The sequence below is a fragment of the Camponotus vicinus genome, unplaced genomic scaffold, assembly GCF_025532165.1.
Source record: "Camponotus vicinus isolate PSW18456_S1 unplaced genomic scaffold, iyCamVici1.0 SCAF_2, whole genome shotgun sequence".
NCBI lineage: Eukaryota > Metazoa > Arthropoda > Insecta > Hymenoptera > Formicidae > Camponotus > Camponotus vicinus.
In genome coordinates this window covers 18,559,218-18,703,396 of record NW_028141956.1, presented here as the reverse complement: position 1 = coordinate 18,703,396, position 144,179 = coordinate 18,559,218, and the positions used below count along the sequence as shown (strand labels likewise).

At 35.8% G+C, this 144,179-nt stretch overlaps 1 protein-coding gene across 1 annotated transcript; it reads left to right on the top strand.

Annotated features, from left to right (window-relative positions):
- The first annotated feature begins 140,625 nt into the window (after positions 1 to 140,625).
- On the top strand, positions 140,626 to 141,618 carry LOC145967109 (uncharacterized). The gene has a single exon (XM_083091770.1). The coding sequence runs from the start codon at positions 140,626 to 140,628 to the stop codon at positions 141,616 to 141,618; it is 993 nt and encodes a 330-aa protein (XP_082947896.1).
- The last annotated feature ends 2,561 nt before the right edge of the window (positions 141,619 to 144,179 follow it).

Sequence of the window (144,179 nt, the reverse complement as noted above, 5' to 3'; positions counted from 1 at the left end):
ATGGCCAATAATAACTAAATAATAATCTTTTATAAAGTAACGAGCTTCTTTTAGAAATTAATGATCTAAACATTTCTTAATAAAATATAATTAATAAAATATATATATAAAATATAATTAATGAATAAAATATAATTAATCAAGCAAGAATTTCCTTTAAAAATCCTAGATTATTTTAATTTTTGGTCCTCGTTGAGTTCCCGTAAATATATATATATGTTCACTATCAGGAAGTAATTTTTCTCAGAGTCTTGATACCTGAAAAATATAATAAATGTATAAGAAAATCTACTATAGAAATTATTAAATAAACCATTCAAAATATAATACATACTTACACACTTTTTATGATCCTATATATATATATTATTTAGCCTCTTCCTAATAACGTAAGACAGCTTGTTATAAATAAGTAGCAAGAATTCCAAGTCCCAGCAACTGAAAATAATAATCAAATAATATTTGGCCGTATGAAAAATTAACTTAACAAAAATGTACTAAAAAATCAATCTATACAAAAATCTATTATCATTATAAAAGTTTGATTGATCAAAATTACTATATTAAAAAGGTTTAATATTTTATAAATGTATATAATTATATAGGAGTAAAAGAAATCAAATAGTAAAAGAAGTATAATAAATCAAATATTAATATATTAAATTTCAACAATAAATATATTAAATTAAATAATAATTACTAAACAATAACTAAATAATAAAGAAATGTCAAGAAATTATTATGAATAAAATTTTATACGTAACTCTTTGCTGCATGCAGAATAATAAGTCACCCTATAAACATAGCCTCCACTTGGTTGTCCACCGGGTGTCCCAATATTTTCATCACCTAACGAAAACGCTATACGGGAAAATAAAAATATATTTATTAATAAAATTCCTTAGAAATATATTTCAATAACAAACTACAAATATGCCTCCTCAAATATATAATCAACAGACTACATCTATCGAAATTTATACACGAGACCTCAATAGGTAGTAGTACGTGAAAGTGAGAGAGACCGCACTATCGGGTGACTCGCGCGAGTGAGAGAGACAGCGCTATACGTAATACCATATAAAAAAATTAATAAGAATTAAACCGCGAAACAAGCTCGGACAGACTTGTCACCCTCATTATTAGTATAAATACATATGTAGTTATTAATAAAAATTTAAAAGATAATGCATTAAAATACTAAAGGTACATAATATTATACATGAATACATATATTATATATATATAATATATATATAATATATATTTTATAAATATATGATATAATTAAATAAAATTTTTAATTCATTAATTAACTTATCAAAATAATAAACTTACCAAATAAACTCCCGAAATAATTCGCACAGATTCCTCAAAATCCTTTCAATGCTGCATATTCTTATATGGTTTAAGCCTGTCTTTTGTCCGTGAATAATCCATTGGTCCATATCCCTTCCAACATATACATATATATTATATATGCAACCTAGACAAATAAGAAAAATTCAAATAATAACACGTTTAAACTTTAAGCATAAGAACATAATAATTAATACATTATAAAAATCTCTTTTCATATATGTATATTCTATATAGTTATTCAAATAAAACTTCACTACATAATAATAAATTATATAAAATCTAATTTCTTATCCACCCATTATTGCCAAATAATACATATATTTTTCATTTTGATTATTAATTGCAAAATTTTATATACAATTAAAATATAATGAGTAAGCAATGATAACTAAATAATAAACCATTTTCATTATGTGAAAAGCTCAACATTAATTAATGTATATATATATTTAATAAATGACCGAAAGTTGTCAAGTCAAGCACATTCAAAATAATATTAAAATATTTCAAAATATTCAAAACTTATCCGCAATTAGAGGTGCATAGAGTTAATAAGTCATGGCCAGATGATCATATGTGAGTATTTTAATCCGCTCCGACAATAGTCTAATAAACGTTCTATATTGTCGATTAAAATACAGCCAAGCTATAAATGATATGCACCCTCGAATATCTTCTGTATAGAATGTCGTTTTACAAAATATCTGAAAAATATAATAACTATATAAGACAAATATATTTAAAGATTCTGATTTAATAAAACCAATAATGCAAAATAAAGCTCATAACTCTTTACTGTGTGCAGAATTATAAATCTATATAACTACTAAATAAATTTTGTTATAACAAAAATTTACACATATATAACACACATGAAATATAAAGTTTAAATAATAATAATACAAGGTAATAAATATACATATTAATAATAATAATGAATGTATGGTCTTGTAAAATTCATTATGCATGATTTTATTATTGAGACGAATAATAAGTCTCCTCATAAGAGCACAAGGCTAAGTCCAGCGTACCGCGTTATCTCCCCTATTACTTTGTTATCTCCCCTAATGTTTTCGACGTCCGTGCCGAGTCTTAATGCGAAAGGGACTCGCGAATATATAATGTATGAATATTATAAGGAGCGCTTTCTTATTGCAAGAGTAATAAGTTATTACGAAATTATAAATTATAAAAGAATATATATATATATTATATGTTAAATTAATCCATATCATTAACTAACAAAGATCCAACAGTAATGCAATTTTTTAGCAAACTTTCAAGCCTTCAAAAGAGAAATAACAATATGTATAATACATATTTAATTAATAAAATAATGAAGATAAAATTTTTAATAATTACATTTATTAACTTTTACAAACAATATATATAAGTATATATATATATATTCTATACAATTAACAAGTAAGGAATATATAATTTATTCATATAAATTATAACGAATGAAATTATTAAATCGATTTATAAAGCGTTATAAATTCACTCACCAAAAGATAAGCGACCCTCCGAGCTTCATCCGGTGCAGCTGCACATGAGCTCACTCAGCGATAAGATAAGGCCTGGCGCGACTGCCTGGCGCGACTGCCTGGCACGGCGAACACCTGCATCCGGTGATAAAACAGCTCGCCACATCCTTTGTTCTAAGAGCTGAATAATGAAAGAATAATTAATACACTTTTATATTATAATGTAACACAATTATTATTAACAACTATCTAGACCATGCACCTATATGCACATACATATATACATATATCGTATAATTATTATATAGCAAATTGTAATTATAATGGTTTATAACACCAGAATTTGTTTATAACATTGTTAACTAGAACTATATAATTAATATAAAGAAAGTTAAAAATCAATTCTAAACGGAACATGCTAGAACGATCATTCACACTTCTATTGAAAGAGGTTGAGATTCTATATTAAAAAATATATGCATGCAAATTATTAAAATTCTGGTGACTAAAAACCTATTGTAAAAGCCTTACCTTTTGTAAAATGAATTAACGAGCTCGATGCATGGACAATACTGACAGCTCCGTCGTCCCCACTATCCCCACGCAAGAGCGCGGCCACTACGTCATAGCGCGCTCGAAGAAGAAGGACAGCTATAGCGGCGAGCGGCGGTCGAGCCGCCTACGCCCGGGAGCGCCGCATTCTCCTACCATTGCGGATAGCCGGCACGGAGTAGGGACCAGAGGGTACCTCAGGGAGCGCAGCTCAGTCTTCCGCGCATTTGACCCGACGCTCTTGAGACAACATCACCTAGCATTTGACCAGGAGCTCTCGAGAAGAAACCAACTAAAGCGATCACGAGCGTATTATAGAACATTTTTCGAGCCAAAAAAGAACTTAGTCGCAGGATATTTTTCCGGACTAAGAACTTAGTCTAGAGAGCAGTCGAATATTATAGTATACTTAAAGAAAATAAAGTGTCTTTGAACCATCACTTGGGTCTTCTGCCAATCATTTGTCACCGGTTCCTCCGACTCTCCTACAGGGACATCGCCGAGGCAGACCGTCCTCCACGGAGATTCATCGCATATCCTGACAGCAGTACTTTTGGGTAAGTACTCGTTTTAATTATTCAATAATTTCCTTTTCATCTCTCGTGATCTGCAACCATCAACCGAATATTATTAATTATTATTTTTGCATGACATATTGAAGAATTTTATTATACATAATAGTCAACAACTTACCTTCATACAATTCCAACGTCTTCACCTTCCGATAACACGAGTACGTTGATTGCCTTTGAACGTTAAACGCTCAGTCTGTCTTTGGTTTTATCCACAAGAGTGAATCGTCGCCTTCGACTTGTCAATCGATGTGCATTGGGTAGTCTACTCTACCCCTCTGCCGTTTCCGCGAAGAATTTTCTTTAGAGGAAATTTCTTTACGGACTCTGTGCCGCTGTGACGTGACGTCTTGCACATCGAAACTCGTCGTAGAGCATGGGACGCGCTCTTTAAGGACCGACTGACACATAGTATGATAACTCTGGTTTAGTATCATATATTAGAAGAATTATTTAATAATAACAAAACTAAACCAGTAGATACGGTATCCATCTGATATTCAAACATTCCTACACCCCCTTCCTTACCACGTCACTGCATGTGAGGTAATTAACTAATAATTTTCTCTCATAATAAATGAGGAGTCGCGATTTCAGAATCTGTCCTGTCTCTTTCTCTAAACCGGTTACGAAACTTTAGATTTACGCGGTACATCCTTTGTTGACAGGTGACCCCTCGAAATTTCCATCGTAAGTATTAGATGTCGCGAAATAATTTCAAATTATCCTTTCAATAAAACAAATTTTAAAACTTAAATTATTTCGATAATAGATGGTTAGCGCCCGACGACCAGACCCAATAACCCGCCGCGAATTCCCTCTGCAAAACGCAGGCGTAACTCGCAGAGAACTATTCAGACAGCGGTTATTACGAGATCGCCCCTCTATCGCACGGCAATTATTTGTAGATAGGGATAATATCCCTTCTAGTATTTTACGCGCCGCCAACGATCGCGAAGATACTTTCTTTGATTTGTCCTTCGCTCCTTTGCCTCCTGAATTAAACCCCGAAACCAACAACGGTAATCCCTCAGCGATACCAGCAGGCGAAGAATCGAGTGAAGAAGAGGACCTTCCGCTGACAGACGAGGACTCTGATCACCTTAGCGATTGCCCAACAGTCGTGTACGATTTGGATAACCCAACGGTCAGAATTCCCCCAGCACTTCTCCTAGCTTTCGAGAGAAACGGAGAAATAAGAAGAACTCGAGACCAACAAGTCCAGACTGTGCCATCGCCAAGCCCTCCACAAACCCCTGATTCATTTTCAGGTTATTCTACCCCGAATTACTCTCCGGTCGCTCTTGGGGAGATAGACCCAGAACCGATAGACATCTCTCCAGCCGAAGAGAGCTTCGCGGATTTTGAAACTAACCAAATTTTAGATTACTTAGATAGTGAGGAGTTCTTGGGAACGGTAGACGACATATATCATTCATAGTTTAATTTCGCCAAAATTACCTTATAAACTAATGTAAAAGAACGAGGAAGGATAAAATAAAGAAAAGAAAAAAATAGAAATTTATAATATAATAAATCTGCATATTTATTTGTCAATCCTAAAATACCTCCGAAAAGAAGCGTCATATAGATCCTAATCTCTCGGCGTCCCAGGGTATAGCCGGCGTGGCAGGTTGCCCTGAAAAACAAAATAGAGAGATATAATATTGTTCGTCCCTGCACGGTGCGCCCTGCAGAATCGTTGAATAAACGATCGAATAGGACGTAACACCTGGTTAAAGTAAATGGGATTATCTATGGCTTTGACGAATTCCACTCGGGGTTCGTCTAGTCCAGCGAGATTGTTGGAGTTAAAAGTTCTGATTAATCCTCTGGGAAGCCCTTGGGTTCCAGTGGGATTCTCTGTTATTTCATGAGTATCATAATCTTGCAATTCTATGAATGGAATATTAAGGGTCAATTCTTCCTCGGAAGTATTGAATATAGGCATATGGACTTTTCCATTATTATTGGTGACGATAGCTTCCCCGAAATATATGCCCTCGGCAAGGGTATGACGAGGTACATATCCGATTTGTTTTTCTGGATTGGTGATATGAAAAGAACAGGGAGTGACAGTTCTTTCTTTAAGACATATTGTACTTGAGTTTGAGAATGGAATTCTCATATCTTCATACTGTATAAAGTTGTCTCTATAGTTGACTATAACAGCTCGTTCTTTCAGGAACTTGTTGCCTAATATTCCATCTTGTAAGAATCCTATCGAATCGGATATGACATAAAATTCAGATAGTTTTCCAAGTACGGATAGGGAAACAGCTCCTAGTGTAACGATAGTTTCAGAAGCTATTCCTTGCAGACATAAAGGATTAGTTTTGTCGAGAGTAACGTTTGGATTTAAACATTTTTGTTTAATAAGGTTTAGTCCAGATCCAGAATCAATCATAAATTTGCAATCTGCTATTAGATCTGGAGAGGATAACGTTACTGTGGGCAATTCTGTAGATTGTTGTCTGTCGTTTATTTGGCAGATTCGGAAATTTGTGCGGGAGTTTCCTGTGGTGTTATTATGTTGACTTTCTTTTGAATGTGGTAAGTCGGACGTCCTGGTTGCGGGTCGTTCCGGCGGACGTCGGTTCTCATCGGAACGCCTTGCGCGTTTCCCGAAGTACCGGGTTGTTGGTTCCCTTCTTGAGCTCTTCTGTAAGCTAACTTCCGACATTCTTCTATAAGATGTCCAGGAGTTTTACAATAGCGACAGATTTTGGTCTGATAACTTTGTTGAGGCTGTCCAGCAATTAATTTAACTGGTGATGCGGGGAAAGGTGGTTGCGAGGTTGTATGTCCATTGTTGGGATGGTAACGGTTGTTAGTGTTGTTGCTCATAGGATTTTGGCGAGCTGCATTGCTGACGTTATTGGGGAGGTCAGCACGGGGTTGAAAATTTGGGCGGAAGAGAGTTCGCTTCCGAATGTTTTCAGCTTCAATAGTTTTGGATAGTTGTATGGCTGTGCTAATGCTTTCCTCGAAGGTCCTCGGATGTTCGAGTTTTACGCGTACTAATAGGTCAGATGGAAGTCCGTTGATAAAGCTGTTCATAGTGGTTGCTTCGATGGCGTCCTTTCTTCGTTCTCCTATGTTTCCGGATAAATCAGATTCTCCATCTATTATTGCAGTACGTAGTTCTTGCACTCTGCTTATATAATCAAAAATATTTTCATTTTGTTTCATGTATATATTAGCTAGTTCTCCTCGGTATTGGTCGACGGATTTATTTGGTCCAAAAATTAATTTTAGTCGTTTCGTTAGCTCGAAAACGGTGTGACATTCTACCCCTTCTATGGCAGAATATGCATGTCCCTGCAGCTTATTAATAATAAGCTGCACTAAATGATATTCATGATATGCGGGTATTAAATCGAGAGCGCGTTCGCAAATTTTACTGAAGTGGAAAACGGACATTTTATGGCCATCAAATTTAGGTATTGTGTCGATAGCATCCTTAAGGCGTATCGGAGATGGTTGGTCCGCGATATCAAAATGTTGGGATGTCGGTTGAGAAAATGTTCGTTCTTCATGTGGAACATATCTTTCTTCTCTTTGCGAGGTCTCTAGATTCATGAGCCTTGAATTAATCCTCTCAATATAATTGGTAATCGTTTGCATAGAAGCCATTAATTGCTCTACAGCTGGTTGTTCTTGGCTTGCGGCCATTTCCTTTCGATTCATTTCTTCTTGCATTTTTATCAGATGTTCGTTTTTGACTTGCAAGGCCTCAGCCTGTTCTTTTAACTGTTTCTCCTTTTCGTTTACCTTTTGCATGAGGATTTCGGTTTCCTCTGCTGTATATTGTTTTGTTACGTCCTATTCGATCGTTTATTCAACGATTCTGCAGGGCGCACCGTGCAGGGACGAACAATATTATATCTCTCTATTTTGTTTTTCAGGGCAACCTGCCACGCCGGCTATACCCTGGGACGCCGAGAGATTAGGATCTATATGACGATTCTTTTCGGAGGTATTTTAGGATTGACAAATAAATATGCAGATTTATTATATTATAAATTTCTATTTTTTTCTTTTCTTTATTTTATCCTTCCTCGTTCTTTTACATTAGTTTATAAGGTAATTTTGGCGAAATTAAACTATGAATGATATATGTCGTCTACCGTTCCCAAGAACTCCTCACTATCTAAGTAATCTAAAATTTGGTTAGTTTCAAAATCCGCGAAGCTCTCTTCGGCTGGAGAGATGTCTATCGGTTCTGGGTCTATCTCCCCAAGAGCGACCGGAGAGTAATTCGGGGTAGAATAACCTGAAAATGAATCAGGGGTTTGTGGAGGGCTTGGCGATGGCACAGTCTGGACTTGTTGGTCTCGAGTTCTTCTTATTTCTCCGTTTCTCTCGAAAGCTAGGAGAAGTGCTGGGGGAATTCTGACCGTTGGGTTATCCAAATCGTACACGACTGTTGGGCAATCGCTAAGGTGATCAGAGTCCTCGTCTGTCAGCGGAAGGTCCTCTTCTTCACTCGATTCTTCGCCTGCTGGTATCGCTGAGGGATTACCGTTGTTGGTTTCGGGGTTTAATTCAGGAGGCAAAGGAGCGAAGGACAAATCAAAGAAAGTATCTTCGCGATCGTTGGCGGCGCGTAAAATACTAGAAGGGATATTATCCCTATCTACAAATAATTGCCGTGCGATAGAGGGGCGATCTCGTAATAACCGCTGTCTGAATAGTTCTCTGCGAGTTACGCCTGCGTTTTGCAGAGGGAATTCGCGGCGGGTTATTGGGTCTGGTCGTCGGGCGCTAACCATCTATTATCGAAATAATTTAAGTTTTAAAATTTGTTTTATTGAAAGGATAATTTGAAATTATTTCGCGACATCTAATACTTACGATGGAAATTTCGAGGGGTCACCTGTCAACAAAGGATGTACCGCGTAAATCTAAAGTTTCGTAACCGGTTTAGAGAAAGAGACAGGACAGATTCTGAAATCGCGACTCCTCATTTATTATGAGAGAAAATTATTAGTTAATTACCTCACATGCAGTGACGTGGTAAGGAAGGGGGTGTAGGAATGTTTGAATATCAGATGGATACCGTACCTACTGGTTTAGTTTTGTTATTATTAAATAATTCTTCTAATATATGATACTAAACCAGAGTTATCATACTATGTGTCAGTCGGTCCTTAAAGAGCGCGTCCCATGCTCTACGACGAGTTTCGATGTGCAAGACGTCACGTCACAGCGGCACAGAGTCCGTAAAGAAATTTCCTCTAAAGAAAATTCTTCGCGGAAACGGCAGAGGGGTAGAGTAGACTACCCAATGCACATCGATTGACAAGTCGAAGGCGACGATTCACTCTTGTGGATAAAACCAAAGACAGACTGAGCGTTTAACGTTCAAAGGCAATCAACGTACTCGTGTTATCGGAAGGTGAAGACGTTGGAATTGTATGAAGGTAAGTTGTTGACTATTATGTATAATAAAATTCTTCAATATGTCATGCAAAAATAATAATTAATAATATTCGGTTGATGGTTGCAGATCACGAGAGATGAAAAGGAAATTATTGAATAATTAAAACGAGTACTTACCCAAAAGTACTGCTGTCAGGATATGCGATGAATCTCCGTGGAGGACGGTCTGCCTCGGCGATGTCCCTGTAGGAGAGTCGGAGGAACTGGTGACAAATGATTGGCAGAAGACCCAAGTGATGGTTCAAAGACACTTTATTTTCTTAAAGTATACTATAATATTCGACTGCTCTCTAGACTAAGTTCCTTTTCGACTCGAAAATGTTCTATAATACGCTCGTGATCGCTTTAGTTGTTTTCTTCTCGAGAGCTCCAGGTCAAATGCTAGGTGATGTTGTCTCAAGAGCGTCGGGTCAAATGCGCGGAAGACTGAGCTGCGCTCCCTGAGGTACCCTCTGGTCCCTACTCCGTGCCGGCTATCCGCAGTGGTAGGAGAATGCGGCGCTCCCGGGCGTAGGCGGCTTGACCGCCGCTTGCCGCTATAGCTGTCCTTCTTCTTCGAGCGCGCTATGACGTGGTGGCCGCGCTCTTGCGTGGGGATAGTGGGGACGACGGAGCTGTCAGTATTGTCCATGCATCGAGCTCGTTAATTCATTTTACAAAGGTAAGGCTTTTACAATAGGTTTTTAGTCACCAGAATTTTAATAATTTGCATGCATATATTTTTTAATATAGAATCTCAACCTCTTTCAATAGAAGTGTGAATGATCGTTCTAGCATGTTCCGTTTAGAATTGATTTTTAACTTTCTTTATATTAATTATATAGTTTTAGTTAACAATGTTATAAACAAATTCTGGTGTTATAAACCATTATAATTACAATTTGCTATATAATAATTATACGATATATGTATATATGTATGTGCATATAGGTGCATGGTCTAGATAGTTGTTAACAATAATTATGTTACATTATAATATAAAAGTGTATTAATTATTCCTTTTATTATTCAGCTCTTGGAACAAAGGATGTGGCGAGCTTTTTTATCACCGGATGCAGGTGTTCGCCGTGCCAGGCAGTCGCGCCAGGCAGTCGCGCCAGGCCTTATCTTATCGCTGAGTGAGCTCATGTGCAGCTGCACCGGATGAAGCTCGGAGGGTCGCTTATCTTTTGGTGAGTGAATTTATAACGCTTTATAAATCGATTTAATAATTTCATTCGTTATAATTTATATGAATAAATTATATATTCCTTACTTGTTAATTGTATAGAATATATATATATATACTTATATATATTGTTTGTAAAAGTTAATAAATGTAATTATTAAAAATTTTATCTTCATTATTTTATTAATTAAATATGTATTATACATATTGTTATTTCCCTTTTGAAGGCTTGAAAGTTTGCTAAAAAATGTATTACTGTTGGATCTTGTTAGTTAATGATATGGATTAATTTATTATATAATATATATATATTCTTTTATAGTTTATAATTTCGTAATGATTTATTACTCTTGCAATAAGAAGGCGCTCCTTATAACATTCATACATTATATATTCGCGAGTCCCTTTCGCATTAAGACTCGGCACGGACGTCGAAAACATTAGGGGAGATAACAAAGTAATAGGGGAGATAACACGGTACGCTGGACTTAGCCTTGTGCTCTTATAAGGAGACTTATTATTCGTCTCAATAATAAAATCATGCATAATGAATTTTACAAGACCATACATTCATTATTATTATTAATATGTATATTTATTACCTTGTATTATTATTATTTAAACTTTATATTTCATGTATGTTATATATGTGTAAATTTTTGTTATAACAAATTTTATTTAGTAGTTATATAGATTTATAATTCTGCACACAGTGAAGAGTTATGAACTTTATTTTGCATTATTGGTTTTATTAAATCAGAATCTTTATTATTTATAATTATTAATAATTTAAATAATTTAATATATTTGTCTTATATAGTTATTATATTTTTCAGATATTTTGTAAAACGACATTCTGTACAGAAGATATTCGAGGGTGCATATCATTTATAGCTTGGCTGTATTTTAATCGACAATATAGAATGTTTATTAGACTATTGTCGGAGCGGATTAAAATACTCACATATGATCGTCTGGCCATGACTTATTAACTCTATGCACCTCTAATTGCGGATAAGTTTTGGATATTTTGAAATATTTTAATATTATTTTGAATGTGCTTGACTTGACAACTTTCGGTCATTTATTAAATATATACATACATTAATTAATGTTGAGCTTTTCACATAATGAAAATGGTTTATTATTTGGTTATCATTGCTTACTCATTATATTTTAATTGTATATAAAATTTTGCAATTAATAGTCAAAATGAAAAATATATGTATTATTTAGCAATAATGGGTGGATAAGAAATTAGATTTTATATAATTTATTATTATGTAGTGAAGTTTTATTTGAATAACTATATAGAATATACGTATATGAAAAGAGATTTTTATAATGTATTAATTATTATGTTCTTATGCTTAGAGTTTAAACGTGTTATTATTTGAATTTTTCTTATTTGTCTAGGTTGCAGATATAGTATATATATATGTTGGAAGGGTTATGGACCAATGGATTATTCACGGTCAGGCTTAAACCATATAAGAATATGCAGCATTGAAAGGATTTTGAGGAACCTGTGCGAATTATTTCGGGAGTTTATTTGGTAAGTTTATTATTTTGATAAGTTAATTAATGAATCAAAGGTTTTATTTAATTATATCATATATTTATAAAATATATATTATATATACATATATATAATATATGTATTCATGTATAATGTTATGTATTTTATATGTATTTAATATTTAGTATTTTAATGCATTATCTTTTAAATTTTTATTAATAACTACATATGTATTTATACTAATAATGAGGGTGACAAGTCTGTCCGAGCTTGTTTCGCGGTTTAATTCTTATTAATTTTTACATATGGTATTACGTATAGCGCTGTCTCTCTCACTCGCGCGAGTCACCCGATAGTGCGGTCTCTCTCACTTTCACGTACTACTACCTATTGAGGTCTCGTGTATAAATTTCGATAGATGCAGTCGGTTAATTATATATTTGAGGAGGCATATTTGTGGTTTGTTATTGAAATATATTTCTAAGGAATTTTATTAATAAATATATTTTTATTTTTCCGTATAGCGTTTTCGTTAGGTGATGAAAATATTGGGACACCCGGTGGACAACCAAGTGGAGGCTATGTTTATAGGGTGACTTATTATTCTGCATGCAGCAAAGAGTTACGTATAAAATTTTATTCATAATAATTTCTTGACATTTCTTTATTATTTAGTTATTGTTTAGTAATTATTATTTAATTTAATATATTTATTGTTGAAATTTAATATATTAATATTTGATTTATTATACTTCTTTTACTATTTGATTTCTTTTACTCCTATATAATTATATACATTTATAAAATATTAAACCTTTTTAATATAGTAATTTTGATCAATCAAACTTTTATAATGATAATAGATTTTTGTATAGATTGATTTTTTAGTACATTTTTGTTAAGTTAATTTTTCATACGGCCAAATATTATTTGATTATTATTTTCAGTTGCTGGGACTTGGAATTCTTGCTACTTATTTATAACAAGCTGTCTTACGTTATTAGGAAGAGGCTAAATAATATATATATATAGGATCATAAAAAGTGTGTAAGTATGTATTATATTTTGAATGGTTTATTTAATAATTTCTATAGTAGATTTTCTTATACATTTATTATATTTTTCAGGTATCAAGACTCTGAGGAAAATCACTTCCTGATAGTGAACATATACATATATTTACGGGAACTCAACGAGGACCAAAAATTAAAATAATCTAGGATTTTTAAAGGAAATTCTTGCTTGATTAATTATATTTTATTTATTAATTATATTATATTTTATTAATTATATTTTATTAATTATATTTTATTAAGAAATGTTTAAATCATTAATTTCTGAAAGAAGCTCGTTACTTTATAAAAGATTATTATTTGGTTATTATTGGCCATTTACATTTTGTAATTAAATAGTCAAAGTTAAATGTTATTCAATAATAATTAGAGTTTTATACAGACATATTTGGCCAATGGTATTAATGTACAGTAAAGATTTATTATAACGTTTAGAAAAATATTTATTCAAGGAAAATTTATTAATTTTGTTTCTCATGAATATAAAAAATATATATATATTGTTAATTATTTTATTACTAATTATTATTACTGATTTTTAGAGCGTATTGTTTTAGTAACAATTATTATTCATGGGTATTAATTTTTGTTTGACTTGGTACATTTATTTATTGTTTTATATTCTTATATGTACGTAGAATATTAACTTTATAACTTTCCTTTTGTTATTGATGATTCTTTGTAAATTTTCGTATTAATATTTTATGTGGCTCACTTTCGGAGCATTTGTTAGCATTTTTACTGTAGATATTTATTACAAAATATTAATTAATTATTTGATTTTCAGGTTTCAAAATTTATAATCGCTGCATCTCTTTTATGACAACCGAACATACTGTTTATTAAAAAGATACGCATGGGCTCAAAATCATTTATTAATAGAATTTAGGTGAGTATCGTTTGATAAAATATTTTGATTTATGCCTTTTCCTTTGTAGTAAGCGCATATACACGCATAGGGATATCTTTTTTTGGTTATATGTGATAACTGAATAATATGAATATTGAGTGAATATCTATATATATTGGTTACATATAATATAAAGTGGATTTATAGTGATTATATATAATTACAAGTAAAGATTATATAAGATACGAAATTCTTTATACTATTCTTTGAAACAAATTATATTTTATTCGTTAAGAATTATTTAAATCATTTTCCCTTTTAAAAGAAGCTTGTTATTTTACAAAGGATTATTATTTAGTCGTTACTGGTCATCTGTTTTTACGTTTTAATTTTATAATTAAATAATCAAAGTAAATATATTTATTATTTGATAATAATTAAACTTTTATATATATATATATGTGTTTTTCATTGTTTATTAATTTATGTCTTTATTTGTCTAAATACTAATTAGTTATAATATTTTCAGGTTTCGGGATTCATGGCTATGGAAATTTTCCCATGCCAAATTTACCAGAAGAATGTGAAGGAACGCACAAGAGGCTATAAGACCAGTTACCGACGGATTTGTTCGTATACCAATTTATACGAAGTCTTGTTGCAAATGATTTACTAAGAGTTTTTCTTGATAATAAAATTTCGAATAAATTTCTTTTCTTAGTAAGGTTAGTTATTAAGATTAATATCATTATATACGACCAGTACCAGTACTGCTAATTCATTGTAATATCTTTCTGGCTATATACCACATCAATCAATGTATTGTATTAATATGAGATTATGGCGAATATATATATAAATATATATATATATATATATAGTATTTTGCTATTGATTTATGAAATTTCATAAGCGATTTTAAGGTGATTGTGTGGGGCTTTTGCAGCTTTATTAAAATTGCATAAATAATAATTATATATATATCGAAATTCTTTTACGATTATTATAAATGACTGTTTCAAAGAGCCTATTACTTTTTCTTGATTGATAGATGTGTATAAGTCCAGCTTTCGGTTAGTACTGGTGGTTACTAGTATTTTGACTACATGAGAACTGATTATTATTAAATTGATGTATATATATATTGATTATATATAATATTATGACGCAAATATATAGTAATTATATATAGTATCGCGCAAAGATTATATAGGATGAGAGAATAAGTAGGGATTATACTTTTATAAGTAAGATTTTAAATTTTTTGTTGCGGGACGTAACACCTCCCCCCTAATAAGAACAAAATCTGATTGTTTTCGGAGGATTTTGGTCTAGGGAGATTAAATATTTTCATCTAGGGTGTTTAAGCGGTCTCTTAGGTTTGTATATGATATAGGTATATTTACGTTTTTGGTGATTTCTTCGTGGCAAGGTTTCATTGTCCTTGGAGGTTTGGCTGGTGGAGGTTGTTGAGTAATTACTTCCGCAGGTGCAGTGGGATCGATGTTGGAGGTTTGCGTGGTTGTTTCTCCGCCAGGTGATTGATTGTCTCGGTTATCATCTCCAGATTTTCTAGAAGATTCCCGTGCCAGATGGAGCAGTAAATTCGCGAGGGAGCTCCATAAAGCTCCGAGTAGATGAAGGCTGCAACCATACACAGTGTGAAGAGCGTATCCATGAATGACTGTGTCAATGACTAATTTTACTAGGCGAATAATCATGAAGATTCCGACGAGTCCTGCGGTTGCTGATCCAAAATTTATGAATCCCTTCCAGATTCGCGAGGCTGTGCTTTCGACAATTTTATTTAAAGAATTTTCATCCAGCAAGTTGTACACTGAGATTCCTTCAGTGTTCATGGAATGGCCAGTTAGTCCTCTAGCAACGGCATTGAGTAAAGCTGGCTTTTCGGCTGGGAACATAATGTGATTTCGTAGTTTCTCCAGATCTGTATCAGAATATATTCCGCTTACGGCCAAAGGTCCCGGTGTGAGATATCTCCAGGTTAAGGCAGTCATGGGTTTTAGCTGTTGAGGTGGCAGTTGTCTAACTTGAATGTTAGGTGTAAGTTGCACCCATGTATCTTCGATTCGATACAAAGTAGGAAGTTCTAAACTGCATTCTCGTTCGTTGCCAATTTTGGTGATAATTCTTGATTTCGGTGTAAGGAAGAAGGAATGATTTCGTACAGAAATGGGAAGTTCGGTATAACACTCTCCAGTTTTTCTTACCATCACTTCAACAGGGATACATTTAATTATTTGTACTGCTTCTCCTGTTGTAACGGCCATGTATCCTGGCCCTTTCATGAGCTGATAGGCAAATTCGTCTGGTTGGAGTGTAGCAAAAGATAAGGCATTAGTAATTACTTGTCTTTCTAACTCGCATTTTTGCGAAATGACGTTGTTATAGAGAGACGTCATCTGTTGTTTGACATGTTTTTCTATATACACGAACTTGGAGTTCATGTATGTAAAGATGTCAAGATTATTGACAGGAATAGTTTTCCGACTAGCAAATGTATTGCCAGGTTTAGCTTCAAGAATGAATAATTTCGGGTGTTCCGTGCACAGGAGAGTATAACCACATAGAGGTATTTCCTTGGTTTTCATAAGGGCGAAAGTGATTTCCTGAGTCACAAGACTATAGATGATTGGGGTATCTGTCTTGGAGATGTCTTCAGAAATTTTGTTTGCAGGTCCTTCGTAGAGGACATCATATTGTTGAAAATTACAAGTATCCGTAGGCATAGGTTTCCAGTAGGTGTATCCGTCGTCAGCGTCTAAACAGTAGCTGTCAACGAGTTTACATACTGTTCCTGATTTTAATTTAATTCTTCCAGTATTCAATTGTACGGGAACGTAGGAAGATTTTAGTGATATTTTCACAGCAGCTTGGACGACTACGTCGTCCCATGTTCCGTATGGATCGTTGTACTGGGATCCCTTGCAGTATCCGTCAACTTGTACGCGGCCCACCAAGGTGATACTTCGATAGGTCGTCTGATTTGCTTTTATGCCAGCGACAAGGGTGTTGTCTCCCAAAGAAATAGTTCCGTCTTGAAACATCCTTAGGCACTGAGTGTATCCAGTCTCATGCACATAATCGGCTCTTCCATTGTGAACAGCAGATATATGTGAATGCATGCCACAATGATATATATTTCGGGATATTTCAACCTTGCACTGTATGACTTCTGTATAACTGTAGTCGGATAGTTGTAGTAGCTGAATATGAACATCTGTGGTGTTGGGTTGTCGTATGTTCAGATCGCATTCGCCAACATCAAGGAGAGAGACGGCTGTTACGTTGAGGTGTTGTCCTCCGCAATCAAATCCGATTAAGGCGGCAGTTTTACTTAAGAAGATTACTAGGATTAGGGGCGTCATGATGGTCTGAAATGATTACAATTTTGATGTACGTGTAGATGTCTATATTACATTTTGTGGTTACATGATTGATGGTACAATGTTCGTGAAAGTTTGATTACGAATAATTGTCGCAGAATTGATTCATAATTATACATGGAATCTTAGGTGTATTTAAATTATAATTACTTATGAAAGTATTTGAATACACAAGAGGTATCTTTGTAGCGTCGCTCAATGTGATTATAATATAACATGGGTATATGTGTATATATGTATATACATATAGAGAGGTATTCTAACTAAATTTGTATGTATATTATTATCATTATACTGTGTTTTTTTTTTCTTTTTATTGTTATTATTATATGTATGTATATATATATATTTATATGGTAAATATGAGTGATTATTATTACTAGTTATTAATAGTAAATCGATTAAAGGATAATTATATATGAATATATAATTATATATATATATATATATATATATTTTAGAATATATATATATATAAGAAATTTTATGTTATACGTATACATAAAAATATATATATTTTTTTTTTTATATATATATATTTTTTTTTTATATATATATATATTTTATTTAAAGTTTTTATTTTTGTTTTTGTTTTTGTTTTGTTTTTTTTTTCTTATAAATGCAGTTTGTTAACATATTTATTATGGATATATATATATATATATACGTATAGTTCGTAATAGATAAAATATTTAAGTTTATTGGTGAAACAAGGATTGAGATGATCCATTTTCTTTTATTGTTTAATTTAATAATCTTTCCTCTAGAATTTCTGGATCATTAGGATCAACCGTTATTTCAGCCACTCCATAATCTATCTTCAGTGTGATTGAATTTACAGACAGGCCTATAGTTTGCCTGTAGGTTCTTTCTTCTCCCTTTTTAACGATCATGTCTACAAATTGACTATAGGCTTTAAAACATTTAGTGCATTCAAGAAGGGGTCGTATTTCATGACAATTACTACCGCAATTAGCACACTGATTCGTTGGCACATTGCCATATTGGAATGTGTGTGAATATTGCGTCAAGACCCTGTTATAAGTTGCAGGATTGTAGCAATCCGTACATATAAGATGAGGACTGTTAGCGGTTAGGACATCATGTGTCATTATAACCACGCATTTTACGTTAAGGCTGTTGAAGAGGGAGTAGTCTAGTAGTGGGTGAGCAGGTCGCTTAAATTTGGAAAGCGGGCACATTTTATGCGTATATGCCTTGTCTGTGAGTCCTGCAAAAAGCAAAAGCAGTTAGGTTACTTATGTCCCTTCCCTGATTTTTTTCAAATATTGCTCTTTCAAAATAGGAATATACGCATTCCTGGCATTGAAGGATGGGACGAACAGTTTCCAGGGTGGATTGACAGTAATTACACTTAGCAAGATTTATATCTCCCGAAGTTACCCAGTGGCAAACAATTAAATCAGGCTTCACTCTTAATTGTCGAAGTTTATAACATGCGCAACACATGCGGCTAGGAGTGCGAGTTTTCCCGGTATATCTTTTGTAAAAAATTACTTTTCTGCATTTTGCCTCATGCATGTTGGGGAAGTGGGACAATAATTCATGGATTGGGTGATTGCAACAGGGATTGCTTGCGTTATTCATGTTGCCTTGCTCTAGCAAATTCTCTTTTTCGTTCTTCTTCCAGATAATTTAGGAAGCACGGCCTGCAATCAATTATGGGAGTTATGAGAGATACTTTACGATTACATAGACAGCATTTAGAAGGACTAATATGAGGAAAATTTTCTGATATGCTGTGATAATTTATGTGGACTAATTCATGATCCACGTGTATTTTACATATAGGGCAGTAATACAGGCCATTTTCCAGAGAGTAATATCCATCGAATTCTTCGTGCACAGTACAGTTCAGGGTGTCGGAAGATGTATCCGATAGCATATTAACTCTTCAATTCTTCAAGGTTGGGAGGTTGGGGGATTCTCTTCATTTATTGAGAGAAAGGTGGGGTGAGTCTCTCGGAATATTTGAGCGATATTCCTAGTACAGGTGGAGCAGGTGTGTAGGGGTCGTATTATGGTGATGGGTCGTTGACAGTACGAACAGATCGTTCTATAAGGGTGTGGAGCAATAGAAATAATATGGGAGTCTATTGGAAAGAAAAACCTTTGGTTACAGGGAGTATGTAGCATACAATAACATGCACAGCAATAATGGTTGTGATTATTTAGATTGAGATAACCATGCAGTTTGATGCATACAGCATTAAGAGAAAGCTGGGACATTATGAAGCATCGTTCAGTGTAAGCAAATAGGATATGGACATAAGTTCAACAATACCTCGAGTGCAGATGAGACACTGATCTAAAGGTCTTTGTGTGACAAGTGTTCGGAAGCAATGTGCACAATGAGGATCGATATGGCGTGGTCCCGGAGAGAGAAAGTGTAGAGATACTAGAGGCAATCGTACTCTAATAGACAATACGTAGTGATAGCAAAGTTCACATAGATAGACGTTCAAGGGATCATACCGATATCCTCTGAATTCTACACAGCAGGCTGTGCCGGTAAATGGCATCCCCTTATAACGTAGGAGTCCTGTCGTATACGTTTAAGACTAAGGGGTAACTATAACTATTGATAGAAGTTGAGGTGTTGTGTAGAAGTTCTAAGAATTCGTGCGCTGTTAGTGTACAGGAGATGCACTTGTCAAGAGAATTGGTCTCGATGACTGTTGTGCCACAAGCTGAACAGTGGTCATTACGCACGATGTGACTATTCACAAAGAAGTGTCTCCGCAAGGGCCGGTATTGTTGCTTAATAATATTGGTACGGAGTCTATCGTAACACTCCTTACACAAGTTCGTTTCGTCTAAGAGACAAAGAGCTCCTGTTATATGGACACAATGGCCGAAGAAGAAGGATTCCTCTATTCGATTTGAAATGGTTGCGTCCAATCTCGGCTGTGTAGGCCTTCTGTGCCAAAGCATCTGTAACAAAGGACTCTGATTATTACCTCATCCCGGCTGGGGATGTGCTAGTTTGATCTTGTTGGTGTGTACTATTCGGGTTTGGTTTCCTGTTCTAATTTTAACATTACTTGGGGGTAAAAGTTCGATTATTTCGTGAGGACCGGTATACTGGTCAGCAAGTTTTCCTTTTCGTGGTTCTTTTAATAAAAAGACAAAGTTTCCTTTCTCAAATTGTTGTAAATTCAAATTGCGATCATAGTATCGCTTACTCCGTTCTTTAGCTAGTGTGAGGTTTTGCTTAGCTTGCGTTTGTAAATCGTTTATCTTGTTAAAGAGATTAACAATATAGTCACGGTATGTGGGTTCGATATTTTCTTCGATGATGGGGTGTGCAGAGGGTAGTCGTGCTATTCGGCCAAATACTAGCTCATAGGGTGAGTATCTCGTGCCTTCATGTACACTGGTGTTGTACGAGAACATCGCAAGTTTAATGTATTCATCCCAATTTGTCTCCTTATCAACCTGAGTTTTTAGATATTCTGTTAAGACATGATGTGATCGTTCAAGCGATCCATTAGACTGTGGATGATAGGCAGTGGTCCTAAAATGTTGAATGCGAAATTTCCTTGTTAACTGTCGTATTAAGGCGGATAAAAAATTTGTTCCTTGATCGGTTAATATTGCGCGAGGGGTACCATATATACAGATAAATTCTTTAGTGAAGGCGTCTGCGATTGTTAACGACGTGGCCTCCTTTAATGGCACGGCGGTAGAATATTTTGTTAGTAAATCCTGCATGGTCAGTATGTACTGATTGTTGCTCACTGTTAGGGGAAGAGGTCCCATAATATCCAGGGATACTTTATCAAAAGCAGCGCCGGGGGTATCCGTTATAACCATGGGTTGCTTGGTTTTTATTCTAGTTAGTTTCTTTATTTGACACTCCCGACAGGTTCTAATGAATTCCTGAATATCCTTTTTCATTGTTTTCCAGCAGTAACGAGATCTAAGGCGGTTATAGGTCTTCGTTACACCTTTATGTCCTCCATGAGCTGAGGCATGATTTTCCAAAATTAGAGATTGACGTTTTTCGATTTCAGGCGTTTGAATTAAATTTAAGCATATCGTTATATTAATGGGTAATTCCTGTAGATATCTTTTGAGTTGGTTAAGGATGTATGACCATGGAAGATCGTCGAAGCGTTCGGTCTTACTAAGACTTATGGAAGAGAGTCCAAGTTCAGTAATGACATCCACTAAAGAGTGTAGACAGTTTTTAAGATTCTGGGCTTCTATAAGGGTATGATAGTCGTATTTGATGGGGAGGGCAATTAACGTGTTTCCTTTTACAGTACATACCCTGGCCCTTTCGAATGCCAATCCTTCATATTTGGGGAGTAAATTGGCTTCTTGATATGATTTTGCGCCATTGTCATAAGCTGTCCCGTTCTGGTAAATAAATATTGTGTGATTATCTTTCTGTTGGAGTAAATCCTCTCTAACTTCTCGCACTAAGGCTCGACTCCATGGTGGAAGAGCTGGTGGATTCAGTTGTTGTGGGTTTGACTGATACGGTACAATGTCGGATTCTATTATTTCAGTATAATCCGTATCATCGCTGTCTTCAGAGTCAGTAACTTCTTCGATTGTGACTCCATAATTGTTATTTTCTTGTTCGACAGAATAATTTTGATAATCTTCTGCTGGTTGACGCTCTACGGGGGCCGAAGTCTCGGCGGTTTTTTGATAGTTTCCCTTGTCTTCCTGATTAGGTCCTGCATTCTGACCTTCAGGTGTACTAGATTTTCCCTTTGGCCTTTGAGGTCTATACGAAAATATGGATTCGTCGGATGAATATTCTCCTTCATCAATGAGGAATAACGGAATAGCCACGTCGACGGGTGGATTTCTGGATAAGGCATCAGCGTTATAATTTAGAGTTCCTTTTTTATATTGTATTTCATACTGATATTCAGAGAGTTTCATTCTCCACTTCCATAATCTTGAGGAAGGATCCTTGATGGAGTGTAGCCACACTAATGGTTTATGGTCAGTTACTATAGTGAATATTCTTCCGTATAAATAAGGTCTAAAATGATTTACACAATAAATGATAGCTAAACATTCTTTCTCTATTGTAGAATAATTTTGTTCAGCGGAATTTAGAATTCGAGATGTGTAGGCAACGGGTAGATCTTTCCCTATTATTCCTTGACTGAGCACTCCTCCGACCGCATATCCAGATGCATCGGTGGTTAGAATGAATGGATTAGTAAAGTCGGGATATTGTAAAATAGGCTCAGAGCATAGTGAATTCCTTAGAATATCGAATGCTTCTGCTTGTTTGTCCTGCCAATCGAATTTCTTATCCTTTTTTAAGAGATCAGTTAATGGTTTTGCGACTTTGGAAAAATTTGGAATAAATCTTCTATAATATCCGGCTAGTCCTAGGAATTGTTTGATGTTTTTCGGATTCTTCGGAGTAGGAAAATTCATTATAGCCTTTATCTTAGCGGGGTCAGGTTTGACTCCGTCAGATCCAATTATATGTCCTAGATACATAACTTCACGTCGTAAGAATTCGCATTTATCTGGTTGTAATTTTAAATTTGCAGCTCTCAATCTCTGCATTAATTTTTCGAACTTGCTTTCGTGTTCTTGCAATGATCGTGCATATACGACAATATCATCCATGTAGACGAATAATTCATTTCCCTGGAGTCCGGATAGAACGTTATCCATCAATCTTTGAAACGTTGCAGGAGCATTTTTTAATCCAAATGGCATTCGTTTGAATTGGTAATGTCCGTAAGGTGTAGAGAAAGCAGTTTTATGAGCATCTTTTGATGCCATGGGTATTTGGTGGAAACCGGAGGCTAAGTCCAGTACTGAAAAATATTTTGCAGATCCAAGTTGATCTAATATATCCGTTATATTTGGAAGAGGATAGGCATCGCCTATTGTTTTTTCATTGAGGTTTCGATAATCGATAACCATTCGCCATCTTTTATTCCCTAGGGAGTCTGGCTTTTTCGGAACTATCCATAAAGGAGAGTTATAAGGGGAAGTAGAAGGTCTTATTAAATCAGAAGATAATAATTCATTTACTTGTTTATTAATTTCTTCCTTATGTACAGGAGGAAATCTATATTGTTTCGTGTGGACAGGCATTTCATTAATAGTAGGAATAGAATGCTGAGCGGCGTTTGTCGCTTGGAGATGTTCACCGGGAAGGTGAAATCTGTCGGAGTGTTTGAAAACTAGTAGTCGAACATTTTCTGATTCCTCGGAATTCAGATGTTCGAGACGTAGAAGGTTTATGACATCAACAGTTCTATCTGTTGGTGTTGATAATGCCTGGTTAAAGTAAATGGGATTATCTATGGCTTTGACGAATTCCACTCGGGGTTCGTCTAGTCCAGCGAGATTGTTGGAGTTAAAAGTTCTGATTAATCCTCTGGGAAGCCCTTGGGTTCCAGTGGAATTCTCTGTTATTTCATGAGTATCATAATCTTGCAATTCTATGAATGGAATATTAAGGGTCAATTCTTCCTCGGAAGTATTGAATATAGGCATATGGACTTTTCCATTATTATTGGTGACGATAGCTTCCCCGAAGTATATGCCCTCGGCAAGGGTATGACGAGGTACATATCCGATTTGTTTTTCTGGATTGGTAATATGAAAAGAACAGGGAGTGACAGTTCTTTCCTTAAGACATATTGTACTTGAGTTTGAGAATGGAATTCTCATATCTTCATACTGTATAAAGTTGTCTCTATAGTTGACTATAACAGCTCGTTCCTTCAGGAACTTGTTGCCTAATATTCCATCTTGTAAGAATCCTATTGAATCAGATATGACATAGAATTCAGATAGTTTTCCAAGTACAGATAGGGAAACGGCTCCTAGTGTAACGATAGTTTCAGAAGCTATTCCTTGCAGACATAAAGGATTAGTTTTGTCGAGAGTAACGTTTGGATTTAAACATTTTTGTTTAATAAGGTTTAGTCCAGATCCAGAATCAATCATAAATTTGCAATCTGCTATTAGATCTGGAGAGGATAACGTTACTGTGGGCAATTCTGTAGATTGTTGTCTGTCGTTTATTTGGCAGATTCGGAAGTTTGTGTGGGAGTTTCCTGTGGTGTTATTATGTTGACTTTCTTTTGAATGTGGTAAGTCGGACGTCCTGGTTGCGGGTCGTTCCGGCGGACGTCGGTTCTCATCGGAACGCCTTGCGCGTTTCCCGAAGTACCGGGTTGTTGGTTCCCTTCTTGAGCTCTTCTGTAAGCTAACTTCCGACATTCTTCTATAAGATGTCCAGGAGTTTTACAATAGCGACAGATTTTGTTCTGATAACCTTGTTGAGGCTGTCCAGCAATTAATTTAACTGGAGTTGCGGGGAAAGGTGGTTGCGAGGTTGTATGTCCATTGTTGGGATGGTAACGGTTGTTAGTGTTGTTGCTCATAGGATTTTGGCGAGCTGCATTGCTGACGTTATTGGGGAGGTCAGCACGGGGTTGAAAATTTGGGCGGAAGAGAGTTCGCTTCCGAATGTTTTCAGCTTCAATAGTTTTGGATAGTTGTATGGCTGTGCTAATGCTTTCCTCGAAGGTCCTCGGATGTTCGAGTTTTACGCGTACTAATAGGTCAGATGGAAGTCCGTTGATAAAGCTGTTCATAGTGGTTGCTTCGATGGCGTCCTTTCTTCGTTCTCCTATGTTTCCGGATAAATCAGATTCTCCATCTATTATTGCAGTACGTAGTTCTTGCACTCTGCTTATATAATCAAAAATATTTTCATTTTGTTTCATGTATATATTAGCTAGTTCTCCTCGGTATTGGTCGACGGATTTATTTGGTCCAAAAATTAATTTTAGTCGTTTCGTTAGCTCGAAAACGGTGTGACATTCTACCCCTTCTATGGCAGAATATGCATGTCCCTGCAGCTTATTAATAATAAGCTGCACTAAATGATATTCATGATATGCGGGTATTAAATCGAGAGCGCGTTCGCAAATTTTACTGAAGTGGAAAACGGACATTTTATGGCCATCAAATTTAGGTATTGTGTCGATAGCATCTTTAAGGCGTATCGGGGAAGGTTGGTCCGCGATATCAAAATGTTGGGATGTCGGTTGAGAAAATGTTCGTTCTTCATGTGGAACATATCTTTCTTCTCTTTGCGAGGTCTCTAGATTCATGAGCCTTGAATTAATCCTCTCAATATAATTGGTAATCGTTTGCATAGAAGCCATTAATTGCTCTACAGCTGGTTGTTCTTGGCTTGCGGCCATTTCCTTTCGATTCATTTCTTCTTGCATTTTTATCAGATGTTCGTTTTTGACTTGCAAGGCCTCAGCCTGTTCTTTTAACTGTTTCTCCTTTTCGTTTACCTTTTGCATGAGGATTTCGGTTTCCTCTGCTGTATATTGTTTCCTTGTAGCCCCTGTGGCTACAGAGCTCGTCGAGCTTGATCGAGTCTGCATAATGGATTTAGATACTTTATAAAAATTTATTCGTCAAACACTTAATTTCCTCTCAGAAGCTTAGATCCTTTTTGGCAAATCCCACCGCTGCCACCAAAAATTTTAATGTTTGTGTTACGTCCTATTCGATCGTTTATTCAACGATTCTGCAGGGCGCACCGTGCAGGGACGAACAATATTATATCTCTCTATTTTGTTTTTCAGGGCAACCTGCCACGCCGGCTATACCCTGGGACGCCGAGAGATTAGGATCTATATGACGATTCTTTTCGGAGGTATTTTAGGATTGACAAATAAATATGCAGATTTATTATATTATAAATTTCTATTTTTTTCTTTTCTTTATTTTATCCTTCCTCGTTCTTTTACATTAGTTTATAAGGTAATTTTGGCGAAATTAAACTATGAATGATATATGTCGTCTACCGTTCCCAAGAACTCCTCACTATCTAAGTAATCTAAAATTTGGTTAGTTTCAAAATCCGCGAAGCTCTCTTCGGCTGGAGAGATGTCTATCGGTTCTGGGTCTATCTCCCCAAGAGCGACCGGAGAGTAATTCGGGGTAGAATAACCTGAAAATGAATCAGGGGTTTGTGGAGGGCTTGGCGATGGCACAGTCTGGACTTGTTGGTCTCGAGTTCTTCTTATTTCTCCGTTTCTCTCGAAAGCTAGGAGAAGTGCTGGGGGAATTCTGACCGTTGGGTTATCCAAATCGTACACGACTGTTGGGCAATCGCTAAGGTGATCAGAGTCCTCGTCTGTCAGCGGAAGGTCCTCTTCTTCACTCGATTCTTCGCCTGCTGGTATCGCTGAGGGATTACCGTTGTTGGTTTCGGGGTTTAATTCAGGAGGCAAAGGAGCGAAGGACAAATCAAAGAAAGTATCTTCGCGATCGTTGGCGGCGCGTAAAATACTAGAAGGGATATTATCCCTATCTACAAATAATTGCCGTGCGATAGAGGGGCGATCTCGTAATAACCGCTGTCTGAATAGTTCTCTGCGAGTTACGCCTGCGTTTTGCAGAGGGAATTCGCGGCGGGTTATTGGGTCTGGTCGTCGGGCGCTAACCATCTATTATCGAAATAATTTAAGTTTTAAAATTTGTTTTATTGAAAGGATAATTTGAAATTATTTCGCGACATCTAATACTTACGATGGAAATTTCGAGGGGTCACCTGTCAACAAAGGATGTACCGCGTAAATCTAAAGTTTCGTAACCGGTTTAGAGAAAGAGACAGGACAGATTCTGAAATCGCGACTCCTCATTTATTATGAGAGAAAATTATTAGTTAATTACCTCACATGCAGTGACGTGGTAAGGAAGGGGGTGTAGGAATGTTTGAATATCAGATGGATACCGTACCTACTGGTTTAGTTTTGTTATTATTAAATAATTCTTCTAATATATGATACTAAACCAGAGTTATCATACTATGTGTCAGTCGGTCCTTAAAGAGCGCGTCCCATGCTCTACGACGAGTTTCGATGTGCAAGACGTCACGTCACAGCGGCACAGAGTCCGTAAAGAAATTTCCTCTAAAGAAAATTCTTCGCGGAAACGGCAGAGGGGTAGAGTAGACTACCCAATGCACATCGATTGACAAGTCGAAGGCGACGATTCACTCTTGTGGATAAAACCAAAGACAGACTGAGCGTTTAACGTTCAAAGGCAATCAACGTACTCGTGTTATCGGAAGGTGAAGACGTTGGAATTGTATGAAGGTAAGTTGTTGACTATTATGTATAATAAAATTCTTCAATATGTCATGCAAAAATAATAATTAATAATATTCGGTTGATGGTTGCAGATCACGAGAGATGAAAAGGAAATTATTGAATAATTAAAACGAGTACTTACCCAAAAGTACTGCTGTCAGGATATGCGATGAATCTCCGTGGAGGACGGTCTGCCTCGGCGATGTCCCTGTAGGAGAGTCGGAGGAACTGGTGACAAATGATTGGCAGAAGACCCAAGTGATGGTTCAAAGACACTTTATTTTCTTAAAGTATACTATAATATTCGACTGCTCTCTAGACTAAGTTCCTTTTCGACTCGAAAATGTTCTATAATACGCTCGTGATCGCTTTAGTTGTTTTCTTCTCGAGAGCTCCAGGTCAAATGCTAGGTGATGTTGTCTCAAGAGCGTCGGGTCAAATGCGCGGAAGACTGAGCTGCGCTCCCTGAGGTACCCTCTGGTCCCTACTCCGTGCCGGCTATCCGCAGTGGTAGGAGAATGCGGCGCTCCCGGGCGTAGGCGGCTTGACCGCCGCTTGCCGCTATAGCTGTCCTTCTTCTTCGAGCGCGCTATGACGTGGTGGCCGCGCTCTTGCGTGGGGATAGTGGGGACGACGGAGCTGTCAGTATTGTCCATGCATCGAGCTCGTTAATTCATTTTACAAAGGTAAGGCTTTTACAATAGGTTTTTAGTCACCAGAATTTTAATAATTTGCATGCATATATTTTTTAATATAGAATCTCAACCTCTTTCAATAGAAGTGTGAATGATCGTTCTAGCATGTTCCGTTTAGAATTGATTTTTAACTTTCTTTATATTAATTATATAGTTTTAGTTAACAATGTTATAAACAAATTCTGGTGTTATAAACCATTATAATTACAATTTGCTATATAATAATTATACGATATATGTATACAGGGCGATCCTGAAAAACGTTATGTCTTTAAAATGACGTATTCCTGACACCATTCTAAGACAATTTTTCCTTTACCAAAATTTGATTTGAAGCGTAGTTTTTGAATTATGAGCAAAAATAGTTAGTAAATCACGCGTCGGGTACAGAAGGCAGGCAGGAGCGGCGCGGCGTGCCGCGAGCGCGGGCGCAGCTGACCGCCCGACGGGTGATTATCACCGCATGAGTCGCTAACTATTTTATCTTATAACATAAAATTATGCTTTAAATAAAATTTTGGTAAAGAAGAAAATGTCTTAGAATTACGTCAGAAATACGTGTTCCTTAAAATAACGTTATTATAATAATGAAAAGTTGTTCCGGATCGCCGGCCGTCCGACGTTGCAATCAGCTGATTGCTACACGCGATGTGTGTATGGCGGAGTGTGTGCGTAAGAGAGAGAGAGAGAGAGAGAGAGAGAGAGAGAGAGAAAGAGAGAGAGAGGGAGGGTAGGAGGGACAGACATTCATACACACGCACGCACTTTTTTTCTCGCTCTCTTTCTCTCTTTTACGCAACACTCATACACTCTCTCATTCAGTCTCTCACTCACACTCTCTCGGTCACTCACTCACTCACTCACCTGCTTACTCACTTGCTCACTCACCTTGTAGCAGCGTAGCGAATCTTCATGCTATGTATTGTTGTTATCTGCTGCACGATTATGATTGCTAGAGATGCGCGACACATCGAAATTTTTTCGATTATTAGTCTCACACTCGATTGACACAATACAGATTACACGATAACGAGTTTACTGTTTATTCACTCACTATTGATTTATCGATACCAAAAATTACTTTCAAAGAAACGCGAATGCAAACAGCACATGACTCGACGCGAAGCGACGGACCGCGGAGACTGCGCGACCACAAGAGTTATGTTGCCAGAAACGCGACATCTAACAAACGACTTGCGCGTGGCGCGTGATTGACGCGAGATAAGACGAATGTAATTAAAATCGTCTTATCTCGCGTCAATCACGCGCCACGCGCAAGTCGTTTGTTAGATGTCGCGTGTCGCGTTTCTCATCAACGCAACATAACTCTTGTGGTCGCGCAGTCTCCGCGGTCCGTCGCTTCGCGTCGAGTCATGTGCTGTTTGCATTCGCGTTTCTTTGAAAGTAATTTTTGGTATCGATAAATCAATAGTGAGTGAATAAACAGTAAACTCGTTATCGTGTAATCTGTATTGTGTCAATCGAGTGTGAGACTAATAATCGAAAAAATTTCGATGTGTCGCGCATCTCTAGCAATCATAATCGTGCAGCAGATAACAACAATACATAGCATGAAGATTCGCTACGCTGCTACAAGGTGAGTGAGCAAGTGAGTAAGCAGGTGAGTGAGTGAGTGAGTGACCGAGAGAGTGTGAGTGAGAGACTGAATGAGAGAGTGTATGAGTGTTGCGTAAAAGAGAGAAAGAGAGCGAGAAAAAAAGTGCGTGCGTGTGTATGAATGTCTGTCCCTCCTACCCTCCCTCTCTCTCTCTCTCTTACGCACACACTCCGCCATACACACATCGCGTGTAGCAATCAGCTGATTGCAACGTCGGACGGCCGGCGATCCGGAACAACTTTTCATTATTAAAATAACGTTATTTTAAGGAACACGTATTTCTGACGTAATTCTAAGACATTTTCTTCTTTACCAAAATTTTATTTAAAGCATAATTTTATGTTATAAGATAAAATAGTTAGCGACTCATGCGGTGATAATCACCCGTCGGGCGGTCAGCTGCGCCCGCGCTCGCGGCACGCCGCGCCGCTCCTGCCTGCCTTCTGTACCCGACGCGTGATTTACTAACTATTTTTGCTCATAATTCAAAAACTACGCTTCAAATCAAATTTTGGTAAAGGAAAAATTGTCTTAGAATGGTGTCAGGAATACGTCATTTTAAAGACATAACGTTTTTCAGGATCGCCCTGTATATGTATGTGCATATAGGTGCATGGTCTAGATAGTTGTTAACAATAATTATGTTACATTATAATATAAAAGTGTATTAATTATTCCTTTTATTATTCAGCTCTTGGAACAAAGGATGTGGCGAGCTTTTTTATCACCGGATGCAGGTGTTCGCCGTGCCAGGCAGTCGCGCCAGGCAGTCGCGCCAGGCCTTATCTTATCGCTGAGTGAGCTCATGTGCAGCTGCACCGGATGAAGCTCGGAGGGTCGCTTATCTTTTGGTGAGTGAATTTATAACGCTTTATAAATCGATTTAATAATTTCATTCGTTATAATTTATATGAATAAATTATATATTCCTTACTTGTTAATTGTATAGAATATATATATATATACTTATATATATTGTTTGTAAAAGTTAATAAATGTAATTATTAAAAATTTTATCTTCATTATTTTATTAATTAAATATGTATTATACATATTGTTATTTCCCTTTTGAAGGCTTGAAAGTTTGCTAAAAAATGTATTACTGTTGGATCTTGTTAGTTAATGATATGGATTAATTTATTATATAATATATATATATTCTTTTATAGTTTATAATTTCGTAATGATTTATTACTCTTGCAATAAGAAGGCGCTCCTTATAACATTCATACATTATATATTCGCGAGTCCCTTTCGCATTAAGACTCGGCACGGACGTCGAAAACATTAGGGGAGATAACAAAGTAATAGGGGAGATAACACGGTACGCTGGACTTAGCCTTGTGCTCTTATAAGGAGACTTATTATTCGTCTCAATAATAAAATCATGCATAATGAATTTTACAAGACCATACATTCATTATTATTATTAATATGTATATTTATTACCTTGTATTATTATTATTTAAACTTTATATTTCATGTATGTTATATATGTGTAAATTTTTGTTATAACAAATTTTATTTAGTAGTTATATAGATTTATAATTCTGCACACAGTGAAGAGTTATGAACTTTATTTTGCATTATTGGTTTTATTAAATCAGAATCTTTATTATTTATAATTATTAATAATTTAAATAATTTAATATATTTGTCTTATATAGTTATTATATTTTTCAGATATTTTGTAAAACGACATTCTGTACAGAAGATATTCGAGGGTGCATATCATTTATAGCTTGGCTGTATTTTAATCGACAATATAGAATGTTTATTAGACTATTGTCGGAGCGGATTAAAATACTCACATATGATCGTCTGGCCATGACTTATTAACTCTATGCACCTCTAATTGCGGATAAGTTTTGGATATTTTGAAATATTTTAATATTATTTTGAATGTGCTTGACTTGACAACTTTCGGTCATTTATTAAATATATACATACATTAATTAATGTTGAGCTTTTCACATAATGAAAATGGTTTATTATTTGGTTATCATTGCTTACTCATTATATTTTAATTGTATATAAAATTTTGCAATTAATAGTCAAAATGAAAAATATATGTATTATTTAGCAATAATGGGTGGATAAGAAATTAGATTTTATATAATTTATTATTATGTAGTGAAGTTTTATTTGAATAACTATATAGAATATACGTATATGAAAAGAGATTTTTATAATGTATTAATTATTATGTTCTTATGCTTAGAGTTTAAACGTGTTATTATTTGAATTTTTCTTATTTGTCTAGGTTGCATATATAGTATATATACAGGGTGTTTCATTTTAATCCGACCAGTCGAATATCTCGAAAACCAAGCCCGGGAGAGAAAAATATTTCAGACAAAAGTTGTTTGGTTTCGAGGGGGCCATAAGATGGTGACAATGATTTGACCTTGAACAGTCATTTGAAGGTCACATAAAGGTCACCTTAAATTTCTTAAATGGAATACCCTATATATTTTTGCACATTCTTGTAGCTGACATCGAGAGCTTTCCAAAACGCTATAATTAAGTACCTTTTCGTTAAGTACTTTTTGAGTTATGAGGCTTGAAATAATTTCTTAATTCTACATAAACCGTAAAATATCTAGTAAAATATTCATTTTTCGATTATCTTACCTTAATACTTTTACGTACAAAATAATGAGAGGAATCAATTGGTGTAAAGAAAACACATAGTTGTTTTGAAGAAAAAATATGTAATTTGCAATTAACAATTCCATATTTTTTCTTAAAAACAACTATGTGTTTTTTTTACACCAATTGATTCCTCTCATTATTTTGTACATAAAAGTATTAAGGTAAGATAATCGAAAAGTGAATATTTTACAAGATATTTTACGGTTTATGTAAAATTAAGAAATTATTTCAACCCTCATAACTCAAAAAGTACTTAACGAAAAGGTACTTAATGATAGTGTTTTGGAAAGCTCTCGAGATAAGCTACAAGAGTGTGCAAAAATATATAGGGTGTTCCGTTTAAAAAAATTGAAGTGACCTTCACGTGACCTTCAAATGACTCTTCAAGGTCAAACCAATGATACCATCTTATGGCCCCCTCGAAACCAAACAACTTTTGTCTGAAATATTTTTCTCTCCCGGGCTTGGTTTTCGAGATATTCGACTGGTCGGATTAAAATGAAACACCCTGTATATGTTGGAAGGGTTATGGACCAATGGATTATTCACGGTCAGGCTTAAACCATATAAGAATATGCAGCATTGAAAGGATTTTGAGGAACCTGTGCGAATTATTTCGGGAGTTTATTTGGTAAGTTTATTATTTTGATAAGTTAATTAATGAATCAAAGGTTTTATTTAATTATATCATATATTTATAAAATATATATTATATATACATATATATAATATATGTATTCATGTATAATGTTATGTATTTTATATGTATTTAATATTTAGTATTTTAATGCATTATCTTTTAAATTTTTATTAATAACTACATATGTATTTATACTAATAATGAGGGTGACAAGTCTGTCCGAGCTTGTTTCGCGGTTTAATTCTTATTAATTTTTACATATGGTATTACGTATAGCGCTGTCTCTCTCACTCGCGCGAGTCACCCGATAGTGCGGTCTCTCTCACTTTCACGTACTACTACCTATTGAGGTCTCGTGTATAAATTTCGATAGATGCAGTCGGTTAATTATATATTTGAGGAGGCATATTTGTGGTTTGTTATTGAAATATATTTCTAAGGAATTTTATTAATAAATATATTTTTATTTTTCCGTATAGCGTTTTCGTTAGGTGATGAAAATATTGGGACACCCGGTGGACAACCAAGTGGAGGCTATGTTTATAGGGTGACTTATTATTCTGCATGCAGCAAAGAGTTACGTATAAAATTTTATTCATAATAATTTCTTGACATTTCTTTATTATTTAGTTATTGTTTAGTAATTATTATTTAATTTAATATATTTATTGTTGAAATTTAATATATTAATATTTGATTTATTATACTTCTTTTACTATTTGATTTCTTTTACTCCTATATAATTATATACATTTATAAAATATTAAACCTTTTTAATATAGTAATTTTGATCAATCAAACTTTTATAATGATAATAGATTTTTGTATAGATTGATTTTTTAGTACATTTTTGTTAAGTTAATTTTTCATACGGCCAAATATTATTTGATTATTATTTTCAGTTGCTGGGACTTGGAATTCTTGCTACTTATTTATAACAAGCTGTCTTACGTTATTAGGAAGAGGCTAAATAATATATATATATAGGATCATAAAAAGTGTGTAAGTATGTATTATATTTTGAATGGTTTATTTAATAATTTCTATAGTAGATTTTCTTATACATTTATTATATTTTTCAGGTATCAAGACTCTGAGGAAAATCACTTCCTGATAGTGAACATATACATATATTTACGGGAACTCAACGAGGACCAAAAATTAAAATAATCTAGGATTTTTAAAGGAAATTCTTGCTTGATTAATTATATTTTATTTATTAATTATATTATATTTTATTAATTATATTTTATTAATTATATTTTATTAAGAAATGTTTAAATCATTAATTTCTGAAAGAAGCTCGTTACTTTATAAAAGATTATTATTTGGTTATTATTGGCCATTTACATTTTGTAATTAAATAGTCAAAGTTAAATGTTATTCAATAATAATTAGAGTTTTATACAGACATATTTGGCCAATGGTATTAATGTACAGTAAAGATTTATTATAACGTTTAGAAAAATATTTATTCAAGGAAAATTTATTAATTTTGTTTCTCATGAATATAAAAAATATATATATATTGTTAATTATTTTATTACTAATTATTATTACTGATTTTTAGAGCGTATTGTTTTAGTAACAATTATTATTCATGGGTATTAATTTTTGTTTGACTTGGTACATTTATTTATTGTTTTATATTCTTATATGTACGTAGAATATTAACTTTATAACTTTCCTTTTGTTATTGATGATTCTTTGTAAATTTTCGTATTAATATTTTATGTGGCTCACTTTCGGAGCATTTGTTAGCATTTTTACTGTAGATATTTATTACAAAATATTAATTAATTATTTGATTTTCAGGTTTCAAAATTTATAATCGCTGCATCTCTTTTATGACAACCGAACATACTGTTTATTAAAAAGATACGCATGGGCTCAAAATCATTTATTAATAGAATTTAGGTGAGTATCGTTTGATAAAATATTTTGATTTATGCCTTTTCCTTTGTAGTAAGCGCATATACACGCATAGGGATATCTTTTTTTGGTTATATGTGATAACTGAATAATATGAATATTGAGTGAATATCTATATATATTGGTTACATATAATATAAAGTGGATTTATAGTGATTATATATAATTACAAGTAAAGATTATATAAGATACGAAATTCTTTATACTATTCTTTGAAACAAATTATATTTTATTCGTTAAGAATTATTTAAATCATTTTCCCTTTTAAAAGAAGCTTGTTATTTTACAAAGGATTATTATTTAGTCGTTACTGGTCATCTGTTTTTACGTTTTAATTTTATAATTAAATAATCAAAGTAAATATATTTATTATTTGATAATAATTAAACTTTTATATATATATATATGTGTTTTTCATTGTTTATTAATTTATGTCTTTATTTGTCTAAATACTAATTAGTTATAATATTTTCAGGTTTCGGGATTCATGGCTATGGAAATTTTCCCATGCCAAATTTACCAGAAGAATGTGAAGGAACGCACAAGAGGCTATAAGACCAGTTACCGACGGATTTGTTCGTATACCAATTTATACGAAGTCTTGTTGCAAATGATTTACTAAGAGTTTTTCTTGATAATAAAATTTCAAATAAATTTCTTTTCTTAGTAAGGTTAGTTATTAAGATTAATATCATTATATACGACCAGTACCAGTACTGCTAATTCATTGTAATATCTTTCTGGCTATATACCACATCAATCAATGTATTGTATTAATATGAGATTATGGCGAATATATATATAAATATATATATATATATATATAGTATTTTGCTATTGATTTATGAAATTTCATAAGCGATTTTAAGGTGATTGTGTGGGGCTTTTGCAGCTTTATTAAAATTGCATAAATAATAATTATATATATATCGAAATTCTTTTACGATTATTATAAATGACTGTTTCAAAGAGCCTATTACTTTTTCTTGATTGATAGATGTGTATAAGTCCAGCTTTCGGTTAGTACTGGTGGTTACTAGTATTTTGACTACATGAGAACTGATTATTATTAAATTGATGTATATATATATTGATTATATATAATATTATGACGCAAATATATAGTAATTATATATAGTATCGCGCAAAGATTATATAGGATGAGAGAATAAGTAGGGATTATACTTTTATAAGTAAGATTTTAAATTTTTTGTTGCGGGACGTAACAGTTTCCTTGTAGCCCCTGTGGCTACAGAGCTCGTCGAGCTTGATCGAGTCTGCATAATGGATTTAGATACTTTATAAAAATTTATTCGACAAACACTTAATTTCCTCTCAGAAGCTTAGATCCTTTTTGGCAAATCCCACCGCTGCCACCAAAAATTTTAATGTTTGTGTTACGTCCTATTCGATCGTTTATTCAACGATTCTGCAGGGCGCACCGTGCAGGGACGAACAATATTATATCTCTCTATTTTGTTTTTCAGGGCAACCTGCCACGCCGGCTATACCCTGGGACGCCGAGAGATTAGGATCTATAGGACGCTTCTTTTCGGAGGTATTTTAGGGTTGACAAATAAATATGTAGATTTATTATGTTATAAATTTCTATTTTTTCCTTTTATTTATTTTATCCTTCCACGTTCTTTTACATTAGTTTATAAGGTAATTTTGGCGAAATTAAACTATGAATGATATATGTCGTCTACCGTTCCCAAGAACTCTTCACTATCTAAGTAATCTAAAATTTGGTTAGTTTCAAAATCCGCGAAGCTCTCTTCGGCTGGAGAGATGTCTATCGGTTCTGGGTCTATCTCCCCAAGAGCGACCGGAGAGTAATTCGGGGTAGAATAACCTGAAAATGAATCAGGGGTTTGTGGAGGGCTTGGCGATGGCACAGTCTGGACTTGTTGGTCTCGAGTTCTTCTTATTTCTCCGTTTCTCTCGAAAGCTAGGAGAAGTGCTGGGGGAATTCTGACCGTTGGGTTATCCAAATCGTACACGACTGTTGGGCAATCGCTAAGGTGATCAGAGTCCTCGTCTGTCAGCGGAAGGTCCTCTTCTTCACTCGATTCTTCGCCTGCTGGTATCGCTGAGGGGTTACCGTTGTTGGTTTCGGGGTTTAATTCAGGAGGCAAAGGAGCGAAGGACAAATCAAAGAAAGTATCTTCGCGATCGTTGGCGGCGCGTAAAATACTAGAAGGGATATTATCCCTATCTACAAATAATTGCCGTGCGATAGAGGGGCGATCTCGTAATAACCTTTGTCTGAATAGTTCTCTGCGAGTTACGCCTGCGTTTTGCAGAGGGAATTCGCGGCGAGTTATTGGATCTGGTCGTCGGGCGCTAACCGTCTATTATTGAAATAATTTAAATTTTAAATTTGTTCTATTGAAAGGATAATTTAAAATTATTTCGCGGCATCTAATACTTACGATGGAAATTTCGAGGGGTCACCTGTCAAAAAAGAATGTACCGCGTAAATCTAAAGTTTCGTAACCGGTTTAGAGAAAGAGACAGGACAGATTCTGAAATCGCGACTCCTCATTTATTATGAGAGAAAATTATTAGTTAATTACCTCACATGCAGTGACATGGTAAGGAAGGGTGTGTAGGGATATTTGAATATAAGATGGATACCGTGCCTGCTGGTTTAGTTTTATTATTATAAAATAATTCCTCTAATATATTATACTAAACCAGAGTTATCATACTATGTGTCAGTCGGTCCTTAAAGAGCGCGTCCCATGCTCTACGACGAGTTTCGATGTGCAAGACGTCACGTCACAGCGGCACAGAGTCCGTAAAGAAATTTCCCTGGAGAAAATTCTTCGCGGAAACGGCAGAGGGGTAGAGTAGACTACCCAATGCACATCGATTGACAAGTCGAAAGCGACAATTCACTCTTGTGGATAAAACCAAAGACAGACTGAGCGTTTAACGTTCAAAGGCAATCAACGTACTCGTGTTATCAGGAGGAAGAGACGTTGGATATGTATGAAGATAAGTTGTTGACTATTATGTGTAATAAAATTCTTCAAATTGTCATGCAAAAATAATAATAATAATATTCGGTTGATGGTTGCAGATCACGAGAGATGAAAAAGAAAATATTGAATAATTAAAACGAGTACTTACCCAAAAGTACTGCTGTCAGGATATGCGATGAATCTCCGTGGAGGACGGTCTGCCTCGGCGATGTCCCTGTAGGAGAGTCGGAGGAACTGGTGACAAATGATTGGCAGAAGACCCAAGTGATGGTTCAAAGACACTTTATTTTCTTAAAGTATACTATAATATTCGACTGCTCTCTAGACTAAGTTCCTTTTCGACTCGAAAATGTTCTATAATACGCTCGTGATCGCTTTAGTTGTTTTCTTCTCGAGAGCTCCAGGTCAAATGCTAGGTGATGTTGTCTCAAGAGCGTCGGGTCAAATGCGCGGAAGACTGAGCTGCGCTCCCTGAGGTACCCTCTGGTCCCTACTCCGTGCCGGCTATCCGCAGTGGTAGGAGAATGCGGCGCTCCCGGGCGTAGGCGGCTTGACCGCCGCTTGCCGCTATAGCTGTCCTTCTTCTTCGAGCGCGCTATGACGTGGTGGCCGCGCTCTTGCGTGGGGATAGTGGGGACGACGGAGCTGTCAGTATTGTCCATGCATCGAGCTCGTTAATTCATTTTACAAAGGTAAGGCTTTTACAATAGGTTTTTAGTCACCAGAATTTTAATAATTTGCATGCATATATTTTTTAATATAGAATCTCAACCTCTTTCAATAGAAGTGTGAATGATCGTTCTAGCATGTTCCGTTTAGAATTGATTTTTAACTTTCTTTATATTAATTATATAGTTTTAGTTAACAATGTTATAAACAAATTCTGGTGTTATAAACCATTATAATTACAATTTGCTATATAATAATTATACGATATATGTATATATGTATGTGCATATAGGTGCATGGTCTAGATAGTTGTTAACAATAATTATGTTACATTATAATATAAAAGTGTATTAATTATTCCTTTTATTATTCAGCTCTTGGAACAAAGGATGTGGCGAGCTTTTTTATCACCGGATGCAGGTGTTCGCCGTGCCAGGCAGTCGCGCCAGGCAGTCGCGCCAGGCCTTATCTTATCGCTGAGTGAGCTCATGTGCAGCTGCACCGGATGAAGCTCGGAGGGTCGCTTATCTTTTGGTGAGTGAATTTATAACGCTTTATAAATCGATTTAATAATTTCGTTCGTTATAATTTATATGAATAAATTATATATTCCTTACTTGTTAATTGTATAGAATATATATATATATACTTATATATATTGTTTGTAAAAGTTAATAAATGTAATTATTAAAAATTTTATCTTCATTATTTTATTAATTAAATATGTATTATACATATTGTTATTTCTCTTTTGAAGGCTTGAAAGTTTGCTAAAAAATTGCATTACTGTTGGATCTTTGTTAGTTAATGATATGGATTAATTTAACATATAATATATATATATATTCTTTTATAATTTATAATTTCGTAATAACTTATTACTCTTGCAATAAGAAAGCGCTCCTTATAATATTCATACATTATATATTCGCGAGTCCCTTTCGCATTAAGACTCGGCGCGGACGTCGAAAACATTAGGGGAGATAACAAAGTAATAGGGGAGATAACGCGGTACGCTGGACTTAGCCTTGTGCTCTTATAAGGAGACTTATTATTCGTCTCAATAATAAAATCATGCATAATGAATTTTATAAGACCATACATTCATTATTATTATTAATATGTATATTTATTACCTTGTATTATTATTATTTGAACTTTATATTTCATGTGTGTTATATATGTGTAAAGTTTTGTTATAACAAAATTTATTTAGTAGTTATATAGATTTATAATTCTGCACATAGTGAAGAGTTATGAGCTTTATTTTGCATTATTGGTTTTATTAAATCAGAATCTTTATTATTTATAGTTATTAATAATTTAAATAATTTAATATATTTGTCTTATATAGTTATTATATTTTTCAGATATTTTGTAAAGCGACATTCTATACAGAAGATATTCGAGGGTGCATATCATTTATAGCTTGGCTGTATTTTAATCGACAATATAGAATGTTTATTAGACTATTGTCGGAGCGGATTAAAATACTCACATATGATCGTCTGGCCATGACTTATTATTCTGCATGCAGCAAAGAGTTACGTATAAAATTTTATTCATAATAATTTCTTGACATTTCTTTATTATTTAGTTATTGTTTAGTAATTATTATTTAATTTAATATATTTATTGTTGAAATTTAATATATTAATATTTGATTTATTATACTTCTTTTACTATTTGATTTCTTTTACTCCTATATAATTATATACATTTATAAAATATTAAACCTTTTTAATATAGTAATTTTGATCAATCAAACTTTTATAATGATAATAGATTTTTGTATAGATTGATTTTTTAGTACATTTTTGTTAAGTTAATTTTTCATACGGCCAAATATTATTTGATTATTATTTTCAGTTGCTGGGACTTGGAATTCTTGCTACTTATTTATAACAAGCTGTCTTACGTTATTAGGAAGAGGCTAAATAATATATATATATAGGATCATAAAAAGTGTGTAAGTATGTATTATATTTTGAATGGTTTATTTAATAATTTCTATAGTAGATTTTCTTATACATTTATTATATTTTTCAGGTATCAAGACTCTGAGGAAAATCACTTCCTGATAGTGAACATATACATATATTTACGGGAACTCAACGAGGACCAAAAATTAAAATAATCTAGGATTTTTAAAGGAAATTCTTGCTTGATTAATTATATTTTATTTATTAATTATATTATATTTTATTAATTATATTTTATTAATTATATTTTATTAAGAAATGTTTAAATCATTAATTTCTGAAAGAAGCTCGTTACTTTATAAAAGATTATTATTTGGTTATTATTGGCCATTTACATTTTGTAATTAAATAGTCAAAGTTAAATGTTATTCAATAATAATTAGAGTTTTATACAGACATATTTGGCCAATGGTATTAATGTACAGTAAAGATTTATTATAACGTTTAGAAAAATATTTATTCAAGGAAAATTTATTAATTTTGTTTCTCATGAATATAAAAAATATATATATATTGTTAATTATTTTATTACTAATTATTATTACTGATTTTTAGAGCGTATTGTTTTAGTAACAATTATTATTCATGGGTATTAATTTTTGTTTGACTTGGTACATTTATTTATTGTTTTATATTCTTATATGTACGTAGAATATTAACTTTATAACTTTCCTTTTGTTATTGATGATTCTTTGTAAATTTTCGTATTAATATTTTATGTGGCTCGCTTTCGGAGCATTTGTTAGCATTTTTACTGTAGGTTATTTATCCCAAAATATTAATTAATTATATGATTTTCAGGTTTCAAAATTTATAATCGCTGCATTTCTTTTATGACAACCGAACATACTGTTTATTAAAAAGATACGCATGGGCTCAAAATCATTTATTAATAGAATTTAGGTGAGTATCGTTTGATAAAATATTTTGATTTATGCCTTTTCCTTTGTAGTAAGCGCATATACACGCATAGGGATATCTTTTTTTGGTTATATGTGATAACTGAATAATATGAATATTGAGTGAATATCTATATATATTGGTTACATATAATATAAAGTGGATTTATAGTGATTATATATAATTACAAGTAAAGATTATATAAGATACGAAATTCTTTATACTATTCTTTGAAACAAATTATATTTTATTCGTTAAGAATTATTTAAATCATTTTCCCTTTTAAAAGAAGCTTGTTATTTTACAAAGGATTATTATTTAGTCGTTACTGGTCATCTGTTTTTACGTTTTAATTTTATAATTAAATAATCAAAGTAAATATATTTATTATTTGATAATAATTAAACTTTTATATATATATATATGTGTTTTTCATTGTTTATTAATTTATGTCTTTATTTGTCTAAATACTAATTAGTTATAATATTTTCAGGTTTCGGGATTCATGGCTATGGAAATTTTCCCATGCCAAATTTACCAGAAGAATGTGAAGGAACGCACAAGAGGCTATAAGACCAGTTACCGACGGATTTGTTCGTATACCAATTTATACGAAGTCTTGTTGCAAATGATTTACTAAGAGTTTTTCTTGATAATAAAATTTCGAATAAATTTCTTTTCTTAGTAAGGTTAGTTATTAAGATTAATATCATTATATACGACCAGTACCAGTACTGCTAATTCATTGTAATATCTTTCTGGCTATATACCACATCAATCAATGTATTGTATTAATATGAGATTATGGCGAATATATATATAAATATATATATATATATATATATAGTATTTTGCTATTGATTTATGAAATTTCATAAGCGATTTTAAGGTGATTGTATGAGGCTTTTGCAGCTTTATTAAAATTGCATAAATAATAATTATATATATATATATATTGTTTTACGATTATTATAAAGGACTGTTTCAAAGAGCCTATTACTTTTTCTTGATTGATAGATGTGTATAAGTCCAGCTTTCGGTTAGTACTGGTGGTTACTAGTATTTTGACTACATGAGAACTGATTATTATTAAATTGATATATATATATATTGATTATATATAATATTATGACGCAAATATATAGTAATTATATATAGTATCGCGCAAAGATTATATAGGATGAGAGAATAAGTAGGGATTATACTTTTATAAGTAAGATTTTAAATTTTTTTTGTTGCGGGACGTAACAACATCTTCATGTCCTTGTCATTCTGTTAGCTGCACACGTTACATGCGCTAAGATGCCTGAATGTTGCGAAGAATTTCTGAAAAAAATTGCAAGTTACATTAACAGTAGTCCAAAACGTTTAGCTATTTTTAATGAATTTTGTGAATGTTTTCAAGATACGAATCGCAAAATTTTAAAATTATGTTATACTCGATGGCTTTCGCATTATTTATATATTGAGAGACTTCTTGAGTCATGGGATGTCAATAAAATATTTTCTTAATGAAATAGTCGTAAGAGAGAAAACGAAATCTAGGGAATACTTATTGTCTCTAATGGAAAATGTAGATATAAAAGCATATTATTTATTTTTAAAATATTTTTTAATTTAAATTCTTTTAATACTTTTTTCCAAGCTTCTGAAACTAGAATTCATTTATTACAATCTAAATCCGTTAATTTTCTTGTGCAAATCTCCAAACATTTTTTAGAACTGGAATTATTACATTTACTTACAAATATTTCATTTCATGAAAAAGAAAATCACAAATCTATTGATAGTGTAACTTTGAGACCAGAATGTGGAGAATATCTTTGTAAATTAGTAAAAGAAGGACATGCAAATGTTATAACAATTATTCGACAAAATTGTTTACAGTTTTATGTTACTGCTGCTGAGGAAATTAGAAGGAGATTACCTATTAATAATATGTATATTTTTACATAAATTACATTTGAACCATAAATAGCTTTACTTGATAATAACAGAGAAACATCTTTCAACGATGTTTCTTTTATCGCGGAAACCCTTAACGGCTTTGATTTAAACGGTTTAAGAAAGAATGATTTCAATTATATTCCGATTTAACTATGGAAGAAAAATTTTACTATGGAACAAAATCTTTCAAAACTTAAATTTGATAACATGTGGAAGGAAATTTTGAAACGTCAATCCATTAGTAATGCTAAATATTCGAATTTGAAATCACTTGTAAATGCAGATCACTTCCACATTCTAACGCAGATTCTCAGAAGAAATCTAATGTGTTACGTCCTATTCGATCGTTTATTCAACGATTCTGCAGGGCGCACCGTGCAGGGACGAACAATATTATATCTCTCTATTTTGTTTTTCAGGGCAACCTGCCACGCCGGCTATACCCTGGGACGCCGAGAGATTAGGATCTATAGGACGCTTCTTTTCGGAGGTATTTTAGGGTTGACAAATAAATATGTAGATTTATTATGTTATAAATTTCTATTTTTTCCTTTTATTTATTTTATCCTTCCTCGTTCTTCTACATTAGTTTGTAAGGTAGTTTTAGCGAAATCAAATTATGTATGATATATGTCATCGACTGTATCTAAGAATTCTTCGCTGTTCAGATAATCCAGTGTTACGTCCCGCAACAAAAAAAATTTAAAATCTTACTTATAAAAGTATAATCCCTACTTATTCTCTCATCCTATATAATCTTTGCGCGATACTATATATAATTACTATATATTTGCGTCATAATATTATATATAATCAATATATATATATATCAATTTAATAATAATCAGTTCTCATGTAGTCAAAATACTAGTAACCACCAGTACTAACCGAAAGCTGGACTTATACACATCTATCAATCAAGAAAAAGTAATAGGCTCTTTGAAACAGTCCTTTATAATAATCGTAAAACAATATATATATATATATAATTATTATTTATGCAATTTTAATAAAGCTGCAAAAGCCTCATACAATCACCTTAAAATCGCTTATGAAATTTCATAAATCAATAACAAAAGGAAAATGATTTAAATAATTCTTAACGAATAAAATATAATTTGTTTCAAAGAATAGTATAAAGAATTTCGTATCTTATATAATCTTTACTTGTAATCATATATAATCACTATAAATCCACTTTATATTATATGTAACCAATATATATAGATATTCACTCAATATTCATATTATTCCGTTATCACATATAACCAAAAAAGGATATCCCTATGCGTGTATATGCGCTTACTACAAAGGAAAAGGCATAAATCAAAATATTTTATCAAACGATACTCACCTAAATTCTATTAATAAATGATTTTGAGCCCATGCGTATCTTTTTAATAAACAGTATGTTCGGTTGTCATAAAAGAGATGCAGCGATTATAAATTTTGAAACCTGAAAATCAAATAATTAATTAATATTTTGTAATAAATATCTACAGTAAAAATGCTAACAAATGCTCCGAAAGTGAGCCACATAAAATATTAATACGAAAATTTATAAAGAATCATCAATAACAAAAGGAAAGTTATAAAGTTAACATTCTACGTACATATAAGAATATGAAACAATAAATAAATGTACCATGTCAAACAAAAAATTAATGCCCATGAATAATAATGGTTACTAAAACAATACGCCCTAAAAATCAGTAATAATAATTAGTAATAAAATAATTAACAATATATATATATATTTTTTATATTCATGAGAAACAAAATTAATAAATTTTCCTTGAATAAATATTTTTCTAAATGTTATAATAAATCTTTACTGTACATTAATACCATTGGCCAAATATGTCTGTATACAATTCTAATTATTACTGAATAACATTTAACTTTGACTATTTAATTACAAAATGTAAATGGCCAATAACTAAATAATAATCTTTTATAAAGTAACGAGCTTCTTTTAGAAATTAATGATCTAAACATTTCTTAATAAAATATAATTAATAAAATATATATATAAAATATAATTAATGAATAAAATATAATTAATCAAGCAAGAATTTCCTTTAAAAATCCTAGATTATTTTAATTTTTGGTCCTCGTTGAGTTCCCGTAAATATATATATATGTTCACTATCAGGAAGTAATTTTCCTCAGAGTCTTGATACCTGAAAAATATAATAAATATATAAGAAAATCTACTATAGAAATTATTAAATAAACCATCCAAAATATAATACATACTTACACACTTTTTATGATCCTATATATATAATATTTATCCTCTTCCTAATAACGTAAGACAGCTTGTTATAAATAAGTAGCAAGAATTCCAAGTCCCAGCAACTGAAAATAATAATCAAATAATATTTGGCCGTATGAAAAATTAACTTAACAAAAATATACTAAAAAATCAATCTATACAAAATCTATAAAAGTTGATTGATCAAAATTACTATATTAAAAAGGTTTAATATTTTATAAATGTATATAATTATATAGGAGTAAAAGAAATCAAATAGTAAAAGAAGTATAATAAATCAAATATTAATATATTAAATTTCAACAATAAATATATTAAATTAAATAATAATTACTAAACAATAACTAAATAATAAAGAAATGTCAAGAAATTATTATGAATAAAATTTTATACGTAACTCTTTGCTGCATGCAGAATAATAAGTCACCCTATAAACATAGCCTCCACTTGGTTGTCCACCGGGTGTCCCAATATTTTCATCACCTAACGAAAACGCTATACGGGAAAATAAAAATATATTTATTAATAAAATTCCTTAGAAATATATTTCAATAACAAACTACAAATATGCCTCCTCAAATATATAATCAACAGACTACATCTATCGAAATTTATACACGAGACCTCAATAGGTAGTAGTACGTGAAAGTGAGAGAGACCGCACTATCGGGTGACTCGCGCGAGTGAGAGAGACAGCGCTATACGTAATACCATATAAAAAAATTAATAAGAATTAAACCGCGAAACAAGCTCGGACAGACTTGTCACCCTCATTATTAGTATAAATACATATGTAGTTATTAATAAAAATTTAAAAGATAATGCATTAAAATACTAAATATTAAATACATATAAAATACATAACATTATACATGAATACATATATTATATATATGTATATATAATATATATTTTATAAATATATGATATAATTAAATAAAACCTTTGATTCATTAATTAACTTATCAAAATAATAAACTTACCAAATAAACTCCCGAAATAATTCGCACAGGTTCCTCAAAATCCTTTCAATGCTGCATATTCTTATATGGTTTAAGCCTGACCGTGAATAATCCATTGGTCCATAACCCTTCCAACATATATATATACTATATATGCAACCTAGACAAATAAGAAAAATTCAAATAATAACACGTTTAAACTCTAAGCATAAGAACATAATAATTAATACATTATAAAAATCTCTTTTCATATACGTATATTCTATATAGTTATTCAAATAAAACTTCACTACATAATAATAAATTATATAAAATCTAATTTCTTATCCACCCATTATTGCTAAATAATACATATATTTTTCATTTTGACTATTAATTGCAAAATTTTATATACAATTAAAATATAATGAGTAAGCAATGATAACCAAATAATAAACCATTTTCATTATGTGAAAAGCTCAACATTAATTAATGTATGTATATATTTAATAAATGACCGAAAGTTGTCAAGTCAAGCACATTCAAAATAATATTAAAATATTTCAAAATATCCAAAACTTATCCGCAATTAGAGGTGCATAGAGTTAATAAGTCATGGCCAGACGATCATATGTGAGTATTTTAATCCGCTCCGACAATAGTCTAATAAACATTCTATATTGTCGATTAAAATACAGCCAAGCTATAAATGATATGCACCCTCGAATATCTTCTGTACAGAATGTCGTTTTACAAAATATCTGAAAAATATAATAACTATATAAGACAAATATATTAAATTATTTAAATTATTAATAATTATAAATAATAAAGATTCTGATTTAATAAAACCAATAATGCAAAATAAAGTTCATAACTCTTCACTGTGTGCAGAATTATAAATCTATATAACTACTAAATAAAATTTGTTATAACAAAAATTTACACATATATAACATACATGAAATATAAAGTTTAAATAATAATAATACAAGGTAATAAATATACATATTAATAATAATAATGAATGTATGGTCTTGTAAAATTCATTATGCATGATTTTATTATTGAGACGAATAATAAGTCTCCTTATAAGAGCACAAGGCTAAGTCCAGCGTACCGTGTTATCTCCCCTATTACTTTGTTATCTCCCCTAATGTTTTCGACGTCCGTGCCGAGTCTTAATGCGAAAGGGACTCGCGAATATATAATGTATGAATGTTATAAGGAGCGCCTTCTTATTGCAAGAGTAATAAATCATTACGAAATTATAAACTATAAAAGAATATATATATATTATATAATAAATTAATCCATATCATTAACTAACAAGATCCAACAGTAATACATTTTTTAGCAAACTTTCAAGCCTTCAAAAGGGAAATAACAATATGTATAATACATATTTAATTAATAAAATAATGAAGATAAAATTTTTAATAATTACATTTATTAACTTTTACAAACAATATATATAAGTATATATATATATATTCTATACAATTAACAAGTAAGGAATATATAATTTATTCATATAAATTATAACGAATGAAATTATTAAATCGATTTATAAAGCGTTATAAATTCACTCACCAAAAGATAAGCGACCCTCCGAGCTTCATCCGGTGCAGCTGCACATGAGCTCACTCAGCGATAAGATAAGGCCTGGCGCGACTGCCTGGCGCGACTGCCTGGCACGGCGAACACCTGCATCCGGTGATAAAAAAGCTCGCCACATCCTTTGTTCCAAGAGCTGAATAATAAAAGGAATAATTAATACACTTTTATATTATAATGTAACATAATTATTGTTAACAACTATCTAGACCATGCACCTATATGCACATACATATATACATATATCGTATAATTATTATATAGCAAATTGTAATTATAATGGTTTATAACACCAGAATTTGTTTATAACATTGTTAACTAAAACTATATAATTAATATAAAGAAAGTTAAAAATCAATTCTAAACGGAACATGCTAGAACGATCATTCACACTTCTATTGAAAGAGGTTGATATTCTATATTAAAAAATATATGCATGCAAATTATTAAAATTCTGGTGACTAAAAACCTATTGTAAAAGCCTTACCTTTGTAAAATGAATTAACGAGCTCGATGCATGGACAATACTGACAGCTCCGTCGTCCCCACTATCCCCACGCAAGAGCGCGGCCACCACGTCATAGCGCGCTCGAAGAAGAAGGACAGCTATAGCGGCAAGCGGCGGTCAAGCCGCCTACGCCCGGGAGCGCCGCATTCTCCTACCACTGCGGATAGCCGGCACGGAGTAGGGACCAGAGGGTACCTCAGGGAGCGCAGCTCAGTCTTCCGCGCATTTGACCTGGAGCTCTCGAGAAGAAAACAACTAAAGCGATCACGAGCGTATTATAGAACATTTTCGAGTCGAAAAGGAACTTAGTCTAGAGAGCAGTCGAATATTATAGTATACTTTAAGAAAATAAAGTGTCTTTGAACCATCACTTGGGTCTTCTGCCAATCATTTGTCACCAGTTCCTCCGACTCTCCTACAGGGACATCGCCGAGGCAGACCGTCCTCCACGGAGATTCATCGCATATCCTGACAGCAGTACTTTTGGGTAAGTACTCGTTTTAATTATTCAATATTTTCTTTTTCATCTCTCGTGATCTGCAACCATCAACCGAATATTATTATTATTATTTTTGCATGACAATTTGAAGAATTTTATTACACATAATAGTCAACAACTTATCTTCATACATATCCAACGTCTCTTCCTCCTGATAACACGAGTACGTTGATTGCCTTTGAACGTTAAACGCTCAGTCTGTCTTTGGTTTTATCCACAAGAGTGAATCGTCGCCTTCGACTTGTCAATCGATGTGCATTGGGTAGTCTACTCTACCCCTCTGCCGTTTCCGCGAAGAATTTTCTTTAGAGGAAATTTCTTTACGGACTCTGTGCCGCTGTGACGTGACGTCTTGCACATCGAAACTCGTCGTAGAGCATGGGACGCGCTCTTTAAGGACCGACTGACACATAGTATGATAACTCTGGTTTAGTATCATATATTAGAAGAATTATTTAATAATAACAAAACTAAACCAGTAGGTACGGTATCCATCTGATATTCAAACATTCCTACACCCCCTTCCTTACCACGTCACTGCATGTGAGGTAATTAACTAATAATTTTCTCTCATAATAAATGAGGAGTCGCGATTTCAGAATCTGTCCTGTCTCTTTCTCTAAACCGGTTACGAAACTTTAGATTTACGCGGTACATCCTTTGTTGACAGGTGACCCCTCGAAATTTCCATCGTAAGTATTAGATGTCGCGAAATAATTTCAAATTATCCTTTCAATAAAACAAATTTTAAAACTTAAATTATTTCGATAATAGATGGTTAGCGCCCGACGACCAGACCCAATAACCCGCCGCGAATTCCCTCTGCAAAACGCAGGCGTAACTCGCAGAGAACTATTCAGACAGCGGTTATTACGAGATCGCCCCTCTATCGCACGGCAATTATTTGTAGATAGGGATAATATCCCTTCTAGTATTTTACGCGCCGCCAACGATCGCGAAGATACTTTCTTTGATTTGTCCTTCGCTCCTTTGCCTCCTGAATTAAACCCCGAAACCAACAACGGTAATCCCTCAGCGATACCAGCAGGCGAAGAATCGAGTGAAGAAGAGGACCTTCCGCTGACAGACGAGGACTCTGATCACCTTAGCGATTGCCCAACAGTCGTGTACGATTTGGATAACCCAACGGTCAGAATTCCCCCAGCACTTCTCCTAGCTTTCGAGAGAAACGGAGAAATAAGAAGAACTCGAGACCAACAAGTCCAGACTGTGCCATCGCCAAGCCCTCCACAAACCCCTGATTCATTTTCAGGTTATTCTACCCCGAATTACTCTCCGGTCGCTCTTGGGGAGATAGACCCAGAACCGATAGACATCTCTCCAGCCGAAGAGAGCTTCGCGGATTTTGAAACTAACCAAATTTTAGATTACTTAGATAGTGAAGAGTTCTTGGGAACGGTAGACGACATATATCATTCATAGTTTAATTTCGCCAAAATTACCTTATAAACTAATGTAAAAGAACGTGGAAGGATAAAATAAATAAAAGGAAAAAATAGAAATTTATAACATAATAAATCTACATATTTATTTGTCAACCCTAAAATACCTCCGAAAAGAAGCGTCCTATAGATCCTAATCTCTCGGCGTCCCAGGGTATAGCCGGCGTGGCAGGTTGCCCTGAAAAACAAAATAGAGAGATATAATATTGTTCGTCCCTGCACGGTGCGCCCTGCAGAATCGTTGAATAAACGATCGAATAGGACGTAACACAAACATTAAAATTTTTGGTGGCAGCGGTGGGATTTGCCAAAAAGGATCTAAGCTTCTGAGAGGAAATTAAGTGTTTGACGAATAAATTTTTATAAAGTATCTAAATCCATTATGCAGACTCGATCAAGCTCGACGAGCTCTGTAGCCACAGGGGCTACAAGGAAACAATATACAGCAGAGGAAACCGAAATCCTCATGCAAAAGGTAAACGAAAAGGAGAAACAGTTAAAAGAACAGGCTGAGGCCTTGCAAGTCAAAAACGAACATCTGATAAAAATGCAAGAAGAAATGAATCGAAAGGAAATGGCCGCAAGCCAAGAACAACCAGCTGTAGAGCAATTAATGGCTTCTATGCAAACGATTACCAATTATATTGAGAGGATTAATTCAAGGCTCATGAATCTAGAGACCTCGCAAAGAGAAGAAAGATATGTTCCACATGAAGAACGAACATTTTCTCAACCGACATCCCAACATTTTGATATCGCGGACCAACCTTCCCCGTGTTACGTCCTATTCGATCGTTTATTCAACGATTCTGCAGGGCGCACCGTGCAGGGACGAACAATGTTATATCTCTCTATTTCTTTTTCAGGGCAACCTGCTAAGCCGGCTATACCCTGGGACGCCGAGAGATTAGGATCTATAGGACGCTTCTTTTCGGAGGTATTTTAAGGTTGACAAATAAATATGCAGATTTATTATATTATAAATTTCTATTTTTTCCTTTTATTTATTTTATCCTTCCACGTTCTTTTACATTAGTTTATAAGGTAATTTTGGCGAAATTAAACTATGAATGATATATGTCGTCTACCGTTCCCAAGAACTCTTCACTATCTAAGTAATCTAAAATTTGGTTAGTTTCAAAATCCGCGAAGCTCTCTTCGGCTGGAGAGATGTCTATCGGTTCTGGGTCTATCTCCCCAAGAGCGACCGGAGAGTAATTCGGGGTAGAATAACCTGAAAATGAATCAGGGGTTTGTGGAGGGCTTGGCGATGGCACAGCCTGGACTTGTTGGTCTCGAGTTCTTCTTATTTCTCCGTTTCTCTCGAAAGCTAGGAGAAGTGCTGGGGGAATTCTGACCGTTGGGTTATCCAAATCGTACACGACTGTTGGGCAATCGCTAAGGTGATCAGAGTCCTCGTCTGTCAGCGGAAGGTCCTCTTCTTCACTCGATTCTTCGCCTGCTGGTATCGCTGAGGGGTTACCGTTGTTGGTTTCGGGGTTTAATTCAGGAGGCAAAGGAGCGAAGGACAAATCAAAGAAAGTATCTTCGCGATCGTTGGCGGTGCGTAAAATACTAGAAGGGATATTATCCCTATCTACAAATAATTGCCGTGCGATAGAGGGGCGATCTCGTAATAACCTTTGTCTGAATAGTTCTCTGCGAGTTACGCCTGCGTTTTGCAGAGGGAATTCGCGGCGAGTTATTGGATCTGGTCGTCGGGCGCTAACCATCTATTATTGAAATAATTTAAATTTTAAATTTGTTCTATTGAAAGGATAATTTAAAATTATTTCGCGGCATCTAATACTTACGATGGAAATTTCGAGGGGTCACCTGTCAAAAAAGAATGTACCGCGTAAATCTAAAGTTTCGTAACCGGTTTAGAGAAAGAGACAGGACAGATTCTGAAATCGCGACTCCTCATTTATTATGAGAGAAAATTATTAGTTAATTACCTCACATGCAGTGACGTGGTAAGGAAGGGTGTGTAGGGATATTTGAATATAAGATGGATACCGTGCCTGCTGGTTTAGTTTTATTATTATAAAGTAATTCCTCTAATATATTATACTAAACCAGAGTTATCATACTATGTGTCAGTCGGTCCTTAAAGAGCGCGTCCCGTGCTCTACGACAAGTTTCGATGTGCAAGACGTCACGTCACAGCGGCACAGAGTCCGTAAAGAAATTTCCTCTAAAGAAAATTCTTCGCGGAAACGGCAGAGGGGTAGGGTAGGCTACCCAATGCACATCGATTGACAAATCGAAAGCGACAATTCACTCTTGTGGATAAAACCAAAGACAGACTGAGCGTTTAACGTTCAAAGGCAATCAACGTACTCGTGTTATCAGAAGGAGAAGACGTTGGAATTGTAAGAAGGTAAGTTGTTGATTATTATGTGTAATAAAATTCTTCAATATGTCATGCAAAAATAATAATATTATTCGGGTGATGGTTGCAGATCACGAGAGATGAAAAAGGAAAATATTGAATAATTAAAACGAGTACTTACCCAAAAGTACTGCTGTCAGGATATGCGATGAATCTCCGTGGAGGACGGTCTGCCTCGGCGATGTCCCTGTAGGAGAGTCGGAGGAACCGGTGACAAATGATTGTGTTACGTCCCCAGTTCCTCAGGACCGGTCTGGAAGTCTTACTTTCCCAGTTGGACGCAATTAATCTCTCAATTTGTTTTAGGGCAACCTGCTAGGCCGGCTATACCCTGGGACGCCGAGAGATTGAAGGTCTATTGTGCTTAGAGAGGATTCTAGGTGGAGAGTGAATAAACATTCATACTAAATTTTATAAGTTTATTTTGTTTTGTTCAAAGTATATATATATATTTTATTTTACAAATTTGAATATCCTTTTATTCCTCCCTCGGGTAACCGTACAATTCTGGTAGAAAGTAAGAATATTCGATGTTTATGGTTGAGATGGGTCTTTCTGGGGAAGCTAGGGAAATCTCTAAGGGCTCGAAGGGGTCTGGGTCTTCATATGCCACGGGGGAATAGCTAGGAGGACTGTATAGGCGGTTTTCCTCGGGATAGTAGTTGTATAGAGGTACGGTGTCAAGATGTTGGAATGTCCCCGAGATGGAAGCAGTCTCTGGACTCTGACTCCAATCCACTGAAGGTCCGGGGATGGATGCCTGGTCGGAGTTTAGCGAGATGGTTGAACAGTTGCTTCTATCTTCGGTAATTCTTTCTACTAGATTGGAGGGAGAATATTGATTATGTGGGACTGGGATAATTTCGTGGCTTTCTTCCTCAATAGTGATTATGGGGATAGGTGACTGAGGTTCTAAGTCGATGATCTCGGGAACTGGTGCAATGATTTCATTCTCAAGAGTGATGATAGGGAAGAAAGTACGTCGCGTTTGCCTATTTCGTCTCACACGGCGTAGAATATTTCGACGGGTATTGAAGTTACCTTGTTTCACTCGGACCATCTGTCGTTTAATTAACCAATTATAAACCTGTCTATTTAGTATTTAAGACTTTGGTGATTTTGAAGTCACTTACTTTTGCGTAAAGTTGAATTTAAGAATACCCGATACCTGTTAATAAAAAAAGTAAAAAAGGAATTCCATATGAATGTTCAATTTATAATTGTTATCCCGAGTATAGTCAGATAGATGTCCCCAAAATTGATAGAAGTATAGACCGGCAGAAATAGAAAGATTAGTATAAAAAATTTTATTGTTGGTAACGTTGACTCCCGAAAATTACCGACCGTCGGTAATGTAGATTTCTGTTTTACCGACCGATGGTAAGTTAGATTTCTGTTTTACCGACCGATGGTTAACGTCACTTTCTGTTTTTACCGACCGATGGTAAGTTATCGACTGATGGTAAATTATTGACCGATGGTAAGTTATCGACCGATGGTAAGTTATCGACTGATGGTAAGTTATCGACCGATGGTAAGTTTTGATTGACGACTATTGGAAAAATTACCAACTGATGGTAAATTAGGATTATCGAGAATTTATTTGTTTGAAATGTTAATGTGTTATCTTGGTTTCAAAAAGATTCTTATTTTATTTTGATTCTCTGAAAATCGAAAGGGGATTTGAGGAAAAATCAGGAGTTTGGATACGCTGACAAGGTATCCACCTATCATACGGCTGGCTTAGTATTAACCTCGTAAGGTTAGGTTATAATTGCAAGTAGTGATAATGATTCAAATTGTTATAAACTAAGCCAGTGTATTGTCTTTAAATCCTGGGATGTATCTCGTATTTTGAAGTTAAGGCTAAATTCAATCCAAGATCAAAAGGTCAACTTCTATCATTGGGATAAATCCCTCAAGATAATTGCCTATTAATCGAAAACTGTATTTTCGCCTACTCGGACGTCGATTGACAGGAGGCCGCTTATTTTTTCTATTGCCTCACCAGCTCTAGGTTGAGAAACAACCTCTATCATGGGAATAAATTCCTCAAGATAATTATTTTTCCACCGAGCCAGACTTGGGTTCGACCTGCCGCTGCAGTTTCGCACTCGCTCACTGTCTATCGCGTCGTCTTATCAAAGAGATAAGTCCCAGATAAATTTTCCAATTGGAAATATTTACTAAGTTGAATAACTGGATTAAGGAATACGGGTAATCAAAGGTAAGGTTCCCGTATTGTCGCGCACTGTTTCACTGAATTTAGTTGTTAGTAGAAATTAAAGGTTAGATTAATGACAAGTGGCCGGATATTTACCAGTGTCTGAAATGTCCTAGTGTGTGAAGGCTGCTTCCCTTCACTAGGCTGATGAGTGGATGCTGCTTCCTTCCGCTGGATACCGTCTACCTCAGTGACAGTTCGGGATGGAGGTTGCAGTCCAGGAGTTCGATTGAGAAACTCAATGTTCAATAGTCACTGAATTTATTAACTGAATACGCGTACAAAATCTCGGAGATATAAGTATTAACTTGAAGATCGGTGGGCAGAATGCCAGTTATTAACTGTTGAAAACGTTGGGCAAAATGCCGGAGGTAGTTGAATGTTGAAGATCGTTGGGCCAAATGCCAAGTTATCACTGTAAATATCGTTGGGCCAAATGCCGGAGGTAGTTGAGTGTTGAAGATCGTTGGGCCAAATGCGAGGAGGACCGCTCTGCACGGGTTTATATAGTCGTCAGTCCCAGTTTTGCACACGGTCCCAATAGTAGGAGATGCGCTTCTCCGTGGAGGGAGTCGAGCAGTGATTGGTTCCCTCCTCTGCTTCTGTCTGCGCGCGCCTCGAAAGATGCGTCCGCCTCGAGGGATGTGCCGCGTTGTCAACGGGTGATTGGTTTTCTCTGACGTGATTGTTGCGCAATGATTTGGGATTGGCTCCCGCTGACGTGACGGATGCGCGCGCCTCGGAAGATGCGCGCGCCTCGGCGTGGGCGGCGCGGTCGCTCATTGGTTCCCTTCTCCGGGCTGGTTGCGCGCGCCGCTGGCACAAGCGTGGGGAAGATGCGCGCGCTGCTGGGCGTTGCCGCAGGAATTGGGCGTAGTGTGGGCGTAGTTTAATTTGTAGATGGTGGGACTCTTCAGAATTGGAGTGGGGGTGACGGAGCGGTCAGTATAGAATCGGCTATACTGGTTGCATTGTATTTTGACACATAAGTTTTATAATAATTATTAGACCATCAGAATTTCTTTGCAGTTTATATGCATATATTTTATAATGTAGTTTTTTAAGTTCTAGCTGTAGAAATGTCAACGGAGTTTCTAGCATGCTCCGTTTGAAAGTTCATTTTTGTCTCTATGTATTATTATGGAAAATGCTTTTAAATATTGTTAATAAATTCTGACATCATAATTATTATAATTACAATTATTTTAACATAAGTATTTATGCGTATGCGGTGGGATATAAGTATATAAAGACTATAAATTATTTCAATAAATGGTGCAACAATTTTTATTCTTTGCTTTTATTTTTAATATTTATATCTATTATGTTCTTGAATAAAAATTATTGCATGTACTTAATATTAATGTTTAACAATAAGTTAATTATTTTGTTATATTGCGCAATGTTCTCTTGAACGGATTTTTTGTGGATTAATATATAAATGGAAGTTATTGCATACGCTTAATAATAATAAATTCTTTTGTTACTTAACAATAAATTAATTATTTCATCATGTTGCGTAATGTTGTGCAATAGTATTCGAGCGGAATATTCCATAGTCTTAGTTTGGAATGTGATGATGACTCATAATATCGCATACGGAAAATTATATTTTAAAACTTCGTTTATAAAATTAGTAGTATTGGAGTTTTCATAATTATGTATACATGTGTCGGTCTGACTTTTTATGCTCCTTAAGGGAAAATTGTCATAAGATTTTTATTTATAGTATTTTTCGAGTTAATCTTGAATCAATGATTTTTGATATAATTTAGGCCTCAAAATAATTAGATATACATGTAGTCGGTGCCGAGACATGTTCAAAAATATATATATATGTATATAAAGTCTTTTGGTTTTTGATTTGTAAAATTTCTTGTGTATCAGGATTACATATTAGTAAAGGAGGTATTCTCTTATATGTCGGTAAAGTTAGTATCATCGCTAAACCAGAGATGGCGCTGCCCTCTGTCGGTAATGTGGGTATGGACAGTATTCACTGTCGGTAAGGTAGGAAATGACTTTATCCTCAGTCGGTAACGTCGGTAACTGTGTTATCATGGGTCGGTAATTTTTCTGTCGGTAACTTTTGCTCGGTCGGTAAGGTAGAAAACTTCCTTATCAACCGTCGGTAATTTTTCTGTCGGTAACTTTTACTCTGTCGGTAAGGTAGAAAACTTCCTTATCGACCGTCGGTAATTTTTCTGTCGGTAACTTTTACTCTGTCGGTAAGGTAGAAAACTTCCTTATCGACCGTCGGTAATTTTTCTGTCGGTAACTTTTACTCTGTCGGTAAAGTAGGAATTTACTTTACCTTCCGTCGGTAACTTTTATGTCGGTAACTTTTACTCTGTCGGTAAAGTAGGTAATTTTTATGCGGATGATACTATATGTGGGCAAATACTTAAAATTATTTCTATCATTCCTAAGTGAGGTTATGTTATGTATAGCTAGCTTCTTAACAAAGAAAGATTATTTTCGGAGATATTGACAATATTAGATCGCGCGGCGTAATGGTATTGATGTACTATAAGTATTGGTGATATTACATTGCGCGGTGAGATTTTATAATAAGAAATATTGGTGACAATAGATGGCGCGATGGAATTTTAATTAACAACATTAATTATATTAACAATAATATGTTACTCGGTGGGATTAAGATTTATATGTTCGTCGGTGGAATTACAGTTTAAATATTATAGAGGCAATTTTTGCGTGTTTAAATAAAAATAAAAATTTTGTTGCGGGACGTAACACCTCCCCCCTAATGAAGACAAAATCCGATATTTTTCAGAGGATTTTGTTTGAGGGAGTTAGATATTCTCATCTATTGTGTTCAAGCGATTATTTAGGTTAGTGTAAGGATTTTGAATATTCACCTCTTCGGTGTTTTCTGCGTTGCTAGCTTTTGATGTCCTCGGCGGTTTAACTGGTCGAGGTTGCTGTGTGATTATTTCTGGAGGTGCGTTTGCTTCCGCGGTTGGATTGATTGTGACATTAGTTCCGTCGTTGTCCGATTGGTGTCCGTTAGTTTCCTTTGATCTCCGGGAAGGGGGTTCCTTCGCCAGATGGAGCAGCAGATTTGCGAGGGAGCTCCATACGGCTCCTAATAGATGTAGGCTGCAACCATACACTGTATGCAAGGCGTAACCATGGATTATAGTATCGATTAATAATTTGATTATACGAATGATCATGAATATTCCAACGAGTCCAGCGGTCGCAGATCCGAAGTTAACGAATCCTCTCCAGATTCGAGAGGCGGTGCTCTCGACTATTTTGTTTAAAGAATCTTCATTAAGTAAATTATACACTGATATTCCGTCAGTATTGACGCTGTGGCCCGTTAGTCCTCGAGCTACAGTGTTCAATAATGCTGGTTTCTCGGCAGGAAACATAATGTGGTCTCTTAACTTTTTTAGATCGACTTCGGAGTAGATTCCACTCACGGCTAGTGGTCCGGGAGTGAGATACTTCCATGTTAAAGAGGCCATAGGCTTAAATTGTTCAGGCGATACTTGTCGGACTTGAATCGTAGGTGTAAGCTGTATCCAGGTATCCTCTATACGGTATAAGGTGGGTAGTTCCATGCTGCACTCTCGTTCATTTCCGAGCTCCGTGATAATTCTAGATTTAGGTGTTAAGAAGAAAGTATTATTTCTTATAGTAACAGGGAGTTCGGTATAGTATTTTTCAGTTCTTCTTGCCATTGCTTCCACAGGAATACATTTAACTATGTGGACGGCTTCTCCTGCAGTGACGGCCATGTATCCAGGGCCTTTCATCAGCCGGTAGGCGAATTCATCTGGTTGGAGAGCGGCGAAAGATAAAGCATTTGTTATTACTTGTCTTTCTAGTTCGCATTTTTGAGAAATGACGTTATTATATAGGGATGTCATTTGCTGTTTGACGTGTTTTTCGATGTATACGAATTTGGAATTCATATATGTAAAGATGTCTAAATTATTAACGGCGATGGTTCCTTGTTTCGCGAACGTATTTCCTGGCTTTACTTCTAGGATGAATAGTTTCGGATGTTCCGTGCATAGCAGTGTGTATCCACACAGGGGAAGTTCCTTAGTCTTCATAAGAGCAAAGGTAATTTCTTGAGTTACTAGGCTGTATATTACTGGAGAATCGGAGTGAGAGCTGTCTTCGAAGATCTTGTTTGCTGGTCCTTCATAAAGGACATCGTATCGTTGAAAATTACATGTATCCGTAGGCACGGGTTTCCAGTAAGTATATCCATCGTCGGCGTCTAGACAAGAGCCGGCAGCAAGATTGCATACCGTTCCTGATCTTAATTTAATTTTTCCAGTATTTATTTGCACTGGTACGTAGGCTGATTTCAAAGTAATTTTTACAGCGGCTTGGACAACTACATTGTCCCAGGTTCCATATGGATCGGAATATTGTGCTCCTTTACAATATCCGTCGACTTGCAATCGTCCTCTAAGGGTGACGCTTCGGTACGTCGTTTGATTAACCTTGATCCCAAGGATTAAAACGTATTCGGCGAGTGTTATACTCCCGTCTTGAAACATACGCAAGCACTGGGAATGTCCGGTTTCATGGACATAGTCGGCTTTTCCGTTGTGAACGGCTGAGATGTGTGAGTGCATTCCGCAGTGGAAAATAGTTCTTGAAATTTCGATCTTGCATTGAATAACTTCAGTATGACTGTAGTCAGATAGTTGTAACAATTGGATATGGACACTAGATGTATTTGGCTTTCGAATTTTTAAATCACATTCGCCAACGTCAAGAAGAGAGACTGTAGTGACGTTGAGGTTTTGTCCTCCGCAATCGAATCCAATTAAAGCGGATGCTTCACTTAGTAAGATTATTAGGATAAGGGACGTCATTATGTCTGAAATAATGATCCCTAACGTAAGATATATATACATATGTATTTTTGTATTATATAATTACATGAGTAATAACTAGTACTTATGATTACTGCTAGAGTATATGGAATATATATGTGTATTCATTTGCGGTGAGATTATTGTTTTAACATAATACACCGCTGCCACTAAAATTTTATTATTTTTCCTTAAGCGTTAGATTTCCCACTAAAGTTATTTAGTTTTATATGTATATATGTATTTGCGGTGGGATATATATATTATTATTTTTTTTTTTTTTTTTATCGTGGTGGGATTATTTCTTTAAATTAGCTGCCACCAAAATATTTTATTTGTATTAATATATATATATATATTAATTTTTTATTACTATTATTCTATCTTTTTTTTTTTTTCCGAGTCATACACGTATATACTCTAAATGGTTAATTATATTATTTTTAAATATGTACGCTGCCACCAAAGTAATTAATATGTATTTGTTATACAATTATATACGACTGATGCGTTTTTTCCTCTAAAATGGTATATATGAGTGTATATAATAAAGACTCCTTCAAATGGAGGTAAGCATTATGCATGCGTTAATATTAATGTTAAGACTTTTATAGTGATTCTATGCGATTTACTAGATCGTCTCTAGTTTCTAAATCAAGATTTGCTTCAGGAACGCTATATTCTATTCTCAGAGTTTGTGAATTTACGATTAGAGCTACTAATCGTTTACAATTTTCTTCCTCTCCAGATACGTGTTGGAGGAATTGGTAATATGCGCGTGTACAAGTTGAGCATTCTATAAGTGGTCTATTCTGATAGCATTTCCCTCCGCATATCCGACAGGCGATTTTTGGCACATTTCCAAAATGGAATGCATGTAGATATTGCGTTAAGACCTTATTATAAATTCGTGGCTTATAACATTCGGCGCAAATTATGTAAGGGTCTTCGGAACCCATGACATCGTGTGTTAAAGTTATGGTACATCTTATGTTTAAACTATTGAACAGCGTATTGTCGAACAGTGGGTGGACTGATGTCTTGGCCTTAATTGGTAGACACATCTTTGAATTCAGGAAATTTGACCCTGATTATGTGTTCTGCAATAGGCGAAGGCATTTATGTCATTTATGTTCCTCCCACGTTTTCTTTCAATTATGGCTCTTTCGAGATAAGTATAGACGCATTCGGAACAGTTAAAGATAGAGCGAGTAGTTTCAAGAGTAGTATTGCAGAATTCGCATGCAGCGAAGTTAAGATTGCCAGAGGTAATCCAATGGCAGACTGTTAAGGAGGCTTGGCCTCTGAGTCGGCTAAGTCTATGACAAGAACAGCACATTCGTATTACACGAGATTCTACAAGTCTTTTATAAAATATGATCTTTTTACATTTTGCCTCATGGATTTTAGGAAAATGAATTAGGAGGCCATGAATCAAATGATTACAAGTGGTGCTGCTTGGAGTTTCCATCGTGATGACAGAATTTTGGTTCTTGGATTTTAATTTTGTTCTCTATTTTCTTTGTCACTGTTTTCGCGTTCGCGTTCCTCCTGTATATAATTTAAAAAACACTGCTCAGTGCAGGTGGTAATAGGAGTTATACGGCATACTTTCGTCGTGCAAATGCAACATTCGAATTCGCGAAAATCGTTCAAAGGGCAGAATTTAGATATACTGTGGTATTTGATTTGAACAAGACGATGGGTACAGATGTCGCGATCTTTGCACGTACGGCAAAAATATAAATTTTCTTTCTGGCAAAGATATCCGTTCCATTCCTCATGTACTACATGAGCTAACGTGTCCGTGTTAATTTCGGATTGCATGTTCTTACGATTCGGGGGTTCTTTCTTCACTTATGGAAACGGTTGGAGGTTGTGTATCCCGAAATATTCTAGCTATATTTCTTATGCAAGTGGGGCAAGTGGCTAAAGGCCTTATGATAGATATAGGTCTGTAGCAATGAGCACAGAGTGTCTGTATTGCATGGGGTGCAATGGATATTATGTGGGAATTTATGGGTAGGTAGAATCGTTGGGTAATAGGAGTATAGAGTAAACAGTAGCAAGGACAACAATAATGGTTATGGTTATGGATGTGGAGATACCCGTGTAATTTTATACATGCGGCATTAGGTATTTGTCGAGACATCACAAATAGTGGAAAGGAAATATATAGATAGTATTTCAGTAAGATCTCTGATGCAAATAGAACATTGATGTATAGGGCTCAGAGTGGTTAGGTTTCGTAAGCAGTTGGCGCAACGGTATTCCACGTGGAATGGTCCAATGAAGAAATAGTGAACAAAGAATTGAGGAAGCTGAGTAATTAGTAGAGATAATTGTATCTCGATATAGCAGGGCTCACAGAAGTATGTATTGAAGTATGGATCTCGGTATCCTTGAGTTATCGCACAACAAAAGACACCGGACATTCTTTCGATATGTCCTATAGCGCAGGGGTTCTGTCGTAGACATTTACGACTATGGGGTATGTATAATCGGTATGAGTCGAAGTCTCTTCTAGTGTTTGTAGTAATTTAGTAGCTGTTGCGACACAGGGAATGCAATTAATTATATCTTGAGTTTCTATTACCACTATACCGCAAGTTATGCAGTATTCTTCTTTAACTAGATGACTATTTACGAAAAAATGTCTATGAATTTTCTGGTAATTTGCCCGGATTATCGCGGTGTGAGTTTGATCGTAACACCGGTCACAAAAGTTAGTGTTATCCTCGAGGCAGATTGCCCCGTGGACATGAGTGCAGTGAGCGAATAGGAATGAATCCCTGATTCGATGTACCTGCTGGATATTTGGCTGCGGCCGAATCGGCTGTCGGTGCCAAAGCATCTGAAATAAAAAGAGAAATTAACATTAATGTTTCATCCGGGTTTAGAATGTGCGAGCTTCACTTTGTCGACGTGGACAATTCGAGTTTGATTTCCGATTTTGAGTTTGACATTGCTGGGAGGTAATAATTCAAGTACCTCATGGGGACCCGTATATTGGTCGGCGAATTTTCCTTTACGCGGTTCTTTTAATAAATAAACTAATGTTCCTTGTTCAAGAGCTCGAGGGTTTATATTTCGATCATAATATCTCTTGCTTCTCTCTTTAGCTTGTACTAGATTTGAATGAGCTTGAGCTTGCAGATCTCTTATTTTGTTAAAGAGATTGGTGATATATTCATGGTAAGTAGGTTCAGTATTTTCTTCGATGATAGGATGTGCAGAGGGTAGTCGAGCTATTCGCCCGAAAACCAATTCGTAGGGTGAATATTTAGTTCCTTCGTGTACGCTAGTGTTGTATGAAAACATTGCGAGTTTAATATATTTGTCCCAATTTACCTCTCTATTTATTTGTGTCTTTAGGTACTCTGTTAGTACATGATGTGAGCGTTCTAGTGATCCATTTGACTGAGGGTGATAAGCTGTGGTCTTAAAATGTTGTATGCCAAACTTCTTCGTTAATTGTCTCATTAGAGCTGATAAAAAGTTAGTTCCCTGGTCCGTTAATATGGCACGAGGGGCTCCGTATATGCAAATAAATTCCTTGGTAAAAGCGTCGGCTATTGTTAAGGAAGTGGCTTCTTGTAGAGGTGATGCCACGGAATATTTCGTTAATAAATCTTGCATAGTTAATATGTATTGATGATTGTTATCCGTGATGGGCAGAGGTCCCATAATATCTAATGAAACCTTGTCGAAAGCCATTCCAGGCGTATCAGTAATAACCATTGGTTGCTTTGTTTTAACTCTAGTTAATTTTTTTAATTGACATTCACGGCAAGTCCTTATGAAATCTTGAATATCTTTCTTCATTGTCTTCCAACAATATCGAGAACGGAGGCGGTTATATGTTTTTGTCACTCCTTTATGTCCGCCATGCGCAGAGGCATGGTTTTCTAAAATGAGAGAGAGTCGTTGTTCCATTTCGGGGGTTTGTATAAGATTTAGGCATATAGTAATTTTGATAGGTAGTTCTTGGAGATGTTTTTTAAACTGGTTAATTATATAAGACCATGGCAAATCGTCGAAACGGTCGGTTTTGCTAAGACTGAAAGATGATAGATCGAGTTCAGTAATGACGTCTACTAAAGATTTCAAACAGTTTTTAAGATTTTGAGCTTCTATTAAAATGCGATTGTTTAATTTTATAGGGAGAGCAATAAGCGTGTTGGATTCTACTGTACGAATTCTGGCTCTTTCGAATGTTAATTCTTCGTAATTAGGAAGCAAGTTGGCTTCTTGATATTGTTTGGCTCCATTATCGTAAGGAGTACCATCTTGGTAAAGAAATATTACATGATTATCCTTTTGTTTTAACAGGCTTTCTCGTACTTCTCGTATTTGAGCTTGACTCCATGGCGGTGGCTCTGGAGGTTTCGGTTGATGAGGTATAATATTCGAATCTATTATTTCAGTATAATCGGACTCAGTACTTTCGTCGGAGTCTGTTACTTCTTCGATGATAACTTGACTGTCGTCGTGATCTTCAGAGTCGATATTGGAGTTTTCCAATTCTTGCTGCTGTATGGGGGTAGAGGTTCTTGTAGATTGAACGATTCTTTTATTCTTTTGATTTAATTTTTGTTTTCTAGAGATGCCTGGAGGTTGAGGCGAGAAAATAGATTCATCGGAAGAATATTCGTCAATAATGAATAATGGTACGGCTATGTTGACAGCAGGATTTCTAGATAAAGCGTCGGCGTTATTATTTAAAGTTCCTTTTTTATATTTTATTTCGTATTGGTATTCGGATAATTTCATCCGCCATTTCCATAATCGCGAAGAAGGGTCCTTAATGGAATGTAGCCACACTAAAGGCTTGTGATCCGTGATAATTGTAAAAGTTCTGCCATATAAATATGGTCGAAAGTGGTTTACACAGTAAATAATTGCAAGGCATTCTTTTTCAATCGTAGAATAATTTTGTTCTGCTGTATTCAAAACGCGTGAAGTATAAGCTATGGGTAAATCTTTTCCAATTTCTCCTTGACTAAGTACGCCTCCGACGGCATATCCAGAAGCGTCGGTGGTTAATATAAAAGGTTGATTAAAATCCGGATATTGCAATATAGGTTTGGAACATAATGAATGCTGTAATTTATTAAATGCTTCTGCTTGATTTTCTTTCCATTCAAATTTCTTATTCTTTTTCAAAAGATCTGTTAATGGCTTGGCGGTTTTGGAGAAATTCGGTATGAATCTTCGATAATATCCAGCTAATCCTAAGAACTGCTTAATGTTTTTGGGATTTCTTGGCGTAGGAAATTTCATAATGGCGTTTACTTTTGCAGGATCGGGTCTGACTCCGTCAGCTCCGATTATATGTCCTAAATACATGACTTCTTGTCGTAGGAATTCGCATTTATCAGGTTGCAGCTTTAAGTTTGCTGTTCTCAATCTTTCCATTAATCTTTCGAATTTGACTTCGTGTTCCTTTAGAGATCTTGCATATATAACGATGTCATCCATGTAAACGAATAATTCGTTTCCTTGTAAGCCAGAGAGCACGTTATCCATCAGTCTTTGAAATGTTGCGGGTGCGTTTTTTAATCCAAACGGCATTCTTTTAAACTGGTAGTGTCCATAAGGTGTGGAAAAAGCAGTCTTATGAACATCTTTTGATGACATAGGAATCTGATGAAATCCTGACGCTAAGTCTAATACAGAGAAATATTTAGCGGACCCGAGTTGATCGAGTATATCTGTTATGTTCGGCAAAGGATAAGCGTCTCCTATGGTTTTTTCATTAAGATTACGGTAGTCGATGACCATTCGCCATCGTTTGTTTCCTAGAGAGTCTGGTTTTTTAGGAACAATCCAAAGTGGAGAGTTATAAGGTGAGGTTGAAGCTTCGATTAAGTCTGAAGATAATAATTCGGTTACTTGTTTATCGATCTCTTCTTTATGTACAGGGGGAAATCTGTATTGTTTTGTGTGGACTGGTACTTCATTAATAGTAGGAACATAGTGTTGCGCGGCATTGGTAGCTTGAAGATGTTCACCAGTAATATGAAATCTATCGGCGTGCTTGTATACTAGAGACTGTATATTTGCTGACTCCTCGGAGTTCAGATGTTCTAGTCGAAGAAGGTTTATAACGTCAGTAGCTCTTTCAGTAGATTGGGGCAATGCTTGATTAAAGTAAATAGGATTGTCGATGGCATTAGAGAATTTCCCTCGGGTTTCTTCTAATCCAACGGAGTTAGTAGCTGATACGTCTGGCTCACAGACGTCAAAATCTTGTAGTTGAATAACGGGGATATTGAAAATGAATTCTTCCTCGGAAGTGTTAAAGATAGGCATGTATGCCTTCCCGTTATTATTAGTAACGATTGCTTGCCCATAATAGATGCCTTCGGCTAGAGTATGACGTGGCACATAACCGACTTGTTGGTGACTTGAGATTGGAAAAGAACAAGGGGTAACGCTCCTTCCTTTAAGAAGTATAGAATTTGAGTTTAGAAAAGGAATTCTTTCATCCTCGTGTTGAATAAAATTATTTTTGTAATCTATAGTAACGGCTCGTTCCCTCAGGAACTTGTTGCCTAAGATCCCATCCTGTGGGAATGCGATTGAGTCAGAGATTACATAGAATTCGGACGTTCTGCCGAGTATCGTCATAAAAATGACGCCTAAAGTGACGACGGTTTCAGAGGCAATCCCTTGCAAGCAGAGGGGATTGGTTGTATCAAGATTAACGTATGGTTTCAGGCATCCTTCCTTAATAAGGTTTAAACCGGATCCTGAATCAATCATAAATCTGCATTCTTTTGCCAAGTCTGGAGAAGCTAATGTAATCGTAGGTAAATCCGTAGGATGCTGATTGCTATTCAATTGGCAGATCCGGAGGCTTGCACTGTTGCTTCCGGGGGGACTGTGGCGCTTGGTTTTCCTTGTACGATATAAGTCGGGCGCCCTTGTTGCTGATCGTTCCGACGGACGCCGGGATTTATCGGAACGCCTTGAGCGTTTCCCGAATTTACTGGTTGCTGTATTCTTTCTTGAGCTCGTCTCCAGGCTAGTTTTCGGCATTCTTGTATCAGGTGGCCTGGAGTTTTACAATAGCGGCAAATCTTTGTTTGATAATTCTGCGGAGATTGTCCAGTGGGTATTGCTGGTCTTGAGAATGTCGGAAGAGCTGGTGGTAATGTAGTTGTATTCCCATTACCCGGTTTAGATTGATTATTAGTGTTGTTAGCCAAAGGAAATTGGCGAGAAGTGCTGTTATAATTATTAGGTCGATCTGCACGTGGTTGGAAATTCGGACGGAACACGGTTCGTTTCCGTATGTTCTCTGCTTCTATAGTTTTTGATAATTGGATGGCAGTGCTTATTCCATCTTTGAGAGTATGCGGATGTTCTAACTTGACTCTTACTAGCAGATCAGATGGAAGTCCGTTAATGAAACTGTGTAATGTAGTTATCTCGATTGCATCTTTTAATCTTTCATCTATATGTCCAGTATAGTCTGTTTCTCCATCGACGATTGCAGCACGTAATTCTTGTACTCTTCCAATATAATCGAAAATATCTTCGTTGTGCTTCATGTATACATTTGCCAATTCTCCTCTATATTGGTCTACCGATTTATTCGGTCCAAATATAAGCTTCAATCTTTGTGTTAATTCAAAAACAGTATGATATTCAGATCCTTCTACTGCGGAGTAAGCGTGTCCTTGTAGTTTATTCATTATTAGTTGGACTAAGAAATATTCATGATACTGCGGTATTAATTCAAGAGCGCGTTCGCAGATTTTACTAAAATGGAAAACGGACATTTTATGTCCATCGAATTTAGGAATCGTGTCGATAGCATCTTTAAGTCGTATGGGGGATGGTTGATCCATCACATCAAATTTATGTGGAGAGAGTTGCGGAGTCGTTTGTGTTTCAGGCCTATCATGCCTTGTGTCTTGAGTGGAATTTTCCAAGTTCGTAATCCTTGAATTAATTCTTTCAATTTGATCAGCTATCTTATGCATCGATGATATTAATTGTTCCATGCCTGTGGAGTCTTCGGTAAATTCTCTTTGTTCTAATTCTTCTTGAGCTCTTCTAAGACGCTCTTGTTTAACTTGTAGATCCTCTGACTGTTCTTTTAATAATTGTTCCTTCTCGTGCATCTTCTTCATTATGATTTCAATTTCTTCTGGGCTATATTGTTTTTTCGTAGCTCCTGTGGTTACGGAGCTTGCAGAGCTTGAGCGAGTTTGCATGATTACGTTGAAAATTGTTTATTCTTATCCACTGAATCTCTCAAAAGCACAGATCCTTCGGCAGATCCCACCGCTGCCACCAAAAATTAATGTTTTCTGTTACGTCCCCAGTTCCTCAGGACCGGTCTGGAAGTCTTACTTTCCCAGTTGGACGCAATTAATCTCTCAATTTGTTTTAGGGCAACCTGCTAGGCCGGCTATACCCTGGGACGCCGAGAGATTGAAGGTCTATTGTGCTTAGAGAGGATTCTAGGTGGAGAGTGAATAAACATTCATACTAAATTTTATAAGTTTATTTTGTTTTGTTCAAAGTATATATATATATTTTATTTTACAAATTTGAATATCCTTTTATTCCTCCCTCGGGTAACCGTACAATTCTGGTAGAAAGTAAGAATATTCGATGTTTATGGTTGAGATGGGTCTTTCTGGGGAAGCTAGGGAAATCTCTAAGGGCTCGAAGGGGTCTGGGTCTTCATATGCCACGGGGGAATAGCTAGGAGGACTGTATAGGCGGTTTTCCTCGGGATAGTAGTTGTATAGAGGTACGGTGTCAAGATGTTGGAATGTCCCCGAGATGGAAGCAGTCTCTGGACTCTGACTCCAATCCACTGAAGGTCCGGGGATGGATGCCTGGTCGGAGTTTAGCGAGATGGTTGAACAGTTGCTTCTATCTTCGGTAATTCTTTCTACTAGATTGGAGGGAGAATATTGATTATGTGGGACTGGGATAATTTCGTGGCTTTCTTCCTCAATAGTGATTATGGGGATAGGTGACTGAGGTTCTAAGTCGATGATCTCGGGAACTGGTGCAATGATTTCATTCTCAAGAGTGATGATAGGGAAGAAAGTACGTCGCGTTTGCCTATTTCGTCTCACACGGCGTAGAATATTTCGACGGGTATTGAAGTTACCTTGTTTCACTCGGACCATCTGTCGTTTAATTAACCAATTATAAACCTGTCTATTTAGTATTTAAGACTTTGGTGATTTTGAAGTCACTTACTTTTGCGTAAAGTTGAATTTAAGAATACCCGATACCTGTTAATAAAAAAAGTAAAAAAGGAATTCCATATGAATGTTCAATTTATAATTGTTATCCCGAGTATAGTCAGATAGATGTCCCCAAAATTGATAGAAGTATAGACCGGCAGAAATAGAAAGATTAGTATAAAAAATTTTATTGTTGGTAACGTTGACTCCCGAAAATTACCGACCGTCGGTAATGTAGATTTCTGTTTTACCGACCGATGGTAAGTTAGATTTCTGTTTTACCGACCGATGGTTAACGTCACTTTCTGTTTTTACCGACCGATGGTAAGTTATCGACTGATGGTAAATTATTGACCGATGGTAAGTTATCGACCGATGGTAAGTTATCGACTGATGGTAAGTTATCGACCGATGGTAAGTTTTGATTGACGACTATTGGAAAAATTACCAACTGATGGTAAATTAGGATTATCGAGAATTTATTTGTTTGAAATGTTAATGTGTTATCTTGGTTTCAAAAAGATTCTTATTTTATTTTGATTCTCTGAAAATCGAAAGGGGATTTGAGGAAAAATCAGGAGTTTGGATACGCTGACAAGGTATCCACCTATCATACGGCTGGCTTAGTATTAACCTCGTAAGGTTAGGTTATAATTGCAAGTAGTGATAATGATTCAAATTGTTATAAACTAAGCCAGTGTATTGTCTTTAAATCCTGGGATGTATCTCGTATTTTGAAGTTAAGGCTAAATTCAATCCAAGATCAAAAGGTCAACTTCTATCATTGGGATAAATCCCTCAAGATAATTGCCTATTAATCGAAAACTGTATTTTCGCCTACTCGGACGTCGATTGACAGGAGGCCGCTTATTTTTTCTATTGCCTCACCAGCTCTAGGTTGAGAAACAACCTCTATCATGGGAATAAATTCCTCAAGATAATTATTTTTCCACCGAGCCAGACTTGGGTTCGACCTGCCGCTGCAGTTTCGCACTCGCTCACTGTCTATCGCGTCGTCTTATCAAAGAGATAAGTCCCAGATAAATTTTCCAATTGGAAATATTTACTAAGTTGAATAACTGGATTAAGGAATACGGGTAATCAAAGGTAAGGTTCCCGTATTGTCGCGCACTGTTTCACTGAATTTAGTTGTTAGTAGAAATTAAAGGTTAGATTAATGACAAGTGGCCGGATATTTACCAGTGTCTGAAATGTCCTAGTGTGTGAAGGCTGCTTCCCTTCACTAGGCTGATGAGTGGATGCTGCTTCCTTCCGCTGGATACCGTCTACCTCAGTGACAGTTCGGGATGGAGGTTGCAGTCCAGGAGTTCGATTGAGAAACTCAATGTTCAATAGTCACTGAATTTATTAACTGAATACGCGTACAAAATCTCGGAGATATAAGTATTAACTTGAAGATCGGTGGGCAGAATGCCAGTTATTAACTGTTGAAAACGTTGGGCAAAATGCCGGAGGTAGTTGAATGTTGAAGATCGTTGGGCCAAATGCCAAGTTATCACTGTAAATATCGTTGGGCCAAATGCCGGAGGTAGTTGAGTGTTGAAGATCGTTGGGCCAAATGCGAGGAGGACCGCTCTGCACGGGTTTATATAGTCGTCAGTCCCAGTTTTGCACACGGTCCCAATAGTAGGAGATGCGCTTCTCCGTGGAGGGAGTCGAGCAGTGATTGGTTCCCTCCTCTGCTTCTGTCTGCGCGCGCCTCGAAAGATGCGTCCGCCTCGAGGGATGTGCCGCGTTGTCAACGGGTGATTGGTTTTCTCTGACGTGATTGTTGCGCAATGATTTGGGATTGGCTCCCGCTGACGTGACGGATGCGCGCGCCTCGGAAGATGCGCGCGCCTCGGCGTGGGCGGCGCGGTCGCTCATTGGTTCCCTTCTCCGGGCTGGTTGCGCGCGCCGCTGGCACAAGCGTGGGGAAGATGCGCGCGCTGCTGGGCGTTGCCGCAGGAATTGGGCGTAGTGTGGGCGTAGTTTAATTTGTAGATGGTGGGACTCTTCAGAATTGGAGTGGGGGTGACGGAGCGGTCAGTATAGAATCGGCTATACTGGTTGCATTGTATTTTGACACATAAGTTTTATAATAATTATTAGACCATCAGAATTTCTTTGCAGTTTATATGCATATATTTTATAATGTAGTTTTTTAAGTTCTAGCTGTAGAAATGTCAACGGAGTTTCTAGCATGCTCCGTTTGAAAGTTCATTTTTGTCTCTATGTATTATTATGGAAAATGCTTTTAAATATTGTTAATAAATTCTGACATCATAATTATTATAATTACAATTATTTTAACATAAGTATTTATGCGTATGCGGTGGGATATAAGTATATAAAGACTATAAATTATTTCAATAAATGGTGCAACAATTTTTATTCTTTGCTTTTATTTTTAATATTTATATCTATTATGTTCTTGAATAAAAATTATTGCATGTACTTAATATTAATGTTTAACAATAAGTTAATTATTTTGTTATATTGCGCAATGTTCTCTTGAACGGATTTTTTGTGGATTAATATATAAATGGAAGTTATTGCATACGCTTAATAATAATAAATTCTTTTGTTACTTAACAATAAATTAATTATTTCATCATGTTGCGTAATGTTGTGCAATAGTATTCGAGCGGAATATTCCATAGTCTTAGTTTGGAATGTGATGATGACTCATAATATCGCATACGGAAAATTATATTTTAAAACTTCGTTTATAAAATTAGTAGTATTGGAGTTTTCATAATTATGTATACATGTGTCGGTCTGACTTTTTATGCTCCTTAAGGGAAAATTGTCATAAGATTTTTATTTATAGTATTTTTCGAGTTAATCTTGAATCAATGATTTTTGATATAATTTAGGCCTCAAAATAATTAGATATACATGTAGTCGGTGCCGAGACATGTTCAAAAATATATATATATGTATATAAAGTCTTTTGGTTTTTGATTTGTAAAATTTCTTGTGTATCAGGATTACATATTAGTAAAGGAGGTATTCTCTTATATGTCGGTAAAGTTAGTATCATCGCTAAACCAGAGATGGCGCTGCCCTCTGTCGGTAATGTGGGTATGGACAGTATTCACTGTCGGTAAGGTAGGAAATGACTTTATCCTCAGTCGGTAACGTCGGTAACTGTGTTATCATGGGTCGGTAATTTTTCTGTCGGTAACTTTTGCTCGGTCGGTAAGGTAGAAAACTTCCTTATCAACCGTCGGTAATTTTTCTGTCGGTAACTTTTACTCTGTCGGTAAGGTAGAAAACTTCCTTATCGACCGTCGGTAATTTTTCTGTCGGTAACTTTTACTCTGTCGGTAAGGTAGAAAACTTCCTTATCGACCGTCGGTAATTTTTCTGTCGGTAACTTTTACTCTGTCGGTAAAGTAGGAATTTACTTTACCTTCCGTCGGTAACTTTTATGTCGGTAACTTTTACTCTGTCGGTAAAGTAGGTAATTTTTATGCGGATGATACTATATGTGGGCAAATACTTAAAATTATTTCTATCATTCCTAAGTGAGGTTATGTTATGTATAGCTAGCTTCTTAACAAAGAAAGATTATTTTCGGAGATATTGACAATATTAGATCGCGCGGCGTAATGGTATTGATGTACTATAAGTATTGGTGATATTACATTGCGCGGTGAGATTTTATAATAAGAAATATTGGTGACAATAGATGGCGCGATGGAATTTTAATTAACAACATTAATTATATTAACAATAATATGTTACTCGGTGGGATTAAGATTTATATGTTCGTCGGTGGAATTACAGTTTAAATATTATAGAGGCAATTTTTGCGTGTTTAAATAAAAATAAAAATTTTGTTGCGGGACGTAACAATTGGCAGAAGACCCAAGTGATGGTTCAAAGACACTTTATTTTCTTTAAGTATACTATAATATTCGACTGCTCTCTAGACTAAGTTCTTAGTCCGGAAAAATATCCTGCGACTAAGTTCTTTTTCGACTCGAAAATGTTCTATAATACGCTCGTGATCGCTTTAGTTGTTTTCTTCTCGAGAGCTCCAGGTCAAATGCGCGGAAGACTGAGCTGCGCTCCCTGAGGTACCCTCTGGTCCCTACTCCGTGCCGGCTATCCGCAGTGGTAGGAGAATGCGGCGCTCCCGGGCGTAGGCGGCTCGACCGCCGCTTGCCGCTATAGCTGTCCTTCTTCTTCGAGCGCGCTATGACGTAGTGGCCGCGCTCTTGCGTGGGGATAGTGGGGACGACGGAGCTGTCAGTATTGTCCATGCATCGAGCTCGTTAATTCATTTTACAAAAGGTAAGGCTTTTACAATAGGTTTTTAGTCACCAGAATTTTAATAATTTGCATGCATATATTTTTTAATATAGAATCTCAACCTCTTTCAATAGAAGTGTGAATGATCGTTCTAGCATGTTCCGTTTAGAATTGATTTTTAACTTTCTTTATATTAATTATATAGTTCTAGTTAACAATGTTATAAACAAATTCTGGTGTTATAAACCATTATAATTACAATTTGCTATATAATAATTATATGATATATATATATATGTATGTGCATATAGGTGCATGGTCTAGATAGTTGTTAATAATAATTGTGTTACATTATAATATAAAAGTGTATTAATTATTCTTTCATTATTCAGCTCTTAGAACAAAGGATGTGGCGAGCTGTTTTATCACCGGATGCAGGTGTTCGCCGTGCCAGGCAGTCGCGCCAGGCCTTATCTTATCGCTGAGTGAGCTCATGTGCAGCTGCACCGGATGAAGCTCGGAGGGTCGCTTATCTTTTGGTGAGTGAATTTATAACGCTTTATAAATCGATTTAATAATTTCGTTCGTTATAATTTATTCATATATTCTTTACTTGTTAATTGTACAGAATATATATATATATATATACTTATATATATTGTTTGTAAAAGTTAATAAATGTAATTGTTAAAAATTTTATCTTCATTATTTTATTAATTAAATATGTATTATACATATTGTTATTTCCCTTTTGAAGGCTTGAAAGTTTGCTAAAAAATGTATTACTGTTGGATCTTGTTAGTTAATGATATGGATTAATTTATTATATAATATATATATATTCTTTTTTAATTTATAATTTCGTAGTGACTTATTACTCTTGCAATAAGAAGGCGCTCTTTATAATATTCATACATTATATATTCGCGAGTCCCTTTCGCATTAAGACTCGGCGCGGACGTCGAAAACATTAGGGGAGATAACAAAGTAATAGGGGAGATAACGCGGTACGCTGGACTTAGCCTTGTGCTCTTATAAGGAGACTTATTATTCGTTTCAATAATAAAATTATGCATAATGAATTTTATAAGACCATACATTCATTATTATTATTAATATGTATATTTATTACCTTGTATTATTATTATTTAAACTTTATATTTCATGTGTGTTATATATGTGTAAATTTTTGTTATAACAAAATTTATTTAGTAATTATATAGATTTATAATTCTGCACATAGTGAAGAGTTATGAGCTTTATTTTGCATTATTGGTTTTATTAAATCAGAATCTTTATTATTTATAGTTATTAATAATTTAAATAATTTAATATATTTGTCTTATATAGTTATTATATTTTTCAGATATTTTGTAAAGCGACATTCTATACAGAAGATATTCGAGGGTGCATATCATTTATAGCTTGGCTGTATTTTAATCGACAATATAGAACGTTTATTAGACTATTATCGGAGCGGATTAAAATACTCACATATGATCATCTGGCCATGACTTATTAACTCTATGCACCTCTAATTGCGGATAAGTTTTGGATATTTTGAAATATTTTAATATTATTTTGAATGTGCTTGACTTGATAACTTTCGGTCATTTATTAAATATATTTATATTAAATAATGTTGAGCTTTCACATAATGAAAATGGTTTATTATTTGGTTATCATTGCTTACTTATTATATTTTAATTGTATATAAAATTTTGCAATTAAATAATCAAAATGAAAAATATATGTATTATTTGGCAATAATGGGTGGATAAGAAATTAGATTTTATATAATTTATTATTATGTAGTGAAATTTTATTTGAATAACTATATAGAATATACGTATATGAAAAGAGATTTTTATAATGTATTAATTATTATGTTCTTACGCTTAGAGTTTAAACGTGTTATTATTTGAATTTTTCTTATTTGTCTAGGTTGCATATATAGTATATATATATGTTGGAAGGGATATGGACCAATGGATTATTCACGGACAACAGACAGGCTTAAACCATATAAGAATGTGCAGCATTGAAAGGATTTTGAGGAATCTGTGCGAATTATTTCGGAAGTTTATTTGGTAAGTTTATTATTTTGATAAGTTAATTAATGAATTAAAGGTTTTATTTTAATTATATCATATATATATATTATATATATGTATATATATAATATATGTATTCATGTATAATATTATGTACCTTTAGTATTTTAATGCATTATCTTTTAAATTTTTATTAATAACTACATATGTATTTATACTAATAATGAGGGTGACAAGTCTGTCCGAGCTTGTTTCGCGGTTTAATTCTTATTAATTTTTACATATGGTATTACGTATAGCGCTGTCTCTCTCACTCGCGCGAGTCACCCGATAGTGCGGTCTCTCTCACTTTCACGTACTACTACCTATTGAGGTCTCGTGTATAAATTTCGATAGATGTAGTCGGTTAATTATATATTTGAGGAAGCATATTTGTGATTTGTTATTGAACTATATTTCTAAGGAATTTTATTAATAAATATATTTTTATTTTTCTGTATAGCGTTTTCGTTAGGTGATGAAAATATTGGGACACCCGGTGGACAACCAAGTGGAGGCTATGTTTATAGGGTGACTTATTATTCTGCATGCAGCAAAGAGTTACGTATAAAATTTTATTCATAATAATTTCTTGACATTTCTTTATTATTTAGTTATTGTTTAGTAATTATTATTTAATTTAATATATTTATTGTTGAAATTTAATATATTAATATTTGATTTATTATACTTCTTTTACTATTTGATTTCTTTTATTCCTATATAATTATATACATTTATAAAATATTAAACCTGTTTAATATAGTAATTTTGATCAATCAAACTTTTATAGTGATAATAGATTTTTGTATAGATTGATTTTTTAGTACATTTTTGTTAAGTTAATTTTTCATACGGCCAAATATTATTTGATTATTATTTTCAGTTGCTGGGACTTGGAATTCTTGCTACTTATTTATAACAAGCTGTCTTACGTTATTAGGAAGAGGCTAAATAATATATATATATAGGATCATAAAAAGTGTGTAAGTATGTATTATATTTTGAATGGTTTATTTAATAATTTCTATAGTAGATTTTCTTATACATTTATTATATTTTTCAGGTATCAAGACTCTGAGGAAAATTACTTCCTGATAGTGAACATATATATATATTTACGGGAACTCAATGAGGACCAAAAATTAAAATAATCTAGGATTTTTAAAGGAAATTCTTGCTTGATTAATTATATTTTATTCATCAATTATATTTTATATATATATTTTATTAATTATACTTTATTAAGAAATGTTTAGATCATTAATTTCTAAAAGAAGCTCGTTACTTTATAAAAGATTATTATTTGGTGATTATTGGCCATTTACATTTTGTAATTAAATAGTCAAAGTTAAATGTTATTCAATGATAATTAGAGTTTTATACAGACATATTAGGCCAATGGTATTAATGTACAGTAAAGATTTATTATAATGTTTAGAAAAATATTTATTCAAGGAAAATTTATTAATTTTGTTTCTCATGAATATAAAAAATATATATATATATTGTTAATTATTTTATTACGGATTATAATTACTGATTTTTAAAGCGTATTGTTTTAGTAACAATTATTATTCATGGGTATTAATTTTTGTTTGACTTGGTACATTTATTTATTGTTTTATATTCTTATATGTACGTAGAATATTAACTTTATAACTTTCCTTTTGTTATTGATGATTCTTTGTAAATTTTCGTATTAATATTTTATGTGGCTCACTTTCGGAGCATTTGTTAACATTTTTACTGTAGATATTTATTACAAAATATTAATTAATTATATGATTTTCAGGTTTCAAAATTGGTAATCGCTGCATTTCTTTTATGACAATTGAACATACTGTTTATTAAAAAGATACGCATGGGCTCACTAAATCATTTATTAATAGAATTTAGGTGCGTATCGTTTGATAAAATATTTTGATTTATGCCTTTTCCTTTGTAGTAAGCGCGTATACATGCATAGGGATATCATTTTTTGGTTATATGTGATAACTGAATAATACGAATATTGAGTGAATATCTATATATATATTGGTTACATATAATATAAAGTGGATTTATAGTGATTATATATAATTACAAGTAAAGATTATATAAGATACGAAATTCTTTATACTATTCTTCGAAACAAATTATATTTTATTCGTTAAGAATTATTTAAATCATTTTCTTTTTAAAAGAAGCTTGTTATTTTACAAAGGATTATTATTTAGTCGTTACTGGTCATCTGTTTTTACGTTTTAATTTTATAATTAAATAATCAAAGTAAATATATTTATTATTTGATAATAATTAAACTTTTATATATATATATATATATGTGTTTTTCATTGTTTATTGATTTATGTCTTTATTTGTCTAAATACTAATTAGTTATAATATTTTCAGGTTTCGGGATTCATGGCTATGGAAATTTTCCCATGCCAAATTTACCAGAAGAATGTGAAGGAACGCACAAGAGGCTATAAGCCAGTCACCGACGGATTTGTTCGTATACCAATTTATACGAAGTCTTGTTGCAAATGATTTGCTAAGAGTTTTTCTCGATAATAAAATTTCGAATAAATTTCTTTTCTTAGTAAGGTTAGTTATTAAGATTAATATCATTATATACGACCAGTTCCAGTACTGCTAATTCATTGTAATATCTTTCTGGCTATATACCACATCAATCAATGTATTGTATTAATATGAGATTATGGCGAATATATATATATAAATATATATATATATATATATATATATATAGTATTTTGCTATTGATTTATGAAATTTCATAAGCGATTTTAAGGTGATTGTGTGGGGCTTTTGCAGCTTTATTAAAATTGCATAAATAATAATTATATATATATCGAAATTCTTTTACGATTATTATAAATGACTGTTTCAAAGAGCCTATTACTTTTTCTTGATTGATAGATGTGTATAAGTCCAGCTTTCGGTTAGTACTGGTGGTTACTAGTATTTTGACTACATGAGAACTGATTATTATTAAATTGATGTATATATATATTGATTATATATAATATTATGACGCAAATATATAGTAATTATATATAGTATCGCGCAAAGATTATATAGGATGAGAGAATAAGTAGGGATTATATTTTTATAAATAAGATTTTAAATTTTTCGTTGCGGGACGTAACACCTCCCCCCTAATAAGAACAAAATCCGATTGTTTTCGGAGGATTTTGGTCTAGGGAGATTAAATATTTTCATCTAGGGTGTTTAAACGGTCTCTTAGGTTTGTATATGATATAGGTATATTTACGTTTTTGGTGATTTCTTCGTGGCAAGGTTTCATTGTCCTTGGAGGTTTGGCTGGTGGAGGTTGTTGAGTAATTACTTCCGCAGGTGCAGTGGGATCGATGTTGGAGGTTTGCGTGGTTGTTCCTCCGCCAGGTGATTGATTGTCTCGGTTATCGTCTCCAGATTTTCTAGAAGATTCCCGTGCCAGATGGAGCAGTAAATTTGCGAGGGAGCTCCATAAAGCTCCGAGTAGATGAAGGCTGCAACCATACACAGTGTGAAGAGCGTATCCATGAATGACTGTGTCAATGACTAATTTTACTAGGCGAATAATCATGAAGATTCCGACGAGTCCTGCGGTTGCTGATCCAAAATTCACGAATCCCTTCCAGATTCGCGAGGCTGTGCTTTCGACAATTTTATTTAAAGAATTTTCATCCAGCAAGTTGTACACTGAGATTCCTTCAGTGTTCATGGAATGGCCAGTTAGTCCTCTAGCAACGGCATTGAGTAAAGCTGGCTTTTCGGCTGGGAACATTATGTGATTTCGTAATTTCTCCAGATCTGTATCAGAATATATTCCGCTTACGGCCAAAGGTCCCGGTGTGAGATATCTCCAGGTTAAGGCAGTCATGGGTTTTAGCTGTTGAGGTGGCAGTTGTCTGACTTGAATGTTAGGTGTAAGTTGCACCCATGTATCTTCGATTCGATACAAAGTAGGAAGTTCTAAACTGCATTCTCGTTCGTTGCCAATTTTGGTGATAATTCTTGACTTTGGTGTAAGGAAGAAGGAATGATTTCGTACAGAAATGGGAAGTTCGGTATAACACTCTCCAGTTTTTCTTACCATCACTTCAACAGGGATACATTTAATTATTTGTACTGCTTCTCCTGTTGTAACGGCCATGTATCCTGGCCCTTTCATGAGCTGATAGGCAAATTCGTCTGGTTGGAGTGTAGCAAAAGATAAGGCATTAGTAATTACCTGTCTTTCTAACTCGCATTTTTGCGAAATTACATTGTTATAGAGAGACGTCATCTGTTGTTTGACATGTTTTTCTATATACACGAACTTGGAGTTCATGTATGTAAAGATGTCAAGATTATTGACAGGAATAGTTTTCCGATTAGCGAATGTATTGCCAGGTTTAGCTTCAAGAATGAATAATTTTGGGTGTTCCGTGCACAGGAGAGTATAACCACATAGAGGTATTTCCTTGGTTTTCATAAGGGCGAAAGTGATTTCCTGAGTCACAAGACTATAGATGATTGGGGTATCTGTCTTGGAGATGTCTTCAGAAATTTTGTTTGCAGGTCCTTCGTAGAGGACATCATATTGTTGAAAATTACAAGTATCCGTAGGCATAGGTTTCCAGTAGGTGTATCCGTCGTCAGCGTCTAAACAGTAGCTGTCAACGCGTTTACACACAGTTCCAGATTTTAATTTAATTCTTCCAGTATTCAATTGTACGGGAACGTAGGAAGATTTTAGTGATATTTTCACAGCAGCTTGGACGACTACGTCGTCCCATGTTCCGTATGGATCGTTGTACTGGGATCCCTTGCAGTATCCGTCAACTTGTACGCGGCCCACCAAGGTGATACTTCGGTAGGTCGTCTGATTTGCTTTTATGCCCGCGACAAGGGTGTTGTCTCCCAAGGAAATAGTTCCGTCTTGAAACATCCTTAGGCACTGAGTGTATCCAGTCTCATGCACATAATCGGCTCTTCCATTGTGAACAGCAGATATATGTGAATGCATGCCACAATGATATATATTTCGGGATATTTCAACCTTGCACTGTATGACTTCTGTATAACTGTAGTCGGATAGTTGTAGTAGCTGAATATGAACATCTGTGATGTTGGGTTGTCGTATGTTCAGATCGCATTCGCCAACATCAAGGAGAGAGACGGCTGTTACGTTGAGGTGTTGTCCTCCGCAATCAAATCCGATTAAGGCGGCAGTTTTACTTAAGAAGATTACTAGGATTAGGGGCGTCATGATGGTCTGAAATGATTACAGTTTTGATGTACGTGTAGATGTCTATATTACATTTTGTGGTTACATGATTGATGGTACAATGTTCGTGAAAGTTTGATTACGAATAATTGTCGCAGAATTGATTCATAATTATACATTGAATCTTAGGTGTATTTAAATTATAATTACTTATGAAAGTATTCGAATACACAAGAGGTATCTTTGTAGCGTCGCTCAATGTGATTATAATATAACATGGGTATATGTATCTATATATATATATATACATATAGAGAGGTAATCTGACTAAATTTGTATGTATATTATTATCATTATACTGTGTTTTTTTTTTTATTGTTCTTTATGATTATTATTTCCTATGAAATATTTTTGAAGCATTTTCTTTTCCCCTTTTTTTTTTGTTTGTTTTTTTTTATTGTTATTATTATATGTATGTATATATATATTTATATGGTAAATATGAGTGATTATTATTACTGGTTATTAATAGTAAATCGATTAAAGGATAATTATATATGAGTATATAATTATATATATAAATATATATATATATATTTTAGAATATATATATATAAGAAATTTTATGTTATACGTATACATAAAAATATATATTTTTTTTATATATATATTTTATTTAAAGTTTTTATTTTTGTTTTTGTGTTTTTTTTTTTCTTATAAATGCAGTTTGTTAACATATTTATTATGGATATATATATATATATATATACGTATAGTTCGTAATAGATAAAATATTTAAGTTTATTGGTGAAACAAGGATTGAGAAGATCCATTTTCTTTTATTGTTTAATTTAATAATCTTTCCTCTAGAATTTCTGGATCATTAGGATCAACCGTTATTTCAGCCACTCCATAATCTATCTTCAGTGTGATTGAATTTACAGACAGGCCTATAGTTTGCCTGTAAGTTCTTTCTTCTCCCTTTTTAACGATAATGTCTACAAATTGACTATAGGCTTTAAAACATTTAGTGCATTCGAGAAGGGGTCGTTTTTCATGACAATTACTACCGCAATTAGCACACTGATTCGTTGGCACATTGCCATATTGGAATGTGTGTGAATATTGCGTCAAAACTCTGTTATAAGTTGCAGGATTGTAGCAATCCGTACATATAAGATGAGGACTGTTAGCGGTTAGGACATCATGTGTCATTATAACCACGCATTTTACGTTAAGGCTGTTGAAGAGGGAGTAGTCTAGTAGTGGGTGAGCAGGTCGCTTAAATTTGGAAAGCGGGCACATTTTATGTGTATATGCCTTGTCTGTGAGTCCTGCAAAAAGCAAAAGCAGTTAGGTTACTTATGTCCCTTCCCTGATTTTTTTCAAATATTGCTCTTTCAAAATAGGAATATACGCATTCCTGGCATTGAAGGATGGGACGAACAGTTTCCAGGGTGGATTGACAGTAATTACACTTAGCAAGATTTATATCTCCCGAAGTTACCCAGTGGCAAACAATTAAATCAGGCTTCACTCTTAATTGTCGAAGTTTATAACATGCGCAACACATGCGGCTAGGAGTGCGAGTTTTTCCGGTATATCTTTTGTAAAAAATTACTTTTCTGCATTTTGCCTCATGCATGTTGGGGAAGTGGGACAATAATTCATGGATTGGGTGATTGCAACAGGGATTGCTTGCGTTATTCATGTTGCCTTGCTCTAGCAAATTCTCTTTTTCGTTCTTCTTCCAGATAATTTAGGAAGCACGGCCTGCAATCAATTATGGGAGTTATGAGAGATACTTTACGATTACATAGACAGCATTTAGAAGGACTAATATGAGGAAAATTTTCTGATATGCTGTGATAATTTATGTGGACTAATTCATGATCCACGTGTATTTTACATATAGGGCAATAATAAAGGCCATTTTCCAGAGAGTAATATCCATCGAATTCTTCGTGCACAGTACAGTTCAGGGTGTCGGAAGATGTATCCGATAGCATATTAACTCTTCAATTCTTCAAGGTTGGGAGGTTGGGGGATTCTCTTCATTTATTGAGAGAAAGGTGGGGTGAGTCTCTCGGAATATTTGAGCGATATTCCTAGTACAGGTGGAGCAGGTGTGTAGGGGTCGTATTATGGTGATGGGTCGTTGACAGTACGAACAGATCGTTCTATAGGGGTGTGGAGCGATAGAAATAATATGGGAGTCTATTGGAAAGAAAAACCTTTGGTTACAGGGAGTATGTAGCATACAATAACATGCACAGCAATAATGGTTGTGATTATTTAGATTGAGATAACCATGCAGTTTGATGCATACAGCATTAAGAGAAAGCTGGGACATTATGAAGCATTGTTCAGTGTAAGCAAATAGGATATGGACATAAGTTCAACAATACCTCGAGTGCAGATGAGACACTGATCTAAAGGTCTTTGTGTGACAAGTGTTCGGAAGCAATGTGCACAATGAGGATCGATATGGCGTGGTCCCGGAGAGAGAAAGTGTAGAGATACTAGAGGCAATCGTACTCTAATAGACAATACGTAGTGATAGCAAAGTTCACATAGATAGACGTTCAAGGGATCATACCGATATCCTCTGAATTCTACACAGCAGGCTGTGCCGGTAAATGGCATCCCCTTATAACGTAGGAGTCCTGTCGTATACGTTTAAGACTAAGGGGTAACTATAACTATTGATAGAAGTCGAGGTGTTGTGTAGAAGTTCTAAGAATTCGTGCGCTGTTAGTGTACAGGAGATGCACTTGTCAAGAGAATTGGTCTCGATGACCGTTGTGCCACAAGCTGAGCAATGGTCATTACGCACGATGTGACTATTCACAAAGAAGTGTCTCCTCAAGGGCCGGTATTGTTGCTTAATAATATTGGTACGGAGTCTATCGTAACACTCCTTACACAAGTTCGTTTCGTCTAAGAGACAAAGAGCTCCTGTTATATGAACACAATGGCCGAAGAAGAAGGATTCCTCTATTCGATTTGAAATGGTTGCGTCCAATCTCGGCTGTGTGGGCCTTCTGTGCCAAAGCATCTGTAACAAAGGACTCTGATTATTACCTCATCCCGGCTGGGGATGTGCTAGTTTGATCTTGTTGGTGTGTACTATTCGGGTTTGGTTTCCTGTTCTAATTTTAACATTACTTGGGGGTAAAAGTTCGATTATTTCGTGAGGACCGGTATACTGGTCAGCAAGTTTTCCTTTTCGTGGCTCTTTTAATAAAAAGACAAAGTTTCCTTTCTCAAATTGTTGTAAATTCAAATTGCGATCATAGTATCGCTTACTCCGTTCTTTAGCTAGTGTGAGGTTTTGCTTAGCTTGCGTTTGTAAATCGTTTATCTTGTTAAAGAGATTAACAATATAGTCACGGTATGTGGGTTCGATATTTTCTTCGATGATGGGGTGTGCAGAGGGTAGTCGTGCTATTCGGCCAAATACTAGCTCATAGGGTGAGTATCTCGTGCCTTCATGTACACTGGTGTTGTACGAGAACATAGCAAGTTTAATGTATTCATCCCAATTTGTCTCCTTATCAACCTGAGTTTTTAGATATTCTGTTAAGACATGATGTGATCGTTCAAGTGATCCATTAGACTGTGGATGATAGGCAGTGGTCCTAAAATGTTGTATGCGAAATTTCCTTGTTAACTGTCGCATTAAGGCGGATAAAAAATTTGTCCCTTGATCGGTTAATATTGCGCGAGGGGTACCATATATACAGATAAATTCTTTAGTGAAGGCGTCTGCGATTGTTAACGATGTGGCCTCCTTTAATGGCACGGCAGTAGAATATTTTGTTAGTAAATCCTGCATGGTCAGTATGTACTGATTGTTACTCACTGTTAGGGGAAGAGGTCCCATAATATCCAGGGATACTTTATCAAAAGCAGCCCCTGGGGTATCCGTTATAACCATGGGTTGCTTGGTTTTTATTCTAGTTAGTTTCTTTATTTGACACTCCCGACAGGTTCTAATGAATTCCTGAATATCCTTTTTCATTGTTTTCCAGCAGTAACGAGATCTAAGGCGGTTATAGGTCTTCGTTACACCTTTATGTCCTCCATGAGCTGAGGCATGATTTTCCAAAATTAGAGATTGACGTTTTTCGATTTCAGGCGTTTGAATTAAATTTAAGCATATCGTTATATTAATGGGTAATTCCTGTAGATATCTTTTGAGTTGGTTAAGGATGTATGACCATGGAAGGTCGTCGAAGCGTTCGGTCTTACTAAGACTTATGGAAGAGAGTCCAAGTTCAGTAATGACATCCACTAAAGAGTGTAGACAGTTTTTAAGATTCTGGGCTTCTATAAGGGTATGATAGTCGTATTTGATGGGGAGGGCAATTAACGTATTCCCTTTTACAGTACATACCCTGGCCCTTTCGAATGCCAATCCTTCATATTTGGGGAGTAAATTGGTTTCTTGATATGATTTTGCGCCATTGTCATAAGCTGTCCCGTTCTGATAAATAAATATTGTGTGATTATCTTTCTGTTGGAGTAAATCCTCTCTAACTTCTCGCACTAAGGCTCGACTCCATGGTGGAAGAGCTGGTGGATTCAGTTGTTGTGGGTTTGACTGATACGGTACAATGTCGGATTCTATTATTTCAGTATAATCCGTATCATCGCTGTCTTCAGAGTCAGTAACTTCCTCGATTGTGACTCCATAATTGTTATTTTCTTGTTCGACAGAATAATTTTGATAATCTTCTGCTGGTTGACGCTCTACGGGGGCCGAAGTCTCGGCGGTTTTTTGATAGTTTCCCTTGTCTTCCTGATTAGGTCCTGCATTCTGACCTTCAGGTGTACTAGATTTTCCCTTTGGCCTTTGAGGTCTATACGAAAATATGGATTCGTCGGATGAATATTCTCCTTCATCAATGAGGAATAACGGAATAGCCACGTCGACGGGTGGATTTCTGGATAAGGCATCAGCGTTATAATTTAGAGTTCCCTTTTTATATTGTATTTCATACTGATATTCAGAGAGTTTCATTCTCCACTTCCATAATCTTGAGGAAGGATCCTTGATGGAGTGTAGCCACACTAATGGTTTATGGTCAGTTACTATAGTGAATATTCTTCCGTATAAATAAGGTCTAAAATGATTTACACAATAAATGATAGCTAAACATTCTTTCTCTATTGTAGAATAATTTTGTTCGGCGGAATTTAGAATTCGAGACGTGTAGGCAACGGGTAGATCTTTCCCTATTATTCCTTGACTGAGCACTCCTCCGACCGCATATCCAGATGCATCGGTGGTTAGAATGAATGGATTAGTAAAGTCGGGATATTGTAAAATAGGCTCAGAGCATAGTGAATTCCTTAGAATATCGAATGCTTCTGCTTGTTTGTCCTGCCAATCGAACTTCTTATCCTTTTTTAAGAGATCAGTTAATGGTTTTGCGACTTTGGAAAAATTTGGAATAAATCTTCTATAATATCCGGCTAGTCCTAGGAATTGTTTGATGTTTTTCGGATTCTTCGGAGTAGGAAAATTCATTATAGCCTTTATCTTAGCGGGGTCAGGCTTGACTCCGTCAGATCCAATTATATGTCCTAGATACATAACTTCACGTCGTAAGAATTCGCATTTATCTGGTTGTAATTTTAAATTTGCAGCTCTCAATCTCTGCATTAATTTTTCGAACTTGCTTTCGTGTTCTTGCAATGATCGTGCATATACGACAATATCATCCATGTAGACGAATAATTCATTTCCTTGAAGTCCGGATAGAACGTTATCCATCAATCTTTGAAATGTTGCAGGAGCATTTTTTAATCCAAATGGCATTCGTTTGAATTGGTAATGTCCGTAAGGTGTAGAGAAAGCAGTTTTATGGGCATCTTTTGATGCCATGGGTATTTGGTGGAAACCGGAGGCTAAGTCCAGTACTGAAAAATATTTTGCAGATCCAAGTTGATCTAATATATCCGTTATATTTGGACGAGGATAGGCATCGCCTATTGTTTTTTCATTGAGGTTTCGATAATCGATAACCATTCGCCATCTTTTATTCCCTAGGGAGTCTGGCTTTTTCGGAACTATCCATAAAGGAGAGTTATAAGGGGAAGTAGAAGGTCTTATTAAATCAGAAGATAATAATTCATTTACTTGTTTATTAATTTCTTCCTTATGTACAGGAGGAAATCTATATTGTTTCGTGTGGACAGGCATTTCATTAATAGTAGGAATAGAATGCTGAGCGGCGTTTGTCGCTTGGAGATGTTCACCGGGAAGGTGAAATCTGTCGGAGTGTTTGAAAACTAGTAGTCGAACATTTTCTGATTCCTCGGAATTCAGATGTTCGAGGCGTAGAAGGTTTATGACATCAACAGTTCTATCTGTTGGTGTTGATAATGCCTGGTTAAAGTAAATGGGATTATCTATGGCTTTGACGAATTCCACTCGGGGTTCGTCTAGTCCAGCGAGATTGTTGGAGTTAAAAGTTCTGATTAATCCTCTGGGAAGCCCTTGGGTTCCCGTGGGATTCTCTGTTATTTCATGAGTATCATAATCTTGCAATTCTATGAATGGAATATTAAGGGTCAATTCTTCCTCGGAAGTATTGAATATAGGCATATGGACCTTTCCATTATTATTGGTGACGATAGCTTCCCCGAAGTATATGCCCTCGGCAAGGGTATGACGAGGTACATATCCGATTTGTTTTTCTGGATTGGTAATATGAAAAGAACAGGGAGTGACAGTTCTTTCCTTAAGACATATTGTACTTGAGTTTGAGAATGGAATTCTCATATCTTCATACTGTATAAGGTTGTCTCTATAGTTGACTATAACAGCTCGTTCCTTCAGGAACTTGTTGCCCAATATTCCATCTTGTAAGAATCCTATTGAATCAGATATGACATAGAATTCAGATAGTTTTCCAAGTACAGATAGGGAAACAGCTCCTAGTGTAACGATAGTTTCAGAAGCTATTCCTTGCAGACATAAAGGATTAGTTTTGTCGAGAGTAACGTTTGGATTTAAACATTTTTGTTTAATAAGATTTAGTCCAGATCCAGAATCAATCATAAATTTGCAATCTGCTATTAGATCTGGAGAGGATAACGTTACTGTGGGCAATTCTGTAGATTGTTGTCTGTCGTTTATTTGGCAGATTCGGAAATTTGTGCGGGAGTTTCCTGTGGTGTTATTATGTTGACTTTCTTTTGAATGTGGTAAGTCGGACGTCCTGGTTGCGGGTCGTTCCGGCGGACGTCGGTTCTCATCGGAACGCCTTGCGCGTTTCCCGAAGTACCGGGTTGTTGGTTCCCTTCTTGAGCTCTTCTGTAAGCTAACTTCCGACATTCTTCTATAAGATGTCCAGGAGTTTTACAATAGCGACAGATTTTGGTCTGATAACTTTGTTGAGGCTGTCCAGCAATTAATTTAACTGGTGATGCGGGGAAAGGTGGTTGCGAGGTTGTATGTCCATTGTTGGGATGGTAACGGTTGTTAGTGTTGTTGCTCATAGGATTTTGGCGAGCTGCATTGCTGACGTTATTGGGGAGGTCAGCACGGGGTTGAAAATTTGGGCGGAAGAGAGTGCGCTTCCGAATGTTTTCAGCTTCAATAGTTTTGGATAGTTGTATGGCTGTGCTAATGCTTTCCTCGAAGGTCCTCGGATGTTCGAGTTTTACGCGTACTAATAGGTCAGATGGAAGTCCGTTGATAAAGCTGTTCATAGTGGTTGCTTCGATGGCGTCCTTTCTTCGTTCTCCTATGTTTCCGGATAAATCAGATTCTCCATCTATTATTGCGGTACGTAGTTCTTGCACTCTGCTTATATAATCAAAAATATTTTCATTTTGTTTCATGTATATATTAGCTAGTTCTCCTCGGTATTGGTCGACGGATTTATTTGGTCCAAAAATTAATTTTAGTCGTTTCGTTAGCTCGAAAACGGTGTGACATTCTACCCCTTCTATGGCAGAATATGCATGTCCCTGCAGTTTATTAATAATAAGCTGCACTAAATGATATTCATGATATGCGGGTATTAAATCGAGAGCACGTTCGCAAATTTTACTGAAGTGGAAAACGGACATTTTATGGCCATCAAATTTAGGTATTGTGTCGATAGCATCTTTAAGGCGTATCGGGGAAGGTTGGTCCGCGATATCAAAATGTTGGGATGTCGGTTGAGAAAATGTTCGTTCTTCATGTGGAACATATCTTTCTTCTCTTTGCGAGGTCTCTAGGTTCATGAGCCTTGAATTAATCCTCTCAATATAATTGGTAATCGTTTGCATAGAAGCCATTAATTGTTCTACAGCTGGTTGTTCTTGGCTTGCGGCCATTTCCTTTCGATTCATTTCTTCTTGCATTTTTATCAGATGTTCGTTTTTGACTTGCAAGGCCTCAGCCTGTTCTTTTAACTGTTTCTCCTTTTCGTTTACCTTTTGCATGAGGATTTCGGTTTCCTCTGCTGTATATTGTTTCCTTGTAGCCCCTGTGGCTACAGAGCTCGTCGAGCTTGATCGAGTCTGCATAATGGATTTAGATACTTTATAAAAATTTATTCGTCAAACACTTAATTTCCTCTCAGAAGCTTAGATCCTTTTTGGCAAATCCCACCGCTGCCACCAAAAATTTTAATGTTTGTTTGTTACGTCCTATTCGATCGTTTATTCAACGATTCTGCAGGGCGCACCGTGCAGGGACGAACAATGTTATATCTCTCTATTTCTTTTTCAGGGCAACCTGCTAAGCCGGCTATACCCTGGGACGCCGAGAGATTAGGATCTATAGGACGCTTCTTTTCGGAGGTATTTTAAGGTTGACAAATAAATATGCAGATTTATTATATTATAAATTTCTATTTTTTCCTTTTATTTATTTTATCCTTCCACGTTCTTTTACATTAGTTTATAAGGTAATTTTGGCGAAATTAAACTATGAATGATATATGTCGTCTACCGTTCCCAAGAACTCTTCACTATCTAAGTAATCTAAAATTTGGTTAGTTTCAAAATCCGCGAAGCTCTCTTCGGCTGGAGAGATGTCTATCGGTTCTGGGTCTATCTCCCCAAGAGCGACCGGAGAGTAATTCGGGGTAGAATAACCTGAAAATGAATCAGGGGTTTGTGGAGGGCTTGGCGATGGCACAGCCTGGACTTGTTGGTCTCGAGTTCTTCTTATTTCTCCGTTTCTCTCGAAAGCTAGGAGAAGTGCTGGGGGAATTCTGACCGTTGGGTTATCCAAATCGTACACGACTGTTGGGCAATCGCTAAGGTGATCAGAGTCCTCGTCTGTCAGCGGAAGGTCCTCTTCTTCACTCGATTCTTCGCCTGCTGGTATCGCTGAGGGGTTACCGTTGTTGGTTTCGGGGTTTAATTCAGGAGGCAAAGGAGCGAAGGACAAATCAAAGAAAGTATCTTCGCGATCGTTGGCGGTGCGTAAAATACTAGAAGGGATATTATCCCTATCTACAAATAATTGCCGTGCGATAGAGGGGCGATCTCGTAATAACCTTTGTCTGAATAGTTCTCTGCGAGTTACGCCTGCGTTTTGCAGAGGGAATTCGCGGCGAGTTATTGGATCTGGTCGTCGGGCGCTAACCATCTATTATTGAAATAATTTAAATTTTAAATTTGTTCTATTGAAAGGATAATTTAAAATTATTTCGCGGCATCTAATACTTACGATGGAAATTTCGAGGGGTCACCTGTCAAAAAAGAATGTACCGCGTAAATCTAAAGTTTCGTAACCGGTTTAGAGAAAGAGACAGGACAGATTCTGAAATCGCGACTCCTCATTTATTATGAGAGAAAATTATTAGTTAATTACCTCACATGCAGTGACGTGGTAAGGAAGGGTGTGTAGGGATATTTGAATATAAGATGGATACCGTGCCTGCTGGTTTAGTTTTATTATTATAAAGTAATTCCTCTAATATATTATACTAAACCAGAGTTATCATACTATGTGTCAGTCGGTCCTTAAAGAGCGCGTCCCGTGCTCTACGACAAGTTTCGATGTGCAAGACGTCACGTCACAGCGGCACAGAGTCCGTAAAGAAATTTCCTCTAAAGAAAATTCTTCGCGGAAACGGCAGAGGGGTAGGGTAGGCTACCCAATGCACATCGATTGACAAATCGAAAGCGACAATTCACTCTTGTGGATAAAACCAAAGACAGACTGAGCGTTTAACGTTCAAAGGCAATCAACGTACTCGTGTTATCAGAAGGAGAAGACGTTGGAATTGTAAGAAGGTAAGTTGTTGACTATTATGTGTAATAAAATTCTTCAATATGTCATGCAAAAATAATAATAATATTCGGGTGATGGTTGCAGATCACGAGAGATGAAAAAGGAAAATATTGAATAATTAAAACGAGTACTTACCCAAAAGTACTGCTGTCAGGATATGCGATGAATCTCCGTGGAGGACGGTCTGCCTCGGCGATGTCCCTGTAGGAGAGTCGGAGGAACCGGTGACAAATGATTGGCAGAAGACCCAAGTGATGGTTCAAAGACACTTTATTTTCTTTAAGTATACTATAATATTCGACTGCTCTCTAGACTAAGTTCTTAGTCCGGAAAAATATCCTGCGACTAAGTTCTTTTTCGACTCGAAAATGTTCTATAATACGCTCGTGATCGCTTTAGTTGTTTTCTTCTCGAGAGCTCCAGGTCAAATGCGCGGAAGACTGAGCTGCGCTCCCTGAGGTACCCTCTGGTCCCTACTCCGTGCCGGCTATCCGCAGTGGTAGGAGAATGCGGCGCTCCCGGGCGTAGGCGGCTCGACCGCCGCTTGCCGCTATAGCTGTCCTTCTTCTTCGAGCGCGCTATGACGTAGTGGCCGCGCTCTTGCGTGGGGATAGTGGGGACGACGGAGCTGTCAGTATTGTCCATGCATCGAGCTCGTTAATTCATTTTACAAAAGGTAAGGCTTTTACAATAGGTTTTTAGTCACCAGAATTTTAATAATTTGCATGCATATATTTTTTAATATAGAATCTCAACCTCTTTCAATAGAAGTGTGAATGATCGTTCTAGCATGTTCCGTTTAGAATTGATTTTTAACTTTCTTTATATTAATTATATAGTTCTAGTTAACAATGTTATAAACAAATTCTGGTGTTATAAACCATTATAATTACAATTTGCTATATAATAATTATATGATATATATATATATGTATGTGCATATAGGTGCATGGTCTAGATAGTTGTTAATAATAATTGTGTTACATTATAATATAAAAGTGTATTAATTATTCTTTCATTATTCAGCTCTTAGAACAAAGGATGTGGCGAGCTGTTTTATCACCGGATGCAGGTGTTCGCCGTGCCAGGCAGTCGCGCCAGGCCTTATCTTATCGCTGAGTGAGCTCATGTGCAGCTGCACCGGATGAAGCTCGGAGGGTCGCTTATCTTTTGGTGAGTGAATTTATAACGCTTTATAAATCGATTTAATAATTTCGTTCGTTATAATTTATTCATATATTCTTTACTTGTTAATTGTACAGAATATATATATATATATATACTTATATATATTGTTTGTAAAAGTTAATAAATGTAATTGTTAAAAATTTTATCTTCATTATTTTATTAATTAAATATGTATTATACATATTGTTATTTCCCTTTTGAAGGCTTGAAAGTTTGCTAAAAAATGTATTACTGTTGGATCTTGTTAGTTAATGATATGGATTAATTTATTATATAATATATATATATTCTTTTTTAATTTATAATTTCGTAGTGACTTATTACTCTTGCAATAAGAAGGCGCTCTTTATAATATTCATACATTATATATTCGCGAGTCCCTTTCGCATTAAGACTCGGCGCGGACGTCGAAAACATTAGGGGAGATAACAAAGTAATAGGGGAGATAACGCGGTACGCTGGACTTAGCCTTGTGCTCTTATAAGGAGACTTATTATTCGTTTCAATAATAAAATTATGCATAATGAATTTTATAAGACCATACATTCATTATTATTATTAATATGTATATTTATTACCTTGTATTATTATTATTTAAACTTTATATTTCATGTGTGTTATATATGTGTAAATTTTTGTTATAACAAAATTTATTTAGTAATTATATAGATTTATAATTCTGCACATAGTGAAGAGTTATGAGCTTTATTTTGCATTATTGGTTTTATTAAATCAGAATCTTTATTATTTATAGTTATTAATAATTTAAATAATTTAATATATTTGTCTTATATAGTTATTATATTTTTCAGATATTTTGTAAAGCGACATTCTATACAGAAGATATTCGAGGGTGCATATCATTTATAGCTTGGCTGTATTTTAATCGACAATATAGAACGTTTATTAGACTATTATCGGAGCGGATTAAAATACTCACATATGATCATCTGGCCATGACTTATTAACTCTATGCACCTCTAATTGCGGATAAGTTTTGGATATTTTGAAATATTTTAATATTATTTTGAATGTGCTTGACTTGATAACTTTCGGTCATTTATTAAATATATTTATATTAAATAATGTTGAGCTTTCACATAATGAAAATGGTTTATTATTTGGTTATCATTGCTTACTTATTATATTTTAATTGTATATAAAATTTTGCAATTAAATAATCAAAATGAAAAATATATGTATTATTTGGCAATAATGGGTGGATAAGAAATTAGATTTTATATAATTTATTATTATGTAGTGAAATTTTATTTGAATAACTATATAGAATATACGTATATGAAAAGAGATTTTTATAATGTATTAATTATTATGTTCTTACGCTTAGAGTTTAAACGTGTTATTATTTGAATTTTTCTTATTTGTCTAGGTTGCATATATAGTATATATATATGTTGGAAGGGATATGGACCAATGGATTATTCACGGACAACAGACAGGCTTAAACCATATAAGAATGTGCAGCATTGAAAGGATTTTGAGGAATCTGTGCGAATTATTTCGGAAGTTTATTTGGTAAGTTTATTATTTTGATAAGTTAATTAATGAATTAAAGGTTTTATTTTAATTATATCATATATATATATTATATATATGTATATATATAATATATGTATTCATGTATAATATTATGTACCTTTAGTATTTTAATGCATTATCTTTTAAATTTTTATTAATAACTACATATGTATTTATACTAATAATGAGGGTGACAAGTCTGTCCGAGCTTGTTTCGCGGTTTAATTCTTATTAATTTTTACATATGGTATTACGTATAGCGCTGTCTCTCTCACTCGCGCGAGTCACCCGATAGTGCGGTCTCTCTCACTTTCACGTACTACTACCTATTGAGGTCTCGTGTATAAATTTCGATAGATGTAGTCGGTTAATTATATATTTGAGGAAGCATATTTGTGATTTGTTATTGAACTATATTTCTAAGGAATTTTATTAATAAATATATTTTTATTTTTCTGTATAGCGTTTTCGTTAGGTGATGAAAATATTGGGACACCCGGTGGACAACCAAGTGGAGGCTATGTTTATAGGGTGACTTATTATTCTGCATGCAGCAAAGAGTTACGTATAAAATTTTATTCATAATAATTTCTTGACATTTCTTTATTATTTAGTTATTGTTTAGTAATTATTATTTAATTTAATATATTTATTGTTGAAATTTAATATATTAATATTTGATTTATTATACTTCTTTTACTATTTGATTTCTTTTATTCCTATATAATTATATACATTTATAAAATATTAAACCTGTTTAATATAGTAATTTTGATCAATCAAACTTTTATAGTGATAATAGATTTTTGTATAGATTGATTTTTTAGTACATTTTTGTTAAGTTAATTTTTCATACGGCCAAATATTATTTGATTATTATTTTCAGTTGCTGGGACTTGGAATTCTTGCTACTTATTTATAACAAGCTGTCTTACGTTATTAGGAAGAGGCTAAATAATATATATATATAGGATCATAAAAAGTGTGTAAGTATGTATTATATTTTGAATGGTTTATTTAATAATTTCTATAGTAGATTTTCTTATACATTTATTATATTTTTCAGGTATCAAGACTCTGAGGAAAATTACTTCCTGATAGTGAACATATATATATATTTACGGGAACTCAATGAGGACCAAAAATTAAAATAATCTAGGATTTTTAAAGGAAATTCTTGCTTGATTAATTATATTTTATTCATCAATTATATTTTATATATATATTTTATTAATTATACTTTATTAAGAAATGTTTAGATCATTAATTTCTAAAAGAAGCTCGTTACTTTATAAAAGATTATTATTTGGTGATTATTGGCCATTTACATTTTGTAATTAAATAGTCAAAGTTAAATGTTATTCAATGATAATTAGAGTTTTATACAGACATATTAGGCCAATGGTATTAATGTACAGTAAAGATTTATTATAATGTTTAGAAAAATATTTATTCAAGGAAAATTTATTAATTTTGTTTCTCATGAATATAAAAAATATATATATATATTGTTAATTATTTTATTACGGATTATAATTACTGATTTTTAAAGCGTATTGTTTTAGTAACAATTATTATTCATGGGTATTAATTTTTGTTTGACTTGGTACATTTATTTATTGTTTTATATTCTTATATGTACGTAGAATATTAACTTTATAACTTTCCTTTTGTTATTGATGATTCTTTGTAAATTTTCGTATTAATATTTTATGTGGCTCACTTTCGGAGCATTTGTTAACATTTTTACTGTAGATATTTATTACAAAATATTAATTAATTATATGATTTTCAGGTTTCAAAATTGGTAATCGCTGCATTTCTTTTATGACAATTGAACATACTGTTTATTAAAAAGATACGCATGGGCTCACTAAATCATTTATTAATAGAATTTAGGTGCGTATCGTTTGATAAAATATTTTGATTTATGCCTTTTCCTTTGTAGTAAGCGCGTATACATGCATAGGGATATCATTTTTTGGTTATATGTGATAACTGAATAATACGAATATTGAGTGAATATCTATATATATATTGGTTACATATAATATAAAGTGGATTTATAGTGATTATATATAATTACAAGTAAAGATTATATAAGATACGAAATTCTTTATACTATTCTTCGAAACAAATTATATTTTATTCGTTAAGAATTATTTAAATCATTTTCTTTTTAAAAGAAGCTTGTTATTTTACAAAGGATTATTATTTAGTCGTTACTGGTCATCTGTTTTTACGTTTTAATTTTATAATTAAATAATCAAAGTAAATATATTTATTATTTGATAATAATTAAACTTTTATATATATATATATATATGTGTTTTTCATTGTTTATTGATTTATGTCTTTATTTGTCTAAATACTAATTAGTTATAATATTTTCAGGTTTCGGGATTCATGGCTATGGAAATTTTCCCATGCCAAATTTACCAGAAGAATGTGAAGGAACGCACAAGAGGCTATAAGCCAGTCACCGACGGATTTGTTCGTATACCAATTTATACGAAGTCTTGTTGCAAATGATTTGCTAAGAGTTTTTCTCGATAATAAAATTTCGAATAAATTTCTTTTCTTAGTAAGGTTAGTTATTAAGATTAATATCATTATATACGACCAGTTCCAGTACTGCTAATTCATTGTAATATCTTTCTGGCTATATACCACATCAATCAATGTATTGTATTAATATGAGATTATGGCGAATATATATATATAAATATATATATATATATATATATATATATAGTATTTTGCTATTGATTTATGAAATTTCATAAGCGATTTTAAGGTGATTGTGTGGGGCTTTTGCAGCTTTATTAAAATTGCATAAATAATAATTATATATATATCGAAATTCTTTTACGATTATTATAAATGACTGTTTCAAAGAGCCTATTACTTTTTCTTGATTGATAGATGTGTATAAGTCCAGCTTTCGGTTAGTACTGGTGGTTACTAGTATTTTGACTACATGAGAACTGATTATTATTAAATTGATGTATATATATATTGATTATATATAATATTATGACGCAAATATATAGTAATTATATATAGTATCGCGCAAAGATTATATAGGATGAGAGAATAAGTAGGGATTATATTTTTATAAATAAGATTTTAAATTTTTCGTTGCGGGACGTAACACCCGATACGCCTTAAAGATGCTATCGACACAATACCTAAATTTGATGGCCATAAAATGTCCGTTTTCCACTTCAGTAAAATTTGCGAACGCGCTCTCGATTTAATACCCGCATATCATGAATATCATTTAGTGCAGCTTATTATTAATAAGCTGCAGGGACATGCATATTCTGCCATAGAAGGGGTAGAATGTCACACCGTTTTCGAGCTAACGAAACGACTAAAATTAATTTTTGGACCAAATAAATCCGTCGACCAATACCGAGGAGAACTAGCTAATATATACATGAAACAAAATGAAAATATTTTTGATTATATAAGCAGAGTGCAAGAACTACGTACTGCAATAATAGATGGAGAATCTGATTTATCCGGAAACATAGGAGAACGAAGAAAGGACGCCATCGAAGCAACCACTATGAACAGCTTTATCAACGGACTTCCATCTGACCTATTAGTACGCGTAAAACTCGAACATCCGAGGACCTTCGAGGAAAGCATTAGCACAGCCATACAACTATCCAAAACTATTGAAGCTGAAAACATTCGGAAGCGAACTCTCTTCCGCCCAAATTTTCAACCCCGTGCTGACCTCCCCAATAACGTCAGCAATGCAGCTCGCCAAAATCCTATGAGCAACAACACTAACAACCGTTACCATCCCAACAATGGACATACAACCTCGCAACCACCTTTCCCCGCATCACCAGTTAAATTAATTGCTGGACAGCCTCAACAAAGTTATCAGACCAAAATCTGTCGCTATTGTAAAACTCCTGGACATCTTATAGAAGAATGTCGGAAGTTAGCTTACAGAAGAGCTCAAGAAGGGAACCAACAACCCGGTACTTCGGGTAACGCGCAAGGCGTTCCGATGAGAACCGACGTCCGCCGGAACGACCCGCAACCAGGACGTCCGACTTACCACATTCAAAAGAAAGTCAACATAATAACACCACAGGAAACTCCCGCACAAATTTCCGAATCTGCCAAATAAACGACAGACAACAATCTACGGAATTGCCCACAGTAACGTTATCCTCTCCAGATCTAATAGCAGATTGCAAATTTATGATTGATTCTGGATCTGGACTAAACCTTATTAAACAAAAATGTTTAAATCCAAACGTTACTCTCGACAAAACTAATCCTTTATGTCTGCAAGGAATAGCTTCTGAAACTATCGTTACACTAGGAGCTGTTTCCCTATCTGTACTTGGAAAACTATCTGAATTTTATGTCATATCTGATTCGATAGGATTCTTACAAGATGGAATATTAGGCAACAAGTTCCTGAAAGAACGAGCTGTTATAGTCAACTATAGAGACAACTTTATACAGTATGAAGATATGAGAATTCCATTCTCAAACTCAAGTACAATATGTCTTAAAGAAAGAACTGTCACTCCCTGTTCTTTTCATATCACCAATCCAGAAAAACAAATCGGATATGTACCTCGTCATACCCTTGCCGAGGGCATATATTTCGGGGAAGCTATCGTCACCAATAATAATGGAAAAGTCCATATGCCTATATTCAATACTTCCGAGGAAGAATTGACCCTTAATATTCCATTCATAGAATTGCAAGATTATGATACTCATGAAATAACAGAGAATCCCACTGGAACCCAAGGGCTTCCCAGAGGATTAATCAGAACTTTTAACTCCAACAATCTCGCTGGACTAGACGAACCCCGAGTGGAATTCGTCAAAGCCATAGATAATCCCATTTACTTTAACCAGGCATTATCAACACCAACAGATAGAACTGTTGATGTCATAAACCTTCTACGCCTCGAACATCTGAATTCCGAGGAATCAGAAAATGTTCGACTACTAGTTTTCAAACACTCCGACAGATTTCACCTTCCCGGTGAACATCTCCAAGCGACAAACGCCGCTCAGCATTCTATTCCTACTATTAATGAAATGCCTGTCCACACGAAACAATATAGATTTCCTCCTATACATAAGGAAGAAATTAATAAACAAGTAAATGAATTATTATCTTCTGATTTAATAAGACCTTCTACTTCCCCTTATAACTCTCCTTTATGGATAGTTCCGAAAAAGCCAGACTCCCTAGGGAATAAAAGATGGCGAATGGTTATCGATTATCGATACCTCAATGAAAAAACAATAGGCGATGCCTATCCTCTTCCAAATATAACGGATATATTAGATCAACTTGGATCTGCAAAATATTTTTCAGTACTGGACTTAGCCTCCGGTTTCCACCAAATACCCATGGCATCAAAAGATGCTCATAAAACTGCTTTCTCTACACCTTGCGGACATTACCAATTCAAACGAATGCCATTTGGATTAAAAAATGCTCCTGCAACGTTTCAAAGATTGATGGATAACGTTCTATCCGGACTTCAGGGAAATGAATTATTCGTCTACATGGATGATATTGTCGTATATGCACGATCATTGCAAGAACACGAAAGCAAGTTCGAAAAATTAATGCAGAGATTGAGAGCTGCAAATTTAAAATTACAACCAGATAAATGCGAATTCTTACGACGTGAAGTTATGTATCTAGGACATATAATTGGATCTGACGGAGTCAAGCCTGACCCCGCTAAGATAAAGGCAATAATGAATTTTCCTACTCCGAAGAATCCGAAAAACATCAAACAATTCCTAGGACTAGCCGGATATTATAGAAGATTTATTCCAAATTTTTCCAAAGTTGCTAAACCATTAACCGACCTCTTAAAAAAGGATAAGAAATTCGATTGGCAGGACAAACAAGCAGAAGCATTCGATATTCTAAGGAATTCACTATGCTCTGAGCCTATTTTACAATATCCCGACTTTACTAATCCATTCATTCTAACCACTGATGCATCTGGATATGCGGTCGGAGGAGTGCTCAGTCAAGGAATAATAGGGAAAGATCTACCCGTTGCCTACACATCTCGAATTCTAAATTCCGCCGAACAAAATTATTCTACAATAGAGAAAGAATGTTTAGCTATCATTTATTGTGTAAATCATTTTAGACCTTATTTATACGGAAGGATATTCACTATAGTAACTGACCATAAACCATTAGTGTGGCTACACTCCATCAAGGACCCTTCCTCAAGATTATGGAAGTGGAGAATGAAACTCTCTGAATATCAGTATGAAATACAATATAAAAAAGGAACTCTAAATTATAACGCTGATGCCTTATCCAGAAATCCACCCGTCGACGTGGCTATTCCGTTATTCCTCATTGATGAAGGAGAATATTCATCCGACGAATCCATATTTTCGTATAGGCCTCAAAGGCCAAAGGGAAAATCTAGTACACCTGAAAACCAGAATGCAAGATCTAATCAGGAAGACATGGGAAACCATCAAAAAATCGCCGAGACCTCAACCCCCGTAGAGCGTCAACCAGCAGAAGATTATCAAAATTATTCTGCCGAACAAGAAAATAACAATTATGGAGTCACAATCGAAGAAGTTACTGACTCTGACGAAAGCGACGATACGGATTATACTGAAATAATAGAATCCGACATTGTACCGTATCAGTCAAACCCACAACAACTGAATCCACCAGCTCTTCCACCATGGAGTCGAGCCTTAGTGCGAGAAGTTAGAGAGGATTTACTCCAACAGAAAGATAATCACACAATATTTATTTACCAGAACGGGACAGCTTATGACAATGGCGCAAAATCATATCAAGAAGCCAATTTACTCCCCAAATATGAAGGATTGGCATTCGAAAGGGCCAGGGTATGTACTGTAAAAGGAAACACGCTAATTGCCCTCCCCATCAAATACGACTATCATACCCTTATAGAAGCCCAGAATCTTAAAAACTGTCTACACTCTTTAGTGGATGTCATTACTGAACTTGGACTCTCTTCCATAAGTCTTAGTAAGACCGAACGCTTCGACGACCTTCCATGGTCATACATCCTTAACCAACTCAAAAGATATCTACAGGAATTACCCATTAATATAACGATATGCTTAAATTTAATTCAAACGCCTGAAATCGAAAAACGTCAATCTCTAATTTTGGAAAATCATGCCTCAGCTCATGGAGGACATAAAGGTGTAACGAAGACCTATAACCGCCTTAGATCTCGTTACTGCTGGAAAACAATGAAAAAGGATATTCAGGAATTCATTAGAACCTGTCGGGAGTGTCAAATAAAGAAACTAACTAGAATAAAAACCAAGCAACCCATGGTTATAACGGATACCCCCGGCGCTGCTTTTGATAAAGTATCCCTGGATATTATGGGACCTCTTCCCCTAACAGTGAGCAACAATCAGTACATACTGACCATGCAGGATTTACTAACAAAATATTCTACCGCCGTGCCATTAAAGGAGGCCACGTCGTTAACAATCGCAGACGCCTTCACTAAAGAATTTATCTGTATATATGGTACCCCTCGCGCAATATTAACCGATCAAGGAACAAATTTTTTATCCGCCTTAATACGACAGTTAACAAGGAAATTTCGCATTCAACATTTTAGGACCACTGCCTATCATCCACAGTCTAATGGATCACTTGAACGATCACATCATGTCCTAACAGAATATCTAAAAACTCAGGTTGATAAGGAGACAAATTGGGATGAATACATTAAACTTGCGATGTTCTCGTACAACACCAGTGTACATGAAGGCACGAGATACTCACCCTATGAGCTAGTATTTGGCCGAATAGCACGACTACCCTCTGCACACCCCATCATCGAAGAAAATATCGAACCCACATACCGTGATTATATTGTTAATCTCTTTAACAAGATAAACGATTTACAAACGCAAGCTAAGCAAAACCTCACACTAGCTAAAGAACGGAGTAAGCGATACTATGATCGCAATTTGAATTTACAACAATTTGAGAAAGGAAACCATGTCTTTTTATTAAAAGAGCCACGAAAAGGAAAACTTGCCGACCAGTATACCGGTCCTCACGAAATAATCGAACTTTTACCCCCAAGTAATGTTAAAATTAGAACAGGAAACCAAACCCGAATAGTACACACCAACAAGATCAAACTAGCACATCCCCAGCCGGGATGAGGTAATAATCAGAGTCCTTTGTTACAGATGCTTTGGCACAGAAGGCCCACACAGCCGAGATTGGACGCAACCATTTCAAATCGAATAGAGGAATCCTTCTTCTTCGGCCATTGTGTCCATATAACAGGAGCTCTTTGTCTCTTAGACGAAACGAACTTGTGTAAGGAGTGTTACGATAGACTCCGTACCAATATTATTAAGCAACAATACCGGCCCTTGCGGAGACACTTCTTTGTGAATAGTCACATCGTGCGTAATGACCACTGTTCAGCTTGTGGCACAACGGTCATCGAGACCAATTCTCTTGACAAGTGCATCTCCTGTACACTAACAGCGCACGAATTCTTAGAACTTCTACACAACACCTCAACTTCTATCAATAGTTATAGTTACCCCTTAGTCTTAAACGTATACGACAGGACTCCTACGTTATAAGGGGATGCCATTTACCGGCACAGCTTGCTGTGTAGAATTCAGAGGATATCGGTATGATCCCTTGAACATCTATATATGTGAACTTTGCTATCACTACGTATTGTCTATTAGAGTACGATTGCCTCTAGTATCTCTACACTTTCTCTCTCCGGGACCACGCCATATCGATCCTCATTGTGCACATTGCTTCCGAACACTTGTCACACAAAGACCTTTAGATCAGTGTCTCATCTGCACTCGAGGTATTGTTGAACTTATGTCCATATCCTATTTACTTACACTGAACAATGCTTCATAATGTCCCAGCTTTCTCTTAATGCTGTATGCATCAAACTGCATGGTTATCTCAATCTAAATAAACACAACCATTATTGCTGTGCATGTTATTGTATGCTACATACTCCCTGTAACCAAAGGTTTTTCTTTCCAATAGACTCCCATATTATTTCTATTGCTCCACACCCTTATAGAACGATCTGTTCGTACTGTCAACGACCCATCACCATAATACGACCCCTACACACCTGCTCCACCTGTACTAGGAATATCGCTCAAATATTCCGAGAGACTCACCCCACCTTTCTCTCAATAAATGAAGAGAATCCCCCAACCTCCCAACCTTGAAGAATTGAAGAGTTAATATGCTATCGGATACATCTTCCGACACCCTGAACTGTACTGTGCACGAAGAATTCGATGGATATTACTCTCTGGAAAATGGCCTGTATTACTGCCCTATATGTAAAATACACGTGGATCATGAATTAGTCCACATAAATTATCACAGCATATCAGAAAATTTTCCTCATATTAGTCCTTCTAAATGCTGTCTATGTAATCGTAAAGTATCTCTCATAACTCCCATAATTGATTGCAGGCCGTGCTTCCTAAATTATCTGGAAGAAGAACGAAAAAGAGAATTTGCTAGAGCAAGGCAACATGAATAACGCAAGCAATCCCTGTTGCAATCACCCAATCCATGAATTATTGTCCCACTTCCCCAACATGCATGAGGCAAAATGCAGAAAAGTAATTTTTTACAAAAGATATACCGGGAAAACTCGCACTCCTAGCCGCATGTGTTGCGCATGTTATAAACTTCGACAATTAAGAGTGAAGCCTGATTTAATTGTTTGCCACTGGGTAACTTCGGGAGATATAAATCTTGCTAAGTGTAATTACTGTCAATCCACCCTGGAAACTGTTCGTCCCATCCTTCAATGCCAGGAATGCGTATATTCCTATTTTGAAAGAGCAATATTTGAAAAAAATCAGGGAAGGGACATAAGTAACCTAACTGCTTTTGCTTTTTGCAGGACTCACAGACAAGGCATATACGCATAAAATGTGCCCGCTTTCCAAATTTAAGCGACTTGCTCACCCACTACTAGACTACTCCCTCTTCAACAGCCTTAACGTAAAATGCGTGGTTATAATGACACATGATGTCCTAACCGCTAACAGTCCTCATATTATATGCACGGATTGCTACAATCCTGCAACTTATAACAGGGTCTTGACGCAATACTCACACACATTCCAATATGGCAGTGTGCCAACGAATCAGTGTGCTAATTGCGGGAGTAATTGTCATGAAAAACGACCCCTTCTCGAATGCACTAAATGTTTTAAAGCCTATAGTCAATTTGTAGACATTATCGTTAAAAAGGGAGAAGAAAGAACTTACAGGCAAACTATAGGCCTGTCTGTAAATTCAATCACACTGAAGATAGATTATGGAGTGGCTGAAATAACGGTTGATCCTAATGATCCAGAAATTCTAGAGGAAAGATTATTAAATTAAACAATAAAAGAAAATGGATCATCTCAATCCTTGTTTCACCAATAAACTTAAATATTTTATCTATTACGAACTATACGTATATATATATATATATATATCCATAATAAATATGTTAACAAACTGCATTTATAAGAAAAAAAAAACAAAACAAAAACAAAAACAAAAATAAAAACTTTAAATAAAATATATATATATATAAAAAAAAAATATATATATATAAAAAAAAAATATATATTTTTATGTATACGTATAACATAAAATTTCTTATATATATATATATTCTAAAATATATATATATATATATATATATATATATATAATTATATATTCATATATAATTATCCTTTAATCGATTTACTATTAATAACTAGTAATAATAATCACTCATATTTACCATATAAATATATATATACATACATATAATAATAACAATAAAAAAAAAACAAACAAAAAAAAAAGGGGAAAAGAAAATGCTTCAAAAATATTTCATGGGAAATAATAATCATAAAGAACAATAAAAAAAAAACACATAGTGTAATGATAATAATATACATACAAATTTAGTCAGATTACCTCTCTATATGTATATATATATATAGATACATATACCCATGTTATATTATAATCACATTGAGCGACGCTATAAAGATACCTCTTGTGTATTCGAATACTTTCATAAGTAATTATAATTTAAATACACCTAAGATTCAATATATAATTATGAATCAATTCTGCGACAATTATTCGTAATCAAACTTTCACGAACATTGTACCATCAATCATGTAACCACAAAATGTAATATAGACATCTACACGTACATCAAAATTGTAATCATTTCAGACCATCATGACGCCCCTAATCCTAGTAATCTTCTTAAGTAAAACTGCCGCCTTAATCGGATTTGATTGCGGAGGACAACACCTCAACGTAACAGCCGTCTCTCTCCTTGATGTTGGCGAATGCGATCTGAACATACGACAACCCAACACCACAGATGTTCATATTCAGCTACTACAACTATCCGACTACAGTTATACAGAAGTCATACAGTGCAAGGTTGAAATATCCCGAAATATATATCATTGTGGCATGCATTCACATATATCTGCTGTTCACAATGGAAGAGCCGATTATGTGCATGAGACTGGATACACTCAGTGCCTAAGGATGTTTCAAGACGGAACTATTTCTTTGGGAGACAACACCCTTGTCGCTGGCATAAAAGCAAATCAGACGACCTATCGAAGTATCACCTTGGTGGGCCGCGTACAAGTTGACGGATACTGCAAGGGATCCCAGTACAACGATCCATACGGAACATGGGACGACGTAGTCGTCCAAGCTGCTGTGAAAATATCACTAAAATCTTCCTACGTTCCCGTACAATTGAATACTGGAAGAATTAAATTAAAATCAGGAACAGTATGTAAACTCGTTGACAGCTACTGTTTAGACGCTGACGACGGATACACCTACTGGAAACCTATACCTACGGATACTTGTAATTTTCAACAATATGATGTCCTCTACGAAGGGCCTGCAAACAAAATTTCTGAAGACATCTCCAAGACAGATACCCCAATCATCTATAGTCTTGTGACTCAGGAAATCACTTTCGCCCTTATGAAAACCAAGGAAATACCTCTATGTGGTTATACTCTCCTGTGCACGGAACACCCGAAATTATTCATTCTTGAAGCTAAACCTGGCAATACATTTGCTAGTCGGAAAACTATTCCTGTCAATAATCTTGACATCTTTACATACATGAACTCCAAGTTCGTGTATATAGAAAAACATGTCAAACAACAGATGACGTCTCTCTATAACAATGTAATTTCGCAAAAATGCGAGTTAGAAAGACAGGTAATTACTAATGCCTTATCTTTTGCTACACTCCAACCAGACGAATTTGCCTATCAGCTCATGAAAGGGCCAGGATACATGGCCGTTACAACAGGAGAAGCAGTACAAATAATTAAATGTATCCCTGTTGAAGTGATGGTAAGAAAAACTGGAGAGTGTTATACCGAACTTCCCATTTCTGTACGAAATCATTCCTTCTTCCTTACACCGAAATCAAGAATTATCACCAAAATTGGCAACGAACGAGAATGCAGTTTAGAACTTCCTACTTTGTATCGAATCGAAGATACATGGGTGCAACTTACACCTAACATTCAAGTTAGACAACTGCCACCTCAACAGCTAAAACCCATGACTGCCTTAACCTGGAGATATCTCACACCGGGACCTTTGGCCGTAAGCGGAATATATTCTGATACAGATCTGGAGAAACTACGAAATCACATTATGTTCCCAGCCGAAAAGCCAGCTTTACTCAATGCCGTGCTAGAGGACTAACTGGCCATTCCATGAACACTGAAGGAATCTCAGTGTACAACTTGCTGGATGAAAATTCTTTAAATAAAATTGTCGAAAGCACAGCCTCGCGAATCTGGAAGGGATTCATAAATTTTGGATCAGCAACCGCAGGACTCGTCGGAATCTTCATGATTATTCGCCTAGTAAAATTAGTCATTGACACAGTCATTCATGGATACGCTCTTCACACTGTGTATGGTTGCAGCCTTCATCTACTCGGAGCTTTATGGAGCTCCCTCGCGAATTTACTGCTCCATCTGGCACGGGAATCTTCTAGAAAATCTGGAGACGATAACCGAGACAATCAATCACCTGGCGGAGGAACAACCATGCAAACCTCCAACATCGATCCCACTGCACCTGCGGAAGTAATCACTCAACAACCTCCACCAGCCAAACCTCCAAGGACAATGAAACCTTGCCACGAAGAAATCACCAAAAACGTAAATATACCTATATCATATACAAACCTAAGAGACCGCTTAAACACCCTAGATGAAAATATTTAATCTCCCTAGTACAAAATCCTCCGAAAACAATCGGATTTTGTTCTTATTAGGGGGGAGGTGTTACGTCCCGCAACAAAAAATTTAAAATCTTACTTATAAAAGTATAATCCCTACTTATTCTCTCATCCTATATAATCTTTGCGCGATACTATATATAATTACTATATATTTGCGTCATAATATTATATATAATCAATATATATATACATCAATTTAATAATAATCAGTTCTCATGTAGTCAAAATACTAGTAACCACCAGTACTAACCGAAAGCTGGACTTATACACATCTATCAATCAAGAAAAAGTAATAGGCTCTTTGAAACAGTCATTTATAATAATCGTAAAAGAATTTCGATATATATATAATTATTATTTATGCAATTTTAATAAAGCTGCAAAAGCCCCACACAATCACCTTAAAATCGCTTATGAAATTTCATAAATCAATAGCAAAATACTATATATATATATATATATATATATTTATATATATATTCGCCATAATCTCATATTAATACAATACATTGATTGATGTGGTATATAGCCAGAAAGATATTACAATGAATTAGCAGTACTGGTACTGGTCGTATATAATGATATTAATCTTAATAACTAACCTTACTAAGAAAAGAAATTTATTCGAAATTTTATTATCAAGAAAAACTCTTAGTAAATCATTTGCAACAAGACTTCGTATAAATTGGTATACGAACAAATCCGTCGGTAACTGGTCTTATAGCCTCTTGTGCGTTCCTTCACATTCTTCTGGTAAATTTGGCATGGGAAAATTTCCATAGCCATGAATCCCGAAACCTGAAAATATTATAACTAATTAGTATTTAGACAAATAAAGACATAAATTAATAAACAATGAAAAACACATATATATATATATAAAAGTTTAATTATTATCAAATAATAAATATATTTACTTTGATTATTTAATTATAAAATTAAAACGTAAAAACAGATGACCAGTAACGACTAAATAATAATCCTTGTAAAATAACAAGCTCCTTTTAAAAAGGAAAATGATTTAAATAATTCTTAACGAATAAAATATAATTTGTTTCAAAGAATAGTATAAAGAATTTCGTATCTTATATAATCTTTACTTGTAATCATATATAATCACTATAAATCCACTTTATATTATATGTAACCAATATATATAGATATTCACTCAATATTCATATTATTCCGTTATCACATATAACCAAAAAAGGATATCCCTATGCGTGTATATGCGCTTACTACAAAGGAAAAGGCATAAATCAAAATATTTTATCAAACGATACTCACCTAAATTCTATTAATAAATGATTTTGAGCCCATGCGTATCTTTTTAATAAACAGTATGTTCGGTTGTCATAAAAGAGATGCAGCGATTATAAATTTTGAAACCTGAAAATCAAATAATTAATTAATATTTTGTAATAAATATCTACAGTAAAAATGCTAACAAATGCTCCGAAAGTGAGCCACATAAAATATTAATACGAAAATTTATAAAGAATCATCAATAACAAAAGGAAAGTTATAAAGTTAACATTCTACGTACATATAAGAATATGAAACAATAAATAAATGTACCAAGTCAAACAAAAAATTAATGCCCATGAATAATAATGGTTACTAAAACAATACGCCCTAAAAATCAGTAATAATAATTAGTAATAAAATAATTAACAATATATATATATATTTTTTATATTCATGAGAAACAAAATTAATAAATTTTCCTTGAATAAATATTTTTCTAAATGTTATAATAAATCTTTACTGTACATTAATACCATTGGCCAAATATGTCTGTATACAATTCTAATTATTACTGAATAACATTTAACTTTGACTATTTAATTACAAAATGTAAATGGCCAATAACTAAATAATAATCTTTTATAAAGTAACGAGCTTCTTTTAGAAATTAATGATCTAAACATTTCTTAATAAAATATAATTAATAAAATATATATATAAAATATAATTAATGAATAAAATATAATTAATCAAGCAAGAATTTCCTTTAAAAATCCTAGATTATTTTAATTTTTGGTCCTCGTTGAGTTCCCGTAAATATATATATATGTTCACTATCAGGAAGTAATTTTCCTCAGAGTCTTGATACCTGAAAAATATAATAAATATATAAGAAAATCTACTATAGAAATTATTAAATAAACCATCCAAAATATAATACATACTTACACACTTTTTATGATCCTATATATATAATATTTATCCTCTTCCTAATAACGTAAGACAGCTTGTTATAAATAAGTAGCAAGAATTCCAAGTCCCAGCAACTGAAAATAATAATCAAATAATATTTGGCCGTATGAAAAATTAACTTAACAAAAATATACTAAAAAATCAATCTATACAAAATCTATAAAAGTTGATTGATCAAAATTACTATATTAAAAAGGTTTAATATTTTATAAATGTATATAATTATATAGGAGTAAAAGAAATCAAATAGTAAAAGAAGTATAATAAATCAAATATTAATATATTAAATTTCAACAATAAATATATTAAATTAAATAATAATTACTAAACAATAACTAAATAATAAAGAAATGTTAAGAAATTATTATGAATAAAATTTTATACGTAACTCTTTGCTGCATGCAGAATAATAAGTCACCCTATAAACATAGCCTCCACTTGGTTGTCCACCGGGTGTCCCAATATTTTCATCACCTAACGAAAACGCTATACGGAAAAATAAAAATATATTTATTAATAAAATTCCTTAGAAATATATTTCAATAACAAACCACAAATATGCCTCCTCAAATATATAATTAACCGACTGCATCTATCGAAATTTATACACGAGACCTCAATAGGTAGTAGTACGTGAAAGTGAGAGAGACCGCACTATCGGGTGACTCGCGCGAGTGAGAGAGATAGCGCTATACGTAATACCATATGTAAAAATTAATAAGAATTAAACCGCGAAACAAGCTCGGACAGACTTGTCACCCTCATTATTAGTATAAATACATATGTAGTTATTAATAAAAATTTAAAAGATAATGCATTAAAATACTAAATATTAAATACATATAAAATACATAACATTATACATGAATACATATATTATATATATGTATATATAATATATATTTTATAAATATATGATATAATTAAATAAAACCTTTAATTCATTAATTAACTTATCAAAATAATAAACTTACCAAATAAACCTCCGAAATAATTCGCACAGATTCCTCAAAATCCTTTCAATGCTGCATATTCTTATATGGTTTAAGCCTGTCTGTTGTCCGTGAATAATCCATTGGTCCATATCCTTTCCAACATATATATATATTATATATGCAACCTAGACAAATAAGAAAAAATTCAAATAATAACACATTTAAACTCTAAGCGTAAGAACATAATAATTAATACATTATAAAAATCTCTTTTCATATACGTATATTCTATATAGTTATTCAAATAAAATTTCACTACATAATAATAAATTATATAAAATCTAATTTCTTATCCACCCATTATTGCCAAATAATACATATATTTTTCATTTTGATTATTTAATTGCAAAATTTTATATACAATTAAAATATAATAAGTAAGCAATGATAACCAAATAATAAACCATTTTCATTATGTGAAAGCTCAACATTATTTAATATAAATATATTTAATAAATGACCGAAAGTTACCAAGTCAAGCACATTCAAAATAATATTAAAATATTTCAAAATATCCAAAACTTATCCGCAATTAGAGGTGCATAGAGTTAATAAGTCATGGCCAGATGATCATATGTGAGTATTTTAATCCGCTCCGACAATAGTCTAATAAACGTTCTATATTGTCGATTAAAATACAGCCAAGCTATAAATGATATGCACCCTCGAATATCTTCTGTATAGAATGTCGTTTTACAAAATATCTGAAAAATATAATAACTATATAAGACAAATATATTAAATTATTTAAATTATTAATAATTATAAATAATAAAGATTCTGATTTAATAAAACCAATAATGCAAAATAAAGCTCATAACTCCTTACTGTGTGCAGAATTATAAATCTATATAACTACTAAATAAATTTTGTTATAACAAAACTTTACACATATATAACACACATGAAATATAAAGTTCAAATAATAATAATACAAGGTAATAAATATACATATTAATAATAATAATGAATGTATGGTCTTATAAAATTCATTATGCATGATTTTATTATTGAGACGAATAATAAGTCTCCTTATAAGAGCACAAGGCTAAGTCCAGCGTACCGCGTTATCTCCCCTATTACTTTGTTATCTCCCCTAATGTTTTCGACGTCCGTGCCGAGTCTTAATGCGAAAGGGACTCGCGAATATATAATGTATGAATGTTATAAGGAGCGCCTTCTTATTGCAAGAGTAATAAATCATTACGAAATTGTAAATTATAAAAGAATATATATATATATTATATGTTAAATTAATCCATATCATTAACTAACAAAGATCCAACAGTAATGCAATTTTTTAGCAAACTTTCAAGCCTTCAAAAGAGAAATAACAATATGTATAATACATATTTAATTAATAAAATAATGAAGATAAAATTTTTAACAATTACATTTATTAACTTTTACAAACAATATATATAAGTATATATATATATATTCTATACAATTAACAAGTAAGGAATATATGAATAAATTATAACGAATGAAATTATTAAATCGATTTATAAAGCGTTATAAATTCACTCACCAAAAGATAAGCGACCCTCCGAGCTTCATCCGGTGCAGCTGCACATGAGCTCACTCAGCGATAAGATAAGGCCTGACGCGACTGCCTGGCGCGACTGCCTGGCACGGCGAACACCTGCATCCGGTGATAAAACAGCTCGCCACATCCTTTGTTCTAAGAGCTGAATAATGAAAGAATAATTAATACACTTTTATATTATAATGTAACACAATTATTATTAACAACTATCTAGACCATGCACCTATATGCACATACATATATATATATATCATATAATTATTATATAGCAAATTGTAATTATAATGGTTTATAACACCAGAATTTGTTTATAACATTGTTAACTAGAACTATATAATTAATATAAAGAAAGTTAAAAATCAATTCTAAACGGAACATGCTAGAACGATCATTCACACTTCTATTGAAAGAGGTTGAGATTCTATATTAAAAAATATATGCATGCAAATTATTAAAATTCTGGTGACTAAAAACCTATTGTAAAAGCCTTACCTTTTGTAAAATGAATTAACGAGCTCGATGCATGGACAATACTGACAGCTCCGTCGTCCCCACTATCCCCACGCAAGAGCGCGGCCACTACGTCATAGCGCGCTCGAAGAAGAAGGACAGCTATAGCGGCAAGCGGCGGTCGAGCCGCCTACGCCCGGGAGCGCCGCATTCTCCTACCACTGCGGATAGCCGGCACGGAGTAGGGACCAGAGGGTACCTCAGGGAGCGCAGCTCAGTCTTCCGCGCATTTGACCAGGAGCTCTCTGAAGAACAAGAACAGTAGCAGTCACGAACCATTTAAAATCGAAATAAAGACTTAGTCTCAAAACATTATTCGACTTAAAAACTTAGTCGCGAGAGCTGTAAGACAGTAGTATACTTGAACAATAAAAGTGTTTTATTTGAACATCATCGCGGTCTTCTGCCATTTATTTACTACCGGCTCCTTCGACTCTCCTGCCAAGGCATCACTGAGGTCGACAGTCAACAGCGGAGGTTCGACGAGCACTTCCAACCGCAGTACTTTTGGGTAAGTACTCGTTTTAATTATTCAATATTTTCCTTTTCATCTCTCGTGATCTGCAACCATCAACCGAATATTATTATTATTTTTGCATGACATATTGAAGAATTTTATTACACATATTAGTCAACAACTTACCTTCATACAATTCCAACGTCTTCTCCTTCCGATAACACGAGTACGTTGATTGCCTTTGAACGTTAAACGCTCAGTCTGTCTTTGGTTTTATCCACAAGAGTGAATCGTCGCCTTCGACTTGTCAATCGATGTGCATTGGGTAGTCTACTCTACCCCTCTGCCGTTTCCGCGAAGAATTTTCTTTAGAGGAAATTTCTTTACGGACTCTGTGCCGCTGTGACGTGACGTCTTGCACATCGAAACTCGTCGTAGAGCATGGGACGCGCTCTTTAAGGACCGACTGACACATAGTATGATAACTCTGGTTTAGTATCATATATTAGAAGAATTATTTAATAATAATAAAACTAAACCAGTAGGTACGGTATCCATCTGATATTCAAACATTCCTATACCCCCTTCCTTACCACGTCACTGCATGTGAGGTAATTAACTAATAATTTTCTCTCATAATAAATGAGGAGTCGCGATTTCAGAATCTGTCCTGTCTCTTTCTCTAAACCGGTTACGAAACTTTAGATTCACGCGGTACATTCTTTTTTGACAGGTGACCCCTCGAAATTTCCATCGTAAGTATTAGATGCCGCGAAATAATTTTAAATTATCCTTTCGATAAACAAATTTTAAAATTTAAATTATTTCAATAATAGATGGTAAACGCATTACGCATCGATCCAGTTCTCCGTCGCGAGATCCCCTTTCATCGGGCGGGTATAAGGCGTCGCGAGTATTTCCGACAGCGTCTGTTGAGAGACCGACGTACTGTTCCTTACCATTTATACGTAGACCGAGATGAAATTCCGAGCGAGATAATTCGAGCGGTCAATGATCATGAAAACACCCCACACGACCTTTCATTTGCCCCTTTGCCCTCCGAACTAAACCCCGAGAACAGCAGACAACACCAAGCGATACCGGCTGGAGAAGAACCGGAAGAAGAACAGGAATCGTCAGACAGTTGCTCTGTCAGCTCAACTGCTTCCACGATTGTCCTCGACCCGGATAACCTTACTGCTGGAATACCACGGGGATTACTTCGAGCCTGGGAGGCCAATGCCGAAATAAGACGGGACAGGCAGGTCCAAACGTCTCCCCGTCGCCCCGATAGCCCGGCCTCATTTTCGGATTATTCGACCCCAGATTATTCCCCGGTTAGACCCGGAGAATTCGGGTTTGACCCCGTGGATATCTCCCCAGCAGAAGAAGACTTGGCGGACCAAGCGGTTAATCATTTTCTGGATTATCTGAACAGCGAAGAATTCTTAGATACAGTCGATGACATATATCATACATAATTTGATTTCGCTAAAATTACCTTACAAACTAATGTAGAAGAACGAGGAAGGATAAAATAAATAAAAGGAAAAAATAGAAATTTATAACATAATAAATCTACATATTTATTTGTCAACCCTAAAATACCTCCGAAAAGAAGCGTCCTATAGATCCTAATCTCTCGGCGTCCCAGGGTATAGCCGGCGTGGCAGGTTGCCCTGAAAAACAAAATAGAGAGATATAATATTGTTCGTCCCTGCACGGTGCGCCCTGCAGAATCGTTGAATAAACGATCGAATAGGACGTAACAATGTCCAGGAGTTTTACAATAGCGACAGATTTTGGTCTGATAACCTTGTTGAGGCTGTCCAGCAATTAATTTAACTGGTGATGCGGGGAAAGGTGGTTGCGAGGTTGTATGTCCATTGTTGGGATGGTAACGGTTGTTAGTGTTGTTGCTCATAGGATTTTGGCGAGCTGCATTGCTGACGTTATTGGGGAGGTCAGCACGGGGTTGAAAATTTGGGCGGAAGAGAGTGCGCTTCCGAATGTTGTTACGTCCCGCAACGAAAAATTTAAAATCTTATTTATAAAAATATAATCCCTACCTATTCTCTCATCCTATATAATCTTTGCGCGATACTATATATAATCACTATATATTTGCGCCATAATATTATATATAATCAATATATATATACATCAATTTAATAATAATCAGTTCTCATGTAGTCAAAATACTAGTAACCACCAGTACTAACCGAAAGCTGGACTTATACACATCTATCAATCAAGAAAAAGTAATAGGCTCTTTGAAACAGTCATTTATAATAATCGTAAAAGAATTTCAATATATATATAATTATTATTTATGCAATTTTAATAAAGCTGCAAAAGCCCCACACAATCACCTTAAAATCGCTTATGAAATTTCATAAATCAATAGCAAAATACTATATATATATATATATATATTTATATATATATATTCGCCATAATCTCATATTAATACAATACATTGATTGATGTGGTATATAGCCAGAAAGATATTACAATTAATTAGCAGTACTGGAACTGGTCGTATATAATGATATTAATCTTAATAACTAACCTTACTAAGAAAAGAAATTTATTCGAAACTTTATTATCAAGAAAAACTCTTAGCAAAACACTTGCAACAAGACTTCGTATGAATCGGTATGTGAACAAATTCGTCGGTAACTGGTCTTATAGCCTCTTGTGCGTTCCTTCACATTCTTCTGGTAAATTTGGCATGGGAAAATTTCCATAGCCATAAATCCCGAAACCTAAAAATAATATAATTAATTAATACTTAGACAAATAAAGACATAAATCAATAAACAATGAAAAACACATATATATATATATATAAAAGTTTAATTATTATCAAATAATAAATATATTTACTTTGATTATTTAATTATAAAATTAAAATGTAAAAACAGATGACCAGTAATGACTAAATAATAATCCTTTGTAAAATAACAAGCTTCTTTTAAAGAGAAAATGATTTAAATAATTCTTAACGAATAAAATATAATTTGTTTCGAAGAATAGTATAAAGAATTTCGTATCTTATATAATCTTTACTTGTAATTATATATAATCACTATAAATCCACTTTATATTATATGTAACCAATATATATAGATATTCACTCAATATTCATATTATTCCGTTATCACATATAACCAAAAAAGGATATCCCTATGCGTGTATACGCGCTTACTACAAAGGAAAAGGCATAAATCAAAATATTTTATCAAACGATACGCACCTAAATAAATGATTTTGAGCCCATGCGTATCTTTTTAATAAACAGTATGTTCGGTTGTCATAAAAGAGATGCAGCGATTATAAATTTTGAAACCTGAAAATCAAATAATTAATTAATATTTTGTAATAAATATCTACAGTAAAAATGTTAACAAATGCTCCGAAAGTGAGCCACATAAAATATTAATACGAAAATTTACAAAGAATCATCAATAACAAAAGGAAAGTTATAAAGTTAATATTCTACGTACATATAAGAATATAAAACAATAAATAAATGTACCAAGTCAAACAAAAATTAATACCCATGAATAATAATTGTTACTAAAACAATACGCTTTAAAAATCAGTAATTATAATCCGTAATAAAATAATTAACAATATATATATATATTTTTTATATTCATGAGAAACAAAATTAATAAATTTTCCTTGAATAAATATTTTTCTAAACGTTATAATAAATCTTTACTGTACATTAATACCATTAGCCAAATATGTCTGTATAAAATTCTAATTATTACTGAATAACATTTAACTTTGACTATTTAATTACAAAATGTAAATGGCCAATAACTAAATAATAATCTTTTATAAAGTAACAAGCTTCTTTTAGAAATTAATGATCTAAACATTTCTTAATAAAATATAATTAATAAAATATATATATATAATATAATTAATGAATAAAATATAATTAATCAAGCAAGAATTTCCTTTAAAAATCCTAGATTATTTTAATTTTTGGTCCTCGTTGAGTTCCCGTAAATATATATATATGTTCACTATCAGGAACTAATTTTCCTCAGAGTCTTGATACCTGAAAAATATAATAAATGTATAAGAAAATCTACTATAGAAATTATTAAATAAACCATTCAAAATATAATACATACTTACACACTTTTTATGATCCTATATATATATAATATTTATCCTCTTCCTAATAATGTAAGACAACTTGTTATAAATAAGTAGCAAGAATTCCAAGACCCAGCAACTGAAAATAATAATCAAATAATATTTGGCCGTATGAAAAATTAACTTAACAAAAATGTACTAACAAATCAATCTATACAAAAATCTATTATCATTATAAAAGTTTGATTGATCAAAATTACTATATTAAAAAGGTTTAATATTTTATAAATGTATATAATTATATAGGAGTAAAAGAAATCAAATAGTAAAAGAAGTATAATAAATCAAATATTAATATATTAAATTTCAACAATAAATATATTAAATTAAATAATAATTACTAAACAATAACTAAATAATAAAGAAATGTCAAGAAATTATTATGAATAAAATTTTATACGTAACTCTTTGCTGCATACAGAATAATAAGTCACCCTATAAACATAGCCTCCACTTGGTTGTCCACCGGGTGTCCCAATATTTTCATCACCTAACGAAAACGCTATACAGAAAAATAAAAATATATTTATTAATAAAATTCCTTAGAAATATAGTTCAATAACAAATCACAAATATGCTTCCTCAAATATATAATTAACCGACTACATCTATCGAAATTTATACACGAGACCTCAATAGGTAGTAGTACGTGAAAGTGAGAGAGACCGCACTATCGGGTGACTCGCGCGAGTGAGAGAGATAGCGCTATACGTAATACCATATGTAAAAATTAATAAGAATTAAACCGCGAAACAAGCTCGGACAGACTTGTCACCCTCATTATTAGTATAAATACATATGTAGTTATTAATAAAAATTTAAAAGATAATGCATTAAAATACTAAATATTAAATACATATAAAATACATAACATTATACATGAATACATATATTATATATATGTATATATAATATATATTTTATAAATATATGATATAATTAAATAAAACCCTTAATTCATTAATTAACTTATCAAAATAATAAACTTACCAAATAAACTCCCGAAATAATTCGCACAGGTTCCTCAAAATCCTTTCAATGCTGCATATTCTTATATGGTTTAAGCCTGTCTGTTGTCCGTGAATAATCCATTGGTCCATATCCCTTCCAACATATATATATACTATATATGCAACCTAGACAAATAAGAAAAATTCAAATAATAACACGTTTAAACTCTAAGCATAAGAACATAATAATTAATACATTATAAAAATCTCTTTTCATATACGTATATTCTATATAGTTATTCAAATAAAACTTCACTACATAATAATAAATTATATAAAATCTAATCCACCCATTATTGCCAAATAATACATATATTTTTCATTTTGATTATTAATTGCAAAATTTTATATACAATTAAAATATAATGAGTAAGCAATGATAACTAAATAATAAACCATTTTCATTATGTGAAAAGCTCAACATTAATTAATGTATGTATATATTTAATAAATGACCGAAAGTTGTCAAGTCAAGCACATTCAAAATAATATTAAAATATTTCAAAATATCCAAAACTTATCCGCAATTAGAGGTGCATAGAGTTAATAAGTCATGGCCAGATGATCATATGTGAGTATTTTAATCCGCTCCGACAATAGTCTAATAAACGTTCTATATTGTCGATTAAAATACAGCCAAGCTATAAATGATATGCACCCTCGAATATCTTCTGTATAAAATGTCGTTTTACAAAATATCTGAAAAATATAATAACTATATAAGACAAATATATTAAATTATTTAAATTATTAATAATTATAAATAATTAAGATTCTGATTTAATAAAACCAATAATGCAAAATAAAGCTTATAACTCTTTACTATGTGCAGAATTATAAATCTATATAACTACTAAATAAATTTCGTTATAACAAAAATTTACACATATATAACACACATGAAATATAAAGTTTAAATAATAATAATACAAGGTAATAAATATACATATTAATAATAATAATGAATGTATGGTCTTATAAAATTCATTATGCATGATTTTATTATTGAGACGACTAATAAGTCTCCTTATAAGAGCACAAGGCTAAGTCCAGCGTACCGCGTTATCTCCCCTATTACTTTGTTATCTCCCCTAATGTTTTCGACGTCCGCGCCGAGTCTTAATGCGAAAGGGACTCGCGAATATATAATGTATGAATATTATAAGGAGCGCTTTCTTATTGCAAGAGTAGTAAGTTATTACGAAATTATAAATTATAAAAGAATATATATATATATTATATGTTAAATTAATCCATATCATTAACTAACAAAGATCCAACAGTAATGCAATTTTTTAGCAAACTTTCAAGCCTTCAAAAGAGAAATAACAATATGTATAATACATATTTAATTAATAAAATAATGAAGATAAAATTTTTAATAATTACATTTATTAACTTTTACAAACAATATATATAAGTATATATATATATATATTCTATACAATTAACAAGTAAGGAATATATAATTTATTCATATAAATTATAACGAATGAAATTATTAAATCGATTTATAAAGCGTTATAAATTCACTCACCAAAAGATAAGCGACCCTCCGAGCTTCATCCGGTGCAGCTGCACATGAGCTCACTCAGCGATAAGATAAGGCCTGGCGCGACTGCCTGGCGCGACTGCCTGGCACGGCGAACACCTGCATCCGGTGATAAAACAGCTCGCCACATCCTTTGTTCTAACAGCTGAATAATGAAAGAATAATTAATACACTTTTATATTATAATGTAACACAATTATTATTAACAACTATCTAGACCATGCACCTATATGCACATACATATATATATATATCATATAATTATTGTAATTATAATGGTTTATAACACCAGAATTTGTTTATAACATTGTTAACTAGAACTATATAATTAATATAAAGAAAGTTAAAAATCAATTCTAAACGGAACATGCTAGAACGATCATTCACACTTCTATTGAAAGAGGTTGAGATTCTATATTAAAAAATATATGCATGCAAATTATTAAAATTCTGGTGACTAAAAACCTATTGTAAAAGCCTTACCTTTTGTAAAATGAATTAACGAGCTCGATGCATGGACAATACTGACAGCTCCGTCGTCCCCACTATCCCCACGCAAGAGCGCGGCCACTACGTCATAGCGCGCTCGAAGAAGAAGGACAGCTATAGCGGCAAGCGGCGGTCGAGCCGCCTACGCCCGGGAGCGCCGCATTCTCCTACCACTGCGGATAGCCGGCACGGAGTAGGGACCAGAGGGTACCTCAGGGAGCGCAGCTCAGTCTTCCGCGCATTTGACCCGACGCTCTTGAGACAACATCACCTAGCATTTGACCAGGAGCTCTCTGAAGAACAAGAACAGTAGCAGTCACGAACCATTTAAAATCGAAATAAAGACTTTGTCTCAAAACATTATTCGACTTAAAAACTTAGTCGCGAGAGCTGTAAGACAGTAGTATACTTGAACAATAAAAGTGTTTTATTTGAACATCATCGCGGTCTTCTGCCATTTATTTACTACCGGCTCCTTCGACTCTCCTGCCAAGGCATCACTGAGGTCGACAGTCCACAGCGGAGGTTCGACGAGCACTTCCAACCGCAGTACTTTTGGGTAAGTACTCGTTTTAATTATTCAATATTTTCCTTTTCATCTCTCGTGATCTGCAACCATCAACCGAATATTATTATTATTTTTGCATGACATATTGAAGAATTTTATTATACATAATAGTCAACAACTTACCTTCATACAATTCCAACGTCTTCTCCTTCCGATAACACGAGTACGTTGATTGCCTTTGAACGTTAAACGCTCAGTCTGTCTTTGGTTTTATCCACAAGAGTGAATCGTCGCCTTCGACTTGTCAATCGATGTGCATTGGGTAGTCTACTCTACCCCTCTGCCGTTTCCGCGAAGAATTTTCTTTAGAGGAAATTTCTTTACGGACTCTGTGCCGCTGTGACGTGACGTCTTGCACATCGAAACTCGTCGTAGAGCATGGGACGCGCTCTTTAAGGACCGACTGACACATAGTATGATAACTCTGGTTTAGTATAATATATTAGAGGAATTATTTTATAATAATAAAACTAAACCAGCAGGTACGGTATCCATCTTACATTTAAATATTCCTACACACCCTTCCTTACCACGTCACTGCATGTGAGGTAACTATCTAATAATTTTTTCTTATAATAAATGAGGAGTCGCGATTTCAGAATCTGTCCTGTCTCTTTCTTTAAACCGGTCACGAAACTTTAGATTTACGCGGTACATTCTTTTTTGACAGGTGACCCCTCGAAATTTCCATCGTAAGTATTAGATGCCGCGAAATAATTTCAAATTATCCTTTCAATAAAACAAATTTTAAAACTTAAATTATTTCGATAATAGATGGTTAGCGCCCGACGACCAGACCCAATAACTCGCCGCGAATTCCCTCTGCAAAACGCAGGCGTAACTCGCAGAGAACTAATCAGACAGCGGTTATTACGAGATCGCCCCTCTATCGCACGGCAATTATTTGTAGATAGGGATAATATCCCTTCTAGTATTTTACGCGCCGCCAACGATCGCGAAGATACTTTCTTTGATTTGTCCTTCGCTCCTTTGCCTCCTGAATTAAACCCCGAAACCAACAACGGCAACCCCCCAGCGATACCAGCAGGCGAAGAATCGAGCGAAGAAGAGGACCTTCCGCTGACAGACGAGGACTCTGATCATCTTAGCGATTGCCCAACAGTCGTGTACGATTTGGATAATCCAACGGTCAGAATTCCCCCAGCACTTCTCCTAGCTTTCGAGAGAAACGGAGAAATAAGAAGAACTCGAGACCAACAAGTCCAGACTGTGCCATCGCCAAGCCTTCCACAAACCCCTGATTCATTTTCAGGTTATTCTACCCCGAATTACTCTCCGGTCGCTCTTGGGGAGATAGACCCAGAACCGATAGACATCCCTCCAGTCGAAGAGAGCTTCGCGGATTTTGAAACTAACCAAATTTTAGATTACTTAGATAGTGAGGAGTTCTTGGGAACGGTAGACGACATATATCATTCATAGTTTAATTTCGCTAAAATTACCTTATAAACTAATGTAGAAAAACGAGGAAGGATAAAATAAATGAAAGAAAAAAATAGAAATTTATAACATAATAAATCTGCATATTTATTTGTCAACCCTAAAATACCTCCGAAAAGAAGCGTTCTATAGATCCTAATCTCTCGGCGTCCCAGGGTATAGCCGGCTTAGCAGGTTGCCCTGAAAAAGAAATAGAGAGATATAATATTGTTCGTCCCTGCACGGTGCGCCCTGCAGAATCGTTGAATAAACGATCGAATAGGACGTAACACTATCAAAACAGGCTTTAACAGATGTCGCCCCTTGTGAATGGAATATGATTGTCGAAGTGAGCGAAAATTGCTACTTTTTGGAATATAGACATATGTACCATCAATATATGCAATAACTCGAGGCTCTTGTGGCTCTGGATTATACAATTCATTACTGAATGGGGTGACATGTCTCTGTATATACTGTTCTCGTGTAATTGCGTTAAGTCCAATATTATCAGGAACAAAGCGTTGCATTAATGATTGTCTGACAGTAGCGATTGTCATACTTACAGCTTGTCTAGACGAATATTCGAACAGAACTTTTAAAAAGTCGTCGGAAAGTCCTTGTCGCATTTTACATAAGAACATTAAAAGGTCCTTCTTACTTATATATCTATGGCCACCTTGAACTGGTACTCTATCACAATAGGTAAATAATTCCAGAAATTGTTGTTTTGTCATAGGAGAAAATGATTCAAACTCAACATCGGTGAAACTGTTTTCATCGACAAATCTCGCCTGATTTTTGGCTACGCTACGAAGACCTTGTAGAAATGCTTGTAGTTGTTGCCCTTTGATAACATAAGGCCTGTTAATAAAAGATAAACCAAGAAGGAACGGCTGTGGAATGAAGTTATTATTATCTAAATGATGTCTACGCGATCTGACATATTCGGGGATGTATATATCTTGTAAAACAAAAGCGTTAACTCTGCATTCCAGTGAAAGTCTGTGTACGTCAATATTGGCGTTACAAAAAACGCAAGTTTGGCTACCGGTTTGCGTTAATACATTAAGCCTCATACAAGCAGGATCACGTTCAAGCTCAGTTATTTCGTTATGAATTGATTGATTGCAGTTGAAACATATTCTAGTTACATCCATAACAATAAGAAGCGGCCTGTGAAATTCTTCTCGTCTTCGAATAGCGATTTCGCATTTGTTGGCATCTTCCTCCCTATCTATGCGAGCCATCTGCCCAAGGAAATATGCCCTATCGCAAATATAGCAATGTGCGCGATTTCTTCTAAAAGCCATATTATATAAAAATCTAGTTTTGTTCCCTATTTATAAGTAACTATTTTACGGAAATTCGCGAATAATGATATCCTAAAACTACATCAACGAGTACGCTATGTGCAGCTACAAAATCAACTCGAAGTCTAATAACTCAAAAGAATCAAGTTTTACTCTCTTTTTAAAGAAGTAAATATTTGACTTGAATAATCATAACGTATAAAGTACAACTACATCAACGTGTACGCCGTGTGGCGTTACGAAGCAATTGCAAAGAATAATCAACTCTAAGCAAAATAACCCATAAAAAGAAAACTCATAATATCTGGTTTTTAGGATATGCATGGCATCAAGAAAATATTCGTTATCCCTCGACAAGACTCAATAGGGAACAAAACTAGATTTTTATATAATATGGCTTTTAGAAGAAATCGCGCACATTGCTATATTTGCGATAGGGCATATTTCCTTGGGCAGATGGCTCGCATAGATAGGGAGGAAGATGCCAACAAATGCGAAATCGCTATTCGAAAACGAGAAGAATTTCACAGGCCGCCTCTTATTGTTATGGATGTAACTAGAATATGTTTCAACTGCAATCAATCAATTCATAACGAAATAACTGAGCTTGAACGTGATCCTGCTTGTATGAGGCTTAATGTATTAACGCAAACCGGTAGCCAAACTTGCGTTTTTTTGTAACGCCAATATTGACGTACACAGACTTTCACTGGAATGCAGAGTTAACGCTTTTGTTTTACAAGATATATACATCCCCGAATATGTCAGATCGCGTAGACATCATTTAGATAATAATAACTTCATTCCACAGCCGTTCCTTCTTGGTTTATCTTTTATTAACAGGCCTTATGTTATCAAAGGGCAACAACTACAAGCATTTCTACAAGGTCTTCGTAGCGTAGCCAAAAATCAGGCGAGATTTGTCGATGAAAACAGTTTCACCGATGTTGAGTTTGAATCATTTTCTCCTATGACAAAACAACAATTTCTGGAATTATTTACCTATTGTGATAGAGTACCAGTTCAAGGTGGCCATAGATATATAAGTAAGAAGGACCTTTTAATGTTCTTATGTAAAATGCGACAAGGACTTTCCGACGACTTTTTAAAAGTTCTGTTCGAATATTCGTCTAGACAAGCTGTAAGTATGACAATCGCTACTGTCAGACAATCATTAATGCAACGCTTTGTTCCTGATAATATTGGACTTAACGCAATTACACGAGAACAGTATATACAGAGACATGTCACCCCATTCAGTAATGAATTGTATAATCCAGAGCCACAAGAGCCTCGAGTTATTGCATATATTGATGGTACATATGTCTATATTCCAAAAAGTAGCAATTTTCGCTCACTTCGACAATCATATTCCATTCACAAGGGGCGACATCTGTTAAAGCCTGTTTTGATAGTCGCACCGGATGGTTATATTTTAGATATACAAAGACCATACTTCTCAGACAGCAAAAATAATGACGCCGCAATTCTTGAAAACGAGTTTGAGAAAGATGCTGAGAGAATGAGAGAATGGTTCCGAGAAGGCGACATAATAATTGTAGACAGGGGGTATCGAGATGCCATAGAGTTATTAATTCGCCTCGGTATTCGACACAAAATGCCAGCACTTATTCAACCAGGAGAACGGCAACTTTCTACAGAGGATGCAAATGATTCGCGAATAATAACAAAAACTAGATGGATTGTAGAGGCTAGAAATGGTCACATAAAAACAATTTTCAAATTCCTCAGCAACATAGTCTCAATACCGCATCTTCCAAACGTAGGCGATTTTTTCCGCATTGCTGGCGCAATAATTAATAAGTACCATCCTACTATTATTATGGAAGAGGCTGATGTTAACATGGCGCGGCGAATCCTTCAGGAAGCAACAAAACCGAATGTGGTTCAGGCATTGGTAGAAGTTGACAATTTACACACAAGAAATGCTCAAAGATGGGTTCCTTTAAATTCCGTACAAATAATTGATTTTCCAATGTTATCTTTGAACTATTTAAAACTAGTGACTATTGGTATATATCAAATTCAATTAGCCCCATCCTATATACAGGACAAGTTGCAAAGGGACGAAGCGGAAGAATTCCAAGTTGAAATGTTACGAGATGCGGATAGAATACCACGACCTGGATTTATGCGAGTAAGAGTTTATTCACGATTTAGAAACGCGACGAAATACCAACTATGGATCTCATACTTACCAAATAATGATGAAGTGGATGACGGAATGGACAATGATGAAGTAAATCCCGTGCAAGGGTATTACTGTACATGTAAGTCCGGTGCTCGAACGCTTGGAACGTGTGCACATGTTACCAGTATCTTATGGTTTTTGGGATATGCACGGCATCAAGAAAATATTCGTTACCCCTCAACAAGACTCATTGATACAATCAATGATGCTGCAAATCGGCCGCAACAAGAAAATCTCAATTAATATTAATCGTATAAACACATTAATATTATAATTAATATTATACGCGCGCACACACCATACACACACACATACATCACACACACCACACACACCACACACACCACACACACACACGTCACACACACACACACACACACACACACAGGGATCAGATACTCGCTACGTCCACGTCGTTGATCCTGGGTAACGCTGAGAGCGAGAATGAATTGTAGGCACTATTATCGAACTTTGAGCCTTTTTGGAACAAAAACGGTTCATAGGATTGACTTGTGACAATGATAACTTTTGATCAGCATTACTTGAACTACAAAACTGCAAAGTTTCAGCCAATTCCACCGAAAGCCATTTTCCCCTATGTTTTGTGCGGGGTCCTTTGTTTAAATTTTTAGCTGTCGAGACTCCGACAAGCCTCGCATAGCGCGGAATTCCAAAGACTCTTTCAGCGCTTTTTGTCAACGCTTGGCACGTGATACCGCGGTGCTTGTGCCCGCACACCGGCCCGTTGCTGCCGGTGATAAAATAACTAAAATCGATTGTATAATTTTTCTTCTTCAACCGCCCGCGTCGATCTGCTATCAAATATTAATGCTTTTAACTATCCATATGAAATATACTACTAATTTTGTCATCTTAATAACTTGTGTTATTTTCAGCGACCTTGCATTCTCCATCCTCCCAAATTAAATAAGAAATTAAACGGACCGCCCCTCTACCATTCTCGATACGGGGCTAGCCGAGTGTCCGTCGCGATAGCTTCCGAATTCTTTTGTCTTCTTTCGAGTGCCGTGAATTATATAATTTATCGAAAGACTTTATTAGAGCGGTGCGTATTCCCGCACCTGGCGCCCATGCAAATTTAGAGTTGAAGTTTTGAAGAGAAATCGCGCCGAAGGTGTGCCGTGGGCCAATATCACCGGCCACAATTATCATCAGCCCAATATCAAAAAATTAAACGGTCACAATATATATATATATACAGGGTGAGCCATTTTGTTACCCACCCCAATAACTTTTTATTTTTGAATGTACAACAAAATGTTTCAAATAAAAGTTGCTTGACTTCGAGGGGGACAGAAGATGGTGGCAAAAATTTGACCTTGGATAGTCATTTGAAGATCACATAAAGGTCACCTACAATTTCTTAAATGGAACCTACTATTTTTCATTGCATATTCTTGTAGCTCATCTCGAGAGCTTTCCAAAACACTAGAATTAAGTACCTTTTCGTTAAGTACTTTTTGAGTTATGAGGCTTGAAATAATTTCTTAATTTTACATAAACCGTAAAATATCTTGTAAAATATTCATTTTTCGATTATCTTACCTTAATACTTTTATGTACAAAATAATGAGAGGAATCAATTGGTGTAAAGAAAATACATAGTTATTTTTAAGAAAAAATATGTAATTGTTAATTGCAAATTACATATTTTTTCTTCGAAACAACTATGTTTTTTCTTTACACCAATTGATTCCTCTCATTATTTTGTACATAAAAGTATTAAGGTAAGATAATCGAAAAATGAATATTTTACTAGATATTTTATGGTTTATGTAAAATTAAAAAATTATTTCAAGCCTCATAACTCGAAAAGTACTCAATGAAGAAATACTTTATTATAGTGTTTTGGAAAGCTCTCCAGATAAGCTACAAGAATAAGTAACAAAAAATAGGGGGTTCCATTTAAGAAATTGAAGGTGACCTTCACGTGACCTTCAAACGACTTTTCAAAGTTAAACCAATGACGCCATCTTATGGCGCCCTTCAAGCCATACAACTTTTGTCTGAAACATTTCTTTCTAAAGTGCATAGTTTATGAAATATTCAACCGTTCCGGAACTTTTTCCCATCACTGTATACAGTGTGGCCCATTTTAATACATTCAGTCGAATATCTCGAAAACCAAGCCCGGGAAAGAAAAATGTTTCAGACAAAAGTTGTTTGGTTTCGAGGGGGCCATAAGATGGTACCATTGGTTTGACCTTGAATAGTCACTGGAAGGTCACATGAAGGACAACTCCAACTTTTTAAATAGGACACCCTATATGCTTTTGCACATTCTTGTAGCTCATCTCGGGAGCTTTCCAAAACACTATAATTAAGTTAGTTTTCATGAAGTACTTTCCGAGTTATGAGGCTTGAAATAATTTCTTAATTTTACATAAACCGTGAAATATATTATAAAATATTCATTTTTCGATTATCTTACCTTAATACTTTTGCGTACAAAATAATGAGAGGAATCAATTGGTGTAAAGAAAACACATAATTGTTTCGAAAAAAAAATGTAATTTGCAATTAACAATTACATTTCTTTTATACAGGGTCATCGAAAAGTATCGGACCCCCCTAATATTTTCAGTAAGAATGCATTTTATGGAAAAATGTCCAATAGCAAATTTGCATGGCTTTAAACGGGCAGTAAAATGATGACCTTGATTTTGACCTTGACCGTGTCCTTTAAGGTCATTTGACGGTCAAATTCAAAATTTTAAATGGGAACCCCTATTTTTGACCCCGGATTCTGAAAGAGCGGGAAATTTTACGTCAAAATGCATGGTCTTTTTTTTTCTTTTAGAAAGTCGTACGGATTAATCAAACTTAACAAATGATAAATTTTATCGTATTTCTTGTTAAGGCAAGATCCGTCGTGAAGCCGGCTAGTTAAGGCAAGGGTGGTGTGTGAGTCCTTGATTTTGACCTTGACCGTGTCCTTCAAGGTCATTTGAAGGTCAACTTCAAAATTTTAAATGAAAAACCCTATTTTTCACCCCGGATCCCAGAAGATTAACAAATTTTTTGTCCCAATTCGTCGTTATTTTGGTGTCAAAGTGGCCCTTAGGAGTTAGTGGAAAGTAAAAAATCTTTTAAAATTGTAATTCATAATATAATATCTGCAATCAATAACAAAATTCACGCTCAGATGAGTACATGCCTATTTCAAATTTTAATGCATTCATGTACCAATAGCGTGCTAATTTTCAAAGCTTCAATGTCCAGAAAAGTTTTTTCTGTAACTGAAGAAGCTATTGCGCTTCAATTGGTTGTCCCAAACATCTTCATTTTATTTCCAGTAACCCCATTAACAGAAATTTTTCCTAAATATTATTAATTGATCTGATAGAGTGTGTTACGTCCTATTCGATCGTTTATTCAACGATTCTGCAGGGCGCACCGTGCAGGGACGAACAATATTATATCTCTCTATTTCTTTTTCAGGGCAACCTGCTAAGCCGGCTATACCCTGGGACGCCGAGAGATTAGGATCTATAGGACGCTTCTTTTCGGAGGTATTTAAGGTTGACAAATAAATATGCAAATTTATTATATTATAAATTCTATTTTTTCCTTTTTATTTATTTTATCCTTCCTCGTTCTTCTACATTAGTTTGTAAGGTAATTTTAGTGAAATTAAATTATATATATGTATTGGATATATTTATATATATGTATAGTTAAAAGTTATTTAGGATTTTATGGTTCGACAATAGAATCGAGGAACTCTTCGCTATCTAAATAATCAAGAAGCTGGTTAATTTCGTAATCTATAAAGTCCTCTTCACTTGGAGTGATATTTGTGGAATCTAAATCCACTTCTCCAGGCAAGACAGGAGAATAATTTGGCGGCGAATACCCCGGAAAAGAGTCTGGGGTTCGTGGGAGGCTAGGCGGCGGTGAAGTTTGGACCCGTCGATCCAACGTCGCTGGGCTCCTCCTTATTTCCCCGTTTCGCTCCCAAGCGCGGAGCAGTCCCAAGGGAATTCCGTCCGTTCGGTCTTCCAAATCAATAATTATTGTGGACGCGTCGCTTGATGTGTCCGATTCCGCAGATTCAATTTCCTCTTCCTCGGACTCTGCGCTAGCTGGTATCGCAGGGAGATTGCCGTCGGTGGTTTCGGGGTTAAGCTCCGGGGGCAAGGGTGCGAAGGAGAGGTCGAAGAGTGTGTCTTCGCGGTCGGTTGCGGCCCTTGCTATTCCGGTAGGAATCTCGTCCCTATCTATAAATAATTGACGAGCGACGGAGGGGCGATCTCGTAATAACCGCTGTCTAAATATTTCCCGCCGGGTTACACCTGGATTTTGTAAGGGAAATTCGCGGCGAGTTATTGGATCTGGTCGTCGGGCGCTAACCATCTATTATTGAAATAATTTAAATTTTAAATTAGTTTTATTGAAAGGATAATTTGAAATTATTTCGCGGCATCTAATACTTACGATGGAAATTTCGAGGGGTCACCTGTCAACAAAGGATGTACCGCGTAAATCTAAAGTTTCGTGACCGGTTTAAAGAAAGAGACAGGACAGATTCTGAAATCGCGACTCCTCATTTATTATAAGAGAAAATTATTAGATAGTTACCTTACATGCAGTGACGTGGTAAGGAAGGGTGTGTAGGGATATTTAAATATAAGATGGATACCGTACCTGCTGGTTTAGTTTTATTATTATAAAATAATTCCTCTAATATATTATACTAAACCAGAGTTATCATACTATGTGTCAGTCGGTCCTTAAAGAGCGCGTCCCGTGCTCTACGACAAGTTTCGATGTGCAAGACGTCACGTCACAGCGGCACAGAGTCCGTAAAGAAATTTCCCTGGAGAAAATTCTTCGCGGAAACGGCAGAGGGGTAGAGTAGACTACCCAATGCACATCGATTGACAAGTCGAAGGCGACGATTCACTCTTATGGATAAAACCAAAGACAGACTGAGCGTTTAACGTCAAAGGTAATCAACGTACTCGTGTTATCAGAAGGAAGAGACGTTGGAAATGTATGGAAATAAATTATTGACTCTGTTATGCGTAATAAAATTCTTCAATATGTCGTGGAAAAATAATAATAATATTCGGTTTCTAGTTGCAGATCACGAGAGATGAAAAAGGAAATTATTGAATAATTAAAACGAGTACTTACCCAAAAGTACTGCGGTTGGAAGTGCTCGTCGAACCTCCGCTGTGGACTGTCGACCTCAGTGATGCCTTGGCAGGAGAGTCGAAGGAGCCGGTAGTAAATAAATGGCAGAAGACCGTGATGATGTTCAAATAAAACACTTTTATTGTTCAAGTATACTACTGTCTTACAGCTCTCGCGACTAAGTTTTTAAGTCGAATAATGTTTTGAGACTAAGTCTTTATTTCGATTTTAAATGGTTCGTGACTGCTACTGTTCTTGTTCTTCAGAGAGCTCCTGGTCAAATGCTAGGTGATGTTGTCTCAAGAGCGTCGGGTCAAATGCGCGGAAGACTGAGCTGTGTTACATCCCGCGCCTGATTTTTCCACGAACTTTCATGTAAATCTTCTAAGTTTCTTTCAGCGCATTTGAAAAGCGCGCCAAGGCGCGCTATGACACCGAACTCCGACTAGCGGCCGAGCGCGGCACTGCGTTAGATTTAAGCCTCCGCCAAGCGCCCAGAGATGGCGCTCAGCTAGGGCCCCTCTCTCTCCAAGCTCCCCACTTTCGACCGCCGCAACAGTCGAGCCGCCGAAATCGAGGGACCTCGGAGCGGGCCCAGACTCAAGCAGTCTAACTCGCGACACCGAACCGACAAGTCCTAAGCTGGACTCTAACTCTAATTCCATATCATAATCTTAACTCAAATTCCAAATTCATTATAAATTCATTCTCGAATCTAAGTGCTAGTTTAAATATATTACATTTTGTGTATTATTTTAGAAATATATATTAGTGTGTGCTAAACTTCGTGATCATTCAAAAGAATCCTAATTCAATAAATCCACATCCCACGCGACGCGACGTTAATATACAGATATTCTTAACCAGGCACGTGCTACTAAATTATAACAATTAAATCGAGTTTTCGTATTTGAAGTGACGACAGAGAGGACAAACCGCTCGTCGCCTACAGAAAATGCGAAGCATAATTGATTACTTCTGATTCAAAGTGACGACTCAGAGAGGACAAGCCGCTCGACGTCTACAGAAAATCCGAAGCATAATCAATCATTTCTGATTTGAAGTGACGGCTCAGAGAGGACAAGCCGCTCGACGCCTACAGAAAATCCGAATATGACTTTAATTTTCTACAATGCCTAAAACACGCCGTGCCGGTAGGAAAAATCAACTCCGTCGGATGATAGCGAGACATTACTACGCCGCGTCCACCAATTATATCGATATCGTAGAAACAAACCACTACGATAAAGAATACGAACAATTATTCGCGAGTGCAAATAAAACCACGTGCTTAATAAAGTGGCCAGAACGACTCATCCCCATCGACGTTGATAACCAGCCGCATCAACCCGCTTCCGTTCATCCCGGAGACCCGCGTGGAGCGCCGCGATCCCCGCCTACCAGTGCAGCCTGATTAATCAACGCGGCCAGGCCACGTGGAAATTAATCTTCGAAAGGAAATGAAGCGAAGCCATCTTGGAGGTAAGTGACGGTTGAAAATTCCTGTTTGTGCAAGTCACGACTTTTTGCCAGGCCCATCGTGTTTTTGTATAAGGTTTCACTTTTACGATCTTAGCCCGACCCTTCGGCGCCGCGGTACATTCCAGTGGTCAATCGAGTCTCTGTATTAAATCCCCGGCCTTATCTCCGCGAATTACCGCGAATACCGGCTCTATTCCGCGAATAATAGCCAAATATTAATAATAATAATAACAACAATTCGATTTCATAGTGATAAATGACCGCGGTCCTCTCCTTAAGCTGTAATTAACGAAATTATGAATTGGGATTTAATCCGACGCTTGGGATTTAACGCAACGACCTACTAACCTATTTTCAACTTCGGGATTTAACGCAACGACCTACTAACCTATTTTCAACTTCGGGATTTAACGCGATGACCCACTGACCCAGTGACCTAATTTTTATTTTGGGATTTAACGCGATGACCCACTGACCCAGTGACCTAATTTTTATTTTGGGATTTAACGCGATGACCCACTGACCCAGTGACCTAATTTTTATTTTGGGATTTAACGCGATGACCCACTGACCCAGTGACCTAATTTTTATTTTGGGATTTAACGCGATGACCCACTGACCCAGTGACCTAATTTTATTTTGGGATTTAATGCGATGACCCAGTGACCTACATAAATTGACCCAATTACCCCGTGACCTACTTTCCCGAATCCCTTTAAACCGACGCTGCGTTAAAGGGACTTAGTCCCAACCGAGACCTACTTTCAAGAAAATCCCTGGAAAATCGGATTTCACCCGATACAATCGCTCCTCCCCGATGCGATCCCGCGTGTTTCGTGATCGGATCACTCAGACCCCCCTTAATACCCCCGATCTCTCCCTGAGCTTTTGCCAGAAAGCTTGCGGTTTCGCGAATAATCAAACTAGAGCCGCTCTGTGCGCATTCTGTTACTATTCCCTGCCCGCTGAAGAACGTCTACGGTATAATTACGTGACGAAACATAGACTTATAATTGGCGAACCCATCGGATTCGGGTGTTACTCCTGTGGAAGTAGATTAAGCAGCATCAGGATTAGCGACGAATGCCCCGAGTGCCCTGAGCGACTTCTAGACTATTGGCTACACCCTGCCAATCATCCAGTAACTCAAGACGGTAATATAGTCATCCCTATCGTGTACCCCGACGAAGAGTCCACTGACTCCGAGCCCGAACAATAATTCCGAGCGCTTCAGATCGCACGTATCCCCGGGAAGAGCCGCATAGGTTCGCTTGACCCGAAAAAGCGATCGAGCCCCGCGACGTCCGAATTCTCTTTCAGAGCCGCGACATCCCGGGACGTAACAAATTTGGTGACAGCGGTGGGATTCGAGAAGAACTCGGAATAAAACCCTTTTTCTGATATGCCGGACACCCGTAGCGGGAAATCCACGAGTAAACCGCTGACAGAGGCGGAAATCGAAGCAATCCAAACTAAATTAGATACCAAGGCCGAGAGATTAAAGGAAGAGGCGGCGCTATTAAAGGAACAACGCGAGGAATACGAGAGGAACATACAAGACCTTACTCGACACCGCGAACAAATGGAAAAAGAAATGGAAACGCGTAAACTAGACGCCTCTGGCAATGATGCGTCACGAAGCACGGGCGACGACGTACGCCTCGAGATCGAACGACTGCGTCGAGAAGTCGAGCTCCTCCGTAGAGAAAATTACTCAACCCCACGACATTCCGGACAAGGAACTTACGCACGCGATTCCCAAGACTATCAATACGACCTTTCCCCCAGCCCGACTCAACTCCCCAAGGTCTCCTTCCGCGAAGCCACCGATTCAGTCCCCAGCTTCGATGGCTACAATATCCCTCTATCCCAGTTCAACAAGGCTTGCCGACGAGCCAGAGAAATCATTCCCCCCTCAGCGGAACGGAACCTTACAAAGCTATTGATTAATAAATTACGCGGGCGAGCCTATAGCGCCGTGGAAGACGAACCCTGCGACAATATTACTCAATTGATAGACCTCCTGACCGCAGCCTTCGGATCTAAGAAAACTATAGACCAACATCGCGGTGAGCTAAGCATGATCTTCCTAAGACCGCAAGAACATATACTAGATTACATCAGTCGAGTAAAAGAACTCCGCGCCGCGATCCTAGACGCCGAACGTCGCGAAACTGGAATCATCGCACCCGCGACCGAAGCCGAAATCGATCTATTAACAGGACGGTCCTTCTGCAAAGGATTACCGCTAGAATATCGTTTACAAATGAAAGAAAGACTTTATCAGAAGCCATTCGAAGCATTCTCCGTCGCCAAAACAATCGCGAAAGAACAAGAATTAGATAAGACTCGATTCGGCACGCGCGAGCGACAAGACAGAGACTATGAGGGTAGAAACTATACCAGACGACAACTCCCACCCCTCATACCTCCACGGGAACGCTACAACGACCCCAGAGCAAATCGCGAGAACCGAGCAGTAACCACCCACACGGATCGCCCACCGTACGGACAACCACGACTTGATCGCTCACAAGGATCATACCCACGCACAGAATACTCGCGCAATGCACCCCAATATCCGGATCGCACCCGGAACGACTACCCGCGTACTAACTCCTACCCCGATAATAATAATCGCCCCACCAACGCGTCCCGCGACCCTTCACCAAAAACGTCAGACCACCCGGACGTAAGCCGAGAAATAAAGCAGTGCAGGTACTGTAAAAACCTCGGGCATGAAATTAGCGAGTGCCGAAAACGCGCATATAATAACGCTCGACAGCAAAACCAGGGAAACCCGGAAGGCCCTGCGAGACAGACGGGCGACGCTCGCCAAGGGCCCCCGATGCGCGAAATACGCCCGGTAAACCCAATAGACGCGATTCCCGCCGGGAATTCCGAATAGCGACACTAAACCCGCAGAACTTCCCACACGCGCCTACCGTTGCGTTAGCCGTCGACGGACTCTCACAGAAAACCTCCTTTATGGTGGACACTGGCGCCTCTCCTAATCTTATTAAACGACGGAACGTTCATCCCGAGACTAGCATCCGCGAAACCGATAAGTTGTATCTCTGCGGTATAACGGAAGGCAGGATCAAAACGCTCGGGTCCATACAAGTTTACTACTCGGGTCACCCTCTAGAGCTACACGTAGTAAACGACAATTTTCCGATACCGCAAGAAGGTATCCTAGGCAACGATTTCCTCCGCGACGCGTCGAATATACATCTGCAGGAAAGATACGTCGCATGGCAAGGAATCCGAATACCCTTCACCGATCACGACACCGTCGTGATACCTGCTAGATCACGCGCAACCTTCTATATCAAAGTACCAAATCTAGATATCACGGTAGGCTACGTCCCGCGACTTAGCGTCGGCAAGGACATCTACCTAGGGGAAGCAGTGGTTGAGAACCGGAATGGCAGAGCATACCTACACGCGATAAACTCCGGTGATACCGACAGGGAACTGATCGTACCGACAGTAGAACTGCGGGAAATAGAAACCACATTAAGCGACCCACCCACTGAATCCGAAGCCAAACAGGCAGCAACCGGCCAAGCACTGGCAATCTCCACTGAATCGACCCCAGACAACTACGAACGCCTACAAGCCATCCGAGACGCACTCCGACTAGAACACTTAAACCCTGAGGAACACAGCCACGTGTCACGACTTATACAGAGACATAATGATTTATTTAGATTACCGGCGGACAAATTAGAACACACGACTATTATATCCCATAAAATCCCCACGACCGACGAACAACCAATTAACACTAAACAATACCGCTTCCCGCCGATCCACAAAGAGGAAATAGATAAACAAATTGGAGAACTTCTAAACAACGACGTCATTAAACCCTCAGATTCCCCCTATAACTCCCCCTTATGGATCGTCCCTAAGAAACCCGATTCCAAGGGCAACAAGAGATGGCGCATGGTAATAGATTATCGCGCTCTAAACGAAAAAACCATAGGCGACGCGTATCCCCTCCCGAACATTACGGAAATACTAGACCAACTGGGAAGTGCGAAGTACTTTAGTGTGTTTGACCTTGCATCAGGATTCCACCAAATACCAATGCACGAAGCACACGCGAAAAAGACCGCATTCTCCACCCCCCACGGACATTACGAATTCAACCGTATGCCCTTCGGTCTAAAAAACGCGCCCGCGACATTCCAACGCCTGATGGATCAGGTATTATCGGGACTACAAGGCATAGAGCTCTTCGTGTATCTCGATGATATCGTACTATACGCGAGCTCCCTGCGTGAACACGAACTCAAGTTCGATAAATTAGCGGAAAGATTGAAGAGAGCTAACCTAAGATTACAGCCCGATAAGTGCGAATTCCTAAGAAAAGAAGTCGGCTATCTAGGGCACATTATCAGCGATAAGGGAGTGAAACCGGACCCCGAGAAGGTCCGCGCGGTTAAAGAATTCCCCAGGCCGAGACATGCAAAAAACATTAAACAATTCCTAGGCCTCGCGGGATACTACCGTCGTTTCATCCCGAATTTTTCCAAACTCGCGCACCCCCTCACGGAATTATTAAAAAAGGACAAGGAATTTAATTGGAGTCCAGAACAAGAGCAATCATTCATAACCCTCCGTGACTCCCTTTGCACACAACCCATCCTACAATATCCCGACTTCACCAAAGCATTCGTGCTCACGACAGACGCCTCGGGATACGCCATAGGCGGAATCCTGAGCCAAGGTGTCGTCGGAAAAGATCTACCCATCGCGTATGCATCGCGTTTACTCAACAACGCAGAGCAAAATTATTCCACAATAGAAAAAGAACTCCTCGCCATCGTGTACTGTGTCAATCACTTCCGACCCTATCTGTATGGACGGAAGTTCGTGTTAGTAACGGACCACAAACCGCTCGTGTGGTTACATTCGGTAAAAGACCCCACTTCGCGACTCGTACGCTGGCGTTTAAAACTAGCGGAATACGAATACGAGGTAATGTACAAAGCGGGAAAAACCAATGTAAACGCGGACGCACTCTCGCGAAATCCGACTCCCACACCTGCCGCGAAAACCCAACAAATCCTAATCCTCGAAAACGATCCTATATCATCCGACTCAGGTGAATCTTTATTTTCCGCAGTGCCAAAACCAGGCACTAGAGAGACCGGCACGCCAATCAATGCGGAGGGAACGCCCTCGACCTTACCCTGCAACCAGCTAAACGAAGCTGAGGAGTACGCGAACAGCGAAAGCGAGGCTAACGCCGAAAGCGACGCGGAATCCGAAAGTAGCACAGAGTCCGATGACGACGAGCGACCGTTTGAAAATCCAAATGAACCCGCTATCATACGAAACCCAGTGGGACCTAACGTAATAACGATACCTGATAACTTCACGACACGACGCGACAACTTAGTTATTTTTACCACGCAACAAGGCATTCCGATCGACCAAGGGGCTCGCATGCTTGCAGACACTAAGTCGCTCCCTCTAATTAAAAATGCGACGCTAGGCAGAGCCCGAGTCGACCGGAATGGCTCGCGACGCATTATATCACTAATCATTAAAGATAGAGTATCAGGAATCACGGAAAAAGAAATCGTGAAGGAAACGATGCATTCCTTGCTAGACGTCGTCACCGAACTCGGCCTACAATCTATCTCTATCGCCAGAGGTAACGTTGACAATGTACCTTGGGAAACGGTGTATATGCAACTCACCCGAACCCTAAGCGAAACTAGTATTAGAATCTTTATTTGTAAGAATGAAATTACGATACCCCCAGAAGAGAGTAGACAACAGATCCTGTCGGAAAATCACTGTTCCGCCGTCGGCGGACACAAGGGCGTCACGAAAACATATAGACGAGTAAAGAAAAAATATTTTTGGTCGGGAATGAAAGCCGACGTCCAATCATTCATAAAAAACTGCCGTGCTTGTCAACTAAAAAAGTTAGTAAGAACAAAAACTCGGCAACCCATGGTGCTTACGGACACCCCTGACTCCGCCTTCGACAAAATCTCCATGGATATCATGGGCCCATTACCAACGACACAGTCGAAAAACTGTTACATACTTACTATACAGGACCTCCTAACTAAGTACTCGCTCGCGATACCGCTCCAACACGCCGGAGCCATAGAAGTAGCCGACGCGCTCACCAACGAGTTTATATGCACATTCGGTGCTCCCAAAGCAATCCTAACCGACCAAGGATCGCATTTCTTAAATAGCCTTATGCGAAACATAGCACGTAAGTTTAGAATTAAGCATTACAGAACCACAGCGTATAGACCACAAGCCAACGGCTCGGTCGAAAGATCGCACCAAGTCTTGTGGGAATACCTGAAGCAGTTCGTGGATAAAAATAACGAATGGGATAAGTGCCTAAAGTTAGCGTCCCTCTCTTACAACACTAGCGTCCACGAAGGCACTCAGTACACACCGCATGAACTCGTGTTCGGTAAAACCGCGCGGACCCCTGCGAGCGATCCCGTTACTGCGGATACGACCAACGAGAGTTACGCGGAATATCTTACAACACTTTTCAACAGCATCAAAGACGCACAAACTATCGCACGCGAAAACCTAATGCGCGCCAAGGAAAAATCCAAAAGATACTATGATCGTAGAATAAGGACGAGTAATTTTAAGATAGGCGATAACGTATACCTCCTTAAGGAACCCTCGAAAGGGAAGCTAGGGGACCAGTACGTAGGCCCCTACAAAATATTAGAGGTTCTCAAGAGCCACAATGTAAGACTAGCAATAAGCGCTACCAGGACCCGTGTAGTACACGCAGACAAGCTCAAACACTCACCGCATCGCGCCCCCACTACGGAGGCCTCCCCCACTCCAGAGCCGCTATATCAAAGGAAGTCGGACGGAGGACCGACCACAACTCAATCAAGCGCAGCACCATGAACATCGCCACCGTCACCATGGAAATCTTAGCGCATGCCATTGCCCTAATCCTGTTGTTACCTGCCGCATCATACTGTCTAATCGGATACGACTGCGGGGGACAAGGATTAAATATAACGTCATTATCGCTCCTAGACATCGGTAAATGCGCCGTCGACAACATAGAACCTAAGAGGGAAGCCACCTACGTACAGCTGTTACAAATGTCAACCCATGACCACACACACGTGATGCAGTGCAAAGTCGAAGTCGACCGCACGATATACTATTGTGGAATGCACTCGCACGTCTCGATAGTCCGAGGAGGACGCCGCCAATACACAATAGAACTCACCGAATCCATCTGCAAAAAGCTGCAAGACACGGGAACCATCGACATAGGAACAGGTCAACGAAGCATCCTCCAGTCATTCAAGAGGAACAGCACGGACGTGCGAAGCGTCACCCTCGCCGGCACCATCAGCATGGACGGAAGTTGCACCGGAACTCAATACGGAGATGCCTATGGAACATGGGAAAGTGCTGTCGTCCAGGCCGTCGTAAAAGTAACTCTTCGGAACTTCGACGCGATCATCGATAGAAATACTAACGAGTTGATCCTACCATCCGGGGTGCACTGCAAAGCACTCACGGGAGAATGCATGGACCACGACGGCTCGGAGACCTACTGGACTATCACGCCAAGGGACAGCTGCCACTTCGACCAATACGACGTGCTATACGAGGGCCCAGCCGATAAACTCACGGCACAGACAAACACCGAGACGCCAACCGTTTACACAGTGACAACGAAGGAAACGACCTTCGCCCTCACCAAAACCACTGAGATGACACTGTGTGGCTACAAACTCATGCTGACGGAACACCCAAAATTATTCGTACTAGAAACAGAAAAGGGAAGAACATTCAAAATCCGCACAAGAATATCCGTCAGTAACTTAGACATTTTCTCGTATGTAAATTCTAAATTTATATACGTAGAAAAACATATTAAGACACAACTGACGCGACTCTACCGCGACATAATGGAACAAAAATGCGCGCTCGAAAAAGAGATATTACAAAACGCGCTCTCGCTCGCCAGTTTCGCCCCTGACGAAATGGCGCATCGAATAATGAAGGCACCTGGATACACCGCAGTCATGGCGGGAGAAGCCCTACACCTGGTCAAATGTCTAGCTGTAGAATGCCGAGTACGACCAACGGACGTCTGCTATAACGAAATCCCGGTAAAGTACAAAAATCAATCATTATTCATGCTACCGAGGACAAGGATACTCACCAAAAAAGGAACGCCGAGGGACTGCAACGAATTCCTGCCAGTTATGTACAACATACACGGCAGCTGGTACCGCCTGATGCCACGACCACAAGAGGCGGCGGCACCTTCGATCATCCAACCGCTCACGAAACCCACCTGGAAATACGTGAGCCCCTCCTCTCTCGCCACCAGCGGCATCTATACCAGCGAAGATTTAGACAGACTCCGCGACCACATAATGTTCCCTATGGAAAAACCTTCGATGCTGAATACAATAGCGAGAGGGGCCATGGGACGAGAAATACCAGCAGGAAGCATATCCATGCTAAACCTGCTAGACGAAAAATCCTTGGACCAGATCGCGGAGAACGCAGGGCAAAAATTGTGGACAGGATTTATCACATTCGGATCGGCCAGCGCAGGTGTGATCGGAATTTTCATAATAATCCGATTAATAAAGCTAATCGTGGACACCATCATCCACGGATACGCATTGCATTCGATATACGGATGGAGCCTACATCTACTGGGAGCGGTATGGACTTCAATGACGAACCTGCTCCTGTACACAGGATCACCAAGACGACGAATGGACGACGAGAATCAGCGATCCTCCAAACCCCTTTCGACGCCAGAAAATCAGCCCCCTAAAGCCCTCCCAATAACCGAAGACATTCGACCAACCCCCATAGAGCCCCCAATAAGTGAAGTGCGTGACTACCGAGAACTTCGAAAACTTTTGAACGAAAACGTGTAGTGCACACAAAATAGTTCTAAGCATATTATACATAGAATATAAGAGCGAGCGAAATAATTTACATTACTTTAGATTATACATGGAAAATGTTGGAACATCGTCCAACATTTTCATCTAAGGGGGGAGGTGTTACATCCCGCGCCTGATTTTTCCACGAACTTTCATGTAAATCTTCTAAGTTTCTTTCAGCGCATTTGAAAAGCGCGCCAAGGCGCGCTATGACACCGAACTCCGACTAGCGGCCGAGCGCGGCACTGCGTTAGATTTAAGCCTCCGCCAAGCGCCCAGAGATGGCGCTCAGCTAGGGCCCCTCTCTCTCCAAGCTCCCCACTTTCGACCGCCGCAACAGTCGAGCCGCCGAAATCGAGGGACCTCGGAGCGGGCCCAGACTCAAGCAGTCTAACTCGCGACACCGAACCGACAAGTCCTAAGCTGGACTCTAACTCTAATTCCATATCATAATCTTAACTCAAATTCCAAATTCATTATAAATTCATTCTCGAATCTAAGTGCTAGTTTAAATATATTACATTTTGTGTATTATTTTAGAAATATATATTAGTGTGTGCTAAACTTCGTGATCATTCAAAAGAATCCTAATTCAATAAATCCACATCCCACGCGACGCGACGTTAATATACAGATATTCTTAACCAGGCACGTGCTACTAAATTATAACAATTAAATCGAGTTTTCGTATTTGAAGTGACGACAGAGAGGACAAACCGCTCGTCGCCTACAGAAAATGCGAAGCATAATTGATTACTTCTGATTCAAAGTGACGACTCAGAGAGGACAAGCCGCTCGACGTCTACAGAAAATCCGAAGCATAATCAATCATTTCTGATTTGAAGTGACGGCTCAGAGAGGACAAGCCGCTCGACGCCTACAGAAAATCCGAATATGACTTTAATTTTCTACAATGCCTAAAACACGCCGTGCCGGTAGGAAAAATCAACTCCGTCGGATGATAGCGAGACATTACTACGCCGCGTCCACCAATTATATCGATATCGTAGAAACAAACCACTACGATAAAGAATACGAACAATTATTCGCGAGTGCAAATAAAACCACGTGCTTAATAAAGTGGCCAGAACGACTCATCCCCATCGACGTTGATAACCAGCCGCATCAACCCGCTTCCGTTCATCCCGGAGACCCGCGTGGAGCGCCGCGATCCCCGCCTACCAGTGCAGCCTGATTAATCAACGCGGCCAGGCCACGTGGAAATTAATCTTCGAAAGGAAATGAAGCGAAGCCATCTTGGAGGTAAGTGACGGTTGAAAATTCCTGTTTGTGCAAGTCACGACTTTTTGCCAGGCCCATCGTGTTTTTGTATAAGGTTTCACTTTTACGATCTTAGCCCGACCCTTCGGCGCCGCGGTACATTCCAGTGGTCAATCGAGTCTCTGTATTAAATCCCCGGCCTTATCTCCGCGAATTACCGCGAATACCGGCTCTATTCCGCGAATAATAGCCAAATATTAATAATAATAATAACAACAATTCGATTTCATAGTGATAAATGACCGCGGTCCTCTCCTTAAGCTGTAATTAACGAAATTATGAATTGGGATTTAATCCGACGCTTGGGATTTAACGCAACGACCTACTAACCTATTTTCAACTTCGGGATTTAACGCAACGACCTACTAACCTATTTTCAACTTCGGGATTTAACGCGATGACCCACTGACCCAGTGACCTAATTTTTATTTTGGGATTTAACGCGATGACCCACTGACCCAGTGACCTAATTTTTATTTTGGGATTTAACGCGATGACCCACTGACCCAGTGACCTAATTTTTATTTTGGGATTTAACGCGATGACCCACTGACCCAGTGACCTAATTTTTATTTTGGGATTTAACGCGATGACCCACTGACCCAGTGACCTAATTTTATTTTGGGATTTAATGCGATGACCCAGTGACCTACATAAATTGACCCAATTACCCCGTGACCTACTTTCCCGAATCCCTTTAAACCGACGCTGCGTTAAAGGGACTTAGTCCCAACCGAGACCTACTTTCAAGAAAATCCCTGGAAAATCGGATTTCACCCGATACAATCGCTCCTCCCCGATGCGATCCCGCGTGTTTCGTGATCGGATCACTCAGACCCCCCTTAATACCCCCGATCTCTCCCTGAGCTTTTGCCAGAAAGCTTGCGGTTTCGCGAATAATCAAACTAGAGCCGCTCTGTGCGCATTCTGTTACTATTCCCTGCCCGCTGAAGAACGTCTACGGTATAATTACGTGACGAAACATAGACTTATAATTGGCGAACCCATCGGATTCGGGTGTTACTCCTGTGGAAGTAGATTAAGCAGCATCAGGATTAGCGACGAATGCCCCGAGTGCCCTGAGCGACTTCTAGACTATTGGCTACACCCTGCCAATCATCCAGTAACTCAAGACGGTAATATAGTCATCCCTATCGTGTACCCCGACGAAGAGTCCACTGACTCCGAGCCCGAACAATAATTCCGAGCGCTTCAGATCGCACGTATCCCCGGGAAGAGCCGCATAGGTTCGCTTGACCCGAAAAAGCGAT

What these genes read in the sequence shown, in the direction of transcription:
- LOC145967109 (XM_083091770.1), top strand. Translation starts at nt 140,626, where the DNA reads ATGGAACAAAAATGCGCGCTCGAAAAAGAGATATTACAAAACGCGCTC.